This window comes from Neopsephotus bourkii, unplaced genomic scaffold (assembly GCF_033783945.1).
Source record: "Neopsephotus bourkii isolate Nb327-2 ecotype Australia unplaced genomic scaffold, CSIRO-AGI_Nbou_v1 NB_846, whole genome shotgun sequence".
NCBI classification, from domain to species: Eukaryota; Metazoa; Chordata; class Aves; order Psittaciformes; family Psittacidae; genus Neopsephotus; species Neopsephotus bourkii.
In genome coordinates this window covers 1,709,043-1,853,221 of record NW_026901342.1, presented here as the reverse complement: position 1 = coordinate 1,853,221, position 144,179 = coordinate 1,709,043, and the positions used below count along the sequence as shown (strand labels likewise).

The following is a 144,179-nucleotide window of genomic DNA, read 5'->3' as shown; positions in this document are numbered from 1 at the left end:
GCCACAGCAGTATTACCACCAGCATATGCTTCTTGCCACAACACAGCATTCACAAAGTTTCACTTGATAAGAGGGACATCAGCCTGACTCTCAAGGATTTAATACAAGCCTACTGCGTACAGACTAGCACATTTTTCCAAGGCTCAAACAATGAATTCACATACACTTTTCCCACTTACACTCATGTTTTCACTTATGCCAAGACTGATAGTGCTTCAGCTAAATGCATGTCTGCCCCACATGTGCAGAACCCAGTGGCACAGACAGCACCTGTTGTGCACCTATGGTTGAGAGATTGTGGAAAGAGCTAGGCAAACACTTAAAGTACATGCTTGAAAATCAGTCTGCTTTTTGTTAGGTGTGTTCTCCCTTTTTTTTGAATTACATATAAAAAACCCTTGGAAAATTCACTGTGACACCAGCGCCCCTTTATCTGTAAAACTGCTCCACTTAACTTAAAGCTTTGATTGTGAGTGCCAGCCTGTGTTAATTTTCTGGAGAAGGAAGATTTCTGCTTCCTTTGGACATATTTTCTTTTTCTTGTTCTGTAAAACGAAATGCTGTGTTATACTGTCAGATGAATGAATTCTGATTACTGTATTTATATCAAAGCTGTCTACAATCGCTTCTCCAGAGATCAAGCTGCAGATATTATACCAGTCTCAGTAAGCAACAGGACCCTTTGAAAGTATCATCTTTTCTTCACAAACCTGAGGGAACAGGATTTCTCAAAATAGTTGAAATTTTTGCAGTTATAGTGAGTATTTTAGACAGATATATATCAGTTTTTTTCTCACAATAGTACTGGTGGGAAGGACCTTGGGGGGTCTCTGGTTCAGTCTCCTGCTCCAAGCAGGATCCAACCAGGTTGCTCAGGGCTTTGCCCAGTTGTGTTTTGAAAACCTCCAAGGATGGAGATTGTACAGCCTCCCCGTGTCCCTGCCTGACTCTCTGCAGGCTGAAAATCCTCCTTAAATCTGTTCTGAAACCCCTTTTTTTTTCCATTTATGCCTGTTGTTGCTCATCCTCCCACCATGTGCCACTGTGGTGTGGTTGTTTTTGTTTTCTGTGCGACACTTTATGTACCAGGGGCTGTTGTTAGTTGCCCCCAAAGCCTTCTTGTCTCAAGGCTGAACCAACCCCAGTCCCTCAACTTCACCCTACAGGATAAGGGCTCCAGCCCCAACTGCCCTGGTGGCTCTCCTTCCAGACTGTAACAGCCTGTGCACAAGAGCATAACAGGAGAAAGTGTCAAAACCACTGCTAAAGTCACAGTAAATGACATTTGCTGCCATAGCTTTATCCTTCCAGTCATTGTATTGCCAAGGGCAGTCAGGCTGCTCAGGTGGCATCCACCCTTAGTAGAGCCATGAAGAGCCCTTTCCATCACATTTTTCTGCTTCACATGTCCAGAAGCATGTTCCAAGAGGACACTGACCATGATTTTCCCAGAAATTAAAGTGAATGAGGCTGACTGACCTCTAGTTTAGAAATCAAATTTTACAAATCAAATGCTTTGGGGATATAGGATGGGCACTAGTGTTCAAGTCTTATCTACTCACAAAATGTCTTCTTTGGACAATTGACATGGTGTACAGCAGTTTATATTTAGCCTTCATTCTGAAGGTAGAGAAATTATCTGTGTTTAGTAGAGGAGATATTGTTTTCTGGGGTGGGTTTTTTTTAATATTATTATTCTTAGTAAGTCTGTATTTCTTTTAGAATCACAGAATCATAGAATGGCTTGGGATGAAGGGACCTTTAAAGATCATTAGGGCTAAATCTCCATGTCCAGCGACACCTTCCACTAGACCAGGTGTTCTTATCAAAGGCCTTACAGATGTCCAGATAGATGACATCTTTCCTTTGCCACTGATGCAGTTACTCCATCATAGAAGACCACAGCCTAGTCAGGCACAACTTGCTGATGGTGTAACCATGTTGATTGTTGACTCTTATTACTTCCCTATCTTTTGTATGTTTCAATATGTCTTCCAGGAGGATCTCTTGCATGATCTTACCAGGCACAGAGATGAGGGTGACAGGTCAGTTCCCAGAGTCCTCCTTTTTATCTTTTAAAATGTGTGTGATGCTTCCCTGTTTCCCTTTTTGGAACATTTTTAGAAACACTCCTTCTATACTTTATTCATATTTAGTGTTTCTGCTCACTTTTGTGAAAACTAAAAAACTAGGAAGCTGTTAGAAAATCTTATTCAACATTTTTGTTAAGGAAACTGATTAAATATAGTGCACTCTGTGTACAGAAATATTTGAATACTTTTCATTAAATAAAACCTTAAAAATGGGAATTCTTTAAAGTAGGAGATTATAATTCACATAGATCCTGTTCGAGGAAGTATTCATGTAAAATGAAAAATTGGTGAACCATATTTTTCTGTAATAGTTCTTTCCTCGTTTGAAAATTCACTCCCGATTTCAGCATATTAAAGCTTTATTTATTATGCCTATTGGTCTTATGCTCCAGAAATAGTTGCTGAAGATGAAATACATTCTTAATTCTGCACATCTGTAATTTAGATATTACAGAAATAGATTTAAAAAAATAAGAATTTACAGAAAATAATATATACAAAAAGATTTCATTAAATAAATCTGTTTTATTATGATATTTAGTAACAGTGGTAGTAAAATCACACTCTGATATACATGAAAACTAGTAACAGCAAGAGTTTTCACACATATTACGACGTTTTGCATTTCTGACCTCAATTGTTCTTGATGCTAATGTGCCATGCCATGCACATTCAGAAGTACTTTAGTAATTGGATATATTTTTGGTCTTCAGTAATTTCATCACAAAGTGTAAGTACAGAAAACATTTTAATGCAGTTTTCAAATTGCACAGTTTCCTGGAAGAGCAATATTCATAATAGTTTATTATTCAAATGCATAATGAGTTAGTTAACTTATGCATTGCTTCGTAAATCTCATTGCTTCTCCTGGCTGTTTTCCTTTCCTTATTTGCCGTTTTCATCATACATCACTGCCACCTTTTACACAGTCCACTTATAAGGAGGCTAAATTTTCTAAGTTTTCAGAATTGTTAAAATTATTTTCCAGTCTATGGTATTTTCCTTCCCAGTTGTTTTTTATGTCCTGACGCCTAATTAACACCACTGAGGACACAAGTACGAAATCCTACTTATCCATATTCAGAAAGGCAAATAGGCAGTCAGTCAATGTTTATTGCAAAGTATAAGATAGCTACCAGGAGGAAAAGAGCTGCTTTGATGGGGAAAAAAATCCCATCAAATTGGGAATAAAAAATATCCCCAAAGATTTTCCACAAAAGAAATAGTCTTTAAAAAGAACGTGGAAGAGGATTCCAGCAGCAGAAAGGATTTGATGTTGCATTAAAATATTTTAAAAAAGGGGTAATTGCAGAAGTGACTGAAACACAAGTTTTTCCTTTCCCAAGGGACTACCCTAACCCACAAGCTATAATCTTGTTCTGAGTGTAGTCATGTTGTAATCATGGCCTACTGAATCAACACTGAGGATTGGAGCATATTCCTTGGTAAGTGAAGGTTCACATCTTCTTATAGTAGACTTAGTAGAATTCTCTTGTCCATATTTTCTTAACATTCTAAATAATCAATATTCAGCTCTGCTTATGGTTGTAGCTGCTGCTAATCTGGTTGGCTGTGTAGCATTCAAACTGTAGCAGGAATGATAAAAAGAGAGTAATCAATTGAACTAAAGAGACTAAATGAAATTAGGATTATTACATTGTTGTAGTCTACATAATGTTTGGCTTGTGCAAATATCACAAAGAGTCACAAATCTGATTTTATTGTAGGCTACTCAGGGACAAGCATCATATCTACTTAGAAACATTTAACCAGCATAACATCTTCCCAATTGTATCTTCAGGCTAAGTGTGTTAGAATAAATTACCTCAAATCAACCTTAGAATTGGTGTCTATTTATAAAGGATGACCGTTGTTAGTTACCAAACCACTGTGTAGGTGCTATATAAAATTGAAGTACTTTGAATTAACTGTCAAATGTGGAAAAGATGTAGAAGCTGAAAAGTTTTGCATCGTATACAATATAATAAAAGCTTGTCTGTGTCAAAATATGTCATGTTGTTTGCTACTACTTTTATTGTGTGTATTAATAAAGTTCTAGCTATGATAATTGCTGTACTAAACAAGACATTAAACTGAACTTCATATCTATGTATAATGATCTACAGCTGTAGGGATACAGTCCGCAATCCTGTGAACTAAAAATTAGGTCTTAAATTGAATCTGTAACAGTGAATGGGTGCATATTTCCACTTGTTAAACTATGGAGTAATCATTATTTAGAAACAAATGTAAATTAATTATATTTTTTTAATTATCACATTCCATTAACACAGCTTTAGAAATTAGGGCAGTTATTTCATCAAGCTTTTTATGATTCTCAGTCTAAAATAGTGCAGACCCTAGAATAAGATAAGATACTCAGTAAGATTAATTTCTGCTCAAGCCATATAATCCCCCACATGAAAAAACTGCAACTTGTGAAAAGCTACGTGATGATGACAGAATAAAATCAAATAATTTAGTTGTTTATAGGTGTCCTCTTCCAAGAACCATTTTGTTGAATAACAATAAATCTGAAAAGCTGCTTTGCTCAATATGAACTCCATAATAAACTTAACTACTTCCATTAGAAGTAAGAATTTTTCCCATACATGAGCTTAGTTGACTAAACATTTCTTCAGTTATCAGTAGAACTAAAGACATAAGAAATCACTCATTTAATACAGTTTTAATCTTTAAGTACGATATTTTAAAACTGAAGTTTAGAATGTTTGTGGTATGGGAAATGAAGTCACAGAAAACAGTGACTCTGAGAAATGATAGGTAATTACCTCAGAATGTCTCATAAGAAAAGTAATTACTTGATTCTGTCTCTATAATCTTTAGCTGTCTAAATAGGAATGATGACATAAAATTAAGGAAGGGGCCTGTCCTCACTTGCAGCAGTTGACTGTGCTTCAAGATGGCTATGAAAACTGGAGAAATTTCAAAATACACTAAAAGATGCAGGAGTTGGAAAACAGCACTTCTAATATGTGCATAAGAACCTTATTTCATTCAGATGCCTAAGAAGACCACAAGAACCTTGACCTCAGTATTTAAGTATAGGAACAAAATCTGAGGTCTTAAGTGCCTGATGAGCTGATTAAAATGTCCAAGTGCTGCAATTAGAACCTATGAAAACTAATCTGGTTTAGTATTCATCATTTTAACTATGGACAGTGGTGAACATGAAATCACTAAGGACCATTAGAGTGAAACAGCAGGATTTTTAGAAAGAGCTTCGGTGTGCTCTTTATTTGGGTGTGGGAGCATGGATGAGACACATTCTCCAGCCTCTCTCTGGAGAAATGTGTAATCATGGCCTATTTGGGCTTGAAATATGGGGATTCTTAGTTCCCATACTCATCCATCTCCTTTGGAGCTTCTAACATGCTCCTGACACTGGTAGGTCTATGGCAAAACAAGTATTATAAGCAACCTTCAAGTTCCACAGTGTCATTCAGTTTCTTGTCAAAGCTAACAAGGTTGTTTTTCTCACAGTATCTTCTGTTTTGCTTTTGTTTTGTCTATTAGCATCAGTAGCTGACCACTTCTGAAGACATGGTATTGAACTGGGTGGCCAGTGGTCTGAGAGAGCACAAAGAATTCATACAACATTGGACATTTCCTGCACTACTTTCTGTCTGCTTTGATCTTATTTAAGTGAACATTTAATGTGTGAACATCTAAGTAAACACTGTTAGCAGCAGACAATACACATTTTTGTTTGATAGTTCAAAACATCTTGCTCAATACTTCCTGCGTTTTGGCTGCTATTTATTCTTCATGCTGTTTCTGATTCTCCCCAGTGTAGTAAAGCTTTCAGGCTATTCTGAAAATCTCTGAAATCTCTATTCCTATTAAGTTGCATTTTCCTGTTTTCTTCATTACTTTCTGTGATTTGCTGCAGTGATCTCACCAAGTAGTGCAATGACTCTGGGCTTTAACTCACATTCTTTCCCCTTGAACATGGTACCATTTAGATTCTTTTTGTGAGAATAATTCTAGAACATAGTTACAATTTTAGTGGTTATGGCACATGAGATAGCGTGTTGTTGTGAATTCATTTATGTCCACTGAAGTATACGCAATATAGTGCCACTTTGAAGATGTGTATAAGAAATGCAAGTATATGCATTTTTCTGACTGTTGTGAGACCACCGTCTGCCATTGTAGGATTCAGTGATGTGGCTAAATTGTCAGACGTGTTTATTAGCAGCATTTTCTAAGGATTTTGCTCACCTTTAAAACCTAACTCTTTTTCATAGAATCATAGAATAGTTAGGGTTGGAAAGGACCTTAAGATCATCAAGTTCCAACCCCCCTGCCATGGGCAGGGACACCTCGCTCTAAACCGTATCACCCAAGGCCTTGTCCAACCTGGCCTTGAACACTGCCAGGGATGGAGCATTCACAATCTCCCTGGGCAACCTATTCCAGTGCCTCACCACCCTAACAGGAAAGAATTGCCTCCTTATATCCAATCTAAACTTCCCCTGCTTAAGTTTTAACCCATTACACCTTGTCCTATCACTACAGTCCCTAATGAAGAGTCCCTCCTCAGCATCCCTATAGGCCCCCTTCAGATACTGGAAGGCTGCTATGAGGTCTCCACGCAGCCTTCTCTTCTCCAGGCTGAGCAGCCCCAACTTTCTCAACTTGTCTTCATATGGGAGGTGCTCCAGTCCCCTGATCATTCTCATGGCCCTCCTCTGGACTTGTTCCAACAGATTTTTCATATCAGTTAAGGTAAAAATCAGTGTATCCTTTTAACATAATTGGAATTTCTTTTGTGATTTTATTATTCAATTATATTTAAATACGAATAGCTCAAAGAAAAAAAGCCCACAAACAATAAAACCAAAAACCTGTCTAATGCAGTAGTGAGAGAAGCAGAGATCAGATATCGCTTGGTTGCAGGGACAAAAGTATGTTTATAGCCCTTGTGGCAAATAGTTACAGCTTTCTTCATAGAGGGAGGAACTAGGGGTAAAGCTGGTATTAAACAGTTCCTTATCTGAAATCCTTGAACACAGAGTAAATCTGGAAATGTGGTGTGAAAGAGGAGCATTGGGAGAGCTCTGACACACTCTTGCAATCTCCATTTTAAAGCTCACTTTAAATGCATGATCCCAGAGTTACTGAGCTCCAGGTTTTTGTGACACAATTGCTGGTGATTAAGCCTAGCAATGGACTGCTGTGGCTGGCTTACAGTGCTTTTTATTTCTCCCTTTCCCAGTGGCTGTGCAGAGAGAAGAGGAAGCATCTGATCTGGGGGGAGGAGGGCTGCTGGAGCAATACAATTCATGAAATGCAATTTTCTTTCTGGAAGATACCCATGCATACTAAACAAGTCCTGTCCACAATAAGTGACTATTCTGATCCCCTGGCTCTAAATTCCCTTTGAATATCATTGAGGAGATATGGCTGTTATTCCTCATCAAAGAGATTGTGGGGTTTCTTTTCAAGAAAACTGAGCACTGGCTGATGAGCAGCATTTGCAAATAACTTTCCTAAGGTCAGAAAGAAATGCAAACATGTTTATATTTCACATGAAACATAGGTCAAAATCTGTTTCATCTAAGAATGCGATGGCAAACGCATTGTATGTCAGAATATTTATCCAAAGGCAAGTTGCTGTAAAAATAAGTGAGACTCTGTTACACATGAAATAGAAATTAAAAAAGAAAGAAGAAAGAAAGAAAGAATAGCCTGGGGCGGGAGGCCCTATTTACATTACAAGCATCTTTTACACATACACGTAATCAGTCACAACTATTATTCTGAGAAGCATGTACTGCAGTCTCTTTGTGTGGTCAAATCAGAAATGTGATATCTGCTGCACTTCTGCCAAAAGAAAATCATTTATCAGGCAGTAAAAGAGATTTGACTTACCTCACCTAGTGTCAGAAACATATTACATCAGTTCAGCCCTTCTGTCCTAGAGCCACCTGACAGTTTGTAGTCAGCCTTTAAATCATGGAGTCATGTGGATGTCCAATGCAACAATGAAAATGGATTTTAAAGCAAAGCGGATTCCACTGCTGACGGAGCCATTCCCTGAAAGGTGGGATGTTTTCTAAACTCGTATTTAGTGCTACGCTTTCTCTGTGGATTTTGCTACACTGCACTTCATAAGCTGTCTTCCCATGAAAATTAATACTTGGGAGAGAGGAACAGAACACCATTGCACCTACATGATACTTACCCTTGCAGTCAAAACACTGCTCATTAAGCTGCCACTTGAATGTGTGGTTTAAAAATATTCTGTCTTGGTAATGTCTGATTGGAAATCATTTGCTAAAAATCACATGGTATTTTGGAGGGAAATAGAAATTTCTTACAAAACACCTGGTGAGAAAAGGCACTGGCTAGAAACAGAAGGGCAATTGTGTTCAGGTGATTGAGTTTTGTTCCAGAAGCAGAAGTGGATTTTTTAGTGTAAAAACGGTTTTGCAGCACTAGTCACTGCAATTGATTCTAACAACAAGAATGCATTTGACCAAAATTGCCCCATTAAGATTCTCAAAGATGTTTAATCATCAAGGCATTTTTCTTAGGGCTTTCTTTAGTATATTTCAAATAGTAAGCACAAGGAAATTAGAAGAGGAACAAGAAAACGCCCCTGGGTACCCTATGTATAAGTAGGGCACATCTGCAGCCCTATAATATCATTCTGATGTAACTCTTTGAGGAATTGTAATGAGCTCTCTGCAGTGCAAAGTTATACCAGGAATGCTCAGAAGCTCTGCAAAAGTGAAACTTTAATACTGTATTCATTCACAGGAGGAAAAGAGTAAGTGTCATTTCATTATCCTTTTATTTGACAATCATTTTCTTTCATCAGTAAAAAATTCTTCATAATAACTATTACTAGTTCTTGCTTCTTAATAAATCATGAAGGATATTTCATTGGATTTTATAATTAAAAGCATCTTCTAACATATTTAAAAGAGGCCATTGCTATTTAACTGATTATATCATGTATGATTCTATGATTCTGTAATATCTGTAACCAGTGGCAAGGTAGCTCTTGCCACATCCCTCCCTTCTCTGCTAAAATTGTGAACAATGTCAGTGCAAGGCTTTAGGAAGAAGGAGAGAGAGGGACTAAATCTAAGCTCAAAAACTTCAGGCTGCCTGTTATTACATGAGACTTTGACAAGGACAAGATTTGTGGTTTTCATGTTTTTTTATGTTTTCACTTATGCAGCCTGCAGCTATACAAAACGAGGATGTACAGAATAGCCTCACACAGACCTGGTTGTGTCAGAGCTGCCTTCCAGACCTGACCAAGCTTGGCTTCATGGCAGGAGGTGCTACAGCTGCCAAAATCAAGGACCATTGCTAATTTACAGCCGGACAGACAAACTCTGCCATTTCAGTTTAATGTCAGGATTTAATGTGGTGGGAGGTGGGCACAGGTCAAGCCAGACTGCCAGCTCCAGTGGCTTAGTGGGAGTGCAAATGTGTCAGTGACAAGATCAGCAGCTTCTGACAACAAGATAAAAATTTCCATCAATTAGTGGGATTTTTGTTCTCTTGAACATTAGACCTCATTTTTATATGTGTTAACCACTGCAGGTAAAGTCAGGGACCTTCTTATCTGCCCAGTGTTGGGCACTGGAAATCACTGCAAAGCAGCGGAGACAGCAGAGAATGATCAAATCACACTAGCTTTTTGACAAACGGCCTCTTGGGTTTAAACCAGGCACCTGACAATTTCAACACTGAGGCCAGTCTAAACTTCAAGCATAATCTCTACTTAGATTTAAAGAGGTGAGGGGAGGAAAAAAAAATAAATAAGATTTTTAATTTCTTAAGCTCTCAAGATTTTAAAAGCAGAAGCTGTTAAATGCTGGGAAGGATAAGCACCCAGAATGACAGTCCATTCGTGCTGCCACCAGGTACAGTGTTTACATCACATTCTTACAAACACACCTCAAGGGACTTGCTCCCAGAACTCAAAGCCTCCTCTGAAGTAATTTCCAAGTGTCCTGTTCAGCCAGGAAATCTATGAATTTCTGCCCAGGAAAATCAAAGTGCTTGATCAGCTTATAAGCTTTTGAAGCCCCAGCTGATGCAACTGAGAAGATATGAAAAGATGTTACAGGCTCCGTGAGCTAAGCATTTTTTATCATTTCTGAGTGTTTGTACTGTTCATACACTTCAGGTATTAAATCCCATCCAAAAAAATGGATTTCACTGAAAGGTAACAGCAGTTCTAGTTAGCAATGTGTTGCCTCTGGTGGATATAATTTAAAGCTGTGTGTCACTGACAGTGTTTTTCTTCATTTATTGATGATTTTCTCTAGTTTGCAAGGGCAGACCACAGCACTTCTTAATTCTTTCAAGTACTATCTGTATATGCATGTTGCAAATGTTCATGCACATGTACAGATTTTTCATGTACTGAACATGTAAATATACTTTGGTTTAACAAAATTTCCTTGATTTCAGATTTGTTCACTTATGTTTGTGAAATATATTAGAGCTTTCCAGGTGTAAGGAAGCAGAAGGCTTTTTTTACAATGGGGATAAAGTTTGCAGCAGCAGTCAAGCTTTCAAAGCCAAATCTCCTTTACTGGTACTGCTTACAAGGTAAGACTGAATTTGCCTCTCTGTAAAGACAAATTTGAAGAGTCTTATGGAACATATAAGGGAAAAATAAAAACACATAAAAAAGAGGACAGTTTAACAAACCCCAACATAATAAACACAATGAAAGATGCCACTGCAATTTTTCCAGGGTTGCTTTAAGCTCCCACCCACAGGCTTAGCTTTTGTCACCTTTAGTTGTGTCTCAAGCACTCAGTCTTCATGGAATTTTTGTACTCAGCACACCACTATTTCTCATTTTATTACAACCCTCATCTCCTCTGTCCCAGTAGCTGGGTGAGCTGTAGATGAGCACTGATACTAGAAAAAAATTAGAGCAACGGCTCAGCCAAGAGCCATGTAGCACTGAAGAGGATATCAAGCACTTACACATCTATGTGCCTATTAGGTATCTATTCTGCTATAAGTAGTATATATTCCTCTGGAGTGAGGAATATATGTAAGTGATCAGTTAATACATAAGATGCACTTTCAACACTCCCATCTAAAAAGTATAAATTACAACACTCACAACTGTGGATGTATTTTAACTTCCACCCACCACCACAGTCAACTATGGGCAATAAGAGAAGACTACATTTGTTTCTGACATTTGCTTCTGCCAGTACTCTGCAAGAAAACAACAGACCACCAAAGCAGCTCATTTCTCAGACATGTGACTGCAGGGAGCTTAGAACTTCTTTGTTTCCCTGGGAAGCTTTGAAATGAATCCTGCTTGTTAACTCCTCTTCTTATCAACTCCTGTTGACATAGAGGAATTTATTGCTGAGAGGACCAGGTGTGATGACAAACACCTGGGAACTTGATGCTTGCAATTAAAAGCTAAGAAAAGGCAGCTCATTGTGAGGTCTATTATTAGAGGAAATATCTTGTGTTACACAAACTGATACAAAGTCGTTAGTGTTGGCCAGTCTGATGCTGTCTCCTTAGGGCATAGTGAAGCAAAGGTGTTATTTTAAAACTGGGATTGTTGAGTAAATTGTGATGTAGTGCTGCCTTCAATAAAAAAGACTGTTAGTCTATGATGCACACAGTTATTTGAATAAACAAAAATGTATTTCTGAATTTGTGGCTATCTTGATCATTGCATCTCAATGGCTTTTGGTTGATTACCTTGCAGGAACATTAAAAGGATTTTCACAAGAGTACTAAAGACATGAAGACTTCTTTTTTCTTTTGATTAGTTGGACCTTTGATGATGTTAAACTGGCTGTGGACTTCATGACCATAAAACAGAACGAGAAAAGCCCGATCCTACCACCACTAGATGGCAGTGATTCAGAAGAAACTCAGACAAAACCTTCAGCTTTGCCACAACTAAATTTCATCTCAGGCACAGCTTTAATATTAAAAGCTCTCATAATCATTGTTCTTCATTTTCCTTTCAGTGTATGCTGTCCATCCTACAACACTATCTTCTTTCATGTATGATATACACTATGTATATCATAGGGTAGCATTAGTATGCATTGTCAAACAACAGCGTTGCTGAGATATATCTTTAAAAATGAATATTAAAAAACCAAACAAAAGCCCAAATTAATTTGGTACTATTTGACCACTGCTGGCCTCCTTGCAGAGTCTGGAGGACCTCTAAGATTGTCAGGGTCTATACCAAAATCCAGCACAACATGCAGTGAATTTTGTCAGCAACTGCAAGAGATTGGAGGTGTACTGTTTCAGCATCAGTAACTCCACGAGCTGCTGCTCTGACTGTCTAAACGAACCTCAGATTTTCACAACTAGCAGCTGCTTCAGTCACTGTAGAATTACTTTTCATGGGCTGGAGTATACTCTTTCTAGACAAGGAGCCAGAACTGCGGTTTTAATCCCTGTCTTTTCTGTCTCTCCCACTGACATTCTGAGAACATACAATAGCTCATACTGCTGCTGCCTCCTGTGTAAGCTGACATGAACCAAGAAATTGTTTCTGTTCTTGGTCATTCTATGTCTGCTATTTGAGGAGTGAAACCACAGTGCCTGCTGCCTCTGCTATTCCTGGGTTCATGTTTGGTACTTTGTCAACCAAACACACATTGGTGCAGAATAATGGGGAAGAGAATGGTGACCTTTTTTGTCTGGGGGTGGCAGCTACCCTGGGAGGACACTCCTGTGAATGCAAACCTTCCTACAAGGTGATGATATCTGCGTGACTGACTGGAGGCAAATATTCCCCACATCCTCTGAATTAACTAATCCCTGCACAACCACCTTGAGGTTTTGCTCCTCTACTTGCAACAGGGACAGCAAGCACCAGGCAGGCAGAGTATCAGGTGACAGTCACGTTCAGGGTGCTATTTGGGCCTTCACTGGTGAAAGCATGAGCATGCAAAGTGTCCACGCACGTGTGCATGTGGCACAACTCACCTTACCACCTATGGTTACAATGACTCTGCCCTCTCTAGCTTCTACGTCTTCTTTTGTCCTTTTCTGTGCGATGGGATGTGCTGTGTCAGCAGCCTGGGGACATTAGGCAGTGCTAGGTCTGAATGGTCAGCCAGGGAAAAAGTTGCTGATGAGCAGCAGGAGAAAGAAGGGAAACTGTGGGTAGGACAGAGGATTTTGCTTGTTTTTTGTTCCACTCCGAGCTGGCAGGGGAGGTGAAGGTTGTGAGGAAAGGAAGCTCAATAAGATCTGTGCTGGCTTCTGCAGCCTTGGGAAATGAAACTGTGTAAGAGTGAGAAAAAGGACCAGGTAGATGAAAGAGCAAACATGCCTAGTTAGTACACCCAAGTCCACATCCAACAAAGCCCTGACACGGTTCCCCATGCTCTCAAACTGCCATCTGTATTCTTCCCTGCACAATTCACAGATTGTTTCTTGACAAGCCAAGAATGTCTTAAAACTTTGGTAATGCTGAGTGGCAAGGTACCTAGCTCATATTTAGACTACATTAGATTTCACAGAAAAAAAATAAAGGAGAAAAAGAGACCTGCAGGGTCCAAACTTGTTTGTTTTTCTCAGACTACACTTACTAGATTTCATCCTAAAGAAAAATTGGGCTGTAGGAGGCTGAAGGCAGAGCAGATAAACACCTGTATCCTGTGAACTGTAAGGAAATCAGAGTGCCTTCCTGTATAGGAAAGTTTTGGTTTCAGGTCATTTTTCTCGTTGTAAGGACTTTATCCCTTATCTCCCTGCTGGAGTCTCCAAGTTACCACTGCAACATCAGATTTCTTTTGCAGCTTTGTGGTGCCCACCAAAGCCACTCTATCACTCTCCTCAGCTGGACAGAGTAGACAAAATATAACAGCAGGCTCATGAGTTGAGATAAGGACAGGGGGAGATCACTCAGCAGTTACTGTCATGGGCAAAACAAACTTGACTTGGGGAAATTAGTTTAATTTATTGCAAATCAAACCAGAGTAGGGTAAAGAGAAGTAAAACCTAAACCTTTAAACACCTTCTCCAAAGCTCTCCCTTCTTGACAGGCTCAACTTCACTCCTGAATTCTCTATCTCCCCTCCCTGAGTGGCACAGGGGAACAGGGAATGGGAGTTCATCACACTTTGTCTCTGCTGTTCCTTCCTCCTCAGAGGAGGACTCCTCACACTTTTCCTATGCTCCAGTGTGGGGTCCTTTCCATGGCAGACAGTCCTCCATGAACTTCTTCAAAGTGGGTCCTTCCCTTGGTCTGCAGCTCTTCCTGATCTGCTCCACTATGGGTCCCTCATAGGGTCACAACCTGCTCCAGCATTGGCTCCTCTCTCCACAGGCCACAGGTCCTGCCAGGAAGCTGCTCCAGCATGGGCTTCACATGGGATCACAGCCTCCTTTGGACATCCCTCTGCTCCAGCATGGGGTCCTCCACAGGCTGCAGGTGGAGATCTGCTCCGCTGTGGAAGTACATGGGCTTCAGGGGCACATGCTGTCTTACCATGGTCTGCACCATGGGCTGCAGGGGAACATCTGCTCCAGTGCCTGGAGCACATCCTCTCCTCCTTCTGCACTGACCTGGCTGACTGCAGGGCTGTTCCTCTCACATATTCTTAATCCTCTTTCCTGGCTGCAGTTGCACAGGTTTTTTCTTCCTTTTTAAATCTGTTATCCCAGAGGCACTACCACTGACACTGATGGGCTTGGCCTTGGCCAGCAGCAATACAGGTTTAGGCACCTTTAGTGCCTAAATCAGATTCAAAAATGGATGCAGTCTACACAGAGTTTGGTAGTGCACTACTCAAAGTTCTTTACAAAACTCAACCTTAATAATAGGAATAACTCCAGTAGTTTTATGGGTTTCCAAGGAATTTGAATCTCATTTTCCAAAATGGCTAGGGTGACTTTTAGGATGTTATTCCCTCAGAAAACTGTTCATAGTATGTTGCTACAGGAATATCCCCCTAGTTTCTACTACAAAGATAGACTAATCCCAGCTCATAAATTCTGTCTTTAATGAAAGTTAAATTTATTCTAGATTGCAAGCACATTGGATGACTGGATAGGTTGAATGGATGACTGAGACCGGATGACTCCATGTGCCAAACTTGCCATAGTGTGCAAATGAGGTGGGAGAGACATGGAAGGAAGAGCAGTAGGGCTTTGTGAGTTCTTGGCATGATCGCTTATAGCTCTACAGTGGAGCCTTTCAGTAATCAGCAAGTGTTACATGACATATGCATTTATTTATGGATTTCCAGATGTGTGTTATTTGCAAGATCATGTGTGAAGCTTGATCCCTGCCTGATGCAAAAAACATGGGATATATGGAAAAAAACCCCACTACCTTAGATGCTCTGTTCTTTAACTACAGGAATGCTAAGCACCGTGCACAAAAAAAATGTGCTCAAAGAGATGCAATTTTGATAGTTTGCCTGCTAGCAATGAATCACAACTTTTTAGAAAGTGATGTTATTCAGTGTGAATTGTTTGTTTCTAACCAGAGAGATTATTTCGATTATATGCCTTTCAGAACACATTGAGCAATATTTCAGCCAGGTCATTCTTCTGGTGTCCTGCAGCCTGTATCACTAAATCTATTTACAAAAACAGGTTTAATCAGATCAGCAGAAATTTGAAGTATCTTCTCCAAGTGCTCTCAGCATTTCATTAAGGGAGTTTGTTGAGTCACGTGTTCCTATAGCAAATATCATAGCTCTGCTGTAGCTATTTCCAATGATTATGAAAGGGTTTTTCAGGTTCTGTATTGTAATTAATCCCTGTCACAAATTTATACATCCTGCTACTGACATTTCCTTTTATAAGAACAGCCATTTTGAAGGCTATTCCTTGAGCAGATTGTCACAACAGTTTCCACACTGTTTTTTATGAAAACTGAGTGAACTGCAGAAGGTATACACCAATGTTGCAAGAAAACTTGAAGCTGTAGGTGAATTTTTGAGGCTGACTCATAAGCCTCTGGCATAATACTGTCAAAACCAAAGTACAGACACTGTAAATTATAGGATGAGTTACTGATTATAAAAGTCCAAATTCACCCAACTGAGAGGTCTTTGAATGATAGCTTGGGAGGTGGAAACTAATATGAAATAAAGGTTGAGGAGACTATTCTTTTTTTGCACTCATGGCTTTTTTGCACTCATGGATGGGCATATGCTTTGCTGGGCAAAAAAACCCTGCTTGGATAACAAAGCCCAAACAGTGGTGCTAAACAGAGCTAGATCCAGTTGTCAGCCAGTCACAAGTGGTTTTCCCCAGGGCTCAATACTAGGGACAGTTCTCTTTAGTATCTTTATCAATGATCTGGATGAGAAGAGTAAGTACACACTCAGTAAGTTTGCAGAGAATACCAAGTTGGGCAGGGGCATTGCCCTGCTGGAGAGTAGGAGGCTCTACAGAGGACTCTAGAGAGGCTGGATAGATGGTGAGAGGCCAGTTGTCTGAGGTTCAAGGAGGCAAAGCGCCGAGTCCTGCATTTGGGTCACAACCACCCCATGCAACACTACAGGCTTGGGAAGAGTGGCTGGAAAGCTGCTTGGCAGAAAGGGACCTAGAAACATTGGTCAACAACCAGCTGAAAATGAGCCAGCAGTCTGCCCAGGTGAGGTGGTCAAGACAGCCAACAGCATCCTGGCTTGTATCAGAAATAGCATGGGCAGCAAGGCTAGGGAAGTGTATGAAGCACCCATAAACCTGTGGACAGTTATCATGACACAGATGTGACCCCAGCTTCTACTCCAAGATACTTGTGATTTAAGGCACAAATGCAGGAAGCAATATTACATGGAAACACTTGCAGTGGATCTATGAGGACGATTTCACTATTCAGGAGAAGTAAAGCCAATTAAGTCTATTTAATGAATATGTACCAAGGACTGCAAAAAGAATTCACAAAGATGTCTGCATAAACAAGATTTTTTTCTCTTCCCATAGTACAATGTGTATATGAGAGATTGTATTCAAATGATCTTTCTTTCATTGCAGATAATCAACATGCCCTTAGAAGTGCAAAAGGGAGTGAAGAAAAATTATGCCATCCATCACTGAACACATTTTGAAGATAAATGCTGTTACTCATAACGTATTTACTGGAAAGGTGAGCTATCCTAGGACAACATAAGCATCTTGTTTTTCTAATTGCAGTTCCCTTTCTATAACTTCTCGGTGAATGTCTGACAGTTGCCCCTTTCTTCTGGAGATTAATCCCTGCCTTCTGTGCGCCCTTCATGCCAGCAACAATCCTTCTCTTTTCCCACGTATTTCAGCATCTATAGTATCCATAACTTAGGAAAACCATCACCTCAGGCTGTTTTTATTTCTTTGTACTTTGGCACTGAAATTGGTATTGGTTTTATGAGTTATCAAGTACATGGCTACAAAATCAACAGAGATATTTTGCGAAGACTAGGCATTATTAATTTCAAATTCCCATGTTAGTTGCCAATCTTTAGCTTTTTACTTCCAGAAGAACAAAGAAAAAATATCACAAAACATACAAGAAATTTTCCACTTTTGACCTAAGGGAAATTACATACCTTTATTCTCAACATAAATCTTACAATTAAAAAGTGATAATCAGTTTTAACCTTCCAAAAAAATATCTGTGACTTGAGGTAAACTGTGCATGGCTAATAAAGTTATCTAATGTAGCCCAGTGAACTTGTCAAGACAATGACAATCCGTACATAGGCATAAGGGATTTTTATATCAAACTACAGATCTCTTAAATTTTTTTATATTTTTTTTATTCTCTTTGATTGTTGAATATTTTCTACAAAAATTTACAATGATCTTCTTTTGTGTTACTATACAGAAACAGTATACCCAAGGTTGGAGGTCTGTGCAGCCAAAATCTTATTAATTTACAGTTCTGAGGATGGCACAATAAAGTCAATTGACTGATGTCTCTGCAGCATTTAATGTACTGTGAATTAAAATCACAGATAATGTTTTTAAGTATAGTGGTTGAATAATTCATAATTTAAGGGACTCACTGAGTAAGAAAAATTCCTATTTCTTCTTCTGGAAAAGAAACTTATCATGGAAGATGTAATCAGTAGGAAAGCTGATTGGAAGGGGGGGGAATAAAAAAGTTAAGGCTTTATTATAAAGCAGGCATATATATACTTGGCCATGTAGGACACAAATACCAGAAACTATAGGCAAAGATAATTTGATGAAAATTGCCATTTTATATTGTCATGAATATAAAATATGACAAAAGGATGCAGAAATAAGAAAGGAAGTATTTTAGTAAGAGATGCAGATTACAATGAGAAGATAGAAAGTCTTTATACATTTGATCTAAAATGCACCATGTTAAATGATGCTGCCTTAAGTATTCATTTTGAAACAACTCAACTTTCTGGTCTATGGAGTGCTTGCCTTAAACCCTGTGATGTTTTCGTACCCACTGTCAATGGTACAAGGACAGTCCCCTCCAAAACTCCATGCGATTCCTGGGCATACCTCAGACAACCTACAAACATATTACATAAGGTTCATGATACAGTTATGCTCTATCACAAACTATTGCTGCCTATGCTCCAGATAAAGCACCTTTGTAAACCAGGTAAATTATCATCATACATAGTAATTCAAGAATCTACTTTTCACCTAGAAATAATTGCTAGTAACTATAGTAGGTTTCCTTAGTCTAATTACTTGCTATAACATCTCTGCTTACTTCGATTTTGGAGCAGAAACAGTAGGACATGGACTGTTCTACATGAACACATATTCACGCTACATGATTCTGCCCCAGAATTGTACTTTTCATGACAAGTGATACAGCTACACCCTGAATTATGGTACTAACAAGAAACTTTCAGTGAAATTTGTAAATTCTTAGAAATAAAAGTCTAGTGCATGCTGCTGAAGCAAACTATTTTTTCCAGTAAGCTAATAGCTGGGAGACATGCACTGAAAATATCATTTAGTCTTCAGTGAATGACTGAATTTGGCATTTTTCTGACTATTGGATTTCTTTACTTTTAATTTTGCTTGAAAGGATAATTTTCCTAAATTATACTCTGTGCATTTAGTGTTTTCGGCTTCAGGTACACATTACAATTAATTTTTTATAAGGAATCCAGTCATACTTAATTGAAAAGTCATAAAATCCTCCTAAAAATGTACCCACAGCATCTCTAAATGTGTTCTCAAATTTTCTGTGCATTTGTGAAAATATTACGCTTCAAGATACAGTTGTTCTAGGCTCCTCAAGGACTCAAAGTGATTGCTGGTATGTTAGAGGAAGCTGTGAATCTCTTTTATGTCATAGGATAAAATACACTTGTAGAACCATAAAATGAGAGCTTGTGAATATATGTGATACATGCTACGGGGTATGAATGTGAAAATTGCCTGTCACTGATGATGTGTCATATCTCTGCTATCTATAATAATTTCCCCCATTGTTCTGACAGACTTAATCTTCTCACATCTGATATGGGAGCAATATCAGAAAAGATAGACAGGTATCAAGAAATATAGCAAATTAAAGAAAACTATATGAAAGGATTAAATTTAGCTGTCTGTCATCTGCCTGATAGCAGTTAATCTACTGTCTATGTGTTACAGAGCAGATAACAACACATCCTTTGCAGTCTGATGCACTTTCGGGACAGATTCCAAGAGTGTGTCATCACTAAAGAACGTGCCCTTTTCAGAACTGACAATAAAACACGACATGCCCCCAAACAACTTGAGCATGTAAACAAACATGACAGTGTTTTTGCAAAGAATTGAGGGAGGATCCTGGCTGACTACAGCATTGTTTGTTGGTGCTATGTTGAAGTCATGGGTGGAAGTAGTTACAGAACTCAGCTTCTGGGAAATGTCTTATTTTTCTTCTTAAACAAAATTCCCTTGGTTCTGTGGAAGTTTGGGCAAAACCAAGTATATTTGAACAGGCAGTTCAAATGTCATTGCTGACTATAAGAAAAAGGCTCTTTTCTCTGGCTACTGTCCAAGATGAGTGAAGTATATATGTATCTCAAAGAGTATTGTTTCCTTGGATCATTTTTACTTGGAAGATTTTACAGATGTCATTTACTGAAATAACTTTGGGGTTTTTTTTCCAACAAGCATTGGACTTAATTGCAAAACCTAACTTTTTAAAGATAAAAATTGAGAATGTGTAGAAAATGATACACAATACTGCCTCCTACTTTAGCTTCATTCATGCAGTTATTAGCATTTTTTTATTGACTAGGAAGTGTATTCATCATGAACATGTAAAATGTTGAAATGTATCAATCATCACATCCATTTTGTGTTACATCTGTGTAGAATAATTTTCTATACACACTTAGATATTAGGATTAATGTTGTGAATTTAGTAATTTTGCAAGAGTCTAAATATAAGCATCACACAGGTTAGAGGTTTCAGTTTAGGGAAGTAGTTGCAGCTCCAGACAAAGAAAAAACTTCATTTTCAAATGTAAATGAATCATACTTGTTTAAACAGACCCAGAAGGAAAAGGGCATTTCCACTCTCTGTCCCTTCTTGCATGGCTGAAACAGCAAGGCAGCTTTCCATCCTGAATTGCTGTGCAGGGACTCAGTGAACCAGCACCCTCTGCCCAAGCTACTCATAAATACTTCCCAGGGTGTTTGGAAGACAGCATTGGCAGCCTATGTATAGAAGACTGAGGGACAACACTTGCACCTGTACTTTTTCTCCTGCTTACCTTATCAGTACATGTGAAGTCACCTTTATTGAACATTGCAGGGTGAAGTGATAGTATCAACTCTTAATGCCCTGTTATCATTTGTTATCTTTCACATTCAGAATTTCAGAAAGGTGATGGTTTTTATACACCTCCTCTTTGGCAGGAGTAACAGCATCCAGCTCCCAGTTTAAGCCTGCAGACAGCTTGCAAATGAGATCTAGGTAAAACAGTTTTTCTTGAACCTTCTGAAACACAAATCTCCAGGCAGTATTCTTTTCATCTCTCACCTGGTTTCTTTTAGACATTTATTCCACTTTCTTCACCTTACCAAGAACATCCAAGCCAAAAATTGCTGTTTCACAAAAATTAGCCTAATAATGAGAGTCACTAAACACCTGATCCAGACATCTGCTGGTGCTACGGCAGTTTGCATGTACAGAAGGCAAACATGTTCAACTCCCAACTTCCTATCAGCATTTACTCAGTAAGTCATTTGCACATCCTCTATCTTGACTCCTTACCATTTTTGCATCCAACACTTTGCAACCACATGTATAAAGACCTATGAAAATATCTCTTCTGTAAGATCCCGCTGTGTGCACTGGAGTATGAATTTCTTACCTCTCATCTACATCTCTTCTTCGTGGCTCAAAAGACATATGGCTTTCATGTTGCATTTTGCCTGGGCAGTTTGTTCTGAAATTGCTTACCTTTTTCTCTCTGTATGACGTTGCTTTAAGTGTGAAGGGAATACATTACCTCTAAGCTCCCAGATTTGAGTCAATGTTGTATTTTGCAAGAGTTGTTGTAGATTTGTATCATTATGGCCTCCTTAAAATTGAAAGGTTACTTAAATTGTTGTCTTTTCCCTTCTTTATCCATTTACACTACTATTGTGTCTTTGTTATTAGATTGTCTGTTTTTGTGGATTTCTTCCAATTCCCCTTTTCATCTCCTCTAAAATCCCCTTTTCACTAAATGGCACCAGTCTCCCCTTTGTTGTCACCATTTTCTCCTATATGGTTAATCACTTCTCACACCGGCTGTAACCTGTTCCTTCAGTTCCTTATTCTGCATTCATCTTCTTAGAGCAACCAAAGCATCATCGTCAAAAATTTTTACTTCCTACTAGTCCGCAATGGTCTTCTTCAAGTCTCCTAGTTTCAGTCTTGTTTTTTAGATCACTTTCAAAGCTCAGCTTCACTGTGACTTGTGAGTTAGGTTTCTCCTCTTCTCCTGAGAAACCCTGTTCTTCATGGAGATTTCAGCTCTGTTAGGCTTAGAAAAGAAGCCCTGGAAATTATTGTGTTGCCTATGAGTAATAATGAGGTTTAAAACAGTTCATATATACAGAGATACTTCAGGGTCAAACATAGTCAAGCAGGGTGACATTTGCTACTCCAGAAAAAAATACAGTGAAGGCAGAAAGAGGAAGAGTCATGAAGGGCTGGAATTTGTCCAAGGTTTGCACATGCAGGCACTGGCATTTCTGCACTTTGGCACATAGCTATGTCTGTACCTATTTGCCCTACTGATCTACAAGGTCTCCCTTTTTTTTTTTTTCTTTCCTGTGTGCCTCCATTTACAGGTAATTGTATTTCTTTTCCCCCACAAAGCTTTGCAGATGTTGAACAAAACAGTGGTGAAAGCAAAATGTTTATAAAGCAGCCCTGAAGCCTCTGACTATCATGATAGGTAAAACAAAGCTCTCAAACACACAGAAAATACGGCTAAGGGATAGTTTTGTTATAGCAACATTTGAAATGTAATATAGAAATAAAGCTCTGAGGAAAAGGGAAACATTTCTAAGGTCTCTTAGAGTTTTAGGAGAAGTTGAACTCAGGACAAAAGAAAGAGATCTTCCTGATTTATTGTACAGAGCTGGTTAATTTTAAACCTAAAGTTAAAAAATCCCCAAATTGCTGTGAGAAGGTACATGAAAGCTGAAAAAATTATAGTTCTGTGTTATCATCTTATGTGGAGTATTAATAATACTGTTATTCATGTGTGTATTCTGTTGCATATAGGCACATACCTGTGCATATGTATAAATTAATGCTATCCGGACTTATCTTTACTTGGTTTGTGGCTTATAGAAATTAATTCTGCATTTTTTATACCCTAAATTTCAAATATAGCACCCAAAGACAATACTAATTCACAGTCTGTAAGAAAAATTAACTTTGTTATTGTGCAGGTTTTGCTTTAGTTTTCTTGAGCCCAGCTTAGTTCATGTTGCTGTTATGAGGAAACGATTGTAACTCTCATTTTGTGTATTGGAAAATTGGCACCTTTACCTTGTAATTCATCGCTTGTGAGTCAGAGGACAATGCATCTTCCACTGTAAGGCAAAGGATTATACAGTCATAAAAGCAAAATATTGCATCCCTCTGAGATGAATCAGCCTAATAACAGAGGCCTTACACAAACTTTGGAGAAATACACAGAAGAATCAGTGGGTTCTCATAGACATTAAATTATATAAAAATGGGGTTTTTACTGTTTAGATTTTATTTAGCCAGCTGATGAATTATGATCAGAAACATCCACTGTGAAAACGAGGTTTTCTGAGAGGGCAATGTTTAGACACAGAAAATATAAATAACAGCTATTTTTGGCATCAGGTTGCAGTGTAGTTTCAGTCACACCACACAGTACACAAGATATAGTATGCAGCAATGACGCTACTCTTTAAAATCCACAAAACTATTAAACGGTGTTTGTATTATCTACAGACTGTATGCTGGTAATGTGGTTAGTGCCTATGTAGTCACCCTACTTGAAAGTAAGGGTTTGATCATTTGCAAACACCAGTAACATTTGCCAGTTTGTCAATCCATTGCCCATCACACAGTTTTCATAAAATTGAAAGTATTGCAAGTCCCCCAGGGAGGTGAATGTTCAGATGTAGCAAAGAGTCTATTTTAAACCTTGCATTTCCTACCTTGACATAAGTGACCAGAATACAAAACTTACTACACGTTCATCTTGGTATTATATTAGTGTTGCAAACTATTTGCTTATATGACATAAAGTAATTATCAGTTTCGTAGTAAATGCGAATTGTATGTTTCAATATTGTTTTGTTTATTGACTGTTTAGAGGAAAAAATAACATCTTTGTACAATATTTACTTTGCAAATCATTAGTAGGTGCTAGAAAGTACTAACAGTTATAATGAATGAATGTTATGAGATATGAATAATTATAATTCAAGTTAATGGTGATTATGATTCAGGAAATGTGTATTCCAGGCAAATTGTAGGTTCTCTGTTTAATGATGCCTATGACAATAGAAAAAAATTGTTATTACTTAGATAGCTCTGGAAAATGTTATGAGAATCTCACGTCTGGCAAAGAAACTACACATCTCCAGTTGTTTACACTGTTTCTTTATAGGTGAAGAAAAAAAAAATTCTGTTTGAATTTTGTTTGCTTTCATTTTCTACATTAAGTGGAAATAAAAATTGCAAGACCTGTTTTGTTTTCCTCTGAACATGGTATTCCATCTCCTACTTTACACACTTGTAGTGTGAGTAGAAGGAACTCGGTATCTTCTCTACCGGAATGTAAAGCAAACTTTTTGCCTTCATTCCTTGCACTTTCTCCTTGCTAAGCTGATAGTAAAGAATATTAAAAAATAAAAATAAAAATAAGTAAATAAAAATCCCTAAGCTTTGATTCTACAGCATTATTTCTACAGATTGAGTCGTGTTCTTGAAACTGAGAAGTTACTTAGATTATTTTTACAATTAGTTGTTAGCTTAATTATTTACTTTGAAACCAGTGTTGATCTTATTGGAGTTTTGGAGTTTCTGATAAAGCCTTTTTTATCTCCTTCACCCATACATGACATTCATAGGAATTTTAATGAACTAGGGGACAACAAGGTACTCTGGCTCTCTTCTATTCTGTGCGTTGCTCCTGTCAGTGTTTTCTGAACCTATATTAAGAAACAGATAAACTTAGCTGAACCTACTGCCATTAGTAGAGTTTTAGCAACCTCTTGCTTGGAGCTAGTCATTAAATTGAGGAAGATGTTGGTCACTTGGGAGGAATAACAACCTATGTTCATGTACCTATGTGCCTCTGTGCATAATAAAGCACTTTGCTTATAAAACCCCTCCATACATTTCCTCTACCTCTCAAGTGCAGGCAAAGCCATCTCTGAGACAGAAAGTCTCTAGCCTGCATTAATGCTATTATGTCATCCTGTCACTAATGGAAGAGGAACAGGCAAGCAAAGGCCTCTTCTGTTTTGTCACAAAAACACAGGCACTGAGTATGCTGGTGGAAATTACCATAATTGTATATTACTGAGCCAAGAATAACAGGAACTCTCCATTTTACATCACATGTGACTTTAATATAAGCAGTTCAGGTTTCTGTAGGGCTTACACATTGTTTAGTCTCTGATAGAAAACTAGTACTTTAATAACTAGAAAAATTTCAGTTTTGTCATAACATACTGCATGGCAAGTTAAATCAGGAAATTCAATGCTTCTACCTGAGAATACCAGTTTACTTTTTCATTATTTCTCTTGTTAATAAACTGGTGATTGAATTACCCCTGTGTTCAATTAACAGTAACATCATGAAAGCAAGAAGCAAAAGAAGTACCGAATTTAAAGGTCATATGTTTTCCAAATATAGGTACTTATATGTGAGTATAAGTGTCTTTTAACGTTTCTCTGAGACCATGAGTCCATGCACACATGCAAAAGGCACTGAAAGATCCCTGCAGGATATTTTGCAACACAGAGTCCTATTAATCTAAGGTAAAATAGTTAATTGCAGAAGTATTTTGTAATGCTCACATTGCTCAACACAAATTCAACTCATCTGTAACCAGATTCAGGGAGTTTGTCGCCATTTTCTCTCTCCCTCTTTGACTCCAATGAGCACTGGAGGCTTTGGACACAGACAACGATCATAGCAGCTGTGCTACTAAGGGGCTGTTGATGTAAACGTGGGCAAAGCAGATTAGTAGGAAAGCAGGTGGGAAAAGCATTAGTGTCAAGGCCATTGAATGTGTGGGCTGTTAACTGTACTGGCAGCAAGAAAAGGGTTGATTATAGAAAGGAGGAGGAAGGTTAGGGTTTAGATGTGGACTGGGTTTTATCTTACAGCCTAATGACAAACCATTTTACCCATAGCCTCTTCTTTGGGTACTCTTCTGCAAAGTTCACATTGGTCATGTCTATGCATAGAACATCTTTACTGCTATATTACTTCAGCCTACTGGTTTGTGTCCACCAGTTAGACCAGCAAAATCTTAAATTCTCACTCAGCCTCCTTCATTTGGGAGCATCTCTACAAGCTACCCTGGCAAAACCCACACTGTTGTCAACACAAGCTGTCTCAATATTAGAAGAGTTTATTACAAGGGCAAAGGCAGGGCTGACCTCCCTGGTCCTACAGCCACGGATGATTCAAATGAGAAGGGAATACTTGCCACATCAGCGAAGGCGGAGGGGAGAGGAAAAATGAAAGAGAGGTCATGCCTTATTCAGCCAATGTTTGAACAGATTCACTAGTAAACAGCCAAGTCAGCTAGCTGCTCACAGATGAGAATGCACCTGAGCAACTGCCTTTCTGCGACCCAAAGCACCTCCACAACAATATTATTTAGCATAGCTCATGTTTACATAGCTTCTGTACCCATGATTTATAGGTGGTGGAAGAATGAGGAGCACAAAGAATTTTACCACAAGCCAGCGCTAAATTTTTGACAGCAAACATAGACTTTCTTTGAGCTCTGATTATGGAGGACAGAGTTCCTATTAGTATATTCTCCTGGAAGGTAATGAGACATTCAGAATTATTTCTGCAGCCCATGCAGAACATTGGGATATCATGATTTTAAGACACCACTACAAGAACTCCCTGGCAAGAAAGAAGTTATTTTCTTACATTCTGAACCTCAGGGAAGCTGGAAAAACAAAAGCAGACATGTTTTCAAAGTGTCAGGATGCATCTCTGGTTAGGTCTCTTGTTGAAGCTGCCCCAGAACTGTGCTGCTTTCCTCATTCCTAGCCTGAAACCCTTCCTGCAAAAACTTTGTTGAATCTAAAGCAAAACCCACTAACTTCTGCTAACGAATACACTTCCTAGAATAAATACACTGCAATGCAAGTTTCCAAATGCTGTGTCTTAAGTGTTCTTTTGCTTGGAGTGTGTCTTTATTATTAAAAATTGGGATTTTAGGTTTTCAATATAAAATTAAAACATGTAAAAAGTTGTTTAAATTACAAATTAAATTCAGTGGGTCCAGCAGCACTCAGAAGGCCAAGGCTGCTGTGTGTAACTTCCGAAATTAAATCAGGAAGGAAATCTGCAGTTTAACCCTGAGAGAGAGCAAGACTGTAGCTGGGCCTTGGAAACATGAGTTGGGAAGTTACAGCACTGCACTGAAAACAAGTGAAACCTTACATAGAGAGCATTCTCCCTAAGAAACAACCTTTTTACTTCATAGAAAAGCTTGCTGTTAAATGTAGAGACAGAAACACTTCTGAGCTAAGCAACTTCTCACTGTTAACGTCATTTTATATGAAATGACCATGTAGCTGCATATAATTAATGATTAATTGAAAGACAGATCATATTATGGTAGTGAATAAATAACTTTGATAGAAATATTATCATGCAAAAAACATGTGGAAGATCATTGTAATATTTTCTAGTATTTTCTGGTACAATAACTCAGAGGTGCTCCTTAGGGAATTAAAGTGTTTCTGTAGGAGAAAAAAACTTCTGTCAACTGCACACGTAAGTTTTTCAGATAAGAACAGACAATTAGTGACAGTGACCAGATGGTACGTCAGCTACTAATGTATCTTTACCATTTCCTTGTAGTCTAAAATATTGCACCTTAATTTTTAATATTTAATCATAAGCACCTTGGATTTTTAAAGGTAGATAAATAATTCAAATGTTATTGAAAGAACCTTGCACTATAAACTATCCATAGCTTTTTTTCTGAACATTTTTTCTTTCCAATGGTATAGCATAAAAATGTCTTTAATGGAGCGGTCAATGTAATTTCACATACAGGATTTTTGAAGACCTGATTCAAAACTCACCAGTCTTTGGGATTCATCCTTGATCATTCCAGATATTTAGATATATAAACAGCTATTTTCGTTCATAGAAAAAGTTAATAAAATACAATCCATTAATACTTGCCATTAGACTTTATGTCATGTAAATCTAATGTTTATCTGTCTGTGAGTAGTTGTTATTCTTCATTTAAGCCTATCCAATAACCCCTTTTTAAATAGTTTTTGCAAATAGTGCAAGGGGTTTAAATGTCAGTCAGCACACCTAAGCATATTGATAAACATGTATAAACTCAAATATATACGCATATATATATACACACAATCCATTACTGTGTCTTCGGTGTTTTGGCATACCACAGGAATGTTGAAACACGAGCCTGAGTGAAATGTAACTACAGAGTAAGTAAAGACAGCTTAAATTAATAACTTAATATTCTTAGATGTGACAGAAAATATTAGTAATCCATCCATCAGAAGAATGATCTCCTGCTTTGCTTCATTCCCACTAAGTTCTGCAGAAATACAGTCCTTGAAAGAGTTTTGTTATTAGAGTTATCTAACCCAAGTTTTTAGGACTAAATTGGTGTTAAGCACACCACTGCTCCAGATACGTTTAAAAAAATTACACTCTGTTTCATCATTTTAATGCACATTAATATATTGATTAAAAAAAACCCAAACATTTTCATCAGCATGACCTCCTCTAGAGCATACTTCCTCTATTCAGCAGAAAACCTGACTAACTTGCTGTTACATCAGGTTAAACTGTACGTCACACTGTTGAAATGTCAATAGATCTTTCATTTGTTATCCAGTCTTTCTAAAATGGTTGGGTTTGAAAGTCATTTAAGATGTGCATTCTTTCAGTACTGTAAATTAATAGATAATCTACTGAAGTTTTGTCAGTTACTGATACTTTGTGGGCAATTGTCATTAAAAACTACTAAGAATTCCCGTTGAAAACTACTAAGAATTTCCACCCCTTCTGTTAATTATTTGGACACTTCTAGGCTAACTGACCATCTCTATTGCAGCTGTAATATTCAGAAGTTTTCTACCTGATTGCCCCCATGTAAAAGGAGTTCCTTAGTAAAGGAACTCTTGACTGCAACCTCCTGATTTGTGGAGTGCATGTCATTCACAGTTCCTGAGTTTGGAGCTTTATAGGGTTTTCTTTATGACAAATCTTTCCTGGAAAATGTTAGATTGAAAAGCACATATTCTGCTAAAAACAATACTATACTTCTTACCTGCATTTTCATATTTTTTAGAAAGGGTTTTTTTTTTAAGCAATCTATAGGTTTAAAAGAGGAATTGAGCCTACATTTAATTGACTGGTTTTTAATTGTTAAACTTGCACATACTAAGTTTTAATTTCCGTTGACCATCATGTATAATTCAGTGTGCCTTGCTCCTGAGTCAGTAACATAGATTTACTAATGACTGCATTATACAAGTTGTACCACATTTAATTAGGAAATTCTTTGTTAGCAAAGTGCTTTATATAAGCAGCACAGCACATTAAACTATTGAATTCCTCTTTGAGAACCCACCCTAGAAATGTTTTATCTGATGTTACAAAATTTATGACTGCAATAAGTAACTGGAATGGGTCATTAAAACATTGTAGATTTCAAAGCTATGAATACATTCACACTGAAAGTTCACATTCTGTGAATACAATTCACATACACCTCATTCTGGAAGTTCTGAAAATTAAATGCACACTTCTAAAATCATTATAAAATTTTTCTTCCAATTTTTAAATTGTTAGCAGTTGCAACTATAAAAGATCTATTAATCTCTAAGATGGGAAGGAAAGGGAAGGAATCCAGGTCAATGTCTGATGGAAGAAGGATTGTGCAAGATGAGAAAAGAAAACATATTCTTTGTGTAAGCTAAATAGATAGTTTCAAAACTTTTCCAAAGCAGGATTTATTTTTTTTTTATTTTTTTTAATTGGTCCAGACATGAGAACCTAGAAGTATATTTAATTATATACCTTATTACACATAAGTGGTAAAATTTTCAGTCAACACTGTGGTCTTGACTCAGCAAAGATTTATCATGTGTATCTGCCTGGGCTGTGAGTTAAGTCTATATAGTCAGTGTCATTTCTTTTAATAAGACATTTGTGGGTTTAAAAATCAAGGTAAGCCTGCTAATAGCATTGTTAAGGTCAATGGAGTTATCCCTGGCTTTAAGTAAAGTATTTGTTTCATGTGTTGGCTGAATCAGGTTCTGCATGTGAAATCTGGTATGAAACTGAACTTACGTATACCTAAATAATCAGCATGTTTTGACAGTGTCTTTTGAGGGATTATGTCTATGTCAAAATAATTACATATAGAAATTATTGTATTTTGGGGACATAAAAATACATACCCTTGTATAGAAGAAGGAATGAGAAACTAGAGGTAAACAGAATTTTTTAACAAAGATTCCTCCAACTAGAAGTGGCCATTATAATGTAACAGACTTTTCTTTATAGGAAAGGTCTTATTTAAAAAATATTTTTCTTATATTTTCTTCCAAAAAGTTTTTGTTTTCTTTTAGATAGCAAAATACTATTGTCTTATTGCAGCTGTGTTTTCAGTTTAATATGAGTATTCTACTATTTCTTAAACTTTTCTTAAAGCCTTTGTTACTGCAGTTATATGAGAATGTGAGCCCTTGTTTGCTTAAACCTATGATTTATCCCTTGCCATGAGAGCAAAAATCTTGTGAGTACTAATTTCAAGTAAAAAAAAAGAAAGGGGTAGAGACAACAAGAAGAACCTTTGTTCCTTTGGGGTTCTGCTATGAAGATAGCAGCGTGGTCTCCTGTGAAGTAGTGTGCTCATTTGAGCAAGGGCAGAGGAAGGAGATGGGTCCAGAAGAAACAGTGGAGAAAAAGGAAAAAGAAAGAAATATTAAGAACTAGGCAAGGTGCAAGTTTGCATTTCCAAGCTTGCATTTCACAGCATTGTATTTCATTTAAACACAGTTTTCATCTCAGCTGTGCTACTCTGATCAGAGTCAGGTAATGACTTTTAAGAATGATCAAATTTCTCCTCCTCTTCATACGACTAAATATGTTTGCAATTCTGATATACATATGAATGTTATAAAATTATTTATTAAAATTATGTTATTCATTTTATTAAAATCAGTATAGCTTTGTGGTTAATAAATAGCAAGAACAAGACTTGTCTTCTAAAGCAATTTGGAATGCATCAATAAGGATATAGTTAATAATTAAAAATTACTATATAATTTAAAATTTTTACAAATAAACAGTCTAACTCAAATTCACAGGAATGACAAGGGGAGCAGGTTGTATGGGCAGACCATCAGAAACATCCTACAATCACAACAAACTGATCACCATCAAACAATTTCAAGGTCAGTTCATATTTATAACCAAATGCCTTTCCAAGGAAATTAAAAAAAGCCTATGTATGTCCATTGCTAGCAGGATGAGAGCTGGGAGAGGCAACCAGGCTCCTTCAAGGGAAGAATCATTACTCAAGACACAAAAGTGAAATCAAGCAGTGATGAAGCTTAGTAAAGTGTGACTGGGAAGCATGTAATTGAGGATAAAAGCATTTTGATTTACATCCTGGTTTTACCTTACTTTAAAATTGTCATTTCTGCATTTGATTTTCCCTTAGTGTTTTTTTATAATAAAGTATGCAAGAGAACACCAAAGGCAGTGGCCTTTCATTTCAGTATAACCAAATCTTTTCTCATGTGCCAGGAAGGGCTTGCCTATGAAATAAACTTCTGGGGAAATCTAACTCTCTCCAAGAAACATTTCCTTCTTAACAGGTTTACTTTTTATAAAAACAAGCATATGGATTTATACCAAAAAAGCCATTTGCCTCAATATCCTGTGTTGGACAGTGATTGGTATTCTTAGGGAGGTATATGTAAGATGGAAAATGCATAAAAGGTAGTATTTCCCCTGGTACACCATCTCAGTTTCCAGAAATTAGGTAACGACTTCCTGAGTTGGAGATCACATCTGGACCATCATTTTTCATCACAACTGATTAAACTACCACTAAAGAAATCGTCTGGCCCATTTCTGTTGAATCGTGTTTTTCTTAACATAAAGGAATTGGTGCTTTGGAACACAAACAATTTGTAGCCTCACATACATTTCTACTAATGTGAAAAAGATTCTACATGCAAAACATTTCTTCCAGTTCCTGCACCATTTCATGAAGTCATGCAGGAAAATAACTATAAAAAAATAAGGGAGACTGTGAAAAGGCAGACTGAAAGGCAATTAAATTCTTACAGGTAATGTGCATATTGTATTGCAACAATAAAGGCTTAAGTAGGGGGTGAAAAAAAGACAGAATGGCAAGGAAAAGAGTTTACTAGAAGCAGGAAAACATCCTTCAAATAGCTGAAAACATGAGTATTCAAACTAATACAACAAAGGGGATGATAGAAACCCAGGCATATCAAACAAAAAGAAAAATAAGGCAGACGAAACCAAAATTTGAAGCTAACAATTAGCGAAGGAAATAAAAACTAATATTAAATCCCTCAAACACACCCGGAGAAGAAACCCACACACTTTCAGCAGGGACAGGTGATTATCAGGATAAAATGTTACACATTTTTTGCCTTTGCATTCAGTGTAAAAAGTTCCACTTCCATAACCTTCTTGAATTGAGCTCAGCAAAGGGTCTGTCTGAAACGGAAGTGGTCGTAGGAGGGAATATGGAGCAACACGCCACTAAAACACACCAGCAGGCCTGGATCATGTGTCCCAATGCTCTAAGAGATCTTTGGGATGAAGCAGCTAAATTAACAGCATTATCTAAATTCTGCTCAAGACTCTCATGGCACCTGAGACTAGAGTGTAACAAATGTGATATCGGCTATTTTTTAAAAGCTCCAGTGGGACCAAGAAAATTCTGACTTCTTTACAGGGGAACTTAGTAGAAGTGCAAACGAAGTGTAGAATTATTGGCTACCTTGAGAAATATGGCCTGCCTGAGGAAAATTAGCATGGCTTCAGTAAGGTGAATATTTACCAAGTACTTGATCAGTATCCCTATGTTGCAAAACTTCAATTCTCATTGGTTTTCTCCTAAAAAATCCTAGAAGAAAATAGACATAAACAAAATAAATTGAAATACTTCTCTTCCTTTACCTTTTCTGCTGACTGTTCTCACACACCCTGTCCAGCACAAGTTGTGCTATCCTGCCTTCACTTGTGCTAAGATACCCGAGTCTTGCAGCTGGGGACACATCAAGAGCCTTCCTGTTTTTTTTGAGGTAAGGAATTCTTCAGCATTTTCCCTGCAATTAATCTCTATTAAAACTTAGGATTCTTAATTTATTGAGGACTCCTCACTGTATGTAGGTTACATAGGTCACACATATATTTTTTCCCTACTTGCGGAGACAGTGTTCTCACAAGAGAATGGATAATTGGTACATGAACTCTGAATAATCCCGAAAGATACAGCAAGGCCATGAGAGGCCCAAGGAAGCTTAAGCAAGCAAGATAAGAAAAGCTGGAATTCACTGAGTTATGAGAACTGTGGACTGTTGGCAAGCTTTCGAGGTCAAGTTCTCACACCTGTGCTTAACCAATTATACGTTAGTCACTAAGGGTTTTCAAGACATGCATCCAATCATAATATGCCAAATCACTGTAAGTGCATGTAAGAAATAGCATATAAGGAGTTAAGGCTTTGCAATAAATGGCTTTGGTCTAATCATATTGATCTCTTACTGAGTCCATATTTTTTCTGCGTCACCCACTTGTCTATACTCAGTGCTTCCTTTCAGACGAAATAGGCAAGGGAAAACTAGCAATACATTATTTCAAAACATGAAAAGTTCATGTTATTACCCTTTAGTTGCATCAATCTACTCCTTCTTTCAGTCAATCTGCCATTATAACATTATTTGCTTACATTTATTATTCCTTCATTTAAGTAGACAACCTTCATGTTTAGCTGTCTTTTTTTTTTTTTTTTAAACTAATTTCCAGAGAAAATCGACTCTAGGTGCCAGCTTTGGGGGTTTTTTGGTTGGGTGTTTTGTTAGTTTGCTTGTTTATCCAGGAAATCACACTTGAGCTGTTGCAATTCCACCTTACAGTGTAACTACCTCAGGTTTAAGAATACAGAATAACTATTCTTCATATCTGCTTTCCTTAAGCATTCAGCTAGAGTGCACAGCTTACAGCTATGCTGCTTCCAGTCTGCAGCACCCCTCTAGCTGAACTGTGGTGGGCAAAAGGAAACAGCTTGAAAGAATTCCTAATTATGATCTGTTTGGCCTGTTAATGAAATGTTTTGCTTCTAGCCTCTTTAAAATTATATTTTCAGAAACAGCATATTTTAGCTATGAGTTTGAACATTTCAGGCCCAGTTTCTGTTGCTTTATTGTGAAGTCTTGTGTCTTTCTGTGCCTCGGTTGGGGCTGGAGCTGGCTGTACTTTCCTGCCCAAAGCCCTTTCTTTTTCATAGGTATTATCTGGAGTGAGTTCCATCAATAAAAAGAAGCAGCAAAGATCTGCATCAGACCACAGCTGCTGTAAAGGGGCATCAGACCAGAGGACCTGACAGGTGCTCAGGTGTGGAGTGAGGCTGAGGGATATTGTCCCCAGATCATGCAGAAGCAAGAAAGAGAAATAGGGTTTCTGCAGCCTTTCTACAGGAATCCCCCCTAAGAAACAGTAGGATATTGCAGTGAACAGAGTGCCAGGAAGATTCATTGATCACTGGCCCAAAAGCTTAATAATACCATGACACTTACAGGATGTTCTTTTTATATCAGCTGGTGTTGCCAATTGGTAAACACTAGCATCACAGTGGTCAAAAGCTCATTTTGCTTGTCTAATCCTGAAAAAGGGAGATCAAACAGATTATACAGCCAACTTGAGGGACAATTCAGTGCTGCTAGAGAAAGAGGACAGGAATTTTTTTTTTCCAAAACCAAGATTTTAAGATCTTTTTTTGTTGATTGATAATTTTAAGTCCTTATGAAAGCTCACATTGCCAAAAGCCCAGGGAATCCTGCATTTTATTTCCCTCTGTTGATTCATTCAATAGCACAAAAGGAGCACATGTTCTTACTGCCTCTGTCACCCTGGAACATGTGGGTGGTTTCTCCCTTACCTCTGTTTCTCATAAAGCGTAAGCTGCTAAAACAGCTTTGTTTTGTCCTTCTGTTATCCTTCACCAGTACAAATTCAGTTAACTGATAATTCCTGCAGTGGTTCTTATGCACTAAGAATCTTTATGAAATAGCCATGTGGATTCCAAAGGGGATCCAAAACCATCTCAATATAATAAAAGTTCAAAAATTCTTCACTGTATGTCTGATGTATGTTATGCAATTAATCACAGGTGAAAACTCCAGCTTGAATAGTAGAACCATAAAATGCAAAATCACTGTGAGAAACTACTAAAAAGTTGTGGATTAAAACCACCACCTAAATTAGAATTATGGATGATATCCCTTAGGTTTTTCATTTAAAGGGAAGAATTTTGTTAGAGGGTAAAATGAACTGGATGATCATTAAAAGACAGACTGTAGTAATGGGATTCAATGATAGTTGTGCTGGAAACAAGGAAAAGACATTTATAAACGATTCTCCAAAGTTGCATTTGTATGATACATAAGAATGCAAGCAGACTTAGTTTTGACCTAACTTTTTTCTGCTCCAAAGCAGCTATCAGTAGATTTACATAAGCAAATTCTGCTTCAGGAAACTTCAGTGACTTTGTCTAAGAAAAAACAGAAAGGATGGCTTATTTGCCTTGTTAAGTAGAAATCAGTATATCAGCTACAGTACAAACTTGCATCATCATGTTCATCTGAGAGAACTTATATTTGCAGACATCTAAAAATGTTCAGTAGGTCCTTAAATGGGATTGCTTTATTTAAGCTCTTTTGTAGATCTCTGAAGTCAAGGTTCACTTTTATCAACCAAAATAGAAGTTGACTATTATACCTAGAAATAATTTATTTATAGATTCCAAAAATGGTCTTCCTAAAAGTCTTTAGAATATTTGAAGGAGACTCTTAGAGTCTCGAAAATCTACAGTAAAAAAAAAAAAAAATTATGTTAAACACTATAACAATAAACACTATTTCTAGCTCCAAACTGCTTTTCCTAAGCATTTTTTCCTTCCTATATTGAAGATTAATATTGAATTACTTAATTTTATAACGTTTCATAGCTCATTATATACTTATCCGCTTTGGGATCTTTAATATCTTTTTTCCTTCAGGAAGAATTTAGATTTTACAGATGACTTACTACTTTTCATTGAGAAAAAAAAGTCTGTCCATCTTGGGTTAGTGTTGATTACTATAATTATGTCATTCTTATTTTTCTTAAATGAGTCTATGCTCTATTTCAAATATAGAAAAATGCTGGAAGAGCTGTAGAATAGCTTAAGTAGGATCAACCTGGTGAGACCAATATTGAGCACATAAATAATTACTCAGTCATTACTGCATCTGTGAATGTTGTGCTTGTCTTTCAGTTTGTCAACCGTAAAACCTTGACTAATAAAGTTGTCTGGTTGTTTCCCCAGCAAGAAAGACCACAACTTGACTTCCCCTACGGTCATATATGAAACCAGGAGATCATTCAATTCATCAACAGCCATTGTGACTTTATACAGACATAACCATGTCCTTAACTTCTCCTTTGAGCACAATACTGTTTCATAAGAGAAATTCAAAATTTTGTTGGCCCCAAGTTTTTGGCTCACACTTCCTCTCATGCCTGCAGGTCATGTCAATACATTATCCACAATAGAGCATACTATCACATCCAGAGTAGTCTTTCCCAGCTTTAGTACACAAATACTGCCAGCAGCCTCTTTTCTCTTCCTTGAGTTTTAGGGGGTAACGCAAGGAAAAATTATTAGCTCATGCATGCTCCAGAGCTAGTGCACCTTCTGAACTGTTATATCTGAGTTCTATGGATCCAGAAATTTGAGATTTAAAGTATTAAGTTGAAAATAAAACCCAGATTAAGAGGTATAAGTCAGAAAAAGTGTAAGTTCCTTGTATACTTATTGATATACTACTTGACAATAAGCAGAAAAAGTCAACAATGAACATATCTATGCCTGAACGGTACAAAAAAACTACAGAATGAGAAATTAAAAAAAAAAAAAAATCTATCAATTACTGAGTAGAAACACCTTAGGAAAATGCATGGGTTTTTCTCAAAATATAGTTGTTGACTTCTAATAACGGACAGAACAGTAATTCTTTGTAAGTTCTTGTAGATTCCAGCTAAGAAGATGTGATCATTGGTATGCCAAGTTGTTGGTGCGGCAGTGAGAGAGCTATTATAGTTAATGCATCCCTGTAGCTCCTACACTTTGTTGAGAATATGAATGACAGTTTAATATTTATGATTTTCAAAATTGCATTTTATATTTCACAGCAAATCACGTTGAGGCATCTATTCAACCGTGTTAATTTACTCTCATGTGTTCCAGATGTTTCCCACAACTCCACAGTAGAAGGGCAGGTGGTTATTGACTTTTCTCTTTTTTTGCAGTGATTCATTTTTACCAGGGATATTCCTGAATATTGCATATGGCTGTTGTTTTATTTTTATTTTTTTTTACAGTGATACCCAATATGTGTATTTATAATACCCAATATATATTTCATGCCTGACAAATTTGATGGCATTTCACACCTGACCAATTTAGTGGCCTTCTACGATAGTGCTACAGAACTAACGGGCAGGGGCAGAGCAGCTGATTGTATTTACCTGGACTTAAGCAAAGCATTTGACACTGTCCCACATGACATTCTTGTCTCTAAATTGGAGAGACATCAATTTGATTAATGGACCACTCGGTGGATAAAGAACTGGCTGGATGGCCACACTCAAAGAGTTGTGGTCAATGGCTCAATGTCCAGCTGGAGACTAGTAATGAGTGGTGTCCCTCGGGGATCACTGTTGGGACCTGTCTTGTTCAACATCTTTGTCGGTGACATGGACAGTGGGATTGAGTGCACCCTCAGCAAGTTTGCTGATGACACCAAGCTGTGTGGTTCGGTTGATACGCTGGAGGGAAGGAATGCCATCCAGAGGGACCTTGACACGCTTGTGAGGTGGGCTGATGCCAACCTCATGAAGTTTAACCATGCCAAGTGCAAGGTCCCACACCTGGGTCGGAGCAATCCCAGGCACAGCTACAGGTTGGGCAGAGAAGAGATTCAGAGCAGCCCTGTGGAGAAGGACTTGGGAGTGTTGGTCAATGAGAAAATGAACATGAGCCAGCTTCAGTGTGCGCTCGTAGCCCAGAAAGCCAACCGTATCCTGGGCTGCATCAAAATGAAAGTGACCAGCAGGTCGGAGGAGGTGATCCTGCCCCTCTCCTCTGCTGTCGTGAGACCTCACTTGGAGTATTGTGTGCAGTTCTGGTGTCCTCAACATAAAAAGGACATGGAACTGTTGGAACAAGTTCAGAGGAGGGCCACGAGGATGATCAGGAGACGGGAGCACCTCCCATATGAAGACAGGCTGAGAAAGTTGGGGCTGCTCAACCTGGAGAAGGCTGTGTGGAGACCACATAGCAGCCTTCCAGTATCTGAAGGGGGGCTAGAGGGGTGCTGGGAATGGACTCTTCATTAGGGACTATAGTGACAGAACTAGGGGTAACAGGTTAAAACTTAAACATGGGAAGTTTAGATTGGATATAAGGAGGAAACTCTTTTCTGTGAGGGTGTTGAGGAACTGGAATGGGTTGCCCAGGGAGGCTGTGAATGCTCCATCCCTGGAGGTGTTCAAGGCCAGATTGGACAGAGCCTTGGGTGATATGGTTTAGAGTGAGGTGTCCCTGCCCATGGCAGGGGGGTTGGAACTTGATGATCTTGAGGTCCTTTCCAACTCTAGCTATTCTATGGTTCTATAATGCAAAAGGCTTAATTTGAACTGCTCAAACTGCATCAGATTTTTCTGTAAACAAGCTTTATCTTTGAGGGCTTGTGATTAATGTTCAAAAAGCATAATTGTGTACAAATTAGGATAAATGCCATAACTATAAATAAGGTTCCATAATCTTTCATGGATTTGACACTATTACACATTTTAATGGTCTGGATGGTAGGGTAAGATGAATTCCGAGTAAGAGTAAGAAATATTTCAGATTGAGACTGTAAGGGGTGCCATGCAAGCCAGAACACAAAATTTGAGTTCAAAATGTTCTTATAATATTTTTCAGCAAGGAAATCACATTGCAGTAGGACAGCTTAGTTACACAAATGGAGACACAAAAAGGACTTCAAGAAAAAAGGAGATGTAGCTGGTTTGGAACATAAACTGAATCCAAATTAGCAGTGCTATACTCTTAAAGACATAAGGAGATATCCTTTCACTCTTTTCTATCTGAGAAAAATCTTAGGTGAAATACTTCATCAAAGGGATGAATGAGCCAATCAAAATTCCTTTTGGATTTGCTACTAGTACTATTATTGGTTTTGTATTATTATTATTGCAACACAAGAACTATTTTTTGTGTTATTGGGAAATCTGCCTGGCCAATGAAATGCATGTACAGACAGCTAACAAGTTGGAGCATTTTTTTGGAAGTCTGTGTTATACTAGATGTGGCAAAATATTTTCACTTGTAGAACATGTCATGTTCAATAAGTCTTTGGGAATCAGATGTAGGCAACAGTGATGCTTCTTCACTTTTATGAACCATTCAAGCACTAAACTTGGACCAGTCAGGTGAGTTTAAGTTCAGATTTCTGGAAACACTAGTTTATTTGTGTCAAATATAGTTAATTTTATGTGTGTTTACCTACACTTTCTTGTCTGATTAAAGGTGCATCAACATATTTGCACAGGGCATCACACATCAATACTGAGTGACCTGATGAGAATTCAGGTTCCATCATGATTTGGCACATTTGGCACACAATCCACACAGATTTGGCAATACTAGTGATTTTAGTCTTTTGAATAATTCTGTACCTAAGGGCCATGGCAGTACTGATGCCTGCAGTGATTTTCCTGGCGCGGACTGTATTCTCTTATTGCCTTATCTGTGCCTCACAGAACTGCAGTTTTACCTTTTCTGCTTCCATCAGCAGTTGCCCGAGATTTCTCAGCTATATTGCCTATTGCTTGCACTTTTATCTCCACTTAAGCTGTCATTGCTCAGAATAAGTCTCTAATAGATAAGAGTGTGGTAGACTGATTTGTTAGACTGATTTTTAACCTCTTTCTTTTCTCTTGCTCACTGAAAAATCTTTCTCAATTCTTCAGTCTGTCTTTAGGGTTCCTAATCCATATTGTACCTGTTTTGCTGTAACTTCATTGCCTATTAGTACTTCAAGATCTGAATGATTGTTTATTAATGTATTTTATACCTAATAAAAATACTAAAGGAACTTGATTTAAATGTAGAATACTTGAATAATATATGCAAAAATACAGAATGTGAAAGCTGTCTTTCTAAATGCAAATCCTATATTCTACTTAGATTTACTGAAGAGAATTCTCTTTCTGGGAGTTCTGTTCCAGGAAATCTTCTGAGATAATGTTTAAACTATAAAGGTTTGTTAAAGCTTGTGTGCATCACTCAGGCTCATTTCATCTTTATAAAAACAATCAGCTATCTTCTCATTCATAAAAGTCTCTGCTTTTTCCTTTATCACAATTAGCATTTACTTTGCTGATTGAAGGAAATTAAATTCTTGTCTGAGAAGGATCACTGGTGTACATTTTAGGATTCACAAACCACCAGTGTATGTGGAATATGGTTTTTGCATATTGAACATGGGGTTTTGGCATTTAAAGTAAACTCAGTCTCAAGTGCCCTACTAAAACAGAAGTTTAATAGCTTAAGAGCAGGAATGCAGCTGCATCTCCTGTTTAGAAAGTGATACTACTCAAAAATATGTATTTGAACAGTTACGCCTAATCTTACTGTTTTTATGTCTAGAACATTAGATGATTTTTTTAAAACTTCTCTATTGTTTCCATAGTTAAAATATCATTTCCTTAGAACAGCATTACATTGTACTTTTGTATACATTTTTAAATCATATGGTTATGCAATTAATGTTTGATACATTTTGCATTACCCTTGACAGATCTGAATCATCATCGCATAGTTCCTTCAGCATTGATCGTAAGACTTAATGTCTGGAAAAATTTATCTTTTGCCCTACTGAACAAAAGCAGGGTGATCCTGAGGCTCACTTCCTGACCTATCTAATGGAAATTTTGTCAATTCAGAAACCCGTCTTTTCAGCTGGGAAAAATTGCTCCTCTGGATGTACCTCTCTCTCCTGTCACTGACCTGGAGAAGTAGCACTAATTTAAAGCAGCTACATTGTTTTAGCAGAGCTAGCCAACTTGAAGCATCTACTGCCCCTCTGGGTGTACTTCTGTCACTTACTTAGAGAAATAGCAGCTAACTTAAAGCAGCTACATCTTCATCTAAAATGAGATATCTTACATCCTAATATATTGTACCTGGAGAACTCAGGTAACATTTTGCAGACACTGTGTTTTCAAATGATGGTTTCTTATTTCTGCTGATTCCATGGGTTTCCAAGGTTAAACAAGCTTCCTTTTAACAGCACTCAGCTGAATGTAATCACACTTTGTAAATAAATCCAACTTAAGCTTTTCTCCTTTCAAAAAGGAGGAAAATAGGAACATTTCTGGCAAAAAGATGGTCATTTTTCAATCTGTTGTAAACAAGTTGCTGGTGGAAGAGTTGTACAATTACCTAGGATACTATTGGAAATGTTGTATTTCATTGTAAACTTTAGATATACAATACGTTTTGGGCCATCATTACTTCTACTCTTACTTTAACAGATCTTTCTTTTTAATATATTTCCAGGTTCATTATTGGTCTGGATGTCTGTGCAGATTTAGCTCTGATATTTACCAAAGTGAGTGCATTTTTGTTGGTATGGTTTCTCTCACAGCATATTCTTCTGCTTCAAAGAAGGTAGCTACCCTAGGTGATTTATTGTTTAACACTATAAATATCACACAGACCAGTTATTTATGTTTCTGTGTGAGTTTTATCTGTATTTTTAAACAATTCATCTTTTAAAAAAACTGATTCTAAATATACAGAGTCCTATACTGAACGGTGTATTTGTTTCAAAGACTGAAGTCCCAGAAATTATTTTTATACTGAACAAGTATGTGTGCTCTACAGTAAATATGCAGTCTTGCTGCAAAGACCCTATAGGCCCTGTATGTATGTTCAGGCTCCCATTCAACCAGAGATGGAAAGGGGCCATCAAATATTCAGTCAGGATCAAACAGAAGTGCATCCCTACCTAAAACCTCAGAGATACTCACAAATATTCTTACACTTTAGATAAAATTTAAACCAAATTCCATGTGCCAAATGCTTGCAAGGAAATATGAACTAAACATGTTGTGTGGCCAGAAAGAGCTGAAATCTACAGCCAGTTTACTCCTGAAAAAAAAATATGCCTTTTTGTTCTAAAGCAGAAAACTGACCAATATCATCTGTAGAATTTTTCATCTTCCTTTAGCTCCTTTTAGCTCCCTTTGGCTTCAACCAGCTCCATCATAGATCATGAGAGTATTTTGAAATCTGTCCAACATTGTTTAACGAAAAGATCAGCCATTTCCTTGCTGAAAAGAAGAAATATTTACCAGATGAAATTATGATGGCATGTGCACCATAACTACCTAAATGAATGCAATGACTTTAACAGTACTATTAAACTAACCAAAGATAAAGATTTGACCTGCAAAAATCCAGAAAAAGAATTTCTACCACACACTTACGTAAAGCCCTATGAAAGGAAATTACCTTTAAATAAGAATTGAAATTTAACATGCTTTAAAGTGCAACAAATGCTGAACAGAAAGAAAATCTAAAAAAAAAATTAACTCTAGGGTACAAACCTATTAGAAACACTGAGGCATCGGATTAGTTGGATTTTATTACAGGCCACAAAGAGTTTATTGCCAGACGCGAGACATTTCTTACAAAATTTTATCACCATGAGAATGTGAGTGCTTCTTATATGGCCATCACTTTCTGAAACTTGTGAAGCTTTAAGTTTTCATTTATGCTTTGATGAAGTGAGATGATATTTCTCCAATTTTTCAAGGCATTTGAAAAACTAAATGCCAAAATTCTTTTTCTAATTCTGGGGAGAGAAACACTGGCATCTAATTTCTAAAATTACTTAAAATGTAAATATATAAAAAGAGAAAAAGAAAATAGAAGCTCTGCTTCACAGAGCTTTCACAGAGCAGGATGATTAAGTATCATCCTGAAATGATACTTAATGAAGGATGAAACTTAGATGACAATTTCTGCAATTGACACCAGTTTCTTAAAGTAGCTGAACATTCAACTGAGTCGTATGGGCACATAGTTATTGTAAATCCATCCCAAAGTTGTGTTTTCTGGAAGCAGGTGATCTCACAGTTTAAAATTAACACAGAGCTATACATTTTAATCTCAAGTATCAGACTGACACTTTACCTGTTAGTTGCCTACCTCTGCTTTTTGATAGAAAGTTTGCAGCTTCCTGTAAAATCTTAGTAAAACTATCTTTCTGGATGGAATTTTATATAAGCTGAATTTTATATAACTGTCTACAAATAACCTTAAAAACTAAGTATTTTTACATGTAGATTTTATGTAAAGTAGCTTTATATTGTGTATAGGGTTTTAGCAAAAGAGAAAAAGCATCTACATGATGGACAGCAGTGTAACTGTATTATTCAAAACATCTCTGTGGGAAATTCCTAGCACATGCTCTTCTTCCTGACACAGTTGTTTTTTTAAGAGCCATGATCATTCTCTTGATTATCTGGTTTGTTATCCAAGTGTGAAGGAATAACATCAAACAGAAATGATTCTGTGAACAAATCTATTTCCCAAAGTGCCTATGCCTCCTCCTGCAAATCTGCAGAATAAAATCAGAGCTTTTTCAATTGAACATCTGTCTACAAGAAAAGTTTTGAAAACACTCTGACACATCATCTGGCTTCTTTTGTAAACATGCCACTGCTGTTTCCTCAATGATTACACTGAATGATTTTCATCTCAAGACTCAGCCTCACTTTTAAATGTCACTAAGATATCAAATGCTCGATCAAGTTAAGAGCAGGACAGCTTGGGATCACATTTGTTAGTACCTGAGCAAATTCCTCTCAGAAATGTGCTGTTCAGCATATTATGTTCTGGGATCAATTGGTTCCTGTAAATTAGGGTATGAATCACTTAATCGGGATACAGTACTTCTGGAAAACATTCTAGCAGTTTGGAAATCTCAACATGCTGTGATTTTCATGTGCCTGAAGTTGCTAATGCCATATTCAGATTTGATACAGATACAGCTGTAAGATTCCATGTGACAGTATGTTTTTTTTTACAACAGCCATAAATAACAGCCTATAGGTGGTAAAGTGAGGTACAAAGTAGAATTACACACACAATAATTAGTTCTGAGGTTCTGGGAATAAAAAGAAACAACCTACCCGGTGTGAAGCAGCAGATTATTTAACAGGTTTCTCAAAGTGAACATCGACCAAGTCTGTAAAAACATTGGTGTCTTCCTACCTTCTCATCCTTTATCAACAACTTTTCCCTGTTATTATCTTTCTAGCTATCAAAAGTCAAAATAGACACAGCGTTGGTCTAAATCTGATTCTTTTGGTCAGAAGACAGACCCAGGATCAAAGAAACTTGAAGAGATCTAAGCATTTGTATTCGACCAAGTTAAGCCTAGGTTTGGCAACAAGCTTTTGGACATCTGCTTCCTGCTCTACTGCCCTAATTTCACTTTTGCATGTTGAATTCAATGGCAAAACTACTATTAACTTCAGATGTACAATAACTAAAATAAAGTGGTATATGCAAACAAAATTGGGAATTAAAAATGAAGTATCAAGTTAAGCAACAGAAAAATAGCAGTCTTGGGGATTAACAGCTTCACTCACCGTAATCTAAGGAAGAAGAAATATTGTATTCAGAACCTATTTCCTTATGACACTTTGCCAGAAAAAAGTTCCTATGATTGTTTGCACAATAGAGAGTTTATAACTTCTTCATTTTTTACTGAAAAATAATCAAAACCAACTATGATTGTTCTGAACTAATGCAGTTAAAGAAAACCATCTCAGACTGCTATAAGAAAAAGCATGATAGTGCTGGACAAGCCCGTATCCTGTTAAGACTAAAAGGACCACGCTCTTCATTTCTGCTGTGTTGGTAGATCATGTGAATATATCAGTATTGGGTAGATTCATTCACAGCGCATCTGTAAATATTGTCTTCCAGTGAAATAAAAATATCCCCCACCTACATTATCTGTAATCCAGATTCCCTTTGGGGGAGGTTGCTAAAATTCTTGTTGGTATTTCTGTGGAATTATGTTCTCCTAAAGCAAGGCCCGGAGTGCCAGCATGCTCACTCCAGCATGCTTGCTCAAGTGTGAATAGATCTTCAGTTTAGCTCTCTGTTTCTGAGATAGGAGACATTGCATTCACGCAAGAAATGTCCTTATCAATCTTCTGTACTTGACATTATCTGTGCAAGGGGCAATAGAGGCCCTAAAATACCTCGTGCCTCTGGACAATCCTGTCATCAGCTGTGGAGTGAGACTGTTCTCACTGTTTTTCTTTGCTGTAGCTCTTTGAAAATGTTTAACCCATAATAGCTACAGCCAGCCAATATGGACCATACGTTCAATCATGCTGCCTGCAGCCTCCTCACCTGTGGGTGTTCATCACAACCAGACATCCTCTGTGACAATGAAGGAGAGGGAAAAACATTTTTGTCAAAGAAACTGCCATTTTCTCATCAAGATACTAACACAACAAATAAATCAAATCATTTCTTTCCCACAAATAGCTGAAAATGTATTCCTTAGCAAAAACTTGGATTAAACTTTGATCTCACTGGCATCAATCTGCATCCATTCTATTAACAGCCCTGGATTTACTTCTATGCATTGGGCCCTTGATATATTAAGATAGCCTTGAGCTAGCTTTCAGACTCTAATTAGGAAATCACTGAAAGGGAAAAAATGTTTGTTATGATAAATACTGACAGAAATGTAGCTACACAAGCCAAGCGCTCCCAGTGTAACAACACTACTCTCCTGCACCTCAGCCAAAAAGAAAGCTAATGCCAGACAGGGAAACAAAGGGGGATCAGGAGGCTCAGACAGAACAGGAACAGAAGGACCATTTGTCAAGTAGTGACCTTTTTCTTAGTCAAAAAATTGGCTAAGATAAATCGTGATATGTAATAGATCTATAAAACAATTAGGGATGAAAGCCTGAATGATCTAGGTCAGCTTCATAGTTCAATCACCTTATGGAATCTACTCATCACTGCAGTTTCTGCTCTGACTGCTGAAAATAAGAGCCAAGGATTTGTGCCTTGACTTTTGAAGTCTCACTCCTTGCCTCAGATATTCACAATTACCAAAAGTTTCAAAGGAAAGTGAAGGAAACTCAAGTTGGTTTAGGAATAATGTCACAAAAGTTTATTTCTACTTTCCAGTGTAGAATATTTTATTCCTCAGTGTATGGAGTTTATATTTTGTTTTGATTAGGTTTGGTTTTAGCCTGTTTCTTTGGAGATGAGGTGTATTATAATCACATATTTTATGTCAAACACCTTCCAATCCATTTGATTAATTAGCCAATTTAAATGGGAGTGATGGAAGAATGAAAATCTTAAAGATAGCGAAATTCATACAAATTTCATCAAAACTGTCACCTGACTAGAGAATAGAAGCCCAGTTCATGTTCCTTCTGAGCAAAAGTGTGAGTTAAACAGTCATCTCTTGTGTTTTGCCTTCCCATGATCCAACCAGCACATAAGCTGCCAACCAAGCTATGCACATACCTCACAGACTACCAATGGAGATAAGAGGGCAGCTAGAATTGCTGAGAAATTCTGAGAATCCTCAGAAAAGGTGAAGGAGGAGGATGTATCTGAAGACATTGAGGGCATCGGTAGGCAGATTTCTGAGGTTGAGGACATGAACCAGTGGGAAAGGAAGCTAAATAGTTTGATTGTCATAAAAAGTCACTGGGTAATAAGCCATAGGAAAAGATCAATGTTCATTCTGCTTTCAGTTCTGCCACAGCTCTATTGGGTGCATTACCAGGTCAGTCATCTAATAAGCCAGTGCATCAGATTCCATAAACAGGGATAAAATTCTTACTCTACGGTTTATAGGGACGTCATTCATTCTTGCTAGAAAAAGGCTTTGCAGCGATAAAAAACCTGTAAAAATGCAAAGTATACATGTATGGAACAGAGAAATGAACGTAGGTAGACATTATGCCACCCACTGAACATAATGAATTAACACTGGGACCAGGGTTGATTTCTCATCAAAATTGACTCACTGAAAATCTCCAGATAAAACATTTCTTTTTTGTGGGTCTTCTTGTTCTTCAGGTATGGAACGCTTGCCTGTGACCTCCTCTGACAGCTAGAGATACCTTTGAGATACAACTGAATGACACTAAGGCCAGCACAGGTTTCTCAGAGACAGTTTATCCATCCATCTCATGATCCTCATGCAGTGTTGAATGTTTCTGCTTTACACACATGCTACTCACAAATGTCTAACTATAGCACTTTGTCTAAAAACAGAATCCAAATATGTACAGGTAATTTAAAAAAGCAACAGGCATCTTGAAAGTAAAAAGTAACTCACCCTTCCTGAAAGGAATCTTTGAGGGCACAGCAACTATACTTAGAAAGGAGACTCATGTTGTCTTGACTGATATCAGTGATATTGTGAAAGCTGGTCCATTTGCTTCTCTTCTCCTTCTGTCCAAAGTTTTCCATGTCTGCATGGAACTTACTTCTTATGGATCCTAATTAACTTCATGCTTCACCTCTTGGCTTTTTCATGCAACGTTTGTCAACTTCAGTAGTGCCTACAGACCCATTGGACAATCTGATTTGTGTAGGACACATCTATCCAATTTTCAAGATATTCTTATCAGTAATCACAAATTAAAATGTGATATCTGATTATCATATCCAACTTCAGGACAAGTCAAACCATTTCTTTCAGAAGCTATTTCTACATATGGATGCAGATGCATTTAAGAGACAGTAGATGTCAGAGAAGCAAGTCCAGGTTAAAATCATTAATTTAACTTGAAGTTCAAAATTCACTCCATAAGTTCACCAAAACATTGCATTTTCCTCCATCTTTCTGGTCCGTTTACTACATTTCTGATCTGATCATTGCTCATGCTTGGCAAAAAACCCTTCCTTTTATGTTTGAAATACTTATAATGATATCATAGGAGTATTAACAACACATAGGTTCTAACAACTGGGGTATAGAGAACCAGGTTTATACTACATCCTTATAGGCTTACCAAGTATCTTTGATATGGTAGCCACTGACAACTGTTGGCATGTGGTGTGGGTTGTAATTGAAGCTTTGTTAATAATTAGAGTAGTCCACTCTAGAGTGCTTCCCTGCAAATTTCTGAGATTTTGTGGAGGTCATACCTCATACTATTAGAACTGCCATAAATACCTTTGGTTGTCTTTCTAGCTCTCAGATTAGCAGCTGTTTTTCCCTTTCTAAAATGACCTTCTACACTCCAGAAATACCAATACTTAAAATAGCAATATGGGTTAAAGAATTTAAATGCTTTACATTTTAATTTTTCCCTGTCAGTGGCAAGGGTGTCTCATCTAGAAAATTTGGTTTTGCTATGGCTTTCTAGTTCTTTCATCACATTTTGAAAAGGTTGTCAGGTTGTCATTCTGGTACTTCAAGAAAGATCAAGTTAACGGTGTAAGAAATGACTTCTTGTCTCAGAGCAATCTGATTCTAAATTCTTCCAAAATTATAAAATCTGAATAATTACATAAGAAATAATAAAGTCTGTAAAGGTTTGTCATTACTAATTCTTTTATAGGATGGGTAAACTAAGTTAAACATATGGATCCCATTAAATATCAGATCACTTATTACAGAAGAATAATATCGTTACTTTAATTAATGCTTTCATCATAGTCACTATATTTCATTGGTCTCATTTTGTAGGTTATTCGTATAAAAACTTTTGTTCAGTTTGACAAAGTTGTTTGATTGATCTCTCCTACATTCATAGCCATCTGCCCACATTGCTGTAAGCAGCAGGATAGCATAAGTTGACCATTTGTTACTAAAACAAATGGGAAATACTGTGCTTTTATTACATCCTTACACCTTACATGTACACTTCTGTCCTTTGCAAAATGCAGCATATTGGCTACTGTTCAGTATTCATTATGTTCAGATCAACTATTTCCATATTTTATTACAAGCTCAGGTTTCTTTTCAGCCCAGGGAAATTGAAAAGTGTATTAAGCTTAATATTTCATGCAAAACTAGATTATGTAATGGTTTCACATGTAAAGTAGGTGAACAGATGGATTTCTGTTCTTGTGAGATGAACTCGATTAAATTAGAACTGGATTTAGCTAGATTAAATTACATGGTCCTAATAAGGTCATTTAGAAGTAGAAAAATTAAATAAAGAGGCATGAATACCCTCACAAGAATTTTATCAAAATCAACTTTTTCTTCTGAAGAATAATTATTTCAACATTCTAGCAAGAATCTATTCCTATTTCTAAGTAGGGATAAAAAATGTTTAAGAACATATTCTGTGTTCAATAAGCTATTTTTTAATGTTGGAATTTTCTCCTGCAAGGTAAATTTCTTTCGATTACTTTTCATACCCTATGTGATAGAGCATTAGCAGTTGCTTCTAAACAGATGTTTATATTTGTCACAGATATTTCGGCCCACAGTCAGCTGTAGCCAGACAGGTGTTTTGGGGAAAACCCACATCTGCTTCTCAGGCAGAGGTTAGTGCCTCCTGGCTGGCTAATGGCTGCTCCTCTCAGATGAGATCAGTATTAATGCTACATCTGCTTCTTCTCTTATGTTCCACTAGTTGCATTTAAAACTGAGCCACTTTCTACTTCGGTATGCTATTTTTGATCAAATCCTTCAGCATTTTTTTCATGCACCATGTAGCTGGTGCATCACACTCCATTATACATCAACTGAGTTGTTCTGGTTAACATCAGCAAAATGAGAAACAGATTCAAATAGTTAGGTAAATGTATATATCTTTAAATAGAGATAAAACCACCTTTTGTCATTATTACTGTTCAGAATATTGACCTTAATAGGAAGAATAATAAAAAAAAGAAAATTATCTCTCTGCATGACGGACCATAAACAGTGATTTTTGTTGTTCAAAAGCTTAGACATTCATTTTTTCACACTACAGCAAGCAATAAACAAGCAGACAAGGACAGAAAACATTCCTGTACAAAGCAAAAGCTAATGTAAAACAGGGTGTATAGACAGATCATCCGATTCAGAGAAATTAACCTATTTGAAAAAATAACTATTTTCTAAAGTTAACTATTTTGTAAAGATAGCTGTTTTCTCAAGCTATGGTCCATGGCCAAATGTTTCTCTCTTCATTTTCCTTTTCAAAGGTACTTAAAAACTTCTAAATCTTCTAAACCTTCTAAAATCAGTGCTCTGAGTTTCAAAAGTTCTTCAGATATGTAAAGAATTCAGGGGTATATAAAATAAGAGCTCCAGATTACAAAGTACTGTTTGTGACTATTTCTCCAATAACTAAGTAAGTACCCAAATTCTACAACTAAGCCTGACAAGACTGATGGGAGCTTTAGGCAACCACAGCAAAACACATGAGAAACAGCAAAGTATACAAGAATTTTCTCTTTTCTAAGAAAGAACAAGTAATATTGAGATATCTTTTAGAAGCAGAGAGAGCTCTTTTACTTACTCTTTAACTTACAATAGAGAATTTAGCAAGAAATTAAAAACAAATGTAAAAGGGAATTTTTATGTCAGTTTTATCTTTTTCCAGTGGTGTTTTGGGGGATTTCTCTGTGGAAAGGAAGTTCTGCTTTTCTTTTTTTTTTTTTTTTTTTGTGTTTGAGACGTCATCAGGGACAGAATTAATAGTTTAAGCATTAAAAAGCAAAGATAATATCTCCTCTCCCTTCCAAGAGCTCTTTCTCTTTTTTGTACTAAGTTCTTTAACTGGAACTACTTTCATACGAACAGTGAGCTGAAAAATCCCTGTTATGCCAAGATTCATTTGTTCTTGCTTATAAAGTTTAATTTTGTTTTGGCTGGTATTTTCATAAGAAGCTTGAAAATCAGATGTGAAATCAACGTTTTAAAGAAACTGTAATTATGTAAACCCTTTTGTTTGCCAGCGTTTTACACCTTTGACATCTCATTGGTCTAATTTAGAAAAAGCTAATCAAGTCACATTTTTTTCCACATTATTATAGTATTTAAATAAGATCTCTGTGATTCCCCTGTTGCAGACAATCAGATTTCAGGGGTTGTTGTTAAAATTTTTAAAGCTATTTCAAATATTCAGGGGGATTCCATAAATTCATTTATTACACGCCTTCTTGTATTTTTTAAATGTATCCCCTCTGGTTACTTAAGCATCCGTTACAAAGAAGACAAGGAAAACCTAAATGTTAGGAAACACAAAAGCAATCATAACTTTCTTAATTCTTTCTCTTGAAGAGAAAACCAGAGGAATTCCAACTTTTTTCATTACTTGGTTTCTACCTGTAGCAGCCTTTCTCAGAAATTATACCTGTCAGTCATTGTTGGACTCTAAATGAACAGATAAAGTGGAAGGTTTTAATGCAGAAGGAGAACCCATCATGTTATGAATATCATCACAGATAAATGTATTCATCAAAGGACAGAAAAATCAATGGATTGCACTATAAAGTACTTCAGGTACTGAGACTATTTTAATTTTTATCAAATTTCAGAAGAGAAGGAATGGGGTTAGGAAAGATCCTAGTAATGTATGTCACTTCTGAGTACTGGAGAGGAGTAATCAAGTCTGTTAATGTTCCAGAGACAGATACTCCTTCTCCTTGTCAAGCCTCTAATCTACATGAATGCATCAGAGCATGGAAAAGGTGAGAAACAGCAAGGTATAACATGTAAGATTAGTGGTATGTCATTCCAAATGTCTACATTATTCCCACAGGCTTTAGTGATTTTTATTTTTTTTTTTTTTTTTTAGTTTTGTGGTTTTATCTCAGCTGCCAGTTTTAACTAAGCTCAGAAAACCTCATGAATTTACACCACCTGGAATGAGTGTGGTTTTTTATAACAGGGTTTAAAACACTGTATGGCTGACGCACTGATTGAAAGCCAGTTCAGCTCCATGACCTGTAGTTGCATGGACCAGTGCCTGTGGATTCCCTTTTCTGGGGTGCCTGGAGACCCTGGAAAAGAGTAGCTAGGAAAAAACTCCCCTACACATTGAAGAAAGCAATCAGTGGAAAAGTATTTGACAGTTGGCAGGGAGCGTTCTGTCCTAATTAATATAAATCTAGGTAGGAAGCAGAAACCAAACTATAGTCCACCACATAGAGCCTGTGCACATTCTGCTGGGAAAAATACATGAGTAAATATCTTCTGCAGTTGACTTTTAGAGTTAGATTTCACATAGCATTTTGCCAACTCACGTGATACCACGTTAGCTCCACAGCAGCCCATTGTAGTATAGAATAGTGAGCTGTGAACTTCTGCTGCCTTTTTTGGGGTACATGAATCAGAAATAGTAGCTCACAAGGCTAAACCAGTGGAATTATATAGGTGAATAAAAGTAATTGTGAGACCATAGTAAAACAAGAACATTAATAGAAGCATTAAAAAAAAAAAAAGCACAACAAAAAAACCCCACAGTTGTACCTGCCAAGAATGACGTGCTGAGCTTTTATCATTTTGCTTCAGCAAGGTATTTGGCACAGGAATGCTTAATGATAGTCAGTGTTGGTTTCTGGTTTATGTTTAACCTCTGAATGTGCTAACCAGGAATTCAGGGAATCATGCATGTTGAAATACAACTGAGCAGTTATGTGGGAGGGAGTGTACAGAGTTGTGGTCATAAGGTAGAAAAATTATATGGGGTGTATTTTGCTGTGGAATTTTCCTTTGACACCATCCTGAAATACCAGGATATCAGCCATCACAAACAAACCTAGAAATTGCAGATGATGCTCAGGCATCAGATTCTTAGCAACAACCTAGAATAGTGTGTAAGAGGGGTTAAGGTTTAACTCATCCTGAGCTCAGCCTAGCTTGTTCTTTACTGCAGAAATACCGTACACTGGGACTGTCTTTCTAGCACTGTTAGATCAGTTGTGCAGGGCATCATTCAAATGCTGCCATGGAGCAGCTGTGTCACTGCAGGACAGGACTAAAACTTCCCCTATGTTTTATGTTTTAATCAATGAATACACTTGGTTTATTTCATTCCTTTTACACATCAAAGGTTTCTCTTACTGAAAAATAATTACATGAAGAGTTACTGTTTAATAATACTTTTTGTCTGTCACATAAGATGGCTTCAAAGAAATTGTACATTTTAAAGTAGCAAATCATGCAGTTTTGTAAAACCAGCAGCTGGTCCAAAACGTATAAAAGCTTTAATTTGGTGAGATTCAGCTGGGAATGCTGAAGGAAAATAAAGAAGATTCAAGCACAAGGTCCATTTCAGGACTTTCTCAGTAATTCCTCATTTATCTACCATAAAACCCTAACAAATTTCCTCCTCAGACAAATGAACTGTTAAGAGATGTAGCTTGGTGGGAGATTTGAAGGATGGAGGTTTTTTACTTCTGCTTTTTGTCTGTGTTACAATTGACAGAGGAATGTGTTATTAGACTCCTAGTACATTTCTTTCAGCTAAAACATCCTTGTGGAGCCCTCTGTATTGTTTATATTTAAGATGATGTTTCAGCTTCCAGAACATCCTAATTTTGTACCTGCATCAGAGAAAGACTTCATGGTCAAGCTGCTATTTATCGATGCAGTCTGATAATATTGTTTCTAAAATCAGATGACATGTTGTGAATACTGGTTTCAAGGACTGGTTAAAACTCTCAAGGTTACGCCCTCCTTGAATCTTTGAATTCCCAAATAGGAAGATTATTAAAAGAGCATGGTCAAGGTTAGTGGACCCTAAAATTAGACCTTACAGCTGTGTTTTGATTCCACTGTGTGTGTGTGAACAGAGATCATTTGTGCATTTGGCCTCTGTACAATACAAGAAAGATCTTTCTTTCTTCACAGACTACCCTTCCCTTCATTAGAATGTAGGAACTTTAATGTACAGTATTTAAATTATACATATATTCCCCTACCAGTTCATGTTGCATTTAAGCTGATAACATAGCCATATTACTCCCTGAGAAAGCTTTTTTTCAGGCAGATAACTGAAACTTCTGTAATTTCAGATTTAGTTGATTATTTTCGGTTTAGTTTATGCTAAATGAGACTGTAAAAGGACAACACATCCTATTGACATGAAACAATACTTCTAGATGCATTATCTCTAAAACCCAAAGAGATAAGCCATTCTGATTCTTGTTGATCTTTATTTCTAATTTGAAAGTTTATATATCACCATTCTGCTTTTGCAGAATTTTCATTTTCCAAGAAGAGTCTTATAAATTAGTGGCTTCCAATGACCCTAACACTATAAAAACTGAGGATCTGCTATGCTGCATGGGTTCATTGCCTCCATGGTGCCCTGTCCAAGTCAAAATACTTTATTGGGCAGTGGACGCCAGTAAGCTAGGACTGCACGAGCAGACCCGGGCTAAAACAAGTAGTATTTGCTTGGCAAAAGGGTACAGAATGTCCTCTGCAGAGGATCTGACACCTCTCTTGGTGTCAGAGTGTAGCTGAACCATTCACACAGTGTGATATCCAAAAAACAACATTAATTAAAATGAGTGAATTAAAAATTTCAATTTTAAGCCAATAAAGTCACAGTGAATCTTACAATTGCACACAGTGAATTTTACAAATGAAGAGGACAATCAAGTAGTAGTGTTTTCACTTCCATAAAGTAATTAGATAGCTTGTTCACAATATGGTTAACTGAAATTCTTTGAGGCAGCTGAAACCACTGTCAATTTTTTGAAGTGTTCTGCTCTCAAAACTGGTTAGTTTGAGGTCTGAAGTAGAGGGCAATCAAGACCACCCTCCTGAAATCCCTGCAAGAGCTAAGCCACTGCTGCCACCTCAGCGCTTTGATACTCTTATTTTTCCTAGAAGCCACCCACCAGCTATCCCTAGATTCCTGCTTTCTGTGCCAAAGGAAAATAATGTAGCCAAACAGGATTTACTAGGCCAGTTTTACCTCTATTCAAATGTTAGGAGAATTCAAATTTTTATTTTCAGTGTACTTTCTCTTGGACATACTGTGATTTAGAGGACTTTGGACTGCAGAGGTTTTAAAGATGTTTCAAAAGCAAGAACCCTGTGTGCAAATATAAGCATATATAAATATATGGTCTTTTTTCCAAAGGTCAGAAATGTACATAGTCATGTGAGAGAAGGAAGTGGTAAAAGGCACCAGACTGGAACTCCAAGCTGGGTTAAGCTCCTGGCTGTGCTGCAGCTTGTGACTGCAAGCAGCTCTTACAGGTATAGTATTTCACTACCTCAGTGGGCTAATCAATCTCTGTGGCTGAGGGCTATGTTAGGAGGGATGAGAGCAAGAAGTCCCCTCTGTGAATCAGCAGCTGTGTTGCTTTTTGTGTTCAAGGCACCTCTTTCAAAGTTGACACGGGTGTCTTCATACAGCTCTCCACAGGCAGTTCAGGCAATTCCCTGATCCCTGGAGCTGAGCTTCACTCCTGCACTCTGTGAGTTACATTCATTGTAGTCATAAAATGATAATTTTAGACTACAAAAATCAGTTACAGGACTGTGAAAACCAGTCATGGAGGGAAAGAAAAAGACCTCATGGTAGAAAAATGAGGGGATGGATTATTTTTCTCCAGCACATATGAGTTCAATTTTTGAGAGAAATGAATCTCAGACTGTAAGAACATGAGGAGACATCTGAGGAGTCAGAACAAAGGGTCTCTTAAATGATAATCAGTCATTCTATCAGCCTGTGATTGTAGCAAAATGTTTCTGTTGTAAAACATTTGTTTGACACATGCTTGTAAACTTGCCAGAAAGGATATCCTACTTAAACAAAACAAACATTAGTCTCAAAAGCAGGTTTTCAGTTCAAGATACCCCCCATTTTTTCATAACTTTTGTTTAGTTCATGTGAATGACTGGAAAGTACCATTAAATTGAACAACAGCATAATTAGAGTTTCTATGGAATGCTTAAACAGAAACGATTACACCATCCGTGACATGGCAGTCATCAGGTGAGGAGACCCCTACAAGCCCAGCTGAGCTGTGCCCTGGAACAGCAGAGGAGAGAGCAGGGCTCTCGCGAGCCCTTAAAGAGGGACACTGGTGAGGGGTTTTCCCCCTCCTTTAAAACTTCTGTTTAAACTGTGCCTGAAGGCCATAATTTGCAGGGCTCCAGAAGCATCTGGTTAACTCATTGCTGGTGGAAGTACAGAGCTTTACTGTAAATGTGGAAGGTGTAGAAAAGGAACTGAAAGGTCACTGCGTGCTGGCAGTCACCAGGCAGCAGCAGAAGTGGAGTCAGCCTAGCTGGCCCTCTAGCTCAGGAGAGCCAAAAGCTGCGTAGCTTCTGTGCAAGAACAGGCAATATTCCTAAGAAAATTGAAATTATTCCAGGGCAGTGTAAACTTGAGACATGCTTACGGTTAATGCAATTGAAAAAGGAGTTGGCAAGCCAGGACTTCCAGAATGTTATCAAAACAAAACAAAATAAAACAAAACAAACCCATCTATATATTAAATTTGCATGTTGACTGGAATTTTTAAAAGAGAAAATTAGGAGATTAGTGTGGGATTAAAAATAATAGAATTATTAAATATTTATTATGTTTTCATCCTTTGTAGAGGAAATACAAAGCAAACTGCTTTCAGCTAGGAATCAGTCTTCAAAGTCAAAGAAGAAAGAATATATTCCATTACATAGATAATGTAAGTGGTTAGTAGAATTTCACTGAATCAAGGTGATAAACAGGAGCATTGGTAGGTAAGAGAAGAAAGAGAACCTTTGAACATACATTTTATTTTATTTTTATTTTGATACAAAGTTCACTAACTTACAGTTAAGTCCTTGTATAAAAAAATGAAGATAGAAAATTTAAGGTCAATCATCAAAAAGGTTACATGGAGAGATATGATAAGAGACTGACTCAATGACTTTTGAAGTCTGGTTTAAGAATTTATTGAAAGCTATGTTAGAGAGATCTCTGTTTGGGGGCTAAAGTTGCAAGACGGACTATATTGAAGCAAAAGACTCCAACTTTAACTAACTTGTTGAAATTCTTTGAAGATATTACTGCCATGGTAGATAAGAAGAATTCTAATTTAATTAGGTTTTCAGAAGATAGTTAGCATTCTTCTACATCAAAGATTACTGGATAAAAGGTGCAGAACAAAGGCTAAAAGCTTGTATAGGATAAAATTATCTCCTGCAGAAAAGAACAAAAGAGAACGATGCAGAGTTATGATTAAAGAGGAGAAGAAGTTACTGCTTATAGAAGGGTTAGTTGAAGTATATGCTTTAAAAATTCTAAAAATATTGAGGTATGATGAATTTGAAAAGGACTATTAAAAATTAATGGCCATGGTTTCTGACTGAGCATATTCACTTTGTCCCTCACAGTTAACATGAAATTACATGCCTCATGCAATGTTACAGAATTTTCCAAGTTGATTAAAACCTGATGGCATAGGGAAAATTATGGATTTCTTGCAATATTCCCTTGTCCTGACAGCACTTAAATGGGAAAATTAAGACTGATGCCATGCTAGTCAAAAATTATGGCCACAAGCAACTGTTTATTTAAAAGTTTATTAAGCAGTTTTTAGGCTAATCTAATTTGGCACAAGAATTGTAAAAGTCATCTAAGTCCTAATGCACACACAGCTAGCAGATGAAAGCTCTGTGTTCACTGTCTGCATGGCCCTTTAAAACTACAGGCAAATAGATTAGAGCTTCCCCCAAGTTCAAAACTTAGAAGAAACTGGAAAATGTTTCCATCACAACTACTTTATGCCAAGAGTTTACGTAGTGCTAATGGAAAAAGTGCTGGAAATTAGAGACAAGTTCAGAATGTGTTAGAGAAGCAGAGTGAAAAAAAGAAGGGAAGTTTGTTTCAGATAAACAAGGGCACAAAGAAAAGAGTGGGCATATTGAGTTGGACAGGCACTTCCTGTCCTTTTGCTGAACATTTCTCACGTTGCCTTTCTCTGTTTTCTAATCATATACTCCAGGTGAAAGGGCATATGTTTCTCTTGTTTGTTTTCTTCCATAAATGTGATAAGTGTTACTGCTTCAGTCTTTTCCTAAAAATTAAGTTAGCAGTATCGACTCAAAAGCAACAACACAAAATTCATCATTCCCGGCAGTCAGAAAGCCAAAACTGGAAGCCATGTACCATTTTTGGAGGTTGTACCTCCCCTTTTGCACCTTTGGTGCTCCTTGGAACGTAACTCTACAAAGCCCTTTAGGGTATTACTTGCAACATAAAATGGCACATATGTATCATAATTACACTGTATTCCAATAGAATCAGTACATCATTTGCAGTAAGAAATCTCTTTGATCCTTTCAACAAATGAAGAAATATCAGGTGAATAGGCTTCTCTGAGAGAAAGTCGTTTTATTGATTGATTTGTTGGAAATAATCTCCCTTGGCTGGTGCAGTAACTGAAAAGTAAGAAAACCTTGGTAGCTACCCATGATCAGAAAGAAATGTTTAAAATTATTTATTTAACTTCTTCTAACTGATTTTCATCACATAGGCTGCAATAATTTTGCAACCCAAAGGAGTACACAGTTTTTAGGCACATAGTGAGAGCAAATAATGAAAGGGCAAATTATCAAAGTTTGAGGGCAAATTATGAAAGGGTCTGCAGCACCAAGATTTGCTGTCAGTGCAGAGAAAGCCCTGTATGTGTTACACAGCAGACCACATTTGGATGGTTGCCCTCCTAGGTGCTGCAAGCACGAATACCCATTTTCATCAATTTATGAAGGAAAAGTTGGCATCCATACACACCCATTACTAGAATGCAGGCAGCAGCACAGGAAATGCAGTAATGTTCAATCCTTTTCCTGTGTTTAAGTCCCCATGTCCAGTGGCCTGTAGCATTTGCTGTATTCTCATTACCAGTTGTAAACACTGTGATGTTCTTTGAGGGGCACTAAACTGTCCTTTTCCTATTCACCTGAAGAGAATTGCCTTGAACTGAATTCACCATTGAGACAAAATTAAGAACAAAACCAACAAAACAAATCTGCAACCTTGTCTATGAAGCTTGAGAATTACTGGAAATGGAAGAGAGCCAAGAGCCTGGGTGGGTGGTCTAGCAAATGGCTGAAACTGTAGCTGAAGTTTAGGGTATCAAACCTTTGTACGAAGAAGTCTCTTTCAGAACAGTGCAGAATCACAGCGTCTTAGCTCACAGCACCCATCCAAACCCAGCCATTGTAAGGTGGAGCATTTGCTTTGATTAACCATTTGTAGTAACACTGTTTGCAGTGGCATAAATACAGAGAAATTCTATTTTGGTCAGACAAGCCTAGCCCAGAACAAAACCGTACTGACATCAATATGAGACCACAAGGATCACAGTCTGCCAGTATACAGAATAGTTGTGATCCCACATAGACAGTGTTTCACAGGAGTTCTCCATAATTCATTATTAAACTTTCAAATCCTCAGAAGACGGACAGTATTCAGTTTATTGGTAGCTCAAGGTCAGATTTGCTGAGTCTTTATAATCCAGATTACACTCACAGACCAGGCTGGGCAATCCAGCTGGTAAATCTACCAGAAAAACATTGCGCACACCCTGGGTTTTCCAAAACACAGTTTTACAGTCACATTTACAATGAACATCCCCAGCATCATGCAGCTCTCCTGACTTTCCGTTTCCATCACATTTACCATTAATGCAATGCCCAAAATTAATCAGATGGCTCTGCCTGTGGTTATCCCTGGAAGAGTCTTTCCATCTCCTGCCACAAGGGATATTGGAATCCCAAGCAGCAAGAGCCCAGGCTGCCTAAATGGGCAACACAAGGCCCAGGCTGACACCAGAGCATGGATCCAGACCAGATTTCGACAGTCAGAGGAAAACTAAAGACTTGGCATCACACTGGGATCTGTTAAAGCAAAGAACATCCAGGAAGCTGTTACTGACATTAATGCAGATTTAGGAAATTTTTACTAGCAGGATGGTGACTGCTAGTTTGAGGTCTGTGTTCCTAAAGACAGTTAAGTGGAAAGTCCCTGTGATGTGTTTTAAACATGTCTTCATGCTGCAGTAGTTCCCCACAAACTGAAGCTATTTGCAAAAGACATTTATATTCCAAATGATTCTTGGTGTTTTTTAAAAGTGTTCAGAGGAAATTACTGGCTCTCTGAGTGCCAGATGCCAGGGCATGGAAACAATAGGGGTCCATATGAAAAAAAAAAAGGAAAAGGAACATTTATTTTCAGGCAGCTTTCTGACTTACTACAAAATATTAAAAGTTTCTTCTGTTACTCCAGAGTCTGAGTCTAATGATGTTCCTCGTGAGGGACAGGGATTTATTGTAACACCAGAAAAGACAGGGCTTTTCAGACAAAAGTTCATTGCTGTCTGCAAACAAAATACACTCTGATTTCAGCTCAACCTTCTCTTCCAGTTTTTTGCATTCTCTGCTCCTTGTGCCAGGTATACTTCTAGGTAGAGCCCTTTCCTGATCTTTGAGTTTATTCCTAGATTTTGCTTTCAAGGAGTGTGTGGCATTTCAGTAGGCTGGGCTCACTTGCTCAGTCATAACAAAGGAAAATAAAAATAACCCACTGAAAAACTGAAGTTTCTGGAATGTGTAATACTCAGCATTAAAATGACACAAAGTGCCTGCCTATTTGTAGCTCTTGTTTTGAGAAAGAATGAGACACACTTTGACCATTAGATACAATGGTTCATCCAGGAAAACGCATGGCCTTGCATTCTGTGTGTGAAAGCCTGTTTGTTTGTTGCAATACTAGTAATTTCCCAGGAAGATGTGGTTTATTCAGAGTTTCAGTAATCTATTTCATGCAAACAAATGTTAGAATTCACATGCCAGTTTGGTTGCTAGGTAAAATCTATATTTGCTGTGATTGAGATTTATCTATATATCTTTGTCATTATGTCTTTGTTGAAACATGTATGCTCAGCATGACTACACAGGAAATGTGTTTTCAGTACAGTAACAAAATCTCAGTCATCAAATCATGAGACATTGAGGACAAAACAGTCCCAATTTACCAGTATAATTTTTTTTTTAATATGCTTCTCTGTCCTTATTTGAGTCATGCTGAACTACACTTAATAAATAATGAGTTTTCTAGTTTCTCTCTTTCTTGTCAAGCTTCACTAAATAGTATTTTTTTCTGGTTCGGTAGAAGGTAAGACAGATTGAAATGTTAGAGAACAGAACAAGTGGAAAGATTTAATTAAATTGCTGTTCATAAGAAATAAAAGAAAATTATGCTGCATATAGCATGCAGAAGACATATGCAAAGAGACAGCACTATTAGTAGCAGTCCAGAGATTCTTGATGCTGTGTTTGAAAGTAAGCCAAGCCTTACTGTGAGCCATGTGGGATGACAGCAGACAAAAGTCTTCTGCACAGGAGCACTGCAGTCTCGTAGTGTTACAAAAGTACATTAGATGAGCCAAGGTAGATCCCTGGATAGGACAGCACTCATGCTGTGTTTTGGTAAAGCTATATGCAAATCCAAGATTTCAGAAATTTAGAAGGCAAGCTGTTTTCATAGACAAGACACACATTTTTCCAACACTTAACACTTTCCCTAACAAAATGGCAGGTAGAGCCACAAAATGAATTCAAGCTACTTCAGGAGGTGTTGCCACTGATCAATGGTGGACTAAAGTTCAAAGGTGAATATAAGAATGTGTTTTGCCTCCACTTATAGGTAAGCTCATAGTACCTTTCTACTTAATATCAGGAACCTGCTTGGACCAGACAAGTATGGTAAAGACAAAAAGATACAGAACCACCATCATAAGTTTTCTTTTATGTTTCTAAGCTGCATCTTATTTCCAGGGTCTTCTGAGTTTACCCTCCAGTTCCAAAGGTACCAGAGAATAGACTCAAGTTTCCAAAAATAAAGTTCCAAAAGAAATCTTTAGAACTTCATTTCTATGACTGAGGCCTACACTTCTGTTTTGTTATAACTGCACAAATACACCATCATGAATTGGCCATAAAAAGTTCTAATATACTGCTGCTTTTTCTTGGCTTCTTATATCACAATACCCCCAAATTAAAGTATTTAAATGATGACTGAGTTGCATTTGTTGTATCTCTTTGGGACACCAAAATTCCACTGGAAATAAAACCTAATCTTATATGGAACCTGTATTCTGTCCTGTTTTGTGCCTGTCCTAATCTACAGTAATTAATAAAAATCCATTCTGAGAACAGAGGATCATAAGAAATTACTTACAACATCTCTTTTGATTCATCTAGCCCAGTCCTCAGTTTCCAACAGTAGCAATAGGAGATGCTGGTTGGGAAGAGCACATGAGCTGAGCCAACTTCCGCAGGCCCTTCTTCTCATACTACCCAGTACTCACAAGCCCTAGAGCAGGGACCAAGAGGGCACATTTCTGCCTATTGCCTTCCATGCTTTAAGAATCTTCCTGTATGACAGTTGCTTTGCAAATACAGCTAGAGATTGCCCGTGCTGTTTTGAGACTTAAACCTATAAACAAGTGTGACAACAAAGGTAGGATAATAAATGGTCAAAAAGTGCAGCAGAGAAGTAAAGGAAAATGCTTCTGAAAAGGTACTGAGGTGATTTAGAAAGGCACATACACTGAAAAAAGAAAAAAACCACAAAAAACCAAACAAACAAGACAAAAAGGAAATCTGAAATCTGAACTGAAGCCAAATAATAAATGCAGTCCTGTGCATCCATTAAGGTAAATTAATGCTGCTGCTTTCCCATCTGTTCCCTGAAGTTCCGAACCAAAAACAAGTCATCTGCAGTCTTGGCTTCCTCACTGTGTGAAAAATTCATCTTTCAAATTAATCTGGAGAAAATGGATCCATGGATCCATTTCATCCCTGGTGGGACTTTTTTTTTTAACAGGATTGCATACCATGGATTGGAGCCCACTGAGGCCACCAGTAAATTACATGTGAATAAAAACAAAACCCAAGTGAAACAAATAAATAATAACTATATGCTATTTTTTTCCTCTAACAGAAATGCCTTTGGGATAACTGCAATTCTTTTTCTGTTGTGTTGAGAAGGCTAGCAATTTGCACTAATAAAATTGGCACAATAACCTTGGGAATTCTTATTTTTCTATGAACAATGTACAATGACAAAATTTAATGCTTAGTTTTCACGTCCTCAAACTCCAATATGTCTTTCAACTATGAAACAAAATTCCTGGTGCCAGTATCAGAGAGGGGGAAGCTCATGCTTGACCTCATTAAACAAAAAAATTGGAAATGTTCTTTGTAATCTCCCAAGTCAGTAATTCCCGGATACTTTATATTGCAAAATTCCCTTCTGTCACCATCTGATTATCGTTCCTCATTTATCTCACTGTGGTGATGCAACCACCTACTTGGCACCGTGGCAAAATTTGTTTCTAGTGCTTCTAAAACATGTTTAAGTTTATGGTGTTCCATGCCATACCATAAAAGTAACCTAGATATGTGTCTGCTAATATGCTTAGCTAAGTTATGTTCATTTATATATTTCTGCTTAGGACCAATCTATATGATTTGATAGTCTCCATGAACATCCCAACAAAACTAGCACATATCCTCTGCAGAGAATAAATTGCTAAGCAGCCACTTGCAGGGAAGATGTGTCGTTTCTGTCTCTCGCGTGTCACGTTCCTGTATCTCCTGTTGTGGTTCTCTTTATGTGGCTCAATAAATGTATTATCTTCTTCACACATTCCTTTACAGTAGTACTTTCAAACTGTTGATTAATTAAGCTTGTACCTCACACATGATTAAGGCACAGGACTGTGAGTCAGGCAGGTTAGGTTCCCTCTATGGTTACACCACAGGCATTCTGCGTTTCCCGGGAAAATTAAGTTCAATATCTCTGCTCCTACAACACAAAGCATTCGTACAAAGATTAACTAAATGTTTCTTTCCCACAGGTATATTTAACTTAGCAATGTTATAAAGTAAATGTAAACCTTTGGTACTATGATTTCACAATGCAAATGCCCATTAATAATTGTAACTTCCAGTGCTTTTCTGCTGCATATGTAATTATTTAGGTATATTCAAACTGATTTATTTTTAATTTGAAAGTATTCTCTTATTACTGTTCATAAACTATAGAGGCCTTAGAATTAAGATTTAATTTTATAACAAACTTCTTATGTAAATTATAGCATTACATTCACTTATAGATATTTTAATTAAGTTTATTTGTACCTCCTCCTACTGAAAGTCTTTAGAGCTGGTGTAAGTCAATAAAAATCTTTACTTTTGTGACAAATCTAAATTTGAAGTTACTAACATACAAAAATATATCTATTAAAATAACAATATCACTCTTGGATAGAGCTCAATTAATTTTGCAATGACATTTTTTAAAGGAGTAACTAAAACTCAGAATACAGAAGTTCACAGATTCCCATTCGCTACCATGGCAACTTTTGAGTTTATTCAAAATTGAGAAATTAGTATTGCATCAAGTCCTCTGGTCAGCTCAAAGATATTTCGCTGTACAGTGATGGTAACATGCTCACAGCATTTCCAGAAATGGGTACTATGTGGAGTAGGTGGATATATTCACTGTATACAGCTCAGGCCTACTACCTGAACACATGAATCATTCTGTATCTTATCACGCAAAGATCAAGGTCACAAAGCTTATTTGCATCCTCATCTCTCTTCAGTATGCACACAGATATTTCAGGGAAGTTCTGAGATAGCGTTTGCATGACCAATACAAGAAAGACTCCTACGACCTCAATTACTACTTTATTGGTGTTACGGTAGTATGAAGAAATAGCAGATAAGAAGAATAGTTTCTTCATTTTGCATAGGAAAGCCAAAAATTAATTTAGCAACCTCAGGAAATCAAGTCATCAATTCACAGAATGCCAAAAAAGTTTGAAGATGTGACCAATTTTTTTTAAATACTCTCCTCTTCTTTTGATGGGGAGGAGAAATTGAGGTTTCTCTTGGGTGCAGTTGTGCGAAATCCAGTTAATGGTGCTATTGGACTTTGTAATTTTAAAAACCACAGCTCTTGCTTTTAAAAGGAGTAAAATTCAATCAATACAAGACAGCCTATATTGACATGTCTCTCGTCATGTGCCCAATAAACAATGGTTCGTGTTAACACCTCTCTACCTTGCTTCATCAATTTTTACGCATATCCCTCAGAACACAGCTCAAAGTCTCGTTCAATCAACAGAGCAGTGCTCTGGTGACTGTCTTGATTGGTACAACTTTCCTACACACCTGTGGTCTACTGCTGCTCCCTGGGAAACAGACTTGGTTACCAAGTGGCAGGATGAAAGAAATCATTAGCAAAGTTACAGGGAAATACTGACTGTACCTTACACAAAGCCTTCTCTAGAAATGGAGTAGTTTACAGGTTAAAAATGTTACAAAAATACTGAATGTGAAGTCACGACTGTAACAAGAAAGGGGTTAGTCTTTTCTTAATAATGTTGTCTTTATACCAAAGTGACACTGTAATAGCAGAGAGAGATGCATAAGACATAACCATGTTCAGAAAACTGCACTTTTTGTGTATATACATATATCCCAAGCAAATAGGTATATTGTAAATATACATATAGCTGCTGGCCCCTGGAAAAGAGTGGTTTTTAAAAGTATGATGTTATAAAGCTCTGTCTGGTTGGGTTTTGTAGAGGAAACTTTTTTTTCTTTTTTTCTAACCCTAATTATATGATGTGGAATATATAAATACTTATAAATATATACAATATTAACACGAGTACTCAATTTCCCTGTACAAATGAAAATGCCTAACCCATTTCTGCTGTTTCAGAGGCGTCAGGATAGAGATACATGTATTGAAAACACCCATTGCTGTCTACCCCTGACAACTTTTCCCCTTCCATACCACAAAGACCAATTCCCATTTTCAGGTTGTGATTACAGAAACATTTCAGAGAAGCAACAAGCCTCTCCCAGTGGTACTTTTCCTAACTTAACCACATTACCACTCCTTCATGTAATTTTAACTTACTGCCTCAGAACGAAAAAACATACGTCAGCATTCAGCTGTGGCTGTCAGCTGTCCCAGCTCAAGTGGTTAGATCAACATGTCATGTAGGAGCATGAATCTGATGGATGAATGAAAGGATATAGGCTTTTTCTTAAAGTAAACCACTAGAAAGCCCTATTGTGGCAGACAGATTAAGGAAGTTTCCTTTTCTGTACATAAGTAACATGGAAATAATATATGGGTAGTCTAATCTGGGATAAGAAGTAACTTTTGAACTCCTAGAAAATAAATGAGGGTCATTTCTATGCAAGCAGCTACACATAGTTGCCTAAAGATTTTTATTCTGTGTTTTTCTATCTTTTTAAAGATAAAAAACCCCATAATAAATCACTCAATAAATTTGACCATATTAAAGTTCACCATAGTGAAGTTAAATTTGGCCTGCAACTGAAATACCCGAGGTTATATTTAACAGAGATGAATGTTTTGTTTCGCACTCTAATTGAAAACCTTTGAAAAACCACCAAGTGGCACAATACGTGATTTCTCTTCTCTTTGCTTAAATAGCCTTGTTACTTAACCTCTTTGTAAAAGACTAAAAACAGTTTCCTCATTGTTGTTCTTAATCTTAGTTTTAAAGACAAAGAAAGTAGAACAATAAAGATTTTCCTTTAATTTTGTTTATGTTTTTGCTTATGAATCTTTCACTGTTCTAAAGGCAGTGGGTGTGTTTTGATGCTACGATGAATCTCATTCACACATTTCCCAGCTGCCCACATTGAGACACAAAAACACCTCACCTTTATAGTGAAAAAAAAAAAAAGACTGCAATCCTTCTATCATCATAGGAATACAAAGCAAAAAAGCTAAATAAAACATACAAATTATCCTTCATGATGCATAAAATTGTTTTAAAGCAAACAGACATGAAACCACAGTGAAAAAATTTCTCAAAGCAAGAGTCAGCCCTTCTCAGACACTTTTTTCATAGGAGGTACTGGTACTGAATAGTAGGAGATTCACACACTCCCATCCTTGACTTTTATGCCATGTTGTGGCACTCTTTGTTTTCAGTGTCCAGGTGCTTTTTGCCCATGCCAACTCTTTGGTGTGGTGAGTCTTTCTGTCCCCCACCCCTCAACCATCTTTCCATCCAGATGACAGATTAGAGAGAAGCAAGAGATGCCCTTTTTTGTTTTTTACCAAAGCAAGAAAAAACATGGTGGTTCTGCTTTTAGTTTCTTTCACACAAATAGATACAAAATTTATTGCAAGAGGGATGAAGAAATTTAGATGCAGTACTAGGATGACATTTTTCTGTGTATTGCTCCACTCTATTTCCTTTGATTTAATCGGTGAAAAATGCTGAGTTTTACACAGCTTCTTTTTAAAACTTAATCTAACCCAAGCTCACATTAAACTGGTCCAAAATTAACTTCAAAGTTTTGCAAGTTCTGTCCAACTTTGTCCTAGTTAATTTAAGCTGGAAGCGAGCAATAAAATTCAATGCCCAGAAATTTCTGTGTGATTTGTAGTTCAAAGGGGAACTCTGAGCTTTCCAGGGCTCTTTGGGTATACTCTTATAGTGGTGCATGCCCCCACTGTCTTGGGACAAGAATCACCGGCTGACAAATCCCATTCCTCTCGGTGACAGCCCCCCTTGGACTTAACCAGAAAAGGCTGTCTAAAATCTATGCGAAAACATTACTCGTTCCTCTCCAAGCAATAAGCAATAAATCTGCTACACAGGGGTTGCCATCATGTTACTGCCACAAAGATTACCAATTAATATTATGTGAATACATAAATATTATTAACAACAATGACAATTCCTTTTTCATCTTAGTAAGCTTTAACTAGTGATTTTCTGTGTTTATGCCTATTGTTTATGGCTGTCATAGATACTCTTCAACAGAAGAGCTGAAGGCTTATTTCACTAACTTACTTTTTGGAAATAACAAGTTTTCACTTCAACATCTTAAAGTCTGGGCCCACTGATCCATATATAAATAATTCTTTTGCCAAATTTGTGAAAGTGCAAAGGACTTCCCTTGGCACAAGCACAATGGAAAATTTGAAAGCACAAGGTCCTTGCCTACCAAACCCAAGGGAGCTACTCACTGGCCACACACTCCCCACAGACCCTTCTCTTGCTTTACCTGCACTTTAATGGTTGTCAGCAAAAGAATCCTCACAGTATTATTTCTCACCAAAATGGCATTTCCAGAGTATTTGAAAGTTCTACAGAGCTATCAATTTCCTGAAAAAGACCTAAAAAACAATTACAACTCTCATAGTCTTGAATACTCCATGATCTAATGTTGAAGGGGGTCCTCTAGGAGCACAAGCATCCTGAAAGAAATGTTTTCTTTAGAAACCAGGAGAATGAATTCTCCAACTAACAGAATTGCACAGATGATAGACCTGAAGGAGGAGTCCGCCATATGTTGACTTGTACACTTTTCTTATGTCTGTATTATTGATCCAGTTAAAACATTGTTTAATGACTAAGGTACACCTCTAGTTGATGTAGGATCATTTTTGGTTCTCAATAACATGCAGATGTGTAACCCCAAGAGCCATTATGCATATAAACATTTTTAGCTCTCAGTATGATATGTGTATTTTGGCTGATTAATTTTCAAAATACCTATTTATACTTGTGCCAAATAGACTGCTACTTACATACAAGCCTCCAGTTTGCTCACCAGCACTTTATAAATCTCCAAATAAAATCTTACATGTTTATTTTTCTTAGAAAGTAAAACCCATTTAATAAGTGCGGGCCTCCTCTCCTTATATGCGTTTTACTATTGAGAGGGTAATGGTATTCTTTCCTAAATCATATTGGTGTTTGGGGGTTTTTATTATGGAAAGAGAGGAAATGCATATAAAACTTAAAATATATGGTATTTCTACCATGTGCTTTACCTACATGTGCCTTAAGGCACATAACCATCTTTTTATTGTCTGATGGTACTGGAGAAACCTAATGCTATGGTACCTAGGAAAGGGACAATAAGACTTTCCTGGAGTTGCAGCCAATATTCTGTTCACATCCGATCTCCTGCTCCCTTTCTGGTAGTGTTTGGTGCCTTCCACTTCTTCAGGTTTTTCTTCAGGTGTTTAGCTCCTTGAAGTAAATTCTGGAGAATGCCCTTAAAGGGTGTCAGCACATATTTTATAATATATGTTTAGCATTTTTCACTCTCAGTTTGATACATGCATTTTGGCTGAGTAATTTTCAAAACGTCTTTTTGCACTTATGCCACATATAAATTTATATTTATAATTTACTTCCTCTCATCAGAGAATTGGGTACCCACCTTCTGGTCCAGGAGGGGAAGTAAAGCCTGCCAGGAAGGGCAGCATCCCTGGTCATCCTGCAGCCAGTCATCAAGTTGGTTTCATTCAGGGCTCCACAGAGTTGGGATGTGAGATCCATGATGGCCTCTATCCTAATTTTTCAGACCCTATTGCTTTCCTGAGTACCGCAGTAATCACAGAGCACAGTGAGGTCTTCACTGGTTATTGCATTCAGCCTGGCCTTCAATGGCAGCACAGTGGGATATAGTGCTGATGCTGTGGGCAGTAGGCAATGTTTCCAGAGTTAGCTTAGAGACTTCTACTTATTTTGTAACATAGGTACATGGCTGCATGTACCAATACCTTAGCCTTGGCCATATTGACTACCATCAGTGGTCCACCTTGGCCTCCAATCGGGAGACTTGGAGGCACACCATACATAATGCCGCTGACTCCTTTGAGAGCTCACGAAGAACTAGTCTCGAGGAGAAAAGACAACGCAGGAAGATCGTGTCCCACCTGTTCCACCCAAGGAGACCTTCTGCTGTGCTTTTTGTAGCCGGATTTGCCTATCCCACATTGGCCTTCTTAGTCACCAGCGCGCTTGTAGTAAGCGTGGGTAAATGCCCTTCCCAAATCTTCGTTCGCGAAGTCAAGCCATGATGATGATGATGATGATGATGACATGGATGCATGGTACCTCCCAGGGGGCCTCTACGCTGCCATGGAAGCAACCATGATTTTAGCCGGGAGAACCTGGCTTTAAATTATTTAAGCCAGGTTATGTTGACAGTGTAGCAAGAGCAAGGCTAGAGGCTCTGCAAGTTCAAATATTATGCTTCCTGGGTGTGTCTGACAAGAAGCACTGCCAAGTGTACTGTTATCAGCATCCTATGCTGGGTAATTTAAAATTAACTTGGGCACTGCCTAACCTGAGTTGCAGCAACATATTTGACTGAAGCTGTCATGTCCCTCCAGGCAGGATACCAAGTTCAGGGGAAGCTGGAGATGAGATGAATCATTTTTGTACCCTTCAAATCTGAGATACTTCACCAGCTAGACAGATCAGCAATGTAACTTAGGCAGCCCTATGTAAGCACTAGGGAGAGCACCTTCACTCAACGGGGTTGTGAAAGATGAGCCTGATCAGCATTTTGCACAATACCTGCGGTGGGGGCGCTGCCGGCAGCTGTGTTAAAGGTGAGCATAGGGACATCCTTCCCACGATTTCACAGGCAGGACAACAGCTTTCAGGAATAAGCATTTATCAAAATGCTTTAAAAAAAAAAATAAAAATAAAAATTAAAAAAAAATCACTGGAGACATGGGAGAGCAAAATAAATGGATGTGTGAGTTTTTTCACTTTGTCTGCAGAGTTCTTTCTGGATGTTACTTCAGAACTGGACCCTGGTATTTTTGCTTGCTGGTTTCCTTTTGAGTGAAAAACATTTAATTAGCAAAGACCAAGTGCAAGTGTGAAAAAATCTCGAGTGCCTCGGGGTGTATTTATTTATGTGATTGCTCCAGATGAACATATTTTATATGATGTACAAATAATACATTCATTTTCCAGTGCCTTTCTAATTATGTACACAGGCAAAATGAAAGCTTAATTTGTTTTCAGGAGAAACAAATGCAGCTCCCTGCCACAGGAATGATCCAGCATGTAAGAAATCAAAGTTCCTGTTCCTTGATAATTTAGACAGAGCAGAGCCCACTCGGTTTCTGAATCTCTCATGTAAGCACTTTAAAGTCACTCCCTGCTCTGCCAAAGCATGTGTTTGAGTAGTGCTCTCCACTCGTCCTGCTGTTTAACCAGCAAATGGTTTCACTTTGTTGAACCTATTTCAGGAGCAGCAATATTAAGAAATTTACTCTTAAAAGTTTTCCCAGTGGTTGCTCAGCGTCATGCAGGACTATCTCAGGTTTCTAGTTTCCTAGGAACATAGAAACTTCCCCGTTGGTTCTTTTGTGGGCGGTGTTTTTGAATATATGCTAATTCAGCTTTGCTGACAGGGAGAGGAGCCGTGTCTCAGTTACACAGCTCTCCTGACAGCAAACGGTAGTGAGAGGCTGCTACGGAGCCAGGCCATGCACTCGTGCTTGTGACGGGACTGCTCAGCCTCCCACTGGGGCTTGTCAGCGCCTCCCGGTCACCTTTGTCACCAGGAGCGGGGCCGTCATGTGCCTATGATCATGGAGATGAAGGACTCGGGCAGCGTGGTCCTGACAGCCTACCATCCCCACAGCCCGGCCAGGATCCCAGGCATGGAGCAGAGCTTTGTGCAGGACATCCCCCCCAGCCATTCGCCCACCAGCAGGTAAAACCTGAGGGATGGGGACTGGTGCCGTGCCCTGACATTCTGCTGGGGTCAGTGGTGGGTTTTGCGGACTGTATGCCAGCCAGAGAGTGCTTCCCTATCACTTGGCCACTTCATGAGCACTTTGTTCTCTCACTTCTCTTGCCTCCACTGGGAAAGTGATCTAGCCCAGGGCTTCTGGTCAGGACTGGGAGGGAGAAACATGAGTGCTTATTTTAAATCCTGTAAATCAACAGCTCAGACTAGTTTCCTGCCCAAGATACTCAAGAAGACAATCCCCAGGAAAAAAAAAAAAAAAAAAACAACAAAAAAAAAAAACCACATGAATCAGACTTCTGTTCAGGTCATTTAGGACTGTATTACCAAAAGTGAGATGGCTGGAATGGCTGAGTCTGGCACTCAGAAAGTTGATTCTGGCTTTAGGGTATTATTTAATTCCTTCCCCATTCACCCACCAGGAGACCAGCCTTTGCCTTTTTTGTGAAACTGCAGTTGCTGCTTTGCTCACCCATATACACACAATGGGAAATTGCACTGTTAATTCCTTTGTGCTGCAGGAAACTAAGTATTGTCTTAATTAATGTAGCCATGTGTATGTTTACTTCCCTGTCCTGTAAGAATGCAAGCATTTGCACAGTTCAAAAATAGCAGTTTGGGCAATTTTATTGTTTTAGAAAATCTGACCTTTCTCCTAAACATACGTGTCTGGTTTTTGTGATTTTCTCCAAAAGAAGTGGTATGAAAGTTCATACTGTAAAAAGTTGAAGAAAGTAGGAAATGTTACTCTGGCTTGACAGAGAAATGAGAACTTAAGTCTGAGAAAACAGTAGATGACATTATCCCCAGGAATTAAATCTGTGTCTTCTTTTAATATAAATAATGATATTTACTTCAAAATGTTTATTTATAGCCCAATAGCTATTTTGTTTTCAGTGTCATTATTTAGGTTAGCTGCATCTTCCTGTTCTTTGTGTATTTCCCTGGCTGTCTCATAAAGATAACTCCTTTGTTCTGTTAAACTGTTGTTTGAAAGCAGTACAAAAATACACAGTTTCAAGTTAAGAAAAGAAACATAGCCTGGGCTTTTAGACGCAGTAAGAATGGCATTTGCTACTCAAAACAGAGAGTGGTTTGGCATTGAGTTACTGGGGAGCGTGTCATTTCTTCCCCAAGGAAGAATGCTAAACTAAATCTCCGTATAAGTCTGCGAGTAACGGAAATGTGGTGGTTTGCTATTTTTCTTGTAGGTGTGCTAATTGTTTTAAAATGCTCTTGCAGTTTAAGCTCAGGTCTATGAGGGTTTAAATCACACACTTATCACCTAAGAAAAGCAGAAGTTCAAATTGCAGTTCCTGAAAATAAAAAAAAAAAAAAAGAAAAGAGGATCCTTGCATTTTGATGAGGAACATATTCTGGAAGCTCCTGCCATGCGGCAAGGACATGTGTCTTTCTATATGTCTGTATGTCCATAAGATTTTGGTGCTGTCTCCCCTTTCTTGTCTTTAACTTCCTGCAGCTGTCTAATAGCAATAGCCAAATTGTGCCATATGGGCAGTCAGTGACCGTCTGAGTTTCCAAAGCCTGTTCAAGAGGGGGATTTTATTAACTCAGCATGCAGTCCTCTGGAATGCAGAATCCATGAAGGCAAATGCACTGAGTGTTTTAGCAAATGGTAAAATAGGCTCTGGCTTAATCCCTACTTCATCTTCTAAGAACTCTTTCCTGGACGGCATTTTCTGTATAGTTTTCTCTGCCCTCATCCTAATGCAAGAAGCTTTACTATAGACTTTGGTGTTCCTTGATCCCTAGGGCAGTCACCTGCACTACGGCATGCTAACTCCTTGGCTCTCCAGGAAAACGATCCAAAAAAGCATGCAAAGAACAGAGGTGTTACATATTTTTTGTTTGATACCAAAAGCAATGGGAACCCAGAGCCTGACTTTCCCCTGAAGTCTGTTGAAGACATATACCTTTGAGAACAGAAACAGTCTTGGGTATTAGCCTTCAATTTGATAAACTACTGACCAGTTCTTTCTCAGATTAGAAATCGAGATCTTTCATTTTCCATCCTCTCCCCAGAACATTTCATCTGCTTTAGAGTGATGCTCCCTTTTTATCATAAGAACAACTCTGCTCATCCAGAGCCATGCTTGAATGTATCTCCCAGTTGTTTTCTCTTGTAAACACTTTCACTTTGGGAACCTTCTAAGCAGAGATTTCTCATAGAAAGGGGGGACTAATGCTGCCTCATCTCTGCTTCCCACTATTTAAAAAGACACTGATAAAAAAGAAGGAAAGATTTAAATATCCATCATGAATGTCTAGACAAATGAGTAATCTTCAATACCCTTGCCAATTCAAGTACACAGCTTGAGATGCCCATGGACACTGAAGTTACACTAATAAAGAATCTTAGATGCATCAGACCACTTGGATTCACATCCATCTACAACTCTTGAAGGGCCAATGAGGCAGACACCCTGAGCGCATGTCTGAAACAAATCAGCAGCATTAGCATCAGCATGAAGTAGGATCCACAAGATTTTCATTCATAAGCCCAGTGGGGGCACAGTATATGTTACATGTTAGGGGATGGGCTTTACAGCACATCAGGACTGGAGAAGATGTGTTTTAGCTGCTCCAAATGGAAGATGCATCAGTGTGCAATGAAGTAGAGTAAATTCATATGTGTAATAAAGGGGAGACTGGAATGAAAGCTTGACTACATAGTGATGCTGTCACAAATCTGCAAAGCAGAATTCTGGCTTCCAAACTTACTGTCGAATAATAAAAAGGTTAAAAAGAGGGGCCACTGATTCCAGCTGGTCCCCACAACAAAAGAGAATCAGGGTTGCTTTATTAATGCAACTAGCAAGCTCATTTTCCAGTTTTCTTATGGGACATTCAGGTTCCTTGACTTCACTTGACATATGCTTTGCGTGATTGTAATTGTTGGTAACATTTATATTATCCATATCATTTTACTCACTATTTTTGAGAGCAAGCTGTTGCAGAGGTTTATGGCTTTTTACCTTGTCACTCAGACTAACTCTATGGCATATAGTATATATGTGTAGAGAGAGAGTGTAGTGGGAAAGGTACCTGTGCTTGTGGCGTTGCACTTTTTTTAATCCTGTTTATTACACCTCAGGTGTCACAAGCACCAGTACCAAACATAATATCACCCGTTCAATACAGACACTGTCTCAGTTCAATGGTGAAAGTGCTGATTTAGGTTACAGGATGATCAACTTTCCTGTCCTCACTTCAAGGAATGAAGGACTTTGTAATCATGCACAAATACTGCTCCTGGATTATACAGAGGAAAGCAGGGACATGGCCATATGTCTTTCTCGCATCTCCTTTTCATCCTGCTAGGAGAAGCTAGGAGTTATTCCTGTGCTCGGAGGAAACAGGCATGACCTCTATGCCAAATGGCCAGTGAGCTCTCTAAGGTAATTATGCAATTAGGGGAGTACAAAGCATTCCTAAGTGAGTCATGCTCAAGATTCTTTGAGTCAAGTATGAGAGCTGGTGAGTTTCTCAGTTTATTACTAGCAAATCTACTAAGAAGGAACTTACACTGCACTGCAAATCACAGATATTTCCACTGTGATGAGTGGTTTAGGCTTACATGTGCATGAGATAAGAATCAGAGGAAATAAAAAGCACGTTTACAGGCTGTTCCTGCAAAATGGTTTAAAGCAGCTTAAGTTAAAGGGCACATCAAGCTTTTTATGCATGGAATAAACATATTCATAGTTAATAGTCATGCAAAGAGAAGCATATATGTTACCAAACCTGGGAGCTTTCTACATAGGTAAAGGACAAAGTGGATTTCAGCATCACTGAGCAATGCAGCCAAGACCCTTTCTTAGCTTCTCCCCTAGGCAGCAGCAAGTCTGGCAGTTCCAGTTGTTTCATGAAAATGCGTTTCCAATCTCTTTATGTTCAGCATGTCTTCCAGCTCCTAGTGTCAGGGGTGACATTCAGGCAGACTTCACTAGGGTAGCCGTACAATGAAGTAAAAAAAAAAAAAAAGAAAATAAAATTTCTGAAGGTTCTGTGTTGCTTTGAGTTACCTGCTGGTAGCCTCCAGGATCCCTGCTCTCCAAGGGTAAGACTTGCAAATTTGGGGCCAATAGCAAAGTCATTACACTGAACAAGTAACGTGTTTTAAGCCATGGCAGGGATTCTTTAGCAATATTCATCCTCCCTTGCATGTCCCAAGATACTACAGATACAGATACTACAGGGTGAGGTAGTGTCCTGAAATAACGACCGTATGCATGGAAGGAATACAACTGGAGGAGGGGCCTTTTTGCACCAAACTTTGGCTTGTGACAAAAGGAGCTGTAGGAGCATTTCAGGTTTTATCCCAACAGAAGCAGATTTTATCACACTGAAATACAGTCTGTATGCCCTGAGGCTGGGTGATCTGGGTTTAATTTCTGTCAGTACTGATTGAGTAGCTTCCCTGCTCATTTGTATACGAGTGATGTCAAGAATGTCTTCTAAGTGATGCAGGATAAACAACCTTAACTATTTTGGATGTTTATCTCACTCTACCATAAACTTCCTGAGAAGACAAAAATAAAAATCTGGCTTTTCTACAGTAAATCTTGACATGGCTTGGGCCTCTTGCAGTAACTTGGACTCAAAACATATGAAATTAAAACTTTAAAATGCACTAAAAGTGGTAAAAGAAAACCCCACAAAACTGTAGTCTAGGAAAATACTGCATTGGCAGAGATTGAGCAATAAATACATTTTGTAGAAAGAAGAACTTTTTATAATTTCTAGTAGATTTCTAAACTATGATTTTTAAAGTATACTTTTTAGATGCTAAGAATGGTAACTCTCAATAAAATATTTACCAGGAGGATGAATATAAATAAGTCAGACAATAGTAGACACGCTTTTCCTGTAGGTTTTAGAAATACCTACAGACTATCCTCTGGGAGTCTCATTGAGGAATGTAGTATTTATAGTCAGTTCCTCATGTTATGGTTGAAACTAGAGTTGGCTTCTCTGGTTTCTTTTAGTTTGGTGCTCCTGCTGCTCTCCCTGGTACCTCCATATGTAGAGCTGATGGAAAACATCTGGCACTATCGCTTTGATCATTTTGTTTGGTTGAGCGTTTAGCCAGCTGCCCTATTCATTTTTAACTAAGTCACTTATCTCTGGTTACACGAAGGTTGGAGCTGCCCACAAAAAAAAACATAGGACCTGAGAGCCCTGCATGCCCTACACAGATACTTTCCGGTTGCATCTGGCAGTCTGACAGCACTGGCATAACAAACTGCCAGGAATCAAGTACTGCAAAGTGTTATTTTTGCTCAGGAGATCAAAATAATTCAGTGTAAATGTGTGGAAAATGTGCAGCGGTGGGAACTGCAAGACACAACCATGGAATACTAGCAAAATTCCTAACAAGAACAGTATCTGAAAAGCATCTGGTTAGGGCTGTACAAATATAGAATCACAACCTGAAATGAATATCCATAGCAAACAATTAAGTTAACATCATGGATTTTGGCTAGCCACAGTACAGAAGCCATTTGTCCCACTGCTTCATCTGGCCAGGCAGCCCAGCAGAGTAAGGCTAGCAGGCAGCACATCCACCATTGTGGTAGGACAATGCTCTGTGAAGCTCTCAGGTACCACTGTGGTGGGTGCCTTAAAAAGAACACAGGAGAGAAACTGGGAGAAGAGTGTTCAGAGTCACATCCCAAGCTGGTGACTGAAGCCAGGCATCCTGTCTAGCCTTTTGGCCCCTTTGCCTGCCTCCTTTTTTTCTCTCTCAGTGGAAACATTCCCCATCATGGTCTTCCAAGTCCTACTGTATGAGCCAGAGATTCAAAAGAGTGAGAAAAAAATAGAATGCAAGGGGGCAGGAAGAAGAGGATAACAAAGGAGGATAGGATAAGCACCATTTTCACAGGTATATGACTTGATTCTCCTCCTTGTGTGCGAATATAAGGAGCTGGAGTAAGAAAACAAATGTCTCCCGAAGGATGTTGTGTGGTAGGGACATTTAGAGCTGACCCCAAGTCCCACAAGACACATGTGACAGTGGGTTTTGGAATAGCATTTAAGTGGTAATTTGGAAGTCAAAAGCTGAAATGGTCTAAAAGACAGGTTGTTTGGAAAACAGCCCTTATTACCCTGAAGGATTATTTTAGCAGAGGTCAGCAGAAGTGCTTGAATTGGCATCTCTTGTAATTAATGCAAGGGAAAGACTGATGATCTGTGCAGGATCCCTTGTCTCTGTAATTCATTTTTCCCCATGCCTGTATCTGTTAATTTTCCAGACACTGCCAGGGTCTCTGAGTACAATAAACATTGGAGCAAGAAGCCTATTATCATGCTGTTCATTTGAAGATGATTATGTTTTGGTTTTTAGGATGTTACATGTAATACCTGGCTACTGTAAGCCTGTGGGATTTTCAGATGTGCAAAATCATCCAGTTTAGGGTGAACTTATGCTGGATGTTAGAAGACTCAACAAAAGAGAGACAGAAATCTCTGCTACTAAGTGTTGCAATTATTGAATTTCCACCTGAGGACTACACAAACCTTTTATAACATCTGTTTCTGCAGAAGTTGCTCTGGGCATATAATGAACAAAGTAATGCCTTAAGTCTTTTTGTGGATGGTAGAAGATCCCTACTAGTGCAGAGAGCCAGAGGGGAATGTGTACTGAAAACCTGGTTTGGATATAGAAGTCCAGCTGGGCTGACATCACTTACCAGCTGAAGGACAAGTAGAGTAAGAGGAAAGCTGGGACTTTGTTTTAAACATCTATAGGCAAAACCTCAGGACATCAGACATTAGGTCACTCTCTACAGTTTTGTACCAGAGATGGAAGCAGCTCTAGAGCTGTAATTCCTCATATTTTACTACAGCTAGTCAGAAAAATGCTGCTTCCTTATGGACAGATTTGGTCAAAGAATAACAATTTATACACAGCCTGAATTTGACTCACTGAGTAGTATATGCCTCCCTACCTACACCCCTGCAAACATGACACAGTCTGCAGTTACCCAGACACTGGGTTAGTCTATGCAAACTCCCCATCGGTTTATCTTTGTCTGTCTTGTAAAAGCGCAGAACAAAACATCATCCAAGCTTATTTTCTGGCCCAGTGATAATCAAAACTGGAAGTCAAGAGAATCAAAAAGTGAGCATGTCAGTTCCTTTTTAATGTTAACTTTAGTATGAGAGCAAGAATTGGATAGTTGTAGCATTCAATCTAACACAAAATTCTCTGTCTTTTTCATATTCTAATCTAAGAAATGATCAATAATAGATCCCACAATGGCTCATCAAGTGGGATACGAGCCTTTTTTATACACATGGACTGAGCTAATAGATACTTAGGTGTAGCAATGGAGGTCTTACCTCTAAATTCAGTGGAAATGTGGTTAAGCCATCAGAACTCAGATCTTTTTGTCAATAACTTTGTTTACAGGGCATGATCTGATTATGCTGTCTCTTGTATCAACACAGGCTGACTTCCTATATAATAGGATTCTTGTAGAGTAAGACATCATTATGAAGTCTTAGATAATTAAAACATAGCAGTGACTAGGCCTGTCTTCCTGTTGCAATACTTCCCTCCATTATTCAAATATTTTGAAAACTTGAGTTCTAAATATTTGTCTGGATGTACCAGAGACAACTATAAAATCCTTGCTGCAGTTACAGGGGAAACATGGAGCAGGGCATTCTCTAAAGATATTTTGCAGGCTTGGCTGTCCTTGGCCATTTCTGGGCCAGATGGTGCCCATATCATGCATGTGCAAGGAAGTGAAAGGAAGCAGCAAACTTATCCTGATGAACAGAGACAAGGGAAGCCTTTGTACTCAGGCTGCAGCAGGATTTCACACTGAAATTGCTCACTTTTAGAAAGAGGGTGGGCAGAAGGAAGCAGAGACAGCTGGCCAAGCACAGGACAGGGGTCTTTTAAATATGTGGGTCTTTTAAATATTTTTAAATATGTGTCTTTAGTCGCTGCTGAAACAATTGTGTCTTCCTTGTACAAGGTCCTTCTTACGTCTTCCACTCAGAGGATGCATTTCACCATTATCCCCAGTGAGCTGCTGCAATCCTTTGATGCTGCCTTGCTTGCTTGCTTGCTTGCTTCCCTTCTTTCTCTTTCAATTAGCAAAAGCAATTAATCCACAAGTACTTAAGGACAACATTACTGGAAATGTGAAGTGTCTGGAAATATTAATTTATTCTTAAATGCATGTGTGCATGTACAATATGTACAAGTCCATACGTGCAACATGAAGCTTAAGGCTATCCACATGTTACTGGCAATTCACAGAGTATATGGCAAATATAAGAATTACTTATCCTGCAAGTCAAATATTAACTAGAATCTCCTTCAAGCATTTTTGTTCAAGACATACGTTGCCTCCGACAAAGACTGGCAATCAAAAATAAACAAACAAAGGAAGCTACTATGTCAATTATTTTAAAAGCCTACATGTTCTGTATTTAGGAAGCACACCACATATTTTTTGGGAAGGACATTGACTCCTTTGGGAAGAACATTGTGTGGTCAAGATGCATTTCATCTTTTGTGGACTTCATCTCTTATGGCTTTTGCTAATTATTGTATTATTTTAATAAGATTTAGCAGGCCCGAAATTAAACTGTGCCACACTCAGAAATGCAGTAAGACCATGTAGACTAAACCAGCTTGCTTCGATCTACACTGAGCACAAGTAAATCTGCAGTTAATTATGTTACGTGTGATGCAACAATGAGTCACTGTAGTTTTAATAATCACCCATTTGTACAGGGAATTTATTGTCATAGGATGTCCTTAGAGGCTTCAGATTCAAACACTGGCCGTGATACTCATGTGGATAATGAGGATGTCTAAGATTATCACTGTTAATGCTATCAAGAATTCTGAAAGATATAATAAGTTGCAATTTTCAGTTAACCTTCTCCTACTTACAAAGAGACTTACTGAAGCAAGAAGGAGGTCTATTGCTTTTTTATTTCATTCTTAGTCCTTTTTTGTTTGCTTTCAGACACAGGACCCTCAAATTTATACACTATTAGTATTTAAAGCCTAGTTGTGATGCCTGTATTTCTATACCTACTGAAAAATCTGTATTACAGGCAAAAAGGAACCAAATAAAGCAATGAAAAGAAAAAAAAAAAAAAGGAAGAAAAAAAAAAAAAATCAGTCTGACACCAGACAGTTTAACAACAAGGTAATAAATCCATGGCTGTAGCAAATTTCACAATTACCATGTAACGATTACAACACAGGAATTCAGGGTATCTTTTCATGGGGTGGCCACAAGCAAATCTGACCTCTCTTTGCCTGTGTCCAGGAGACATACAGCGATGTTAGCACAGCATTTTGCTCAAGCCATTAGGCAGGCGCAGCACTGCACTACCACAGCTATAGGGCTTCTGGCTCCAGGGGAGCCTATAACCAGCCTGCTGACACGGCTGTAGGTGGAAACTTGAAGGCTGGAATGCAAAGTGTTTAGACTAATGCTTCAGGACTGATAAGGAAAAAAAAAGGTATGTTTTTTCTCTGAACAGGCCATACTGCTGATTAATAGGTTAGGCTGGGTATTTTCAGGTCTACGTACATAGAGCAAATAGGCATGAAGGTATACTATGTTTTTCTCAAATGTTTTGCAGGCTGTAGGGGAAGTTTTATCCAACTTACTTGAACCATAGCAGAGTATTTTATTCATTTGTGCAAATCAGATTCTTACCAGAGCGAAGGAGTAGTGCTTGTGATATTCAGTTAGAAAAGCTTACTGACAATACTGTGAAAGTATACATTATCATCTGAATTCCTGCAGACTCCAGCAAAAGAATCAAGGGTTCAGCAAGGATCCAGAATAAATAATTTTTAAAAAGACTTAAAATTTTTATTAGCTTATATTTTTTCCCTTCACTTAGTTAATCCTTGTGGAGAGTATAGTTTTAATTTTCCTAGAGAAGAAACTCTAAAATATCTTTTATTTCTTAAACAATATATAGCTCAGTCAGCATCTGAATATCAGAATCTCTTTTCTAATTAAATCTCATCAGCTGGATCAGGAATATGATGATGTTGAGAGGCTGAATTGATCCACAATCCAACACTATAAACAAGGTTCATAACCTTTTTCAGCTGTCAGTTCAGCCTTTGGTTTCTGAATCATTTCATGGCATTAATCCAGGGCTTCAGTTATGCTGAAAAAGACATTGACCACTGCATAAGTGGGTGGAAAAACATCATTCAGCAGTTAGCTGGTCTATCTGCTGAAAGTATGTCTATAATTCTGTGAAGGAGATGGTGTTACTAAGAACAGATTGGTCTCTGAGACTGCCTTGAACCCAGCCAGCTGTAGTTAAATCCTCAAAGGCTGACAAAGTGCATTCTTAATTATATCAGTGCAGTAGATGGCTAGATTAAGTTACCTCCTTTGAGACTATTGGTGATGAGTTTCCATCCCTGGGATAGATTTTATATTTCATCCAAACCAGAGGGAACCTCAGGCTGTGCAACAATAGAAATGAACCAAATGCTGAAATGATATGTGTCTGTGAGGCTACCCTAAAGCCCACCAAGAGTCACATCCCATGAATTTACTGGACATATGAGTAGCAGTAACATTTGATAGGCAATATTTGAAGAATATAAATAAATTTAATCGTAGTATTGGATTAATCTCTGAAATTAAGGAAATCAGTTTGCATCAGGTACCAGAAACAGCCAGGAAAATACTAGATAGTGGGAAGAGCTTTTCTGGTATCTTTACAGAAAATGTGTATTTATGGCTTTGGCCATCTTTACAGGGTCTTACAACATTCACTGACATCAATATACTTAAGCAACAGGTATGGTTGAAGATAATTAAGTATTTGTCTGTGCTTTTCTGTGTTCTATATTTAGCTAGGAACTTAATGCCACTTTTCCATCATTTGTGACAACCTGTAAAATGATTAATGCCTTAATATGTTGTTACATCAAACCAACTTTAGCATCTTCTGAAAATCACTTCAAAGCAATGAGTAGGTCTCAGGGATAAACAATGAACAACACATACTTAAGTATGATAGGAGGAGTGACATATTCTTACAGAAGAAGAGGAAGTGTCTTAATCTGCAGTATGAATTTTACCACTGATAAAAAGAGTTTGCTCACTTTGCAAAACTGCTGCTGTGTATTTTATGTTGGGAGACAAGGTTTGTTTTAGTTAAATCTGCTGCAGCCATTGCCCTTTCTCACATTTAAACCATGCTACCTAAAGCCAGAGAGACAATGCAGTGCTCTGTACATGCCACCTGGAAAATCCTGTTTAGAATTACATGGCGTGGTGAGCCGATCAGATAAGTCATGTCTGTAGCAAGGACATGCTTAACTGTTGAACTGTGGAGGTTATAGAGAGTTGAATCTTTGGATTACAAATGTAGTTGACATCTCACCACATGTAAGGTCAGATCCAAAACGTCTTGGTAGCAGTAGGCTTTGGCCTTGCCTCTAAAGATCCGTATGTCCTTTGGCATGTAGATGCAAGCAACTCTATATCCTTGATATATGTTGCAGTGTTACTTTGTAATCATTTATCCTATTCATTCCATTCTTTTATTTAAAAACGTAAATTCCTCACAGGGATGACTTAGTTATTGAATTTCTCTGAATTTACGTTTCTACTGAATCTGCTTTGTGCACTTATTGGACTTTGGCAAAAAAAAAAAAACAATAAGCTTAGCCAAAAGCTACTGAACTGCACAGGAAAGACAATTGAGTGGGGCAATTCTGCAACGGTTGCTCATGATGGAAAAATTTAGCAATTTCAATGGGATATTTTTCCTATCAGATTCCTCATAGTCAGTTTTCTGGATTGCCCTCAGAGAAATATACTTACAAATGGAAATATTATCACAAGTTAGCACTGGACCCCAAAATCCAAACAAAACAATGAAGCAACACAGACTTTCCTTCCTATTCTGATTGCATCACTGGAACCACTGCCTAATAAATGGATTTTGTTTGAAAAAACTTCCTTCTGTATTTTTTTACAGTGCTGTGTGTCTGCATTCCTGTTCATTTCTATGCTTGTTTAGCTGAAATCACATACAATGATGCAGGTATCCAAGCAATTATAAAAAATCAAATTGAGCAATGCTAACAGCTAAAAAATATTCTACATTACAACCTTCATGGGAATTGCTGTGCAGAAAACAAAAGACCTGGCACAAAATCATGTATGTGTTTTTCCTTCATGTTATTTTGTCATTATGTAACTCCTAAGAAGTTTGCTCACTAACAGACTTCAAATAATGGTGGACAGGCAGCAAGGATGTACTGTTTGCATCTCCAGTTCATGCACAGCTGTCCTCTGGCCGGCAGCTGGAAAGGAAAGTCTAGATTTTAAGACATTCTGTAAGTATTAAGCTGTAGGTTTTTCTTTCCTCTGTCTGTGATATTCTGTATGCTTTTGATATTATTACGACTTTCGATGAGTTGGTTTTTTTCAGTTTTGCTTTGAGAAAGGGGAAGGTATTTTCATCTTTGCAGCTATTTACTTTCTAGGGATGAATTATTGAATTGTTTCTGACCACAGGCATCAATTCAAATGAAAAGAAGTATATCATTTTTAGGTGCCTAAGATAAGTTTGGTGGAAATTTATGCCATCCTACACATATTTTCAAAATTTATGATGTCACTAAAGCCAGAACCCTAACAATCATTAAAAGAATCTAAACATATTCAAGAGAAAACTCAAAATTTAAGGATAAAGTGGCAATTAGTGAAGGAAATAGGAAGTACATAAGTAAAAACTAGAACAAACCTAACATATACTTCTATGACAACCATGATTTCACAGGAATGCCTTTGCTATTGTAGATGATATGGCTTTTTTTTTGCATTTGCTCTGTTATTGACAAAAACTTGACTAATCAGTCTCTGAAAATGAGAAATGTTTGACACCATTCGAAGAGGTCTTGCTGAGTAGATACAGTCCTTAATTACTAAGTAGTAAAATGAAAGATAGATCAAAACCAGGCTGAAAGTAGATGAAAGATCATACAAAATTCTTTAACTGAAGCTTGTTCTCAACTTCAACATTGAGTTTTTATGTGGTGCTTTATTTAAATTGCTGATTTAATCATGCACTTGTTGAAATCAAACCTTTTGAAAAGTTCTGTAATCAGATTATGTGGAAAATGAAGATTGTGACTAGAATATTTAATACTGATTGTTGAAAAATACTGATTGTTGAAATCAAAATAGTTACTCAGAAGTCTAAACAAGTAACTGAACCACACTGATGTCAGTAGGTATTTCAACAAAGAAAGCATAAGAAAATACATGTTCATACCAGATATGATTAGAGAACTTTTTTGAAAGGTCAAGTCTCTACATTTCTTTGATGCAACCATTGAAATGCCTAAGGTCTAATTATTTATTACACTGTATTTGAATTCTGAGTATTATCCTATACAATATGTAAATAGGAAAGTCCTGCTTCCCTGGAAATCACGATAAGAGGGTAGCTTCTTGGTTAGTTGTGACCTCATGCTACTATCCAATGTTTGCCTAATTAAAAGGAAATGAATTTATTTTTCATGAAGAAACCAATCAGATAACATCTTGAGTGGAAATTCTTGACTTATACACTTCTGTTGCATGCACCATAGAATTTAGTCTATTTGTAAGCACTTTGAAAACCTTTTGATTGATGGGCTGCTTTTAACCCTTATGATAAGATAAATAATGAGAGCAAATCTGTGCTGTCTTTGAGTTGCCGGGCTTGTCTAATGTTCATTGGGCACAATGTTTGCTGGGTCTGGTTCTCACATTATTATTCATGCTCTGTTTCATATAGAAACGTTCAATATCAAATTGTTGAATTGTACTTCTGTCACAGATGGACCCCTGGGGGAATTAATTGTGCTTTCGAATTGCTCAGGAAGGACAGACTCAGGTGTCTCCTATGCTTAACTGTGGGATGTGTCTGGGGGGTTTCTATGATCCATCTGCCACCCCAGATCATTGTCTCAGTGAGGCCAGAAAGCTTTCCCTGTCAGTTTTCAGAACCGTAGCTCTGCCTATGGCCAACATCTGGACAGAAAGTGTAGGAAAACCAAACAAAATAGCTGCCCAAGGAGTCATGTATCTCCTGGAGCTATGACAAGTGCACCTATGTCAGCATTTTCTGGAGAAAACTTTAGAGAAATAATCAGGTCACATACATAAAATTGTTTAGTTTCAATTTGTTCCTTGTTTGGTAAAAGCTGTCAAATTCCCACCAAGACTGTAGGCATTGTCTCCAAACTACTTTGATTCCATCCTAGTCTATTAGGTCTCAGAAACGCAAGCAAGTTGTGATGCCTTAACAAACCACCGCTTATACTGTGAACTTTGTAACTGTGCAGGGACCTCCTGTTAGCACGAGGCAAATAAAAAGTAACTAGCCTTTCATCACTTTTATGACAGAATAACTCTGAATTATGCTGTGGACCAAACATTCTCATGATTGTTGGTATAGCTCAGTTGCCAACCAGGAATTTTTCCAGCAGTAGCAATAATATTATGTTAGTTCTTAAAATTGTATGTATCGGAAACTCTTCCTCCCGACAAAAAGAGCTCCATATTTATGCCTAAGAAAGAAATTTCATTAGGTGATACATTAGTGCTTCTTCATCCACTGCCAACTTCTGGGAGAGGAAAAAAGCTTTTTTTTTTTAAATCCATGTATCTCAGAAGTTCTGGGTCACAGGATTCAACTGTCAACTTCATAAACAAGACCACAACTTCAGGCATCCTCACTAAAATGATTATTGAGTGAAGCTTGATCTATATCAGCCATTTCTTTGACATTTTTATTCATTGGCGCAGCATCCACGGCACAAATAACTTCCAGAAAGAAAGCTCTTTGAGAATATGTGCTAAGTTAATCTAAAATTTTTTTCAATAGCCAGGAGAAGATTAATGCAGTCATGAAAGCAAGGCCTGGTGCTTCTGTCAACTTCTTTTCCAGTTGTTTGAATGCTAAAATAATCACAGAAATTCCCTCGTAATTCTCACTGCACGACCCACATGCATGCACAGCTCCAGCACAAGTGACAGCTGCAGCCTGCACAGGAGAAATCACAGAATCATAGAATAGTTAGCATTGGAAAGGACCTTAAGATCATCTAGTTCCAACCCCCCTGCCGTGGGCAGGGACACCTCACACTAAACCATGTCACCCAAGGCTCTGTCCAACCTGGCCTTAAACACCGCCAGGAATGGAGCATTCACAACTTCCTTGGGCAACGTGTTCCAGCGCCTCACCACCCTCACAGTAAAGAACTTCTTCCTTATGTCCAATCTAAACTTCCCCTAACCTGCCTGGCACCTGGCTGCTTTGCTGTAATTCAGGCTCAAAGACTCATACTTGAGCCTAGACGTCTCTGTCTTGAGATTCACCAGTGCCAGTAGCTCAGAGGCAGAGGCACATGCCCCACTATGTCTCACCATGTCCTCTCTGAAGGAAAGCGGCTCCAGCTAGGACAGCTTCCAGCCAGGCAGCACTCGGTTTCAAAAACATCCATGTAAAAGCTGGTGTCTGCACAAATCACAGATCTGAGGAAGTTCTGGAGATAGTTGTCACTGTGCTGGAAAGGAAAAAGTGGAAAGCCAGGAGCTTGTTTAAAAAAACAGAGCAGCAACTAGGGTTCTATTTTCTTCCTGCTGCTTTCTGTCAGGTGACCTAAGTGGATATATGAACTCTGCGTTACAGTAGTCTTACTTCAGCTCAGTTGGAATCCAGTTTATGAACAGGCAGGGAGCTGTCTCCCATTGTACCTACTCAGCCATCCTACTTGCTCCCATTGCCATCCCAAAAGAAACCAGAAGACATTGGAACAACCTCTGACATAGACTCCAACACTCTCAAATGCAATGGCACAGTTGCCATACATGTCTGGGGAGCTCATTAGAGTACAGAGACAGTGTTCTACTTCCTTCAGCAGTTCCAAATTTTTGATGATCCTCATCCAAGCACAGCTTATATAAGTTAAAGTTAAAAATAAGCAGCAGTTTTCTCAGCTCTTGCTTTAATTCCTTGTGTGTGAAAAGGTGATAAGGGGCACTTTAAGTACATTGCACCCCTATCTCAGTGCACATACGGATTGTTTTATAGAAAAGGCAAAGTGAGAAAGGAGGAAATAAGAGACAGGGATTAAAATGCAAAGCAAAGAGCTTCTTAGTATGGGAAAGCTAACATAATACCATCTGGTTTCTGTCTGCTTCCTATTTGGAGCTTGATCCTGCTGGATACTTAGTGCTCCGGCTGTTCCCTATGGCACTCTCCAGAGCACGCTTAACATTGTTTTACTGGGTCGTGGCCAATGTGCTGAGCACCTCAAAGGAATCAGCCCTTGCTTAACTTTTCTGGTTTGTAGAAAAAACCTTTCCAGCTCTGAGCCCTGGCACTTCTAACCAAGATTTTTCCTTCCTTAACCCACTCCAAACCCCATATTTTTCCTTTATTTTATTCTGTATAGTCACTGCCAAGCAAAGTCAAACCACCGGTTGGCCACTGTGGAAACTCTCGCATAGAACACCGCCTCTGAGGAAACTTCAGGGCACAATATTTTAGCCTGAGCTGAGGTTCTACCTGGACTTACTCAAGACTTTTGCCCAACATGTTAAAAAGGAAAAAAAAAACAAACAAACCAGCTATACAGCAGAACAGAGAGCATGTAATATATCCTTGGGCATTGTCAGCATATATTCCAAAGGGGCAATGGGCCATTAAATCAAATTAAAGAAATCCCTAGAAAATCAGGAGTCATGGGGTGCCTGACAGCATACACTGCATGAAATGCTTCAAGTCAATAACTCTAAATGCGGCTGTCACCATGATGTGTACCTTCCACTCACTCAACTTCCATCTCTTTCCAATTACAGTAAATCTTTGTGAAGAGTTGCTGTGAAGTGAATTATGATTTCTAACCCAATTCTCAAATTTTATAGCCAGATCTGTAACCAATCTGAAGACTCTTAATGAGAAAGGGATTACAAAGCAAGCAGAGATACTTTCTGCTGTTGTGGCAAATCTGCTCAAAGTTTTAGTTTCAGAGTCAAGCTGCGTAATTCCTCTATCAGCTGATCATTACTCCATCTTGTAAAAATCCTTAAGGTGTGCACGTTTACCAAGGTATGGTCTCTCTGTGCTCCATGCCCATTTGTGCATCCACACACGTATGTGTGTGTGCAGAGTGTTCTAATCACCTGTAGCGCATCTGCCGTGGAGCTGAAGTGCAGATACCCAGCATTTTAGCCATATGGAAAGCAACACTCCACAGGAACACGGCCCCTTACCTTCCTCCTGCCCACTCTCCACTTCCCCACCAACAAAATTTTACCAGCATTGTGAACCTCCAGCCATCTTCAAAGAGCTGCTGTATACTCTAAGGAGCCTGCAAGAAAGAAAAACAAAAATAAAGAAAATATTTACCTCTTTTCCTCAGTTATAAAACCAGCCTAGGGCCTGAAAGAGATGAAGTATATTCTTGGATCACTGATTAGATTAAAGCTTTGTATGTCCACACATATGTCCATGCCCTCTGAGGCTAGAAATAATTCTTTACTGGGCCAGAGTGCTATGTCCCATAGGACCCAAGACAGCAGCTTTAAAACTGCCATGTAATTGAATATGGGAACAGCTCTGCCTTTTTGTTATTATTGCTATGCTTTTCTTATGAACTTTTGAGTTTATGTAGTGAAAAAGAAGCAATTTCATCTCTGAAATGTAGCTACCTGAGGGTTATAAATCAGCATTTTCTGCCTGAATTGCAATCAGGACATGGCCAGGGAGCACAGCGTACTATATGGGCAGAGGTAGGCTGCAGCCTCTTGAGGATAAACAGCACTTTTCAACATAACTGGTGTAAAGCACAGCCCCCACAAGGCTTTTGCTTCTGATTTACACGTCCAATTAAGAATAAAAATAATAATATTAATAATAGTAATACTAGTAGTAATAATGATAATAATAATAATGCAGACTGAAATTTCATGAGTACAACAGGCCTCGATGTACACAGGAATTGGGCCAGAATACTGAATGCAGTGCTGCGGCTCTACCAGGATATAGCCCCATGGGATTTTCTGGTAGGTCTCTGGCACTCAAACCCCCAACACAGATGCTAGTGAGGCAGTAAAGGGCATCTTCATCAGATATCACTGCCTCCCCTTTAAAACATATGTTTTTTCCCGTCTGCCACAACACACCACTAAGTTAATAACTCATGTCCTATAAGACATAAGTTGCCCTCTCAGCTCATAGGAATCTGCAGAAAAGCAAGAACTGGGGCCATGTGAAACACTATCCATCAGAGAACCTAAAGAGCACTTCCTGCAGTTGTGACAGCTAGCAAAGGAGGCTGCTACTGCAGTTTTGACAGTGTGGCCATGAACACCTTTTTTGAAATACCATCTCTTATCAAATGTCTTGCATTTTGCTTCCCTCTGATCCAGCACTTTCTATTAGTTGTAATCAGCATTTTTCTTGTCTTGCCAATGCCAAAAATGCCTTGCTGGTGAAAACACTGGCACTGGGGTCAGTACCCCAGTTGTTACAGGAACAGCAAGAGAGCTGAAGCACTTCAGTGCAAGAGAGAGTGTTGCAAGAGGAAATAACTGTCAGATAATCGTCTCGCAGGAGTGCATGAAACCTGTGACATTGTCACATGGCTGGTGTCCTCAGTCTTTCCAACTGGATCTGTGCAAGTGTGAGAGGCACTGAGAAAGAAAAGCTGGAAATGGCAGGTGATGGGTGGCTCTGAAGAAGTGATTTTCTGTATGTTGTCATTCATTAAAACCATAGGTCTAGGTAGATCTTGCTAGGACAGTGCTGTTGAAGCTAGAGATTTCTAGATCTTGATAAAAGCCTTGATCTTGAAATCAAGAAGGAACCACATTCAGGCTCGTGAAGGTGTTTGCACTTGAAAAGGAGTATGCCCGTTTAACAGTCAGGTAAAAGTGCCTCCGGGGCCTGAGTCTCCACTACCTTGAAACTGCTGCATCCATTCAGACCTGCACATATAAGGGCAAAAGGCCACTTCCAGCAGTGCTAGTGATAAATTTGGTTCCTCAGGTGGCACAGGCATGATTTTGGCCATCCTGGGTGTGCCAAGGGGTGAACATGCTAGGCTTTAGGTCTCTGGACTGAAGCCAGGGGAGGGATATCTGTGGTCTCAGCCACTGTCAGTCTCTTAATGCCATTTGTGGTGATGGTACAGTAGTATTGCATTTACTTTTGAGTGGGGTTGATGCTCTTCTTTCTTTTCTTCTTTACCTCATGCTAGTATTTTCAGATTTCTCATGTTTTATTTTTTAGGTTGAAATGTCTGTGACGGTTCATGGTGGAGTGGTTAAAAGGGATTCCTTCTTTTAAACTTGTTAATAAAATTTTCTTTTCTCCTACACTCTTTTCTGCTGCACTGTACAAGACAAGCATCCCAAATTCTGCCTGACTGCCAAACCCAGTTCTGCTTTCATGCCCAATAATTAATAAAATTTTTAGACTAACCTAATATTTATGTTATACACGGTAATCCGATATGTTTTTGGCTTACATATGTTTATGTTTAAAGGAATGAACTTTGAAGATTCGACATTTGTAATTGAATGAGCATATGCAGAGCCATAATTATTAAAGAAAGTGAAAACTTTTTTCCTTTGTCTATTTGTGTCCAGCAGAACTTTCAGATGTAATGCCTTTTTAGTTAGGGATTTTTTTTAAGTCTTTTACTGGAATGCATTCCATGATTTACATTCCCCCTCAAGTAATATTGCTGATTAAATTAACATTACCCAATAGGTGAAGCTAGTAAGATATTTTGTTCAAATTAAATCCTCTACTTTAAGGAGAAGTGAACTGATCGATAGACATTAGAAACTCAGCATAAATATCATCCTAGTTCATAAAAGAAAGGTTACTAGCCAAATATGAGTTTGGCAGTTACAGTTACTTTTAAAGTCATGTTAGTGAAGAACATCTGTTGATATAAAAATATCTCTGATACACTGCAGTGGTTTAGCTGTAGCTGGTTTAGCAGTGCTTGGTTAACATCTAAGGGAGGAGGGGGAATGAATGTCTTTCACTTGGCAATCAGTAAGCCAGGGATTTTACCCACTGCTTGGCTTTGTTTGGGTTTAGACAAAGTTCCTCTATTTTTGCTCAAGCTGCAGTAATCCTTCAGCCCTTGATGTCATGCATCCTGGGTTTTCTATATCTTTATAATAAACTTTGAACCCTCAGCGCACATCATAGGTTATGAATATTCTTGTTTTGGATAAGAGAGACAAGCAATCATTTTAAACTGCAGAAACCCTACCCCTAACATTTCCCTGTGTGTCAAAGACATGGAACAGCATCAGGGAGAAGAAGCAGTGGAAAGACCAGTTTGGAAAGGTGGTTTGGGCTGACAAAAAGCAGAATGGAGAAGAATCACGAAAAAGATTACTTCTAAGGGTCAGAAATTCACTGCTCTTGAAGGGTGATTGAAGCTCTTCAGGGCCACACCAGATTCAGGGTGTGAGAGTGGTCAGGATGCTGCCACAGAGGAGCAAAGGCCAGAAATTGGAGCTGACAAATGTAGGAAATCATAATGTTACAGGCTATCAGCTCAGGTTCTTCTTTCCAAGTGAAAATGCATTGAAATTCAGAGATACTAGTAAGTAATTATTTTCTTCATCTTCTTGCCAGATGACTGACGGGGTTTGTTATTCATGTCCTCCTCACTCAGTGACTCTTACACCAGCCTGTTTTCTTTTTCATCTTTGCCTTCATGGTTTAGCTTTGAAAGAAATGGCTGCTCTAAGGGACAGTAAGGGCCTTCCCCATGGAACTGTACTTTACACCCTTGGGGTTAGGATAACTAATTTCTCATAGTTTCTCTATGATATAGTTTAGTGCAAGAACACAGGCTTTTGTTTGAGGTACCTATTAAGAGATTATTGCCAAAAGTCATGAGATGACTGAAAATTAAGGTGAGAAATAGTGTTTCTTCAAAGATCAAAGAACCACCTGATAAAAACCTCTGTGTTTGTGGATTCAGCACAAAGATTGGCTCCCCAGTCAGACAGCTCCACGTACTGTTTCCAGTGTACATATAGCCCTGGTTTGCAGTTATTGCTGCAAACGGGAACTGGAAAACAAGCTCAGTGCCTTCCTGCTTAATTTACCAGTGGAGGAGGTTGTTTTCCACCAGGGAAGTTCATTTGTCAAGGTGACCTTCGCAGCCGACACTGAGCGTTACTGCAGATAAAGAATGCCGCCTCAGCGTATTTGTGAAACCCAGCTCAGCAGCGGGCCGCAGGCCTCCTGCAAGGCACAGGGGCGTTGCAAAACAAACCCCTTCCTACAGGCACTGTGAGGAGGGGTTGTCCATTCCACAGTTCTCCTGTGTCGGCACTGCACATTTTGCAATCCTTCTTTTGTCATGCTCTGTAAACCCTCGTCTCTGCCTGACTGGTTTTATGTCTAAAAGGTCTTGAAGTTAAGTAGCTGCTTTTGAAAAATCCCAATTCTGTAAATTAATGGTCTCCTAGGCAGAGCTGAGACCACAATTAAATCTTAATCAATCATGGATGTAGGTAGGAAATTTCACAGATCCCCTGCCAAAACCCAGACAGAAGAAACAGATCTTCAGGGATCTTCTAAGAGAAGGTTTAATCTTTCATGGCATTGGAGGAGCTGATGTCAAGTCTGTACTGCTTAGCCACAAACAACTATTTTCTTCCTATCTACATAGTTGTTCTCAAATACATCACTTATTAAGTTTTAGGGTATTGTATTTTTCTACCATGTAAACTACGCCAAATTTGGTGATTGTGTGCTATAGGTATCCCAGTGTTAATGTAAAATCCAGCTTGGAGAAGAACATCCAAGTTTTGTTCACTAACAGATGGACTAAATCAATATATAGAGTCCCTGGAAATAGCAGTTATGTTTCAGGAGAAACCACCACATGATTATGATCATGCCAGTTTAATTTCTGTGGAATAATTAATCCAACGATAATTCTTCCAGTTCCTGTCTTGTAGTTTTATTTTTCATGCTTGCCATGTGACATCAGTTGGACAAGTCCTTAAAGCTATTCCCCAGCAGCAGTGACCTATTAAAACAGGCGACTGTATTTAAAAGTGGGAGCAAAACAGAAAAAACCAACAACAACAACAAGAAAAAGGACGTCTCTTTTTCAGGGAAAAAACATAAAAGTTTGGGTTCATCAGAAAAATTGACACAGCAATTTTTTGATCCAAGAAAAAAAAATAGGCAAAAAAATCAGAAAAAGCTGAAACTTTGCAACATGTTCTAAATGAACTGTTTTGTTTCTAATTTATGTGGATTTAACTTTCAACAGAAAAGTAAACCAAATCTCTGACATCAAACTGTTTATTGTTCTGCATTTCTATAGGAGAAGAAAATGGCTTTGTTTCAGATTAAATGAAGATTTTGTTCAAATACTTGTTTGGCCAAAGCCCTGAAAAATCAGTAACTTACACAGCTAATTATTTAAGACCAGTTCTTACATCCAGATGCTGCAAAAACCTTAAACATTTGTCTTATTGTAGGGAATCTATGCATTTCTGCAGTCATAAAATGGAGTCAACAGCAGGACTATTTTATGTCTCAGCATTTAACTTTAAAAAAAGCATAGCATGAAAACATGTCAGTATCTATCAGTTGTATGATATTCGGTATATCTGCTGAAATATTTCATCATTATGTGCCATATGTGGAATTCAGAGCTACTTTCATACAAAACATGAAACAGAACACTCAGTTCTCTCAGAACTGCCAGGGCAGGCAGAGCTGTGTGTCATGCAAATCTTTGCTGGCTTCTATAGGACACCTGTGTATACGAGTTCACCGCTGTTTATTTTTCCTAGGACAGCTGTGATTAGGGCTCACAGTTATGCCGGTGAGGGCAAAAACAATGTTTAAATGCACTTGCATATTCTATGGCAAGACTTTTAACTGAAAGGTTTGTTTAAAATGTAGGGGGAAAAGATTATTTTGGAGGTAAAATATGTTAAGTGCAAGCACACTGCAAACAGAAGGTCACAGTTCCTTTAAGTGTACCTGGTGCCCAGTGAGCACTTATCCACTTCCAACATTTAGCAATTCTTTGGTGAGTCCCTCAGTGTCTTATCCTGGTATGGACAGCAAGAGAGACGCCTCATCCATAAGTGAGCAGAATTGCTCTTTGGAGGTATAATAAGGAGCTCCTGGTAATCAGGGTCGTAACTCACACATTCCAGTTCAGCATCTCATCTTAGACAAAAGGATTCAGTGCTTACTGAAACACAGGGAGTGTTTTAATTGCTGACAGCAGCTAGAGGGAATATACGCTTATTGTGAATTGCTGCAAGTGAGCTGACCTCTGTTTCCTTCCCTCCCTCCCTGACAGTGTTTTTCTATACCTTACAGGCAGCAAACTGCAAGGGACTTGGGTTGCAAATGGGCACCTACCTTCACATTTCCCAAATGTGACAAATACTCACCTTAATTCCCAGGAAAACCTAAGTCACTGTTACCGAAGACTGTTTGAAGTAGCAATTCTGGGAAAAGGTGATGCTAAAAGTATATTTATCTGACTGTTCAGACAATTCCTAGGATTAGGTGAAAAATTACTTTAATTCCTACATACCACAGCCACTCAAGGAGAGTAATGGTGGCAGCAGCATATTGCTTAAATAAAAGGAGGGAGAGGACATCCTTGAAGGAAGTAGCAAGGGTAGTCTCATGACTATTCAGCCTAGAGGTTGCCTCTGAATAACTGCAGGAAGCATCACTGTAGAAGTATTTAGATATTATGGACTATCATCACTATATCATTTCAGGCAAAGCAGCAGTAGCTGCCCAACAGTTTCTGGTCAGCACCACCATCAGCCAGATTTTTAGAATGAGCAGCCCTTCAGTCCACTGCTAAATTCCTGAGCCACACTCTTCCCTGCAGTTCACCTTTTAAAGGGTGACCTACCAGTCTCTGAACAGACCCACAAACAGTGGTAAATATCCAGCAGATTTCAACATTTTCAAGGATTTACGTCACCTGAAAAGTTTCCCAGAAGAAATAGAAAGGTGACAGTAAGTCCAGTTTGAAACATAAAGCAAATTTAAATTCCAGATGAACTGTAAAGCCAAACCACTTCTGGTTTTGCTCTTTTCTGTCCCCTTAGGAAATCTTTGTCTGATTCAGGAAGTCCTTTCCCTTCTCTTTTCCTTGTTTCAGTTTTGGTTAGTTGGGTTTTTTTCTTTTTCTGATTAAATTACAGGCTTTCTTTTCTCTTTATTCTGCTGAAGGGATTTAGCCATGTCTTTGAAGGAAGCGAAGTATATCAAAAAGCTTATGGCCGGAAAGGCAGTTTTTCCTCATGTATTTCAAGCTAGAGGAATGATGACAGGAATGCTGTTAATTGGAGATCAGTTTAAGCGTTTCAATGGCTAAGCAAAAGTTTGTGGGGGGAATAAAGTTTGACCATCTCATATCTTTTCCATACTTAAGAGTTATTTCTTAGGCTCATTTGATGACACTAACAGACTGTGGTAGGGAATATATTGCACATACTCATCGCCTAGCTGCAGCTCAAAATCCTCCCCAAATTTCAAGACTTTATTTATCTTGTGGCCAAAACCCAATTCTGAGCCACTGTTCATATGAAACCTGGTGCATGCCTTTTTCAGCATTTGTCTAGGCCTCCCACTGATCATCCCACTGTAGGAAAAACAAGAAAGGCTTCCCCATAAATATTTGATTTCATAACAGCTGTACTCTGGCTCTCTTCTCTTTCCTCGCTGGCATTAGGCTCTATGCTTCTCCTCTGGGTGGAGCAGCCATCTCTATGGAGAGAGAGCTCCTCATTAATTTGCATCTGGTCATTTATGATTTTTTTGTTCTATGCTAATGATAGTGTCTCATATCCCTTTAGCAGAAAACACATAAATTGGCTCTGTCTTTTTCTGAGCCACCCCACAGGGACCCTCCTGAGTTACAGTGCAGCCTAGTGCCGATTACTTTTTTATTTCTTCTCTTAGGAAAAGGATAAAAGGTTTAAGTTCTGACATAAACAGGAAAACACAGTAAGAGGATTTATCCTGAAGGCATCTACTCTTTAAATAGTGATGGAGCAGTGTCAGTTCATTTCCCACAAGGGCCAGAAGCTCCACCGCTCTTTGTTCCCGCAGCCCTTGTGTGACTAGAGGCAGAATATCCTATCACAGGCTGTCAGATAGCTCCCAGAATATGCAACTTGGTAATCATAGGCTGAGGAGGGACTCACTGCCACTAAGAGCATGAAGAAGTTGGGTTTCAGAAGGACTCTGCTCTGCTCTTTTAAGGATAACACCCAGGCTTTATCCTGATCTGAGGTAAGACTTGCAGAATTTACTTAAATCTGTGACTTTTCAGCCTTCCAGACCCTGTTCCCTCCCTCTTGTTTTCTGAAACAAGGAGCGACAGGAGAGGGAGCAAGCTGTCAGAGTTATCACTTGTGGAATTTTCCAGCTTTACCAGGCAGGAAAGGGGGGAACAAAAAAAAATAAATATCCACTGTAGAAAAACAGCTGGACACCGTGCAAGTGAAAGCAACTGAAGGATGCAAATATGCATGCTTTACATTGACTCAAGCTGTATGAAAATACAGATCAAGAATCTATTAACATGAACCCGTTTAAGTTTTCCTTATCAAGGTGTGCTTCTGGAAAATGATACCCAGTTATAACACAATTTTTCCTCACAATTTATTCTGTTTTAAAAATGTGTTCTGCTGGAATAATGTTCCAGAGGGGACAGAATCTTCACTTCAAGTTGGATCAATCACAGTTTTTCCCACATATTTGCTTTCATTTGATTTGGGGTAAGAAATTAGCCTTTTTCAACTTATGCCTTCTGATTTCATATATTTATGTGCATTTCAGCTCAGTGTCATGATCAGACTCTAACTTGCACAAGTAGAGCTTTATACAAACCTAGCTGTAAGGAAAAACGAAACATAACAGTCCATGGGAGGAAAGTAGGTCTGACAATTTAAGTGATGCATTGGTACAAATTACATGGCTACATGAGTTAAAGTGCCTCTACATTCACAAATATGTTATCCAAACCTATACTTTTGAAACTGGACTCAAATCTGGCTTGGTTTTGTACTCTTGGCAGGCAGGGATTTGCACATAGTGCAGGCTCTTTCTAATGTCTGCTTTCAATTTGAAGGTGCATATGTCTGGTAACCACACAGGTAAAAATCCAAGGTAGTAGGGGACTGGTGGTGATGAGAAGCTAAAATTGTTTACCTAGTAATGAAAACTGGAGAAATTCAAAAGATCTGGAAACTAGGACTTATCCACATTGTTCTGAGGAAACTGGAAGCTTGTTTATATCATCTAAATAAATAGAGACCATCTAAATAAATAGAGACCATCAATCCAGCACTCACGGAGAGGATCTCTCAGCCCTCACAGAGGAATTCCAGGGGATTCTCTGCCACTGGCAGGCTGGTGTGACAGTCACAGCTCTGCATCTCCAGAGAAAACATCAGGAGTGTCTGAGGAGTATCTTTTCTCAGTTCTTGTGCCATAGCAGTTTGCACACACTGAAATGGCCAGCACAACCTTTCCAGTTCCAAAGTCTCCTGCAGCAAAATACCATGAGCTAGGGTCATGACCATCAGCAGAAATAATACTCCTTGCTTTCGGAAAAACTTCAAGGATTTATTCCCCGGGACAGCATGAGGCCTCTACTGGGAATCAAAGGGTCATCTGAAATGGTATCAGATGCTGCAGAGCAGCAAATATCATAATCATAGTCCAATGTGATGAGTACATAATAGATTTTAATTGACTTTGCTGAGGATAAAAGAGCAAGTACTTTTGTTTTCCCTTGTCAAACATGAAGTCTTACTGAAAGGAAATCCAGGCAACTAATATCCCTGGAGATCTAACTTTTGCTACCTAGATTCTTGATTGATTTGTTTAGACAAGACAATCAGATCAGGAGGATTACTGTAAAATTCTACTGGACAGTTATACTCCTAGCACTAATAGAGTTTCTACAGCAAAAAAACTGTGTCATTACAAGTCCCAGCAGTGCTCTGTAAGGATGTGAGATAGGGCTTTTTGTGTTTTGTGACTTGTTTTTCATATGAATGGAAGAATTCTGAGGGATCTCCCATTTTTTGATTTGCTTTTGTTTGTTCTCAGTCAAGGTGATCCCATCCGTACAATGAAAAGACAGCTCACTCTGGTGTTAGGACTTTTTCAGGCAAGGCAATTACAAAGTGATTCTTGATTTGGAAAGTCTCTGTGGGACACAGGTTTCTAGATAGCTACAAAATCTCCGCTACTGATGCTGTTTTAAGATAATGACTAAGTTGTGCTGAAAATAAACCTTGTAGCTCTAAGCAACATCACATTTTCTTCAATTCTTTCTATTATTTTTTATTAGAAAGTCTTTTCAAATGTATTATTTTGGAAAACTTTAGGCTGTGAGTTGCGAGCAAGTGATTGTAATGATATAGCAGCCTCTTAATTTGACAAATCTTTCTCCCACCCAAATGATTCCAACTACTTTGAATAAAATCTCTTTCAATTTTATGTTGAAATACACTTCCATTAAGCAACTAATTAATGTTAGTCCCCTGGTTCATGCCATACAAAACATTCCATTTTATGTGTTATCTAGACTTTTTCACAAATGTTTTTATGAGGTTACTAAAATATTCCCTGCCTTTGTTCCCATCTGTGCTGTATATTCATATATATATTTCTATATGAGTATGAATTTGTATGTAAGTATAGTAATCTTCCCCTTAGGATATTCTGTATGTATGTCATAAAGGAAAAGGAGATTAACAGTACAATACAATACAAACAGGCTGACTTTATAGCAGTCTTGCAGAAACTCCTGCCAAGCAAATGAATAAATAACAGCTATGTTAGTCAAAGCCATATTTAAAGCATAAGGCTTGAATTTAGGTGATCAAAATCCCAGAAAACTGGACAAGCTTAATGCTCACAGAAAAAAGAACAACTCTTAGAACAAAGAGTGTAATGGTGTACAATTAAGTTGAAGGCAAATTTTCAAAAGTGGTTCTGTGACTTAAAAGCCTAAGTCAAAACTGACTTTGTGTGCAGAAGCATTTACTCTCCCCGCAAGTCTGTAGGGTTTGTGCTCCTGAATCCTTCAGTCTGCTGTGAAAATGGGAGTTAGGTGACTTCTGACCTTAGTCCCTTTTGGGAGCATAACCTATAGTTGCCTGAAAGTCCAGAAAAAGTACTGGTCCAAGCAGTGGCTGAATACCAGCAAGGACACTAAAACCAAAGAACCAGAGGCGCAAGCATGATTATTCCCCTGCTATAATGGAAAGCTATATACCATCTCTGTTTTGTATTAAACTTATGAAGATGTGTTAGCCTGTTCAAGATCCTGTGGAAGCATTTTGAATTAATTGTAACGGATGTAAATATAGCCCTTGACTGGAAAACTTCCAGACTGAGAGAGCTGCAACAGTTCAGCCAAGATGCATTATATCAAAAGCACGGATAAGTAATTTGGTGTCCTCGCGGGAAGGATAACATTACAGCTTCACAACATTCATATAGTGTCTGCACAGTGAAAGATCTAACGCGACCATTAAAAGATGTATGAATGCCTGGTGAATCTTCACCCCCCATCATGGATCATGGCTTTTATCTAGGCAGAAGCGGGAAGAAGAGCATGTATCCGCAATGACAGAGAGCACAACAGCTTAGTCATACTCATTTGATGTGAGCATGTGAACTTTCAAACATGATTTACTATGTTTGTATAGCAATATTAATTACTTTCTAGAGGGTATCCAGCCAAGAATATGTACAGGGTTGGCAAAGCTCAGTTAGAAACTTCAGCCAACCTCTGCAGGACTTACAGAAGATTAGCAGTTCAATTACTTATGGTGTACCATAGCTTTAAGTCACAAACTAACTCTTGTATTTTTAACCCTCTTCAGTGGCAAAACATCTGTGTGTTTTTAGAGATGTCACTTTACCTTCCTCTGTAACTCTTATTTGATGTCTCCATGGTCCTGTTATGATGAATTAGCTCTTGCCCATACAGTTAATTAAATGCTACAGGGAGTGGTTGTGGTGTTTTAGTAGTTACCAAATTCTTGGTTCTGCTGTTATTACCCACTGCATGATGATCTGATATCTGGGATTAGACTCCCAGCTATGACTGAGGAGAACTCAACACAGCTTAAAGAGGCAATTCTCCAAAGTCCTCTTTCCATTCTCCCAACAAGACCTGGTGCAAATCCAGATCTTAAAACAAGCCAAAGCAAACCAGTAAATGTCAAAATAGCCAAGAGTAATCCCTTCCTGTAATACATAATGTCTACAAAAGGCGGTGTTGAACTCTCTAGCATGGTTCTAGGCCATCTAAAGTTTCTACTTCCAGGGAGAAAGTGAATGGGCATTTTGTACCTATGTTTAGATGCTATGTTAAGAAGCTGAGATATCATCTCCCTATGTCTTCTGAGTCTTGAAGACATCTTTCCAGCAAGGGCTCATTATCCTCAGAGATTTTCAAGAGCTACATCCTACTCCCCTAACATCAATATTAAGACATTTAAACTTCCAAGCCCTATGCAAGAGTCATTTGGCTGGCTTGAGCAGGGCTGCTTTTAGGATTCTGAATTTCTCACATCACTGAAGGACTCTAAACAAAGGCACTATGTTTTATAAATATTAGTGGTCTCTGTAGCTCTAAGAGCTTCAGGAGCTGCAGTATATTTGAAAAGCTAGCTTTGAAATACTTGGCAAGCTGCTGCTTCCCTCAGAGTGCTCATAGATGAAGTATTTCAAATAAACCTCAAAAATACTGTAAGTAAAAGAAATAAAGGTAGTTGAAGGAAAGCGAAAAGCTGCTGTACATCATGTAGTAGCATTCCTATTTAAGAGGTGGGTTTTCTCATTCTGTTATTTGCCTTTTTTATGGGCATTGTAAAGAAGTGCAACTTAGTTAAACATATCCAGCTCTCACTGGAGTCCAAGTGGTTTGGAAGCATCACTGATTTATTTAGCTCTTTACATAAAAAGGTCATGTTTTTCACAGGCACATAGTACAAACATTTGAACACAAATTAGAAAAATACCACTTGAAATTTAGGATGTTGCCTTAACAATTTCCATGAAGACATTCTCTCCATTTCTTTAGCATAAACCTAGAAATCACTTTAAGTTCACAAAAACTTTTCATATGCCATTGACTGGGATTTTATAGCCAAAGCATAAGAAAATGCATTGGGGGGTTCTATTTTATCTTTCTCTCTTCATTCCTCTGTTAGTCTTGAGAGTATAATAAACTAAATTCGATTTTGTGGTCCACTGTTTCCTCTCAAAATAGGAATGTCTGCTCTTTGGAGGCCTGTGATCTTCTAGCTGGTGTTCCCTGTCTGTTGTGTTTGTCTCCACCAGATTTTAGTTTTCATTATTCATCTTCAGCTCTGCTCTGTCTTTTCTTACATCTCATCATCACTACTTTCATAGTATTGTAAATCTACTAGACTCATCTGGCAACTCAAGAGGTTCCTGCCAACACATCTCTGTACTTAAATTATAAATGAAAATTCTCTAGACCAATCCCTGATAGGAGTCTTCTACCAGCTTTTGCTTTAAATTCAGTTTTATGTTTACACAGTTGTGATTGTATAGTTATTGATGTCCTGAATGGGGGAAGCTACCAAAAAATATACCCTTATTTAATTTTAAAGTGAGTGAAATGTTCTAAAATTTTGACCAAAAAGAATATGAACTAATTACCAAGAAATTAGTTATTCACTTATTCCTTCAAAAATGTAGGTCAAAAACCTATTCTAATATAGATTGCTTTTTGAAGCTTGAAGGTGAAATGTGCACTGCACCATCAAAACTTCCATTGGTTCACCAGTGCCAAGAGGATTTACTTCTGTTAATATTCCCTAGCTGTTTGAGATTTTTAGTAATTCATTTTTTTTATGTTGTAAAGTGCCCTGGTTGCTTTGACTCTGAGCTTTTTATAAATATTTAGAACTGAATGGAGAAAGCTGCTATTGTGTGACTTCTTCTGATAAGGAAATATGATGACCAAAAGCTATTGGAGAAACATGTGAGAATACACCCATCATCTGCAACCCTGTTCCCTCTCCCTGCATGTTAGGTCCCCCTGTGCCACACTGGTATCATCTCCTCTCTGCAGAAAGAGCCCTTATCAGCTTCCCTCCTTACTCCACCTCTACACAAGGCTTTCACCCAGTCCAGCAGCACCTGATTCAAATGGAAAAGGAAGGGAAAGAGGCAGGGTTCTGGGACAGCTGCAGATAGAGGTATGGATGTAGAAATAGAGGTAGAAATGAGGCCTCATGTTGCCTCAAGTCATCCAGAATAAAATCGCAGACTATTCACAACATTGAGTGAAGCGTTTCCATGTTAATGTATACATCAGTTTCCAGCTGATGTATAACCATTTTTCTTCAGGTAAAAATAGGAACATAGTGCTTTGAGATATTCTCCAAGATTCATCTACATTATTTTATTCATTCCACATTCTTTATCTACACTGCTTTACTAAGCAGCCTCATTAACAAAGGAACAGTCTATTCAGCAAATTCGGGACTCTTTCCAGAGTAACTCATACAATCTTTACCAATGTGCTTGAGTGGCAAAAAATAGAATTATGTGCACATCTTGATTTGTATTTGGCTACAGCATTTTCCAGCAAATATTTCATTCCTTCTGGCTGATTCAGTATGCCACAAAGTACAATACACCATGGAAAATACACGCTGAGAGTTCAGAATTGCCTGACAGCAACCCAGAGCTGCTGAGAAAAAACTTAACAGTGAGAAGTACATTTGCCCGTGAAATTTTTGTGATTTGCAATAACTTTAACATTAGCAGTGCCACAAAGAAGAATGTTCTGAATTTGAACATAAGGGATAAATTAAAATGGTGGAGTTGCAACAGTTTATTACTATCTGAGAATCTGATCCAGGATTTTTATAGTGACAGTGTGAAATTGCTCTCCACTCTATTGTCAGATTTAAGAGTTTCTTTGGTACCTAAGCAATTTTTTCAATAAAATAGCTCTGTAAGATGTGTGTTTCTTAGCTTTAAAAGTTCAATGTGTTGCTTTACATTACTTCAGTCCAGTCCTGTGAATACTGTTACGCACAATGTTAAAAATGTTTTCTTTTGAATTTCAGTATAACCAAAATCACTCCTGACTAAAACATAAATGAATACCTCAGGCAAATTAGATATTCACATTTTGAGGCTCAGTCATTGCCTTCCATATTAAAACACATTTAAAGGAAAACCCAGTAACTCATTAAAATAAGTGCTGCTTGCTTGCTTAGGTCCTGAAGCCTTTGAAAGAAATGTAAGGGGTGGACTGGTGACATGTACTTAAAAGGATGCATTAATTACAGGAAGGAAGAAAGTAACAGCTGGACTTCACTTAAAACGAAGCACAAAGAAAACTTCAAAGACATACTTCATAACTTCAAACTTTAGTTTATACGTTCACTCTCCAGACGTATCTGCCTCCCTTCATTGATTAGGTCATGAGCTTAAAGGGCTTACACTTGTAATATGTGCAGATGCATTAGATGCTTTCCAGTCGATAGCAGGGTCCAGTTCTCTACACTGGTACTTTAATTCAACCAAAATGACTCAATTTGTCTTTTGAAGTGTTTCAGAAGGTCATAAAAATATTGTGAGTGCCTTAACGATAATAGTAATGCTAGTTGAAAGGGTAACTCCTTTAGAATGATCTAACATAAAAATAAGTCTATATCCTTCCACAATTACCAAATAAATGCATGCCATGTTAGAAGCTGTACTGAAAGCTGCAGAAAGCTTGACCCCTTTTGTTCCAGTATTTCATCGTGTCTGATGAGAATTTCAGTATTTCTTTTTCTCTAGTAAATCTAGTTTGTGCTTCTAGAGCCAAAAATCTTTTAACACTGCCCAGTTTACATCCCTGTGGGTATCATTTGGTTTGCTTTTTCTCTTGCTGAATGACTTAAGCCTCACTGGTGCTCTCGAACCTGTGCATTTCCTGCAGTTTTAGCTGTATCCTGTTGTGTTATAAATAATGAGTCTGGCTAAGTGTGAGTTGTTGGCAAAGACTTATCAATTTTATTGTGAGAGAAGATTCAGGATTAGTCTGCACATTATACTCTTCCTAACCTCCTTGGTGTTTGTAGTTGCACACACATGCATGCATAGTGGCCTGACTTACTCCAGTTGTCTTGAGACAATGCTGTCCCCAGGGAGTGCTTACAAGGCTGTTGCTTACCTTAGAATTGACACTGCCAAAGCAGTAGGAAACAAAAGAGAAATACAGCTTTTCCACTGCCCTTTGTGAGAGCTTCCTCACTAGTACAGATAGCTCTCTCAGGAGGGACCGAGTGAATGCAGTGAACATGACTAAACCCCATGCAGTACTCAAGTTTAAACAGGATCTAATACATTTTTGCTTCCTTCTCTCCTTTCCATTTAAGTGACTCTGCTTCATCTTTGCTTGCTACTTTGGATAAAGCACTAGGTAGCCGTTTGCACCAAGCTGCAGAACAGAACGCATCTGCCTTGTGCTTATTGTGTGGTTTAGCTGAATAATTCATGCCAAGGCCTGGTAATGTTATAGCAGTAAATCCAGGGCTGCCATACATGGAATCAAAGAATCACAGAATCAGCTAGGTTAGAAAAGACTTTTCAGATGCTCAAGTCCAACCTTTACCTCAGGACCGCCAAGACCACCACTAAACCCTGTCACTAAGGGCCTCATCTACATGGTTTTTGAACACTTCCAGGGACAGTGATTCCATCATTTCCCTGGGCATCCTGTTCCGATGCCTGAGCACCCTTTCAGTGAAGAAATTTTTCCTAATATTCAGCCTAAACCTTCCCTGGTGCAGCTTGAGGTTGATTCCTTTCATCCTATCACTTTTTGATTTCAAGTTCAGTTCAGGGGGAATTGGAACAGTTTGCCCTGGATCTCGGGGTGCTCAGCTACCTAGTGACCTCTGTGGGTGAGTGCCAGACAGCTGAAATTTTTGGAGGCATCTACTCAACATGAGGATAAATTGTGCAGTGCAGGCAGAGTGAGGCCTCCTCCTGGAGGCCTTCATCAGCGCTGAGGCATAGATACAGTGACCTGTCACATCCAGTGGGTTCAGTGATCAGACACAAATCATTTGTACTGCCCATGCACAATAGAGCAAACATTTCCTGGAAACATGGGATTTCCTAAACCCGTAGTACATGGCCCGTGTGCCTACATTTCTTTCTGGAAATGTTTGGTCTGCCTTAGATTTTATTTCATATATAAGCAATCAGACTTAACCAAAAAAACAACACAACAAAATAATTTGTCACCTTTAATAATAAAAATGTGTTAGAAATGTTTAAGATGTTTACACTGGCTGCTCACAAACAGTTTTTTCCTTACTGTAGGCCATGTCCAAATGCTTCTTATCTCTAGCCCATACCCCCTGAAAATTATGTTTAACATACTCTGCCATGATCTGCTGATGTCCTTAAGTCTTCTGCATTCAAAACTAGATTATCCTGCTTCCTCTTAATGTATATGAAGAGAATTCTTTTCCAATTCACTTGAAAAAAAGTGGTTAACAGAATATACTCTTGTTAGTGCTAATCATTTGGGAATCCTTGCTGCCCTTTAGGAACAGCCTTGTTAGGAGGAAGAAGAAAAAACAGTCCCTTTCAGACTTTGACAGACACACTGAAGCCATGTAGTGCACTGTCTCTGTCTCGTCGGACCAGCACTGGAGTGATGTGATTGCCTGTGTGGAGGAGAGGTCTGGGTCACGTCCCCAAAGGTCACTGTTGCCAGCAGGCAATACCTAAAGAGTATATTCCCTGCACTCCCCTAGCTCAAAGGGTCTGATTGTGAGAGCCCTCACACTGAAGCACACAAACAGAGAGAGATTATTCTGCAATCTCCATGCTCAGCCATGGGGTGGTCACAATGTGGGCCTTGTTACAGATGGGAGACTTCCGTTCCACTTGTGACAAAGTTGTGGAAGAGAGAGCTGAAGAACCCAAGGTGAACTGCATTTCTAAATACTGGCAGGTAGCACTGGTGTGTAAACTCCATAGCTGAATTTCCTTTCTCCTGTTAGTACCTTGATGGATTGCAGAAGTATTACAAATAAATAAATGAATCTCTTCTAATTCATTAAAATCTTTTAAGTCTTTAAACCTTAAGAGTCGTTAAACAAGTTTGTAAAATAAATAGCTAACAGAAACATATTTCGTAGAATACGAAAACATGTAAAGTATTGAATTCCTGTGTTTTCAAGTCTAGCCAATACAGTAAGGTAATAGCTCATTTTCAGATTCAGCTTTGTGAAAAGGAGCAATGAGATTCATATGATTTTGAAGTTCTGCTAGGCAACAGGATGAGAAGATTATTAATGAAATAAAATCCCATTCTGATTCTCACTCTGCTCTGTTACCAGGAAGGCTAGGTGACACCTCTGTGAAACCAATCAGCACGACAGCTTAAATACTTGCTAGGATAGATGTTAGAGAAAAAACAGGGAAAATCTAGGATCCACTGCCTACAACTTGCCTAACATCTGCAAGACAATCAGAAACAGAAGAGTGCAGAGGGAGTTAGGGGGGATATTGTCTGAGTTATACCCCTCTCTGTGAGCAGAAACCAACAGGCATGAAGAGAAAGAAATGAGCAGACAGCATCAGTGTTGAATAGGGTCACCAGGAAGGAACCAGAAGATTAGAAATTTGGGAGACAAGTGAACTGTGCACAGAAATACCATTTCCAGTTACTGGGCTCCTCATTTGCCTGAAATTTGTATACGTTTTATAAAACAAACAAACAAACAACCCAACAAATAAATAAATAAATAAATAAATAAATAAAGGGAGAGAGATTGGTGCATGACTGATTCCTAACAATTCAGAAGAGAAAAAAATATAATTCTTAATAAAGAGAAATGTCTTTTTTTTTCTGCTGTCAATGTAAGCTATCATCCCCTTTTTTACATTTGGGAAGAGCTGGACAAGTGGCTATACAGATAGAATGATTGCAGGAAAGGTTGATTGCAGTTCTAAAATGACCAGGACAATTTGATTCCTTCATCTTCCCCATTCCTATAAATGTGTCTAATTGTGGTAACACAGGTTCAGGACCCACTGAATGAAGTGAAACATAATGACCCACAAGAGTAAGATGTCCTGTCTCTCTGTGTAAACAAGTATTAAATAGTGGTTTTCATCTAAAGATGGCTTTGTTGCTTTCATTTGTTCTATGGATTCTTTACTACCCATTACTTAATTAAGCTGAAAACAAAAGCCTGGCTTGATCATTACTCAGCCTGTGAGCAAGCATTAGGCATCACTAAGCCAGCTCTTCATGTGGTCTTACAAACCTTTACTTCATGGATAGGGTAAGAATTGCTTATTGGATTTGGCTTGCCTATCCTAAAATCAATGTGTGCTGTCAGACCTTGAGTAGCACAGTTCTGCACAATATGTGCAGTATAAAATATAGGTTCAGTAAGCCTTCTTTGCTGTTGCATTTCATCATCATTGTAAACATATGCCAGGGCAAAACCAGAGTCACAGACAGCTGAATCAGCCTCCCTCTGCACCATGGAAATACCCTGTTTTTTTACAAAAATCTTTCCACATAAAGCTTTCTACATCATATCATCATGTTTTTCCTTACTGGCACTCTTTAACCCTTTCTCCTGTGACCAATATCCAGTAATACAGAAGTTCTCTGATGACATTGGCCCTTGTAGTATACTTTTCCTTCCTTCTTTTTTCTTTTCTTTTTTTCAGGATTTTGGGTTTGGGTAAGTTTGTTTTTTTTTTTTTTTTTTTTTTGTCTTGTCCATTTCACTCCGAAAGCAATTTCATCTCATTTAGTGGAGAAGTCTGTAGTTTTTACTTGGTTCTTTAAGTTTCATCCTCCTCTCCCACTATTTTCCATCTAGGAAGCCAGGATCTGAGATCCCTCCTGCATTTAATTTAGTCAGCCTTTCAGATTAGCCTACCACTGCATGTGTGTGTGAGGGAGCAAATGAAACTGAACATCAGCTTCATGGCTGTTACTTGCCAATAAGACTGGGGTTCAACTTTTCTGTAAGAACAACAGATTCAGCTTAGTAAAAACATTTTATTCTTGTAAACATCTGTACAGACAATGAGAAAAAGAGAAAACAAGCCAGAAAGCCTTGAAGGTGAAGCAGTATTGGAAACAGAGGTTTGCTACAGGTGACAGGCAACCTGGGCTTGCTGAGCTATTTCTGAGGCAGGCAGGCAGCTTGCTGTGTCAGTGCTCATTCAGTGTCCTTCAAGAATGAATTAAAAGCAATGAAGAATATGTTTTGCTTCCTTGGAAGGATTTTTTGCCTTTTTTTTTTTTTTTTCCTGAAACTGTTTTGAGCAGCTTTGGCTGGAGGAAATGGAGACAACTGCCATTATCACATAAAAGCAAGACCACTTCCTCCAGGACAAAACCCACAGGTATATGGGTCAGTATGGCGGCTGGAGGTCTTTTCAGACATGTGGGGTTTTAATAGGCAGACTCAGAATAATTGCAGAAGGTTTGTAGCAGACCACCTGGAAGCAAGCTTCAACTGTTTACCAATAAGGATAAGGCACCTCTGCCTAACCTTTCTTGTTACAGGACTTTTGCACAGCTTGATTTAATCCAGGCTGAGATAACAAGCCTCATATATGAGGTTCTCAGGAGACTTTGTTCAGCTGATTTTCCAAATAAGCTCCATACTTTTAATATTGTCGTAAATGCACATTAATTACCCGGGAACCTTAGACGTATTTCGTTAAGCTGGTTGTCACAGCAGTTGTTGCCATGCTACGTGATCTGTTTTGCATTTAGCTTTTTGGTATGGTAATATTACAAAATAGCAGGCTCACTGTGGGGACAAAAGAAACAAGCCGCCAAGCCTCTTTCTTCCTAATATGGTGAAATAAAAAGCCTTGGTTTGAGAGCTGTCTGAAATGCTGATGAAGTCAAAGCCCAAGGATCAGTATGGTATGGTGTGTGAAGAGCACAAGGGTCATGGTCAAAATTCACTCTGGGAGGGCAGGAAATGTTTAAATTCCCTGACCATGACTAAATGATGGGAGTCAGGGATGCTATCAGGGAAAAAGCCCTCTTCTCATCTCAGCACGTTTTTGATTCCAGACTGGCAAGAGCATTCCTTCCTGTGCTTGCTGGTGTGGCAGCTTTGGGATGTGCTATATAGCAGATGTAGGGACTGATTTTTCACAAAGGTTTGAACTGAACAGGGATATGAATTGCTCAGTAGGCAGTAGCATGGGGGTCTCAGGCAGAGCCCCAGTCTGAAGAGGAGGATGGCGAGGGACAGGCTGCAGCTGGAGGATAGGCACCAGCATCAGCAGTACAGTGCCCACTGAGAAGGGGTCCCAGATGCCACTGGAGTGCCAGGAAGTTTTGCCTTTTTCCTTGTTTGTGTTCACTATCACCTTTAAAACAAAAGAGCACAGCTTTGCACAGCAGTAAGCAATTGGCTGTTTCCCCCATCCCACCAGCTCCCAGCCAGAAAGATTTTTTCTGGCTTCTTCTTAGGGGTTCTGCTTATGCTGGTTAAAGTCTCAGCTTGGGGACACTTGGTGAGGTATTATCTGATTATATTTAAGTCCTGTGAGACCTACTTTTTGTTTTTTCCTTGCTGATGATGATGCAGTGAAGAGAGATAGGTGAATCCATTTAAAAAAAAAAAAAACAAAAACAAAAAACCCTAAAACAAACAAACAAAACAGAGGCAAAAAAAATCCAGATACGTAATGTCAGTAATTATGATTTATCAGGTACCACAGTCATTTGAACAAAAGCTGACTGAAACACTCCGTCTCCCCAGGGAGAGAGCTACATGGAAAGTACTTAAATAGCTTTAACCACACTTGTGTCACAAATTCCTTTCAGATTTGGTTACAGTGCCTTGTTCTAATTAAAACAGTAACAGTTTCAGTGCTATGTTTAAAAGTAAACAATCATTTGCTGTTGATGAGGCAAAAAAGGATAGAAACACTGAAAATAGTACTACTTTCCTGGAGAACGTGTCTCTACAGCACCATAGTCCATTTTCTTCTGCTGAAATATTGTCCCCATCAAAAAGCATTGTTTCCTAGCAGCTGACCAAGAGCACAACGACAGGTTCAACAACTGAATCATCTCTATTTTTCTTACCTTGATGTGCAATATAATGTCATTAATTCTGCTACCAGGAAGAAGGTAAAAAAGCGAGGAAAAGTACTACCTTGTGCTCAAAAAGAGGCAAGTGCCTGAGCTTTGACTTTCTAAAGCACAAATAATGTTCACGGCTAGATTTTTTGTGCTCCATTGTTTCCACCACAGCTCTTCAACCTGGGGCTCAGACCTAACCCAGAAGGAATTGCCTGGGACTATCCAGACAAAGCACAGAGCTTCCAGGAGTCTCAAGACAGCAGCTAGCCCTTTGCTGACAAGGGAATTTTCATCACAGGCAGCAGCACGAAGCGGGAGAAACATGTCCAGTCAGCTTTATTAAATAATATGTTTATACATCCATTATGAAAACTTTGACAAGGAGGGAAATTCTGAAAAGGAAGCATCTATTTTTTTAGTGGAGTAAAAGTGATGCCTGTGGTTTTAAACAAAGGCCTGTTGGCAGGATGATGCCATAAAGAAAAGGAAGAGAAAGGGAAACTGCGTTGTTTGAATTAAGTCAGATAAGTGAAGGCCAGAAAACCTCATGTCAGAATTTTCCATTAATTCCTGTAATCTAGCTCTCTGCCATAATTATGTTACCTTCTAGCACCTTCTACAAATATTATTGTGGTTATTATTACAGTTTACTGTAACCATTGCAATTATACTTACAAAAGCTGCTTACAATATTGCAGTCATAGTAATGTTAAAGAGCAAAGTCAGGCAAGACTTTCATGATGGGTGTTTTGTAAGATTTTGAATGAACGTATATAACTGCTTTCTAGTGCAAGAATTTACACCGGAAAAAGATGAGAATAAAGGAATAAGGAACAAACTTCTTTTTGATTCAATCACTGTACGGAATCATAACTTGAAATTCGATTTTTAGTGAATCATAGTTTTTTTTAACATGTGATGGAAACCTCCTGTTTGGCCTAAAACATACTTCATTTCAAAGACGTATTTTGCTAAGGTTTCTTTTAACACAATTCAATTCAAGAAAAAATGAGTACTTTTCAGGGTTTTCAAATAAAATGTAATTATTCTTCTGAATTAAAATATTTCATGTTTCTAATTCTTTTCTGGAGCCAAGATGAGTTTGTAAAATATTTAACAGTTCCCGAGTCAGATTATTTTTCTCCGAATAAGTTTGCACTAAAGCATTTCAGCCAATAAGCAAACAAGAAGAGATAAAAAAGAGAAACTGAGGCACAAAGAATTTAAAATACTTTTCCAGTGTCTCATCTGATGGGTATCAGTGTTAGAAATAGAAACTGCATCTTGTGATTCCCCCTCCAGGTGTGTAAAACACTAAAGGACATTAAAGAGGTAAATCATTAGATTAGATTGAAAATAAATTTCCAACCATAACTATTATGAGCAGCAGAAATCATGGTGACCACAGGAACTGTGCACTGGCCTCCAAGAGATTGTTCCCTGCTCCCTTGCACAGTCACAGGTGAAGCCTTAATTGCGTGCTCTGTGTATATGGTAAAAGTTAGCCTGACAGAGAGACATATTTAATTTCATTTCTCTCCCTTTTCAGAAAGTCTTTCTCTCGTTGTCGAAGAATCAACAGGATGCTTTCCAATGAGTCAGCACCTCCTCCTGCATTCAGTCGCTCCAACTCACAGGCCTCCATGGACAGCACCTCCATGGAGGACTTCTGGTGCGAAGTTGAGAGCATCAAGGAGAGCAGTGAAGATGGATCTGACGAAGCAACACTCTTGGAGTTCAAACCTGCTGATGGTGAGCACACAAACACTGCTTCTTCCTCATGCCTTGGCTTTGCCTTGTCTCTTTAGTCATGCCCTGATCTCCCTCACTGTGTCTCCCAGTATGAGCAAAAGTGATAGGCTCTGTCTATGGTCACTGTAGCTCCACTCCCAAATATCACAGTAAATCTACAAGATGTTACTGGAAAGAAACAATAATTCAGTCTGGTTCATGCACTGGGGCTGGTAATTGACTTCTGAAGTTTTTTTGTATTGATCTTATTTGTGCTTCAAAAGGATAGATATGGTGTAAGAACAGAGAAGCACTAAATGAAAACTTTATCTCCAGCATTAAATAAACTAAACCAAAAGATATAAAAGGGTCACAAAGCTCTTTAAGTGTACTGGAATTTTAGATTTTTTACCTTTTGGCTGGATTTATAAGTTACAAGATTCTTGAAGCAATTTTTAGTTAGATATCATTTGGTGCTATCAGAAATTTGATAACTGCCCATTTGAGATTGCTCAATTCAAATATAATTCAAAGAGAGATTAGAGTTAATTTTGAGTAAATGGATGCTTAAGTTATTCAGACTCCCCACTTGTCAAAATTCATTCATCACTTACACAAATTATGCTGAAGGTATTACGATTTCATTCTGTTACCTTAATGTTTTCCCCTCTCCTTTTTCATAATATATTTGGAAAAATGTGTAATAGTCTGCACTAGCTTGTTGCAATGCAACTTTGGGTTAGATTATTTGATAGCATCTAGAACAGCAGTTCTCATTTTTTCCAGTTATGACCCCACTTACAAATGCATTATATTGTGCAACACAAAATACCAGGTGTTACTATATGATGAAAACGAGGTCACGACCCACCGATAACTGCTTCAACACTTTTGTGCAACACAGCCACTAGTCTGGTAACTACTGATCTAGGGATAGATTTTGAAACAATGGCGTGTTCTTCCTATGCAATTATTAACATGAGTGACAATGTATTTTTCTTACCTTGATGTGCAACGGGATGTCATTAATTCTGCTACCAGGAAAAAGAGGGAAAACTTTATTAAACAACCAAATATGTAATCATAATCAGTTACAATAAGTATCCCTCACAAAGATACCTAGCTCCAACTATGTACTGTTTCCATGGGGAATACCTCCCACTTGCTAGTTCCCAGTAGGAGTCTCCTAGAAGCAAAAGAAGACACTTGTTTACCAGAAGTCTTGGACTGCAATGAGGGTTATGGTCTGGCAGCTTAAATCCAAACTGCATTTTTTTGTGATGGCATGTGGTTTCAAATAAAAATAAGCCAAGGTGTAACACTGAAACTTATGGTTATTGTTATGGGAAGGCAGAAGAGCGATCTGCCACAATCAGTTTGACCTTGCTGGGAAAATTCCTGTCTGATCATACTCTTCAGCTTGGAGACCCCAGAAAGAAATTGTGAAACTCTCAGTGTCCCCTTCATACAATTGTCACTGTAAACTGGGTTTCCCTGAATTTTCTGCAGGGCTGAGGGAATGCCACATATCTGTGAGTTGCTAAGGTGCGTAAGTTAGTAGGACAAGGTAATACAGGAGCCCATTTTCCATGTTCTCGGAAACTTTTCAATCAGTTTCATCACTCCTGAGCTAAATCTTCACAACACTGCAAACTCTGGTGCAATCCTATGTTACCCTTTGTCTAGTTACATATCATTACACTGCAGTGATTTTCAGTCCTCTGTCCTGAACTGAAAATGAGACAGCAAGGTAAACTGCAATACATCTCCACAAGTCATTTACCGTCATATTGTTGTTTCAAACACATGTATATTGTATACACACACATAAAATCAGGCAATGCTTCTTCTAGTTATTAACCTCAGGCATACATTCAGTCTGGGATAATAAATCTTGGAAATAATAGTGAGTAGTTCTATTAAGCTCCTAATAGGATAATACTCCTTACTGAGGATGAAAACACTGAAAATCAATGTGGAAATCCTCAAAGCAAAATAAAAGCAAATATTCATCACCCTTTTATTATGTCTTTGAGAGGAAGAGATGCAGAATCCTTAAGAAGGAAGCCAAAGGGTGACAGCAGCCAGGCATCACTGATATTGTCAAAACCACAGTGCTGTTTTATGCTGGACCACATGTGTAAAGGGAAGACATCAGCACATTTACTCTGTTGACATTAGTAACTATGGACAAGAAAGAAGGTCAGCATAGCAAGTGATACAAGGGATGTAAATGTAAGGGAAGAGGAAGCCATGGAATATTTAAGATGGCAGTGATATGCAGAACTGCTTTAAAACTTGGTGCTACAAGGATGCAATGCTGTGAGTTACTTGAGGTTATAATTGACAAATTCAAAGAAAGGCACATGCCTTTCCTAGCAAGGAAAAACATCAGAGGAAAAGAGACTTACCAACTAGAGGGTAGCTCTGTTTTTCTTACATGTCTGGCAATATCAAGACCCTGCTGTATAAGCAGCTACCACTATAAAAAGTGTTTTGTAAAACAACATGGGGGGGGGTGTCTTTTTTTAAAGCTATGCATCATAAAATTCTGAGGGTTTTAAATGCAGAAATTCCTTCTCTTTAAGAGTTTTGCTTCTCTGTTTGTTGTTGCTATTCCTTGGTCTATTGTTTGTGAGGGGCTGGAACAGGAAAAAGGCAAAAGCCAGAGAAAACAAGTTACAGGGGTGGCTGGTAGGCATACAGAATTTTATGTCTGCTTTACTATTTTTCATAGCATCATGAAAGCCAAGTTTGATTAAAAACTCAATTCTTGGGAAGAATATGTCAGGACAAAAGCCAAAATGAATATAATTAAGAAACTGAAACATGAATGGATGTGGCTAGAACTACAGCACACAGAAATAAAACCTTGTTAGAAAGAAGGGGGAGGATGGCAGAAGAACCCTTGGCTCAAGGCTTACAAAGAAGGGAAAGGAACAGACTGTCATCATATCTGTGGATACAGAAAGGATTGGAGCATAGGCAAGTTTCAGGGGATACAGGGCCTGTTATACCCCTGTCTAACACAAAGCAGGGTGCAGAGAAGCAGATACCTTTGTAGAGCTTTGTAAAGAGACAAGGCAGTTAACAACAAAGTCAGTGATTGTACATGTCAGATGCTTTCACTTGTCCCTGTGGTCCAGTCCTGTAATTTTCTTTTGTGTATCTAACTGCCAAAGTGCAGCAAACTGGTATCTATCAATCTGCCTGCATTCTGATGTCAAGAAGAGGCAGTAAAGGGAGAGTGGAAATACCAGCCTACCATTAAGACCAGTGCTGGGACAAGAACAATAAGTGCATTGACTAGTTGTTTTATAGAGCATGCTGCAAATTAGTCTATTTCCTGTTTGACATGTTTGTTTGTAATATCTCTTCTTTAGTCAAAGCTGGAATGCAGTTATTGTCTTGTCTCAAACAGCATATTGTTGAGCTGGGATTGTCCAGAGAACTAAAACAAAAGACCTCAAAAGCTCCTATAATGAAGAGAAATGTTAAAATACTATGATTGATTACTTTTAAAAGCAGACAAAAAAGCAATTATAGAAAAATTTAGAATTACTGAATTATTTAGAGATGGTACATCAGGAACTTCTCTCTGTCCTACGTTGACAGAGGATAACATTTAATGTAACAGGTATCTAGCTGAAGCCCTGTATTGGCTTTGCATGGCAAGGTTTTGGTGGCAGGGAGAGGTCTGCAGGTGTGGTTCCATGAGTAGATGCCAGAAGCTTCCCCTATGTCCGACAGAGTAAGGAAAGAAAATGCTTTTGTACACTGTGTATAATCTCACTATGGAACCAACTGCAGTGTTGAACCAGTTGAGAAACAAGTATTGAACAGGATCAAAGAAGATGCTAGTCACTAGTCAAGATATCAAGAAATTCTGGGGTGTAGAATACTAAACAGTTTTTATTTTTTTTTTTTAATCAGGATGATATCTAGGATAGCTACTTTCGCATCTTCCACCCCTAGCTGGCCTCTGATACCTACCGCTAACTGATCCTTGCTCTTTAGTGAGCAGCTCCAGCTCTTACTCATCTTGTTCAAAACAGGCTATTGGACCAGGAGGACATCACATTTCTCTCAGTGTGGCATCTTCACTACGTGTCTGATGAATAGATGACTCTCTGACATGTCAAATATTATCTTTAATGTGCAAATATATTATTCTGTTGTATACATCAATTCAGCATTTTTGCTTATTTTAGTTGGAATACCAATTTAATTTCCACCTGCCAAATGGCTTACTGGTAAAACAGGGTATAAACGGTAACTGAGGAGATTTATATTCTTGAATGAGGGCTTAGTTTTACCCTGCCATGTCAGATTAGTTACTCTCCTGCCTTCTTCACACAAACATGTTGATGCTCAGGTTAAAAGTTCCTCTTCTGTTCTTTTCCTAAGCCTCTCCTGTGCAGACACTGCCAAACTGAAAATTGACAGTATGTTGAAAAAACTAAATTTGCTTACACTTGTGGCCTAAGAAAGATTGGAATTGGAGTCTTCTTGAGGTAAAGGCTAAGGCAGCAGTCTACCATGCCACCACTCTTCCCTCAGTCCCTTCTTCCTCCCTTACCAGGCCTGGTAACACGCTCTCTTCCTCCACAGAAGGGGAGTTGGAGGCAGAATGGCTGCAAGACGTAGGTTTATCTACATTGATCTCGGGTGCCGAAGAGGAGGATGGCCAGGCCCTGCTCTCCACTCTGACCCGAACTCAAGCTGCTGCCGTACAGAAAAGGTACAACACTTACACTCAGACCCTGAGGAAGAAGAACAAGCACACAGTCCGGGATGTGCGCGATATCTTTGGCACCAGTGACTCCTCTGTAAGTAGCTAATGCATCCTAACAAATGCCTTTGAGCTTGATTTATATGCATTTTGCAAGTAGCTCATCAAAGCTTCTACCAGACAGGAACCCTTTTCTGCTGACAATGTACGGACAGCCAGTAGCAGTTTCCAACACTAAGTTCAGACTTTTAATGTTGTATTTTCTACATTTTGAGAGGAAAGGAAGAAACCAAAAAATAGGTGGTGCAGAGTTTTGCAGCTAACCTGTAACATAATGTGGTATTTGTTGCCAGCCTTCCTCCTGCAATCTCCTATCAAGACTAACATTTACTCCCTTAGTTTTTGGAAATTGGTGAGTTACTCTTGGCAGCTATTCAGATTTTTGCTGGCTTCTGGGGACACTTGCTATTTACTCAGCAATCTCAATGGTGAAGTAAAACTCCTCTAATGAAGCAACTGGGCTTCAAATATGCATAAGCAATTAAACCCCTGCCAGCATGATTGCAACTTGTACACTGGCAGTTACATTTCACATACATAGCAAATGAAAATCTATTAACTGTTAATTTGCTTCACGGCTTCAGAAATGAGCATTGCCTCTGATGTTTTTCACCCACTTTCTCCTGGTGATCCCTACACATCTTGATTTTTGTGAATGCATTCAGCTCTGTGAAATTAGTCCAATGTAAAAAAATCGCATGCACGACCTTACATATGTCACTCATGATATCTTAAATGGGAGCCATCAGTAAGCTCACCTTTGAAATTAATATTAAAATTCTTGCCACTACAAAACTCCAAGAATTTTTTTCATTATGAAATTGTTTTGTCCTTTTTTGTTTGTCCTACCTTCTCCTCAAGGCTTGCATCCTGGATAAATTTAAAACCAAAATTGGGAAACAAAATTGTAGCTTCATATTTATATTAAAATTGCAAAGATATAATGTTGAGGAGGTAACTTATTGTCTCCAGTGTACATATCTGGGCTATTTTGAACCTCTTGCACATATCCCACAAATGTATCTAGAAGCATCCAGTAGTTTCCTGTAGGCAGGTTTTCTTGCATGAGAAATCATCAGGCATGTTTGCATGAACATTAAGAAGCTGATGGCACTTCTTATTAGATTAGAACACTTCTCCTGATTCAAGTATCTGTAAACATTAATGTGTTTAAAAATTTAAATAATTATAAAAAAGCTTAAGTTTCCTAATAAATTTCAATCAGCCAAATAATAAGCGTACCAGTTCTCTCAGATGGGCACATTATGGATCTGGTTTTCACTTGCATATTTTTCAATTCCTGTTTCTTACTTGCTAAAGGAATCAGAAGCTTCAGAACTATCACCCTTCAAATCACTGTTTTATCTCCTCTGAAATTCAGTTCACTTAATAGTTCTGTACTGTGAAAGCCTGAAAGACAAGACCACATAAGTAATTAGGACATCTAATTCTTTTTCCCACAGAAATATGCAGTTCTGCAGGGTGCTTACCTAAATGTTAAACACAAATACACAAACACAGCTGCAGAGCACACCATCACCTCCCTGCAATGAGCTGTGAAACAGTTCATATTTTTAAAAGCGTGAAAGATTCCCAGCACAATTTTAACATTCCCACTATTGCTCCTATCTCTGCTGCTTATTATGGGATTTAGAAACTTTGTTCTAATTATCAGCTCCTCATGGACACACTACAAGGGGGCTTGTGCCCTGACCTGAGGGTTTCCCAAGCTGTCCTTTGTAAAGGGGTATCAGTTGAAGCAGTGCCTCACACTGTCTTGCCTCTTTGGGCATGGCACTGCAGCTGTTGGTGAATCACTTTGGGAAAGCTATCCACATTAAAAACAACCCAGCCAAAAAAGAAGAGGAACAGGGAACAGGGAGGGGCACATCTTTTCAGCACAGCTGCTGAAGAGAGGCTGGTAAAAAGCCTGCTTGAAATGACGTGCAGGAGTTTTGCTTTCTCATCCTGCTTTTTAGTTGGGAAGGGAAGAAGCACATCTGCGGCAAATAGCAAAACAGCTCTAATTGTTTCACATAATTCTATAATCCTTCCCATTAGGAGGATGGATTTACACCTTCTCAACAACCTAAGCATTGAAGGAGCCTAGAGGAATGGATCAGAGGATGGATTACTCTCTTGTGTGGCTAATGATGAGAGAAAAGGTGATTAGCTCACTAGGGTCACCTGAGATGAGATTTAGGGGACACTGAAGAATAGCTGTCATCCAGTGAGGGGAAGATGAGGGATTTGCCCTGTTTTCTTCTCTCTGTTCTGAAAAACACCTACCTACTAGATGTTTGCTATTACTACCTCTGTGGGGGTCAACGTAGAGCAAAAGGTGCTTTTCCCTCATCCTGCCTTGAAGTTCATCCTCTCAGAGCAGGAGTGTTCCCTCAACAGCCCAAGTGGATTGAAATGAAAGAAAATTAAGACATATTTAATTTTTTTTTTTTTTTTTTTTTTGTGGGTTTTGGTTTGCCCATCTTGGAAAGGTGCTGTGATCCCTGGGGCAAAATGCAGCACTTGCAGTAGCTCGCCTCTCCAAGACTGATGCCTTGGTGGAGTAGCCTGCCCCAGTGAAGATGCCTCTGGTCTGCTTCAGACAGGCCTACACACAGCAAGCTTAACAGCCAGCCACGGAGATCTAAATTGGCTGGTTTATTAATCACTGTGGCCTGATTTTCCTTACTGCTGGTATCCCGCTGCTTCCATCAAAAGCTATTGGCTTTGCTAGCGCTCAAAGGCTAGAAAAATCAACAGCAGAATATAAATGGGGGGCGAAACATTGATTTTGTTATTGGAGGGAGGAAATGAAACATTGTGCTCATTAACAGCCCAATCATGTACACTGTGATCAGCCAAAACTCTGCAAGAGTTGGAGGAGCACTTCACTTGAACAATGCATGAGGAAATCATGTCCTAATTAAAGAAGAATCACTAACTAACCCAGAGATATTTGCATGAATAGGTATTTGTGATGACAGCACTTAGAAATATGAAAATATCCAAAGCATGAGCAACTTGTATCCTAACCAGAGCCATAAGGCTATCCTTCTCTGTCTTTATTTTACTTAGCTGCAGGACTGATGATAGAATGTGATTGCTTTGGTGCTCCAAGGATTTTGTTTTGCATCCTCTACAATAAGGATAGCTACTGAAGAGCTGTCTACTTAATTTCCGTCTTTTTCTTGCTCTTCTGGTTTCCTCTTCCAATTGGAAATTCCTGTCTATATTGTGCAAGTAAAGACTGGGCTCACTTTTAGTACTGGATAACGAGAACTGTCAAATGAAACACTTTCAGTCAGAAATCAGGATATGAGGAGTCTTGCCTTTGCTGAAGCCCCAGCCAAATGAATAAAGCTGTTCCAATTTAGTTAAAGACATAATTTGACTCTTGGCCTTTCACAGTCATTAAGACACAAGCTTGCAAAGATTTTTAATCTCCTTTTTTTTACTGAAGATATAATCTGGATCTTTAAAATTCATGCATTAAAATGGTTTTATTCCCAGTCTTCCCTTTCTATCGTATTATCATAAGATCTAAAAAACCCCCCCAAAACGGGGAGGAGGGGGGTCCTGTTTGGAAGAGATTTTCACAAAAGAGACGTAGATATAGCTTCTTTATACACTCTCACTGTGGAGGCTGGGAAATGAGACCAAGAGTAGCTACCCCTGATACTGTATATGGTTCACGTTATTCAATTGCCACAAGCTAAAGCAGGCTGAAGACTGTTGCAAACACTGCTGGGTGGTGAAGCAGAGTTGTACTGTCAGCTCCCCTTTGCCAGCTTCACCATGCTTAACAAAACCTGGTTACTGCAGCTGCTTCACTATTGATTTCATCTGTATAACAAGGCTGGAAGGATTTCTTCCTTAATAAACTTGACTCACTGCATATCTATTCTGAATACTGTTCACAGGGTCGGGCATTTTGGGCAGTGAAAGTACATGAGCCAGTTGCTACCATTAATTTCTCCATCTGGACCTTAAGCAGCAGAGTGATTACTTCTATGTTTGATTTTCCCAAATTGCTGAGGCTGGGTTAACCATCCCCTCCACTTCCATATCCCCACCTGAAATTTGTAATGCTTTTTTTATTGTCCTAAAACCTTTTGTGTAAATGTTATAGGATTTTATCACAAAAGCATCCTACAGTTCTCCTTTTAGAAAAATCAATGGTCCTTACAGTCTTCTGGCAAAGGAAGTCCATGTGACTCAAATCCTGTTTGCTATCAAGTTTGTGGACCATTGAATGGACTGTCTCAGGAGAGATTTTATTCATGTTACATTTGACTTTGTTACCCAAATAGCTCAGAGGATAAGATTGAATAAAGCAACTGCAACATTTCAGGCTTCCAATTGGAAGAGCTGCCTGTCTTTTGAATATCTGACATTTTTTAGCAGCCTGAATGTTGCTCCTGTGCATTGGCTACAAGTGGGGAAGACAAAATTTCTGCCCTGAGGCATTGCTGCTTGTTGATAAACAGTCAATTTAGCAATTTAAAGAGCAGCTATTGGGGGATCACGGGGACAGGTTCCGATGGAAAGCTGGAGCAGCTCCAATGGGGGGGGGGGAGGGGGAGGGAGTGGGGGCTAGAGACAGTGTGAGGCATCAGATTTCACAAAGGAGTAGCTCTAAGGGCTCCCACCAGGCTTCAGAAGACAAAGGGGAAAATACGAAACTGCTTTGGGACATAGCTATTTTCACTGAGTATCCTTCAGAGCATTTTTTAAATTCCTGTCTTTGTTGGTTTTGGGGTATTTTTTACCCAAGATAATGCAGATGAGCTGCTACTGCCCTGTGTACTTATAAACACTCAGATTTGTATTTATGAGTCCCAGAACCACACAGAACAAGGGCATAACTCTGCTGCCAAGAAGAGGTGGCAGTGCTTCAAAGTCATCCCCTGGGTTTCTGAGCCCCTTTTCTGCTGTACCACACATGCTTCTGCCATTTTCATACAGTGCAGAATGATTTCTGGAGTGGAAAGAAACTAACTGGACTATGGAAAAGGTCAGGGTTTTTTTCCTAAAACTTTTTTGCAGTTCACTGATAAAACATTAGCATATAACCTATGGGAGGACATCCATCCAACAACCTGTTGGTGTCCAAATCCGGAAAGGCAGCGATTGGCTTGATTTCTGACAGGTGCTTGGAAGCAGCGGATATACAACATGTGTCAGAGAGTCCTCAAAAAGATTTGTTGCCAAAATGATTAAAAGCAGGATGGATTATAATTTGACAAGGACCTTTCACTTAGTACAATTATGTACAGCAATTTACTTGGCTAATTTCAGTCATTATATAGGATAAGACTCATTAGCTACAGTGAGCTGCAATATTACTGACCTCAACATAATCCAAATCTATGCAGCCTAGGGAAGATTAATTCTCAGGCTTGGCTATGAAAAATGTACTCTGGAGAATCACAACAGGTTGTTTAAACTTGGCGAAGGAGTGTAAGATGAGAATGATTGCTTGAACTGTAGCAGTTTCTGTCCATAGACGTTTACCTTCACTGCAGTCTGATCGTTTTTCCTTGCCTATCAGCCCACATTTGAGACAGTTCCAGTGTCACCAGTTCCTTCTAATGGTATCCAGCTTCCTGGGCAGAAGCCAGTTTGGAAATCAGTTAGCTGTGAGTATGCCAACATGTAACCAGTGTTCACTTCCTCCTAGGAAAATGATAGACAGAAAGATCCTTTTGTGGTTCAGAGGTTAGTCCCCTCTTTTATGTTGCTGCATATATCTCCTTAAAATCATTGTCAGCTTATTGTCATGCAGGAACTAAAGTTTCCCATTCAACAGCAGTGTTGTACAGACACAGACTGCTGCCCTTGAGGCATCAGTGTCCAAAAAGTACTGATCATTGCAAGGCTGTGAATATAAAAATAACCTCTAAAAATATAGTCCAGAATTTGTCCAAAATATGACAGCAGTGTATTTTCTTGTTGCAAATCATGACAAGAAAGGTGCATATTTCCTTCACATTTCTTCTCCAGTACTGCAGAAAATATAGTATTAGATATTTATAATTTTTCTGCTTCTGCCTTATTATTCTGATCTACTAACGGTGTTATTTTGGACATCCCTTAAGCACTTTGCTCCAACAGTGGCTGGCAGTGCCAATGAATGCTCTGCTCTGCTCAGTGTCTGTATACCTGTTAGCAGCCTTCCATGGGAATACGGAAGGCTTTCATTTGTTTTTAAAGCCCTTCCCGTCACCACTGTTCAGAGCATAACTAAATGGATATTAATAGAATCATAGAATAGTAGAACAGTTTGGGTTGGAAAGGACCTTAAGATCATCGAGTTCCAACCCCTCTAAGTTTCTAAACCAGAACCTTAGATGCTTACCTGTATTTCCACAAACATTTTCCTTGGTTGCAAAAGCTGCCCTGCTGATACCTCTGCACCTCAAAAAGTTGTATTAGAACAGCTGGAGAACCAAATGGCCAGGGGTACCATGGACTGTCTGTGGTCCCAGGTCCATGGGTGGAAAGAGAGATGTAAAACATGTTAAAATGGCTTGGCCGATAGGTAACATCAAAGGCTACAGTTTAGAAGCCAGGAGCCACTTAATAAAACAGGGCTTTTCCATGCAAAAATGGCAAAACAATGTTGCACAATTTTAAGTCCCTATATCTGTAAATACAATGATTCAAAAATCATGGGGCATGCACTTGTTTACAAAACATGTCATGATTTTTAATTCACTTTCTGATTTCCATGGCTTGTGAATTCACCTGGGTCATGTTAGTAAACTCTTCTCTGCAGTCCTGGGGGCTGAAATTTCGTTTCACTTCCAATGAAAATTATGATTCGGTTCCAATTTGGGGTTTATAGTACCTGGACTTTAAGGAAAACCAAAAAATTGTCCCAAGATATGAGAGATCAGTCATAAAAGTTGGCAACACTGGAACTCACATGTGTTATCATACTTTGGACTTCATAATAATAGTGTATTTCTGTGCTTGATTCTACTGATTTCAAAATTTTCCTCTGGAATCTACTAATTTCAGGAGGTGACTAAACCAGAGTAAAGCAATAAGTCTTTTTGCAGTATCTGCCAGAAATTCCAGTAGTAAAGTGTTTTTCAAACTGGAAGTCTGTACATTGTATCCTGTTTTGGTGCTACAAACCTAAATTAGCAACTGTGAATAATACACATATGTGAGCATATAAAATATATGCACAATGTCTTATAAGTGTACGTAAGCCAACAGTAACCTAAGAAACCATGTCAACAGTATTTTTCTGTCAGGAACTCTTATTTTTAATTGTTCATAAGACAAGTGCCACCACAGTTTGCTGGCGTGGGTAGACAAGGATGGAGCATAAAAACTTGATAATTCCTGATAAACAGGAAGTTCCAGCTTGACTATCTTTCTCACGAAAAGAAACAAGTTTAATAATCTAAAATGAAAATAGGGATCTTTATTCTAAAGGGTTATTTCCTCCAGACAAAACAGGAACATGCTGTGGTTTAAACTGAAATTCCTCTTTGAAGCATTTCCTTTATTACTTTCTCAAGATTTTTGTCATCTTGCTTCACTTTTTTTAATTTCTCTGTACTAATTGCAGGCATACATTCAGCATTCACATGCAATTTCCCTTATTTTCAGCTAATAGCTGTCTAGACTGTGGACTAGATAAAGGCAGCCCATCCATAACAGAGGAGCTCTCCTATGAGGTTTCTTTCTCAGAATCCCTTACAGTTCTTCCAAAAAACCAAGAATGGCCAAAAAACCAGAGGTTCAAAAAGGAAGACTCTGCTTTGCCTGTAAGTTTGTTCTCAACATATTTCCTCAATTGTTTTCTTTAATGCAGTAATTTCCTGCTTTATATCCCCAGCACACTGGAGTCTGTTAAGACATTAGCTGTTGTTCGCTCTGCATGATTTATAGAGACTGCCTTCGTGCCTGCCTACTACTTCTGACTGATTCCTAGAGTGGCGTCAAAGTTAATCTGGACATTGAAGCTTGGTTTTGACTTGAACTCATCTTGAACCAGATGACTATGTGTAGCTGAGTCCACAAATATTGCATCATCTACACATTTTTCAGAAAGAAATAAAGACAAGTTACTGGCACTAAAACTAGCAATCAATTTCATTACTGGCCTGTATTCCTACTTTATTCCCCCACAGATTATCTGCCTTTGTTAAAGCATAGATTTAAAATTGCTTTACAGATGAAGGGAGGAAATCAAGTCTTAGTCCTGCAGCAGTACTGATTGTCTGCAATCATTATTCAGTGCAATTACACCATAGGAGATAATACCTGAATGGTTAAAGGAAAGTTTATCACACCATACCATATCATATCATCCAACCAGACATACACTGAGCAGTTGTGTCATTATCTGGAATTATTTCATGAAGCCAAGGAAGTCAGTTTTCTATTCCCATCAGCCCTCACAGCTTCCATTACTGAAAGCTGGAGCATTAGGTTTATGCTTTCAGATACCATCATTTCAGTGAAATGTATGAAATAGCTGTAAATTACTTGGAATCATTTCCTGAATGTTATGATGTCCTGAGGTCCTGAGCTAATCTGAAATTGTTGCTATCCACACAGATGTTTAGCTCTCTAAGAATTATCTGTTTGTCCATCTCAGGCACCACCAAGGAAGAATAACTTGAGATGCAGAAGTAAGCTCCTGTGTTGAAAGGAGGGATAAAACACCAAGGAGATTACAACTGGTGTAAAATTCCTGTGCTTTAGTGTGTCTGAGTCTTGTGTAGTGGGGATAATTTGGTGTCCTGTGAAGAGTAAGGATATCTCTGCATTCATCATGATTTTGGCAAAACAAAAGTTCCTCCTTGATCCATGTAATAGCAAACCTAGGACCACAGCCTTCACTGCAGCACACACGCACAGATTGTTCTCTGCAACAGATTGGACAATTTCCAGTTGATATAGGAGGGAAACTAATGACAAACAGGGAAAGAAGATGCCACATCGATTATCATGGACTTGTGAGATGCATAATTATTTAATATTAGAAAAGGACAGTATTGTGCTGTAAATGAACTATTGTGAATGCAGGACATCATTTTGTGTGCTTGGAAGAGTGCATGAGAAATATACCAGGTCGTCACAGACAGAGAGTGTCTGAATAAAGTCAAGAATTGCAGCTGCTGACATTGGCATTTATCCTGCTTCACATGCTGTCACTATCATATTAGTTTTTTACTATACGGCTCTGAGAGGAACAGGCCCCAGCAAAAATATCACTTCTTGTTACACGGAATGCCAGTCACCTACACTCTGAAGGACTGTCTCTTCTTCCTCAAGGTGGGCCAATGAGGCCAGACTGAAGCCTACACAGCACCATAATTTTTCCAGAGCAGGTCTGACACAGTAATATAATCAGCTTCATGGATGGCATATACTGAGATGCACAGAAATAGACCATATATAGCATAAAATACAGTGTCTCCTGCAGCTCCCAGAAGACCAAACTCAGCATCACTGTCCTCATATGGTTGCATGTAATTTCCCCAAAATGGGACTGTGATCAACATGACTTAATTGAAGATATTAGAGAACTAAGAGTCAGTAAGCATTTCAGGCCCATCTTAGGATAATGTATAGTTCCATATAGAAACAACATATCACACGATATTAGGCATGATCCTTAGCCAAAATGCTAGTATAATCTAATTTCAGAATATTTTGGCCTCCTTCACTGATGCATGTTGTGACTGTTCGTAAGAAAAATCACAGGAAAATGGTGACACAAGACAGAAGAAAGTAGCCCAACCCCAAACCTTGTGTTAACACTGCATCACATAATTATGATCCTAGGAGTCAACCAGCCACCATGGAAAATTGTTGTAGCTATACTTTGTAATTGGGTTTGGACTGTTTGTCATTTTTTTCTTGGCAGACATACCTTTTCTCATTCACCTCAGAAAATATATGTGACTTTTTCTTATTTTCACGATTATTTATTGTGCTTTGACTGCTTTTTTGCATCACTGGAACTAAACACATAGATATTCTTTAGTATTTTACGTGTCTTCAGAAGAGAATCCTCTGTATAGCTTTTGTTACATTAAGTCTCAGCGTAGAAGTCACAGTGGAATTGCTGCATTCTAGAGAGGAAAGATTCTAGTCTAAAATGCCCCAGACAGCATGTAATTTAGTTATTCCATCCCTTCCATTCTTTCTCCCCCAGTTATGATTAATCTCTATTGAAAGACCATGTACAATGTGATTTAGGAAGTCCTAACCTCCATGATCTCGATGTCCTTTGTCGTCTCCTACTTTTGAAATCTGGTGTAAATTTAATCCTTTTTTCATTGGCTTTTTTGTTAATCTGTGTGACTGATTTCATCTAAAAATGACCTATTGAGTCCAAATTTGTTTTAAAAAGAGAGGACTGGGCTGAAATCTCCCAAAGCAAAACATTATTAAAGGCTATGTTTCCACTCAGTTCCCTAAAGGGAGGAGGTGATTTGTAATGTTATTTATTTATACCTCTATCAATTACTGGCTTAAATTACAATTAAATTGAAAAAGCATACAATACTAATGATCCACAGTTCTCTTAAAAGCATTGGGGTTAGTATAACTTTGTTATTATGTCTAGCAACTACGTCAAAAACTGATGGGTATTTGTTCTTTTTGACATTTGTATAAATGCTTCTGTCATGACTCAACATTCCTGGGTCTGGTCCGCAACACTGCAGTTTCTAAAATATGTAGACACCTTCACATGTCCCCAAATTACTAAGTATCATTTAATTCAAATCTACTTGAATAAATTATTTCTTAGCTACTGGGAGTCCTGTTTCTAAACCTATATGCTTCTTGAGCAATTAAAACTACCAGCAAATGGCAGGTTGGCATCAGGACTAAGTGATTTTGCTTCTGGGCTTTTCCTCAGATCTTTAGTTTCAACTCTCCTATAATACCTCATAAATTAATAGCAGACACGGATTCATTACACACACACACACAATTGATATACAACCATTTCTGTGATGAAATGTGTCAGCTACTTCAGCAACATTCAGAGACACTCTGGGGGAAGCAGCAAGAGAGAAAAATGTTACATCCTGCTGAAACTGAGCAAAGTTTAAGTAGCACACAGCTCATTTGTCCCAGCTGTAGTACAGGCAATGAGGTTAATACTACTGCCCCAGCACCACTTACTAGTCAAACTGCAAGGGAACATGATAAGCAAGAAACTCAATTTTATGTTTCAAATGGATGCAAGTTATAGCAACATACTGGGCTAATATACTGTATTGTAGTTCAACCTTTGGTAATATCCATCTACCCTAATATTACTACCTATCACATACTATTATCTCTTTCAAAAGAAAAATATCACTTCCTGCCATTTTTGTGCAAATAAAGATGCAACCCATCTCTACTGTAGAAATTCATTGTACGGAAAAGCCGGTTTGGACTGACAGAAGTTGGAGACCTGTCTCCTGAAGACATGAAGAAGATCCGCTATCTCTCCCTGATTGAGCTAACTGCTTTCTACGATGCGCTGGGGGTGGAGCTGAAGAGGAACCGTGCAGAGAGGGTGCGGGGACGAGGTATCGTGCTGTGAGCTGGGTGCCGCTCAACATTGCAAAGAAGACATGTACGATGCTGTGTTTCCTGTTTTTCACCTTTGTTTTTATTATTTTTAAGAAAATGGTCTGTTTGGAGTCCCTCTTACTGTACTGCTGGAGAATGATCAAAAGAAGGTTCCTGGAATAAAAGTTCCCCTCATCTTCCAAAAAGTGAGTGTAACTCAACCTGCTCTGCCACCAAGATTTGCTATTCCATTATTTGCATTGACACTTAAAAAGAGTCATCAAATAAATGAAGATGTAGGCTTTACAGAGTTGGTGTCTGCAGGTTGTCTGTGGGTGGGTTGTGGATTGAAAACCTTGTGGCAAGAAGACAAAATTTGCTCTTTTTGTGTGCTGTATCTGTGGTGGGGACCCCTTTCAATTTCTGTAATCACATCATACCATACAGGAAACTTCAGGAAACATATATCTGGCTTTCTTTCTCATTAAAGAGCCATTCAAAATTGTGTCTGTGTGCAGAAGCAGCAGAGGTGAGTTCTCTCAGGAGTTTTAATTTCACATGAACTTAAGCTGTAGGTATATCTTGGCTACTATTTCCAGAATGAAAATGGTATGTTCTCACTGAGATTTGCATTACAAGATGTCATTTATGTAAGTCATTTGACAGTACAATGACATCCAGTGGCTGTTTTGGAGGTACACAAACACAAGCACACATACAATTACACAGGTTCACATGATATCAAAATGACAACAAATTTCCCTGCAAACACTGACAAAAGAGAAAGTGGTGTGGAGTGTCAGGGGAAAAACTGACATGACTTGAATATTTACATGACTTTGCAATCAGCTCTCCTGTCAAGATATCGTGGGAAAATAGAGGGATCCAAAAACTGGGGCGGGAAGCAGAGGTGGTGGTGAAAACCCAGAGCTGTACGAATAAATGCTAGGAAATGATTTTTTTTTTTCTTGTTCTAAATTACATTAAATCAAAGCATATTTATTTTTTTAATAAAGAATTAGAGTGGAAAGCCTATTCCTCTATTCACAAAAATTTCAAAATAAAATATCCTGGGATCATTTTCTAAGTGAGTTCTCAGCTCCCAGAAATGTATGTTATCTATAGTCCTTTCCATTGTGCTCCTTGGGGAAAGACTTAAACATTTCTCAGAGGTTAATTTTCCCTCAAAACACCATTGTGTTTTACCCAGTGTATCTGCCCTTTTATTAATACGTTTATGTGTTAATTGTTCGGTAGCAGTGCCAAATCTCAAATCAAGGACAGAGGGGCCTGTTGCATTATTGGTTTTCCGTACTCTGCATACTCTGTATTTCAGGGTCAGGAGTATGAAGAAACAATTAGGAAGGTTTATTCACATGAGTTGGCTTGTTTTCATTAGCAAATTATATAGAAATAGATCTTTTTCAAATTAGTTTCAAGGATACCTAGATTGATAGGTAACATTTTAACTACTTCTGAGTATTTTACTGGGTTTTGTTGGTTCTTTTTTAGTTGCTGCTCAAGCTTGAGGAAACAGGTTTAGAAACTGAAGGAATTCTACGCGTGCCTGGATCTGCCTCCAGAGTCAAGGTACATGCTTGTGCCAGTTTTCTGTCTCCTGGACCACAGACTCTATGTAAAACAATACAGTGCACACAAATTCACACTGCACAAAAACACGGATTTCTGTAGCTCAGCGGTTCTATTCCTACCAGTGAAAGGTCATATTGGTTCCTGGGAACCAATAAATCACAGAACTTGTGGTCTATTGCTTTGCATTTGTTAATGCTCTACATAAAGCACAGACTTGACATTGAATGCAGTTTTCATAGAATCATAGAATAGTTATGGTTGGAAAGGACCTCAAGATCATCAAGTTCCAACCCCCCTGCCATGGGCAGGGACACCTTGCTCTAAACCATATTACCCAAGGCCTTGTCCAACCTGGCCTTGAACGCTGCCAGGGATGGAGCATTCACAATCTCCCTGAGGTTGCTCTGTTTTGCTCTAGTAAACACTGAGGGATCCTTTCAGTTTATATGTATTGTCCAAAATTGCTGTGATCTTATCTCTGTTTTAATTTATTCCATAAATCCAGAGTTACTAAACCGAGTGAATTTGAGATAAAGATCTTATTCTATGTCAGTTTAACCTTTATGCCATTTTATTTCTCATTTATCATCTGTGATCTTACAATTTCATGTTCCAAGTGAGAGAAACTTGGCCTGCTTCACTGTTTGGCAGCCTGAAGTACTGCATTTTCACAAGCTACTTGCAGGCTATGAACACAGGAAAGTTGGTCCCCAATAACTTGACATTGTGGTGCAGTAATGCTTGCAATTGTTTCTGCAGACTAATTTGATTCCAGGAGCTGGAAGCCTTTGGCAGAGGCAAATTAGGAAAACAAGCTTCTTACAGTGCATCCAGCTCCCACTTTCTCACCCTCAGGAAGGCTAGTCTTGTTTTCTGAGGCAGTAAGTCTCTGCATTCTGGCAGCCACACAAATGTTGGGGATTGCTAAACGCTGATAGGCTGGAAATCCTCAAAATGACTGAACAAGAAAAAGCAGCGTTACATGAAATACACCAAGGATAGGTAGTAGCTTACAGCTCCCTTTGACTCTCTGGATTGAGGAAAGCACCCAGCACCTTGCTAAATGCTACATCTTGCCAAAGGGAGCTCCTAAACTGGCCTATGCTTTTCAGCTTCCTCATTTTTTCCTACAAATTCTTAAAGCATTATTTCACACAATCTCCACTTTTTCCAGCCTCTCCGAGGAGATTACACAGCAGGGCCGTGCTCTAATTAAATTACTTTCATATTCCTTCCATATACTGCATTGTGTCTTGTTCACTTCTTATTCACAGCCTATACCCAGGGAACTGCTGTGAGATATGACTTTATATGTATACTGGGTGGTAAGTTAAAGTGCCCATATGAAAGCTTTAAATTATTTGAGTTTTGGCTTCACTTAAGTCTGTCCAACAAGCCAACAAGCAAGAGAGAGGGCTTTTTCAAAGCAGATCCAGATTTTATTCTTCAAAGCCTTCATACATTATTATGACATTAGGATTTGAGAGCATTCCAATTTCATTTCAGTCTTGTTTGGAGAAAGAAAAGTCATATGGAAGTGATTAAAGGTTACTCCTCTATAAAACAAAGAATAGAAGAAATAAATACAAGTTTTCCTCTGTAATCTAGTTTGTAACAACAGCTCCAGTGAACCAAAAATGTTTGATAGTCTAACGTAGGATCAATCACATTTAAAAAAAAATTGAAAAAACATTTTTTAAAAGTACTTAGGTGCATATGGGGGGGGGGGGGAGAGTATCAAATGTACATATGTGCTTGCCCCTGTGGATATATATATTATATTAAATGCTTATGTTTCAAATATCTTGCTTTCTGTTCCTATGGCTTTTCCCCAGTTCTCAGCAGAAAAATGTGGAGTAGTTTTTCTGTCCTCTTGTGCTTTTGATGAGGGGAGGATTTCTATTCCACATTTTCCAGTCAGTTACCAAGAGAGAATTTAATCCAGGTGTTTGTACAGATTATGTGAAAAGGCTGCAAATATAGAGGAAGTGGAGATAGGCAGATTGCAACTAGTAAAATGTGATAGTAAGAATGAGACTGTAGCATTATATACCAAATCCTGAATAACTTTCTATTTCCTTTTGTGCCAACCATTCCACTTAATTATGTGTGACCATATTTGATACGTAATTTCCTTCCATTCATGTGTAGAAGCTTTTCTGTCTGAAAGGACTAACATTTTTTGCATAATATTAAGGTGCATTTGACAAAAACATGATCTGAAACCTGAATGTTACCTACAGATATATTTTGCCGTAAATGGTCTCACAAAAAGCAGCAACAAACTTCCTATGGATAAAGCAGTATTAGGCCAGTAATAACTATGAAAGATTCACTATTTATGGATGTCCTTATAATACAATTTCATCTTTCAAGCTTATTAACCCAACAAATTTTTGAGGAGCTTGCATTTCCAAGCAGTGATCTGGGTTTGAAGCTAAATTCTGTTCCTATTAGGAACCTCACTGAGTACTTTTTCCAATTCACACTCATGTATGAAACACTGAGTAGTTACCCTCCAGAACTAAATAGACTTCTGTTACAGATCAAGATGCTAACATTGGAGAACAAGAGGTTGAAATGGGCATCAAAATGGTATAATCTGTTGTCTTAGTTCTCTTACCCTCTTGTGGTTTTGTGGTGTGTGTATGTATTATGTGGAAGTTTTCTGACAGTAATGGTTTGATACTTTTATTTAGTGATCAAATCTAATTGTAGCTAACCTGAAAGAAAACATCCTTCTAAAGACAGGAAGACTTGGAGCTAAAGCCATTTGTTTGGGACCCATGGACTCAGGTGCCAGCAGACTATCTAGCAAACTCACTGGCGCTGAAGAAGCAATGTCACTCCTTTGTGATTTAGGGGTCAAGACACCTGGAGAGTGTTTTAAAACAAAAAAAAATCTATGCTAAAAATCCTGTTTAATTGAATGTTTTGTTACTCCATTGAAGATATTGCACACAATTGTCTTGCTTTAAAATCGTTTAAATGGGTTGCCGGCAGAAATGTAGCTATAACAAACCAAATTTAGCCTTGGTTGCAAAGTATCCCTAAGAAGCTGACTTGTTAACCTGCTCTGAACTCCATGCAGCTGTACTTAGACCATAGTGATTTAGGGCTACTTTAATTGAATTGCAATGTAAACCTGCCTGTTGTTTGTAATGGGATTTCTGAAGTGATCTCAAACTGCCAGGTCAGAAGCAATGATTAAAGGTCAGATGTTCCTTTTGTCTTTCAGAATCTCCATCAAGAACTTGAGGCAAAATTTTATGAAGATACTTTTGACTGGGACCAAGTACGAAATAATGATGCAGCAGGACTGCTGAAAATGTTTATAAGAGAGCTACCAAGCCCACTTTTCACAGTAGAATATCTGCCTGCTTTCATCACATTAGTTGAAAGTATGTGGAAATGGAGTTAGTATGAAGTCATCTAAATAAAATGCAATAGTAGACATTACACCTTTTTCTCTCTCTGAAGTAGAGAGAAAAAAACATGTATTTTTTTCTCTCTCTGCAGTAGACAGTACATTGCTTAAATATTTAAATTTTCTGCAAGTTTTCCTTTTCAAATGGAAAATAGTCTCTGCATTTAGCGAATAGCATAGTCTCATGTGAATGACATAACAGTTTAATGAAAGACTGGAAAACTGTGAGCAAACAATAGCCAAGCAATGACTTTCAGGTTTAGACCCTGATTCTCACAAATTATAGATTTCACAAATGAAAATTTCTGTAAGGTAAAGTCAAGTCACTGCCCTTTAGCTGATATTCTGTTGGATCTATTTTCTTTCTCTGGAGGTTTGTGCTGAGGACAGGATATTTGTACAAAGATATGTGTGATCACAGAAAACGTCAGGCAGTTGGGTTTTGTTTTCAGTGTACATACAGCCTCTCATTCTCAGTACATTTTGTTCATTTCCTCTCCAGGAAGAATGCAGTAGTACCTTGCCATGACTATTGCCTTCACTGTAAGTTCACTTGGGCTAGGACAGAGTAAAAGTATCAGGATGGTAAATTTATCATGCAAACCAGTACAGAAAACTAAACCTGGTTGCAGGCAAGTTTTTGGTGTCTCCATGTGGTAGTTTAAAACACACAGGAGGTAACCCGTTCTGTAACCTTCACATACCTGAGTGTATTCTTTGTGAGCCCTAGGCTGCATGCAGTCACCATCACTTAGCAGTTTGGAGAAGATTAAACAGCAGGTGCCTGCTTTACTCCCTACCACAGACATGCTGTCCACATCTCGCACTCTTTTTGTCTCCAAAACTCTCAGTCATTCTGAGTGGAAGCAAATGACAGTTTTTCTTCCCATCTTCTCCACCCTAGCTCTTCTAGTGAGCATTGCAAAATAACAGTATATACTAATTGTGAAAACATGATGGCATTTGTAACTGACAAAGCTCTATATTTATCTAGAGTGCTAGATTTGCGACAAATACCTTTTAAGCTGTAAGCGATCAATCTCCACTCCAATGGCACAAGCTTTCATCAAATTACTCAATAACATTAGTCTGAAGATTCTCTGAAAACAAGTTTCCATTTCAGTTTGAAAGGGGGAAAATACTTGTTCCACATTTGCAGCATATTCTGACCATCATATCAAAGAGAAACTGTCTAGTACTGAAAACTACTGGCTCCTTGCCAATACAAAGCCTTGTCACCCCTCATGATAAAGACCCAAAATGATGATGGAAAACCCACTCATTGAATTGATTTTATATTTGGAAAATGGACCTAATCATGCTGGTCTCAACCAGGCAGTGTTTGCTGTGTTTCTAGAACTGCTGACCAACACAGTTTTTAGAAACTATTGCAACAGGGATTTCAAAAATATTAATTATTCATATTCTTAGAAATCTCCAAGATCAAGTTACAGCTACAAGCTTTGCATCTGTTGATCATGCTGCTTCCTGAGGCCAACAGAGACACAGCCAAGGTAAGTTCTTAATTTGCTACCACCTGCCATCTGTGGTGCTTTTGACTTTTAAATGACACTTTTTTTTTTCTAACGGTCAGAGATCAGACAGTGCACTGGGAAATGATTTATCTGTGAGTTTTGTCATTTCCTTGAAAAGAATTGGGAGGGAAAAAGTAAAAATCATGGGTTGGGATAAAATCAGCTTAATAGGACAGAAAAAGAAGGAACAACAATAATAAGAATGATATAATAGAATTAGAATATACAAGCGATGCACGATGCAGTTTATCACCACTTGCTGATCGATGCCCATCCAGTTCCCAAGCAGTGGGTCTTGACCAGCTTTCCCCCAGTTTATATGCTGAGCATGTCGCTACATGGTATGGAATATACCTTTGGCCAGTTTGGATTGGCTGTCATGGCTGTGTCCCTTCTCAGTTTCTTATGGCCCCCCCGCCTCCTTGCTGGCACGGCATGAGAAGCTGAAAAGTCCTTGGCTTAGGGTAAGCACTGCTCAGCAGCAACTTATATCATCAGTGTGTTATCAACATTATGCTTACACCAAATCCAAAACACATCACTGTACCAGCTAGTAGCAAGATAATTAACTCTATCCCAGCTGAAACCAGGACAGTGTTATAAAAGGACTCATTGGCAGACCCCAACTCTAACCCCAACTGCAATCTGTCCTATTCAGTCAACTAAAGTGAAATTCTAAATAAAACACCCAAAAAGAAAATTATTTTCCTTTGTAAGAATCAACGTCAATGAGCAACCACTGAGCCCTTTGTGCTTTCATTATCCCAGAACAAAAGTTGGGGGGCTGCTGGCAGAAAATCTTCATATTATATCACATATGGGACTGGTGTACATTTGAAGAGAGGCTGATCACCCTGGTCATTGTAATATAAAAAGCCTTGGCCAGATACATCAAAATGGGAACCTTGAAGTCTATGAATAAATTAACTATTCAATCATAATACTTGTTCCTCTCCTACAGGATTCAGAGCCGTAGTGCAGACACTGTACTTGACATATATTTTGGATTATTCTCTAAGTGATATATAATTTATTAGTGTATATTTTCATAACACTGTTCTTCTATGATTGACACAGGTGGTTGTGCCAGCAGCTATCAGCCAAATTAAAATGCAAAACCCCCTAAATTTCACCTCCAAGTGCAAATATAGCAGCTTTTGAGCCAAGCATGCTGTATGTTTGAAAATGCTGCATTTAAGAAGTGCTTTGTGAGACTCAGAATAAAAAGTGTTGTTTTTCCAGGCCTTTCTTCAGTTCCTGAAGAAAGTGGTTGCTAACGAAGGAAAAAATAAAATGAATTTGTGGAATGTTTCTATGATTGTTGCACCAAACCTCTTCATCTACAAAGGGAAACGGGCAAACCAACAAGAGATGCAAGCAGCTGCCACTACAGCGCATGTTGTGCGGCTTTTAATTCGGTACCAGGACATCCTGTGGACAGTGAGTAAAGCTGCTTCCCTCTTTAAGGCTCCAATACAGAGAAGTATTTTGCTCTGCATAAATAAGAGTAAACTGATCTTCCTATAGGAAAGTTAGCTATTCTTTGAAAACTGGCTGAAGTCTTCTACATGTAGAATGAGATAAGGTGACAGAACCTCTGGACAGAGATTTACTTCACCTAAGACATTCACTTTAGCACAAATTGCCCTACAGAGGTACCTATCCCACACCATTTTTTATACAGAAAAATGCACAGGAGAATGACTTAATCTAGACGCCTAGGTGAGATGTCTAAACATTACAGCAGTCTTCCAGTACAAGGGGACCTGCAAGAGTGCTGAAGAGGGACTTTTTACAGTGCATGTAGGGATAGGACAAGGGGCAGTGGTTTTAAACTGAAAGAGAGGAGATTTAGGGTGGATATAAGGAAGAAATTCTTTGCTGTGAGGGTGATAAAACACTGGAACAGGTTTCCCAGGGAAGTCATGGATGCCCCATCTCTGGAAGTGTTCAAGGCCATGTTAGATGGGGCTTTGAGCAACCTGGCCTACTGGAAGGTGTCCCTGCCCATGGCAGGGGGGTTGGAAGTAGGTGATCTTTAAGGTCCCTTCCAAGCCATTCTTTGATTCTATGAATGAGATTAAATGGCTGCTTAAAATACAGTCCATAGTAACATGGGATAAAAGTGTGTCCTGCCTGCTGGATTTCAGAAGGTTGGCATGAAAATGACTGTCTTGGCTCCTTTCCTCCAAACAGAGGGAGGGTATGATGGGTATTGCAAAGACTACCTCATAATAAAATTCCTATAACTGCAAATATCACTAAAAGTTTCACATGTTATAAAAGATGATCTACAGTTTCACCAAAGGAATAACTGGGTGAATTGTTAGAGGGACTTCCTAATCACATGTACTGTCTGTGAATGAATAGAGCTTTCACTGCTGAAATTTTGGTGCCTTTCTAAAGCCCCAACACTAGTTTTATGGGGAGAAAAATTACTGTATATTCTTAGTCCTGGTTTCCTCCATGTAGGTCCCATCCTTCCTGATTTCCCAAGTGAGAAAAATGAATGAAGCAGCAATGAACAACAGCAAACGGCAGATGATGTTTGACAAAGGAGTAAGAAAACTTCTGAGGAGAAAAACCATGGAACGGGAGCGACCTGAAAGACCAGAGGTGTGGTAAAAACTTATCAAGTGTAGCTTTAACCAGCCTCCCTCCTTTCTTACCTCATAAAAGCTTCTGGAGGTAGGGGGGAGGAAATTCTGACATACAAAATATGCTGATTTGGGAGCTAGCTTGAAATACGAGTTTCCAGCCCAACATTCTAGTAAGACAAAGCTTTGGGAATTGATTAAGAAAATGTGGGGAAGAATAATTTCCAATTTGCCTAACAGACATCAAAACTGGGACTAAATCTTAGATGCCTAAGTAGTTTTTGTTATTGAAATAGTCAGAGAAGAGAGGTGGATACTTTTGAGGACATCAAGAGCTCTAGGTGCAGTTCAGGCTTAGGGAAGTCTGACTCAAAAAATCTTCCTTTGGAGGTCTTAAAGCCACCAACTTTTCTCTACTGCGTAGGTATGTAGTTTAGGAACTTGCTTGGGGTATTATTACTTCAGTACACCTAAAAGCAACTTACACATTAGGTGTAATATACAATTTGGGCAACAAAGCAGGTTGTGTACACATGCACAACATATACACTCCCTATAACTGCTTATATGTAATTTTTCCATGTGGTATCTACCTTTAATAACCCAGAGAGAAAGTATTTAAAGTCTTCCATGCAGGTTTAAAAGAACTGCTCAAGGTATCTATAGTTTTTGAAGGAGCAGCAGAAAAAAGAAATTGAGAAAGAATGATTTTAAGAGATTACAAACAATAGAGAAAAGCCACTTAATACAGGCAACAGAAAAAATGCAGAAGGGAATGTCTGAGGAAAAAATTAAAAGAAATCATATGTATTGATTGTGAATCCATGAAATCCAGCTTTTTGGAGAATTTATTCATTGGTACTGACTGAAATATATTGTGGGTAGGACACATATTCGTGCTGCAAATGGAGAGAGAGATGTTTGTTTAAAATTGTGGTGTAGACTACTGTGTTTCAAAACTGTATTCACCCTGGAATGAATACAGTGAGAGCTTCTGAGGATAGTCAATTACTGCAGTCATTGCACCTTCGGGAAGAGAAGTTCATTGATCGTAATGGGCTTTGCATCTAATAAAAACAAGAGTAGCCATCTCAGGTAGCTGAAATATGAAGGGTAAATTGGAGGCAAACTCCATTTGGATAACTAAGTTGAATTCTGAGAGCACTTAACACAATCCCCAGGTCTCAGACGTTCTAAATCACACAGGGACAGAGACTGGAGAGACCATTGTGCTCTGCTCAGCATGGTATTAACTGGATTAGAACTGGAATGCGAATCTTGCTAATTGATTTATCTGCCATTAATCATGGAAGAGTGCATAAACTTCATAGATGATCATTTGAACCCTACTCAAGGTCAAATTTCAAATTAACAGAAACCATATGGTACTTTGATATTTTACTGTACATACACTTCGATCTAGTTCAAGCCATAGGAAGCAGAAACAGAGAGCTGGATCTTCATGTCCCAGGAGAATCTCATCTTTGAAAGGAAGAGTAGATATTGCTAATAATTTTTATGTATTTTTAAATAGGCAGTTGGTTCACTCACCAGTGTGAACAGAAATGTTTTTTAAAATGTCAGATAACAACTTGACTCAATATTACTGTAAGCAGTTAAAATTTAAGGGCTTTCCTTTGTTCTATGTGTATTTATGGAATACTTACCAAAAAGTTTGATCTTTGTGTTGTACTTTGTTATACCGTACCTACAAATTTGCACCTGTATGACTGTAAATATATTTTTTGAATAATTGATTCCAGGGCAGTGATTTTTGCAAGTAAACTCAAAAAGAATTGCAGACTGTTTCTGAATGGACCAAAAGCAGTATTTGCCTTAGACTTACTCTACTGAATATTGTTTTTAGGGAGCTGTCACTTTTCCCCCATACCTGCAGTCTGACATACCCGAGGGGGTGATAAGGGTTTACGCTCCACTGCATTCAAAAGTCTCTATGGCAATTCAACTCACTAGCCAAACAAAAGCCAAAGACATCCTGGCTCGATTCCACTGTGAAAACAGGTGGGTAAACCAGAACATTTTGTTTTTCCTGAACAATAATGTCAGAACCATTAATGAATAGATTGTTCCCGTTTCAAATGCTCATTGTGCTACAAGAACTTTTTTCTAATCTAAAATTGCTAATTTATGGTTATGTTGGTCAAAGAAACTGTAACCACTGACTTTATTCTTCATATTGTACTTAATAACTGGCTCCTATAGAGAATCAATCTGCCCTCTGTTATGCCACTATTAAAAATATATGTTTTATAGATTCACTGCATAGAGAACCCAGAGGGATTGTCTTACATCTGCCCATAAAATGTTAATTTTTATTTATTTTTTTTAATAATGATTATTAACAGTTAGGAGAAATGGTAAATTGTATCTCAAAGTATTTTCTGCAGTCTTTCCATGTTACAAAGTAATTCTGTCCTTTAAATAAATAATATGAAATAAATAATAGAAGGTTTATTTAACTGCAACACAGTAACCTATCTCTATAGCAGATTCAGTATTCTGAAGTGCTCCATTTGGTAGAAGTCCTTTCTTTTGATAAGTAAGTTCACAGGGGCAAAAATATCAATTTTTAGCTTACATAGACAGCAGCTGATAAAGCAGTGGTATAAGAGAAAGACAAACTAAAGTTTTTTTCCATCCTAGCCATGGATCATCACAGAACATGAGAGGCCAGATCCAAAGTTTACATGAAATTGGAGGAAATATAGGTACGTCTCCATTTTGAAAATTCAATGTGGAATGTTGGTAGCCTCCTTAATGACCTCAGGCAGTGCTATTTTCACACAGCTGGGTTTCTCCTACCCTCCAGTCCATCTGCAGGAAAGAAGCCTGACCCAAAAGCTGTTAAAATCAATGTAACAATTTCTTCTGACTCCAGTGTGAGTGGAGGGGCACCCTGCAGGGGATAGTGACCTGATGGCTGATCTCAGCAGGACCCCTTACAGTCCTGCCAAATTCATCTGACCTTTTGCTTTCCTCTCTTACTCTCATAATTGAGAATTTTTCCATGGTTAAGAGACCCTTAGTCGTCTTCTTGCAAGCACATTCCACCTCGCTGTCAAGCCTTTTCCCAAGACCTATTTCTTCCTTTCTGTATTTAAGTGTTAACCTCCCCCAAAGAAAAAAATACAGAATTGAGAATTCAGCCCCTGCATATATGTGTGTAATAATCTAATCCATGCTCTTTATTTAGATTGTAAATTCCTTGCAGATTTTGTCTTCTTCTGTGTTTCATGCAGTGATATTTTTGTAATAACAACATAGGCTTGCCACACAAGTTTCTGGCCAAAAGGTCAAAACCCAGATTTTAATTCAATATTGCACACTCCTGACTCTCTTCTTTCTCTATTCATACTAAAACCCTGGATGCTCTGTTGGAGTCTTTTGTCAACTGATTAGTTTATGCCTTGATGCTTCTAGATTCAGTTCTAAACATTTTGTCTAAAATCATCACAAAATATCACAGCCTTGCTTCAGCAGTCCAGAAGAAAAAGTCTTTATTACTGAAGGTATACAAAGCTAAATTTGATCAGTTGTTTTGCCTGGCTAAACAGATAGCCAACCAATGCTAAAATAGAAGATCCTAAAAGCCGTGTGAAACTATCCCAAGTATTCCCACCACGCTCTTTCCAAAATCTAGACATTTAATTTGCATCTTCATTTAAAATTATTTTTATAGTCCTAGATCTTTCAAGGTACCTTAGGCTACTGATTATGCATTAATTCATTTATATTGCTTTCATCTGAGTAAAATCATTAGGACCCAAGTGACCTTGTAAGTAACTGCACAAAAATTTGACCATAATCCTTTGTGCCACAGCAATGTAACCTCACCAATTAAATGACTCTATCACCCAGTGTAAATGCAATATAAGTCCAACAAATCAACTTAACTCAAGAATTTATTGTCTTATTACTCAATTAAGTAATAAAGTAATTAAGAGGCACCAAATGCCTCTTCCCCTCTGCCTGCAAAGGCAGCAGGGACTCCCCAACCACCCAACTCTTATTCCCAGTCACCACCTTGCAAAATCCTCAAATGGCCATACTTGGGAGGCCTTTTATTTTTTAACCAGAAAAACAGCAACTGCTGTAGTCCCAGTAGTTCTTTGCAAGACCCTAGCGGGATGGGAACACATAGTTTACAGAGCTGCTTTTTCAGAATTAAAAAATGGTGCAGAAATGAAGTCAGGGTTGCAATTCCAGCTCAGTAAATCCAAAGAAATACCCCCCCCCCCCCCCCATACTGTGGCACTTACAGTAACAGTGTTGTTAATGCTTCTAAAGAAACCACTATGTTTGTTCACCATTTGAGTAAATGTCTTGTCCATAACTCAGTTTAATGCAAGACATCTTGCCTGGAAGTGAAACTGAATTCATGACTCTCAGTGAGTAAAACCACTCACAAATTTAGCAAAGCCCCTGCCGGTATCCAGGCGAGATATTAGCTGCACACACTGAACTAGGCTGTCTACATACAAGTCAAAGATGTATTCAAGGACATTTTAACACCATTCATCCCTGCCCATGGCAGGGGGGTTGGAACTAGATGATCTTAAGGTACTTTGCAACCCAAACTGTTCTGTGATTCTATGATCCTTTCCCATATACTAAAGTGCTCAGAATATGCTATGATTCATGCTGTGAATTCCCATTTCAGGTCAACACTGTTTGGATCCGGACGCATACATGTTAGATGTTTACCGTGCAAACCCTCAGGCAGAATGGGTCATAAAACCAAAAGCAAGCTGAAGCAGAAGGCTGTGGTGTACTGGACAAAAGCCAAATGGGGAAGAGTGATGCCTGTCATTTTAAGAAGCTCTTGCCAGAGACAAAACAAAAGGGTAGCTACAGGACATCATTCCTTCCTACCGTACTGTCCAACTGATGGTCACCATTTTTGGTATGAGCATTATCACTCCAACTTCTGGGCCATCAGAAAAGATCATATCAGTTACACTTTCATACAGATTACATTTGTGCCAGTTAGCCCAGGAATTAAGGAGGACAGACCAAGGTACGGTGCACAGAAAACAACCGGAGTTGTTTGTTTCCTGACCTGATGTTAGAACTTGAATTTTGTGAGAGAATCCAGTAGCATCCAAGGATGTATGAAACACTACAGACCACAGTGTAACACAGAAGTGTCAGAGAGATGTTGAAGAGAAGAAGGTATCTGTCAAGCATCGAAGAGAGGAGCTCAACCTGCAGCAGTGCCAAGACATGGCTGTGTGACAAAATCAAACCTTTCTACTGAAAGTAAACCTGTACAGTGTGCATTATTGCAATATTTATGTCTCTCAGTCAGTCCTCATGAATACATGATGCTGGGGGAGGTGGGAGGCAGGAGGAAGAAGTACTGTATAAACAGCTATACAGCTCCATATATGTTCACCATGTACCACTGTATATATTACTACCAGTCTTCCAAAACTGTCTGGATCACATTACTGTGTGAAATTGTAGAGCCACAAACCATTTTCTCCTTCCTTCCCTGTCACATATACAAGGTTTGGGAGACAAATGCCGGGTGAGAAGGACATATTCCCCTGCCTCTATCTTTTACTTGATACTCTCAAATTTAAGCCTGTGTAATGCCATAATAATATGATATGCGTTAATGGTGCCACTTACAGCCATCACCTTTTTTTTGTTAAACATTATAGTTTCTTAATTTGTAACCTAACTATTTTTCTTTTGTTTATTTTAGCTTTAAGATGTAAGCAACTTTTATACTATTCAGCCGCATTGAAATGAGAGATCTTTGGATCTTGTACAATACAGCATAGAGAATAAAAAGCTTCCAATAAGCACAGGGATTTAACACCCTCATTTAACATTTACACACTGGGGCTTTAAAACTACAGCCAAACTAGGCCCAGTTGTGCTGGGGGTTTTACAAATACAGAGCAAATAGCAG

General features: G+C 38.4%; 1 protein-coding gene and 1 long non-coding RNA gene across 3 annotated transcripts; one reads left to right on the top strand and one right to left on the bottom strand.

The window, feature by feature from the left end:
- Window positions 1-71,430: 71,430 nt before the first annotated feature.
- ARHGAP28 (Rho GTPase activating protein 28) lies at window positions 71,431-143,888 on the top strand. 2 transcript variants are annotated; one of them, XM_061356333.1, is made up of 16 exons: window positions 71,609-71,730; window positions 96,814-97,146; window positions 112,566-112,768; window positions 117,359-117,576; window positions 123,094-123,181; window positions 125,169-125,326; window positions 128,938-129,103; window positions 129,201-129,292; window positions 130,599-130,676; window positions 133,918-134,080; window positions 135,538-135,620; window positions 136,884-137,081; window positions 138,114-138,257; window positions 140,106-140,260; window positions 140,903-140,967; window positions 142,920-143,888. In XM_061356333.1, the coding sequence occupies exons 3-16, from the start codon at window positions 112,600-112,602 to the stop codon at window positions 143,009-143,011; spliced, it is 1,869 nt and encodes a 622-aa protein (XP_061212317.1). In that variant the 5' UTR covers window positions 71,609-71,730; window positions 96,814-97,146; window positions 112,566-112,599; the 3' UTR covers window positions 143,012-143,888. The 2 variants fall into 2 exon arrangements, with proteins under 2 accessions (XP_061212316.1, XP_061212317.1); XM_061356332.1 differs by lacking the exon at window positions 96,814-97,146 and having other exon boundaries at window positions 71,431-71,730.
- LOC133213838 (uncharacterized) lies at window positions 87,239-93,062 on the bottom strand. Its single transcript, XR_009725910.1, has 3 exons — window positions 92,955-93,062; window positions 89,085-89,182; window positions 87,239-87,373 (listed from the first exon to the last, which is right to left on the bottom strand). It is a non-coding gene; the product is annotated as an uncharacterized LOC133213838 (long non-coding RNA).
- Window positions 143,889-144,179: the final 291 nt, after the last annotated feature.

Coding starts and splice junctions, on each gene's coding strand:
- ARHGAP28 (XM_061356332.1), top strand. CDS start 71,600: ATGATCATGGAGATGAAGGACTCGGGCAGCGTGGTCCTGACAGCCTAC. Junction 125,327..128,937: donor AGGAAGACTCTGCTTTGCCT/GTAAGTTTGTTC, acceptor TCTCTACTGTAG/AAATTCATTGTACGGAAAAG. Junction 135,621..136,883: donor CCAACAGAGACACAGCCAAG/GTAAGTTCTTAA, acceptor TTGTTTTTCCAG/GCCTTTCTTCAGTTCCTGAA.